General features: G+C 35.1%; 8 protein-coding genes across 13 annotated transcripts; 4 read left to right on the top strand and 4 right to left on the bottom strand.

Annotated features, from left to right (window-relative positions):
- Positions 1 to 40,530: 40,530 nt before the first annotated feature.
- On the bottom strand, positions 40,531 to 41,732 carry LOC120772719 (muscle-specific protein 20). Its single transcript, XM_040101467.1, has 2 exons — positions 41,609 to 41,732; positions 40,531 to 41,256 (listed from the first exon to the last, which is right to left on the bottom strand). The coding sequence occupies exons 1-2, from the start codon at positions 41,636 to 41,638 to the stop codon at positions 40,732 to 40,734; spliced, it is 555 nt and encodes a 184-aa protein (XP_039957401.1). The 5' UTR covers positions 41,639 to 41,732; the 3' UTR covers positions 40,531 to 40,731.
- A 22,864-nt stretch (positions 41,733 to 64,596) lies between these two features.
- On the bottom strand, positions 64,597 to 68,214 carry LOC120771901 (coiled-coil domain-containing protein 96-like). The gene is made up of 4 exons (XM_040100178.1): positions 67,007 to 68,214; positions 66,837 to 66,941; positions 65,070 to 65,166; positions 64,597 to 64,992 (listed from the first exon to the last, which is right to left on the bottom strand). Exons 1-4 carry the CDS (start codon positions 68,105 to 68,107, stop codon positions 64,619 to 64,621), a joined length of 1,677 nt encoding a protein of 558 aa, XP_039956112.1. The 5' UTR covers positions 68,108 to 68,214; the 3' UTR covers positions 64,597 to 64,618.
- Positions 68,215 to 68,656: 442 nt separating this feature from the next.
- Positions 68,657 to 70,715, bottom strand: LOC120769975. The gene is made up of 4 exons (XM_040097050.1): positions 69,550 to 70,715; positions 69,389 to 69,493; positions 69,202 to 69,298; positions 68,657 to 68,703 (listed from the first exon to the last, which is right to left on the bottom strand). The coding sequence occupies exons 1-4, from the start codon at positions 70,678 to 70,680 to the stop codon at positions 68,657 to 68,659; spliced, it is 1,380 nt and encodes a 459-aa protein (XP_039952984.1). The 5' UTR covers positions 70,681 to 70,715.
- A 1,487-nt stretch (positions 70,716 to 72,202) lies between these two features.
- On the bottom strand, positions 72,203 to 76,149 carry LOC120771531 (rho-associated protein kinase 1-like). The gene is made up of 4 exons (XM_040099590.1): positions 74,788 to 76,149; positions 74,588 to 74,692; positions 72,712 to 72,799; positions 72,203 to 72,628 (listed from the first exon to the last, which is right to left on the bottom strand). The coding sequence occupies exons 1-4, from the start codon at positions 76,024 to 76,026 to the stop codon at positions 72,237 to 72,239; spliced, it is 1,824 nt and encodes a 607-aa protein (XP_039955524.1). The 5' UTR covers positions 76,027 to 76,149; the 3' UTR covers positions 72,203 to 72,236.
- A 6,030-nt stretch (positions 76,150 to 82,179) lies between these two features.
- On the top strand, positions 82,180 to 85,543 carry LOC120772094. Its single transcript, XM_040100500.1, has 4 exons — positions 82,180 to 82,598; positions 82,662 to 83,152; positions 83,558 to 83,924; positions 85,128 to 85,543. The coding sequence occupies exons 1-4, from the start codon at positions 82,349 to 82,351 to the stop codon at positions 85,316 to 85,318; spliced, it is 1,299 nt and encodes a 432-aa protein (XP_039956434.1). The 5' UTR covers positions 82,180 to 82,348; the 3' UTR covers positions 85,319 to 85,543.
- Positions 85,544 to 90,371: 4,828 nt separating this feature from the next.
- On the top strand, positions 90,372 to 143,211 carry LOC120770227 (protein PFC0760c-like). Its single transcript, XM_040097508.1, has 4 exons — positions 90,372 to 90,699; positions 138,544 to 139,679; positions 142,620 to 142,678; positions 142,872 to 143,211. Exons 1-4 carry the CDS (start codon positions 90,657 to 90,659, stop codon positions 142,981 to 142,983), a joined length of 1,350 nt encoding a protein of 449 aa, XP_039953442.1. The 5' UTR covers positions 90,372 to 90,656; the 3' UTR covers positions 142,984 to 143,211.
- On the top strand, positions 104,717 to 107,669 carry LOC120770226 (spore wall protein 2). 2 transcript variants are annotated; one of them, XM_040097507.1, is made up of 2 exons: positions 104,717 to 105,795; positions 106,039 to 107,669. In XM_040097507.1, the coding sequence occupies exons 1-2, from the start codon at positions 104,907 to 104,909 to the stop codon at positions 107,463 to 107,465; spliced, it is 2,316 nt and encodes a 771-aa protein (XP_039953441.1). In that variant the 5' UTR covers positions 104,717 to 104,906; the 3' UTR covers positions 107,466 to 107,669. The 2 variants fall into 2 exon arrangements, with proteins under 2 accessions (XP_039953441.1, XP_039953440.1); XM_040097506.1 differs by having other exon boundaries at positions 104,717 to 107,669.
- On the top strand, positions 115,326 to 135,225 carry LOC120770228 (VID27-like protein). Of its 5 annotated transcripts, none has more exons than XM_040097509.1 (6): positions 115,326 to 115,419; positions 122,007 to 122,461; positions 130,637 to 130,788; positions 130,914 to 130,996; positions 131,315 to 131,490; positions 134,675 to 135,225. In XM_040097509.1, the coding sequence occupies exons 2-6, from the start codon at positions 122,249 to 122,251 to the stop codon at positions 134,978 to 134,980; spliced, it is 930 nt and encodes a 309-aa protein (XP_039953443.1). In that variant the 5' UTR covers positions 115,326 to 115,419; positions 122,007 to 122,248; the 3' UTR covers positions 134,981 to 135,225. The 5 variants fall into 5 exon arrangements, with proteins under 5 accessions (XP_039953443.1, XP_039953445.1, XP_039953444.1 ...); XM_040097511.1 differs by having other exon boundaries at positions 121,990 to 122,461; XM_040097510.1 differs by lacking the exon at positions 115,326 to 115,419 and adding an exon at positions 115,592 to 115,684.
- Positions 143,212 to 144,179: the final 968 nt, after the last annotated feature.

The following is a 144,179-nucleotide window of genomic DNA, read 5'->3' as shown; positions in this document are numbered from 1 at the left end:
GGGTTAGATATGAATCGTAGCTGCAGTGCTTAGTGAATGCGTTAGTACACTCTTTGTTTATGACTTCCTGTGCATTTACTCAGCTGCCACCGTTTGAGTACGTGCAGGCACGAGATTCGACTGGATAACATGGACTAATATTTATTGGGAGTATTTAGATATTTTCGTTCAAGTTTTCGTTCGAGTACCTCCTGATCGTTGCTACAATAGCGTAAAATTTGAAATGCAAACTCTGCGCTGAATAAATGAATTTCACGCGTAATGCCAAAAAACCAACTTTGTCTGTAGTAAATTTGCTTTCTGTTCGCAGTTTAGTCGGTCGTTCGTTCGAGCTTGAAATGCTTCACTTAAACACATTTCAGCCACTCTCGATTCCACTTTGACACTTTGCTGAGGGCTCGACTGTGAACTTGTCTGACTGCGCCTGTGTTGTCATGGCATTATAATGCAGTGTTGCGGATCTTATTGAGTGTTGAAAGCTGAAAGCAGTAATTTTATGCAATTTTGCTTCGCTTGTTTTGCTTTTGCAAAGATACACTGAATTTTACTTTATTTTGCAAGTAGGCGGTCATACAAATACAAGGGTGTTCCGGTAAGTATTTAGTTTTCGAAAGAAAATGGATACTTTTGGAAAAGAGCTATTTATGAACAAAATTTCGATATAATTGTCCCTGTGATATTTTAGCTTCTTTAACCTTTTCAAAAAACATGTTTTCTGCCAGTTCGTTGCCTAATTTGACCATTTGGCAGTGACGATTGCGGAGGTGTGAACCACAGCTTGAAATAGCACTTTTTCTTTGTTGAACATTGCTTATTTCTGTAATCATCGATGGCACTAATTCGGTATAGTGTAATGTTATCGCCGTTCTGCCACTCTTCCGATAAAAACTCATTCTGATAACGATGGATATGTCTCTTTTCACTTATTGACAGTCTTTGTCTTCTGTGGAGTTGTATATTACTTCAATAGTTTCTTGGCCGGTGTACCAATGGATCCATATATGTTGACCGTCATGCAACTTCGCATTAATTACTTCGAATTACGCTAAAATGACGTCAAAGATTGCTATGCTTAGACATCTGGGCGGTCTATAAATACGGGATCGTATACTTTTTTCTCATTATCCTGTGCGGTGTCCGTTTTCCGGCCACTTAGATGAGGTTCATAGAAATTCGACGTGCGATCTCATTAAAACAATTTCTACCTGTCGCCTCTGAAAGATGAGAGCCACTGTATACAGCATCCAAGCATTTTTTTCACTAAGATATTTCTGATCCTAAAACATGAATTGAATCATCGACCGATATTGCCCTTTTTACAATTTCTAAAATTGCCGGTGACGCTAAGCATTTATCGGAAAGTCCTTGTATTTATATATAAATAAACACAGAAAGTTTTTTATTAAGTGAGGGCTGTGAAAGCGCCGGCTCTGTATCCTCTACCAGCTGAGTTGTAGTGCCAGTATTCAACTACTTTTTTATTCGAAATGTCGCCGCTGAGCGTACAGCAAACGGACCAGAGTCCAATTAATTATTTTCGCGCGGTTTTTAATTGCTCTGAATGTTTTTATGTTTTTACGCTTCTCTGTGTTTGTATTAAAGAGATTACTGAAGTATACCGCATTGTCACATTTTTATGGCCTCTAAAATAAAGAAAAATAAAACAAGAAAAACATTGACATTGGTTGCACTGAAGCTATACAAATACAAAATATTGCTTACAAGAACTTAATTTTGATCGGCCAATTTGTATATATGCCAACTATATGCGATAGTGGTCCGATATCGGCAGCTCCGACAAATGAGCAGTAAAAGAAATATTCAAATTTTCAGATCAATATCTCAAAAACTGAAGTACTTAAGTTCGTATATACAGAAATATGAATAATATTATAAAAAAATATAATATACAAAACGAACTAAGTCGTCATTAACACATTATTACAAAAAGTACCCGGAAGTTTTTAATTAAACACAAAATATTTAATTATTCATCAATATTTATTTTGTCGCCTTCAAAGTGATCACCGCCAGATGTAATATATTTATGCCAACGATTTTTCCAGTTCTCGAAACACTTTTCATAAGCTCTTTTTACGATGGCCTTCAGCTCCTTCAGCGAATTTTATTTTGTCTCTTCAATCGACTGAAAACCACGGTTCCACGGAGTTTCAGTTTAGTGAATAAGAAAAAATCACATTGAGCCAGGTCAGGTGAATATTCATTGCGTTTTTAGCTTTAAATTCGGTCACAATCTTTTTAGTCTTTATTCCAACAAAATCATTCGAACGGACTCTCCAGAGATGTCGGTGTCACACCATCTCTCTAACACTTGTCTGAAGATTTCCATCATTTAAAGAGGTCGAAGGTCGTCCAGAACGAGGCATGTCTTCAACAATCTCTCTTTCAAAGCTTTGTACCATTCGTAGAATTGTGTTTTTGATGAAACTGAATTACTGTATGCGTTTTCCAACATTCGCAACGATTCCACACACGAAAATTCGTTAGAAATATAAAATGTGAGATAAATTCTTAGTCCGATATTTTTATCCATTGTATAAATTGCCACAATCTGGTTGACAGATCGCGCTAATATTGGCATAGAAATACAGGATAGTCCTACCAACTTTTGTTCCAATCTATGTGTAAGTATAATTTTATAGGGTCTCCAATGTTACCTTCTACATGTTTCAAACTTCGTGGATTTTCGACTAACTGTTAGTACAGGAAATATATCGCATCCTACTTCTCCAATGTTTTGCAAAATATGCTAAGTGGTAACATTATGCCATATTTTCGCATTACAGAAGCTCAGAAGTAGTTATTTCTAGCCGTTTAACCTCTGTTGATTTATTGAATAATAGGCTCTCGAAAGCCTAGTGTAACTCTTGGTATCACCATGATTTTATTATATTTTCTACTCATAAATTCGAGTTCCAGCACATGATTTTGAATTCAATGCGACGGATTTCTTGATTTGCTCATAAAAGTCTTACTTTTTAATACGAATTAAAATGCCTTCCTTCATTCCTGCGTAAAATGTAATTGGCATGTCTGCAACTTTTTAACAATTTTTCGTTGCTCAAATAAATATAAACCGCTTTCCCACGTGAACAGTTTACAAGCTCGTGCGAAATTTAAAGCTTTTCGCTTTCACACATTTACTAAACTTTCGACAAAGCTTCCCCTCTTCCAATAATCCAATTTAACTTGCTTTAACTCGATAAATATGTTTGCGATGCAACTTTGTTGAGGTAAAATTGCGAGTAGCGCAAAAATTCCTCGCGGCTGGCAATTTTCAGTGATTAAAGTGTAAGCACTTTTCGAGTGTTTTTCGATTATTGGCTGTTCGCTTGTTACCAAATAAAAACGTAAAAAGAGGAGTAAAAGTTTATCCGCACAATGGCTGAAAATTTAAGTCATATGACTTACATTGATGTGTGTAAATATCGCAAACATTTTATATGCGAGTAGGTAGGGTATGTATATATGCGGGCAAGTGTTATGGTTTCGAGTAAACGCGGTTTTATGACTTTTATGGGTTTTACTGCTGAGTATCGATAGAACGAGGTTCGGTTTTGCGCTTCCGTAGTATTTTTTTTTTAATTTTCTTATTTCAGTGCCTTTTCGTAAAGGTTACATGCTTGAAAGGGAAAATATAATGTAGTGGGTGTAATTAAATCATTTCAGTTTTGAAAATAAATAAAAGGAGAGTAACAAATTTACAATTGATTCATGAATGATTTAATTCGAAGATTCTGTAAGAGCTAGTGCTTAAAGGGTGTCCCAAAATTAGCATGCTTTGGAATTTCGTAAATTAATTATAAAAATTTCACTAATGCCATAAAAATCATATAGGGTATAGTGCTCCAAGCCAATCATTTGTAAATATTTACTAGAAAAAATAGTTACTTTATGCAATTACAAATAGTTTATTTCTGTTACATTCGTCCTGAAAAAATCTATTTATCAGTGATGCGTCAGCGTTCCGTACACGCACATGACGTCACAGCATTCCTAGTATGCGAAATAATGAATTATATGAATTAATTAATATACATTTTTCAGGGACTAACTGATTATAAAAAATATTTTTTTGCTTTGGAAGGAAACGGTAAAAATGTGTACGACAATAGAATTTTTTTGAAAAGAAGACGCTGCGTATACGTGATGATGAAGGAAATTGGTTAGTACGCTATATTAAATAATTTGATATAGATTATCAGGAATATCAAAGTCTAATATAAGCCTACGCCTACACTTGGACATCTGTACTTGTTTAAAATAATAGTTGTTTTGCTAAAAAAAACCATATTTTCACTTATTATAATACAAATCCTTACTAACGCCTTAAAAATGGGATTCTGAGCCTATGAAAGTATGTCAATACATAATCCAATTTTCTATACATTTGTTATAAACCTCGGCTGTCTTCAAAGATTCTTGGTTTTTACGGTTTCGGGTCATTCTTGGAGTGACATTGAATGTAGGCTGAGATACGTTGACAAGCTTCTGTTTTGTGACCTTTACTCGCCACCGTTTTCGCAAAAAGTTCAGTTCTTTTGCTACGAGGTTAGCTTTGACACACTTCATCCGCACTTTATTGAAGAAAATGTGTTTAGTCGATCTATAAGATCCTCTGCAAATGTTCTGTTGCCAACACGACGATTGTCAAGCAGAGTTTCTTTAACTTTCTTGACGTTATCGTTATTAACAGTGGTCGAAGGACAAGTCGCAAGAGGCAAGCTTTCGCACAACCTTTGTTGAATGCTTTGTGCCACTCAAATATAAGTGTTCGTGATAAAGTACTCTTGCCAATATATTTTTGCAACAATTTGAAAGATTTTGTACGGTGCTTTCATTGGAAATAAAAAATTTCAAGGAAACTCGCTGTTATATTATATTTTTTTCATGGTAAACATCGCCAAGCATTTCGTGTCGTAAGCAAACACTGCAAAGCGCACACAATTTACATTGAAAAATGAAGATCGAATTTCACTCGAACATTAAAAAAGTAGTACCTACTAAAAATAAACAACTTTGTATCGATTTGGTTTCCACGCGCTGTTTGAATTGACCGGTTGGAGTCAAATTTGGTATATCCAGTTTTACTAGATTAAAAATATCAAAGTGCAAGTTATGGAATCGAAATGAAAGTAGTGGACTTAGTTTTGGTGTTACGAAAAATTATTTATTTTATTTCATACATACAAATAATTAAAATTAGTTAATTGAAAATCAGATTGACTTAGATAATATTTTGTTAAAATTTTAAATCTTAAAAAAAGTAACTTTCGTATTTAGTCCAAAAGATGATGAATTTAAACCACTTAGACATTCCATAGGAACAAATATGAAATTTTTGTTTTCATAACTCGCCCTAGTCTTTTATCTTTTTTATACTCTCGCAACAAAGTTGCTAAGTTGTCCGTCTGTCCGTCCGTCCGTCCGTGCAAGCTGTAACTTGAGTAAAAATTGAGATATCATTATGATACTTGGTACACGTATTTCTTGGCTTCATAAGAAGGTTAAGTTCGAAGATGGGCAAAATCGGCCCACTGCCACGCCGACAAAATGGCGAAAACCGAAAACCTATAAAGTGTCATAACTAAGCCATAAATAAAGATATTAAAGTAATTTGGCACAAAGGATCGCATAAGGAAGGGGCATATTTGGACGTAATTTTTTGGAAAAGTGGGCGTGGCCCCGCCCCCTACTAAGTTGTTTGTACATATCACGGAAACTACTATAGCTATGTCAACCAAAGTCTACAAAGTCGTTTTCTTCAGGCATTTCCATATACAGTTTAAAAATGGAAGAAATCGGATAATAACCACGCCCACCTCCCATACAAAGGTTATGTTGAAATGGCAGAAAGAAGCTGCACCCAGGCTTTTTTTAAAAATTGAAAATGGGCGTGGCGTCGCCCACTTATGGACCAAAAACCATATCTCAGGAACTACTAATCTAATTAATTTTACAGCAAAATAAAAAAAAATATGTAAATGACGGATAATGAAATCTCGATTATCACTTTATCATGCGAGAGTATAAAATGTTCGGTGACACCCGAACTTTGCCCTTCCTTACTTGTTTGATAATATTTTTGACCAAAATTTCGTCTTTAAATTGTTTATAAAAAATATTTACTGAATAAAAAAATTACATTAACTAAAAAAATATGTTTAAGAAGCTTCTGTTTGAGACTAATCAGTTTAGCCGTTTTCAAGTAATGTTGGTCACCGACTTTGAAAACACCATTTTGAGAAAAACACATTTAAAGTATGGTTTGTTACTTCCAAACACTCTGAAAGGGTATTTTTTTTTTTAATTTGCGTGTAACTTCGAAAATATTCATCGAAATGATATGAAATTTTCTGTCTGTAATCTTCTGTATTCTTAAATATACTATATGTCCATTAAGAAAAAAAATGAAAAAAAAAGATTTTTTGGAAAATTCTAACTGTATATAATCCCTTAACCTAGATAGACATAAACTATTTAAACACATTGCTAAATAAATAAATTATATAATCCGTCTGCAGTTTTAGTGGTGGCTATATTATTTTTTAGTTGGCAAACTCGCATTTATGTTCAAAAATCTTAATGAAAGAAATTAGAAATCGATTTTAGAAATAACTTGTTTTACACTCTAAAAACTAATTGTTAAAACACTTATTTGTATGGTATAAGTGGTCGAAATTAAATTAAAATTATAAATAAGTATAAAAAGTTGACTTACCATCGTAACACTTCTTAGTCTTAATACTTACACGTCTGCAAATTGTATAAATTTCAGCAGCTCTGATATTGAACATCTGCATGCACCCACATATTTAAATATTCAATTCAACCAAATTTATCCCTTTTCCAGTTCACATAACTTTAGACATTTGCCATGTGCTCGGAAATTTTGTAGATACCCACACACATACTTGTACTATATATATACTCTATATACGTATTATATATATGTATATATGGATACCATGATAAAGTTGTTGATGCATTTTAAGTACACTTTTAGCCCAATTTGTTTTGAAACTTTGTTCAGCAAATTGTGCAGAGATTCAATTGTCATTTTTGCCAAATTGAAAATTTAAGTCCATTTGCATAATTGCTTGTCTAAATTTCTCAATCCACATAAATTTCGTATGTTATATTTGTGCATTAGAGGAGCAGAGTTTATCTCCCATCTATTTAAGATGATTGCATGTAATAACTGTAAATGAAAAAGTAGACATCTATTTATACATATACTATTTAAAAGTAAAATAATGTTGTATGGTGAATTCTGCTTGTGTTTGTTAACTGATTAATTCATTACTAAATGTTGCCACTTGCTGATTAAGTTGCAACATTTGCATTTTGAGGCCCAAATAATGATATATATATATTTACTATATGTATATATCATTCTATAATATATAGTATAAATATTAAGGAGTTTTTTTCGAACTATTAATTTTTCGAAAATTCCGTAGAAATACCCTAAAAAAAAATTCCCTGAAAATGTTAGCCCTTAATATTAACATTAAAAACTGGAGCAAGGCATGTAAAAATTTTCCATAGAAAATACACTACAATCGTGATATTTTATCTTTAAATTTCTACGGATCAGAGGTATTTTATGGCAACGCATATTTCTCAGAATTGTTCATTCTACAAAAGTGCTCAGTGCAACAAAGACGTAACTCACAGCGGCGTGTTAGGACGGGGCTCTAAACCTGATTTTCCCATGAAATTCGCATTTTTTTGTATACTATATATGTATCTCGGAAATGACAAGAGCTATAGAAAATGACAAATTTGTAGGAAATTTTATTTGCTACAAAAAAGATCAACGGTCAAAATCGCTATCAATAATACTTCTCGAGATATTCGGCTTTTTAAGTAAGGCTTTATAGAATTTTCATAGATGGTATGTAAAAAAAAAAATCTATGAAAATTCCTTCAAGTTTGTCATCAACATTTTTTTTATAGCTCTTGTTATTTACGAGATATATACAAAAAAATGCGAATTTCATAGAAAAATCAGGTTTAGAGCCCCGTCCTACTTCGCCGCTGTGAGTTACGTCTTTGTTGCTCTGAGCACTTTTGTAGAATGAAAAATTGTGAGAAATATGCGTCTAAAGTCAAAGCGATGCCATAAAATACCTCTGATCTGTAGAAATTTAAAGATAAAATATCACGATTGTAGTGTATTTTCTATGGAAAATTTTTACATGCCTTGGTCCAGTTTTTAACGTTAATATTAAGGGCTAAAATTTTCAGGGAATTTTCTTTAGGGTATTTCTGAGGAATTTTCGTGACGGGACTATAAAAAATTAATTGTTCAAAAAAAAAACACCCTAATATATATATATATACTCGTATATATAGATATTTGTCCATTTGATAAAGCTTATATAATTATTAATATATAATATTATTTTGGAATTCGAAGAAGCCTGGGCACCACTGTAAGTATGACAAATATAATAAATCGAATAAACTCTACTATAATAACTTTGACTGTACTTCGATTAAATTTGTCGGAGCTAAGTCCTCATTCAACAAATTTTGGCTGAAAAATCCAACTTCACCACAAAAGTTAATCTATGTTCACAAATTTTTGAAATTTTTTCTTATTTTATTTACTGGCGCAATACATTTGATTTACTTGAGCATGTAAATGACTCTTGAAGCAAGCTTGATGCTTTCAGCAGATTAAAATTAGATGTAATGCATACACACCCAGACATTTTCAAATACGAGCGCAATGGCATATTTGTTACTTTCTTCGGTGTGGGATATCAAAATGTAACAAACTTCATATCTTAAATTCATAACAAATGGCAATTCGCTCGCAATGCTTTGAGTGCATGAATGAATTATTTACGTTATCAAACAGTTCGAAGCGCGTTGTGTAGAGAACTTGAAAAACGTGCTTGGCGGAAAGAGCGATCTTACAAGAAAACAAAACAGCCTTTGGTCAACAATTTTTTTCTTATATAAAAAATTAAATATTTTATTAGAATTTTTTATTGTTTTATTAAATATTTTATTAAAATTTTCATTGTTACAAATGTACACTATTAACAAAGAAATTCTGAAAGTTTTGAAAAAAAAAATATTTTAAACTCAGCCATTGCGACGGTGACCCCTCGGTCACCACGTTGGCAGGATAACTGCTTACAGGATTTTATGTAGTTAAAACTTTAATTTAGAACATGGATGACAGACATTTTTACAAACAAAAAAAGTAAAATTTCAGTCAAAATTTCGACGAATAGTTGTAATTGAAAAAAAAAATTGTTTGTCCAAGTCTTTAAGAGTCTAAGAATTGTATCTAAAGACCTGTGCAAAATTTCATGAAGATCGGTTAAGTAGTTCTCGGGAAGTGATGCGAACCGACTTATAAAAACACAGTTTAGAAAAAAACGGGTATAAAGTCGGCGCACTTAGCCTACCTAGCCTTGTATGTATCTCCGAAACTATTGCTCGGATCAACCGAAAATTCAGGACAATATTCTAAAGGTGTTGTAGAATTTAATAAGACAATAAAACAATGGATGTTTTTGAAACCTGTAAACCCATGTAACACCTTAAAGAAATAATGTTACTCTCTGGCCAGACCGCTATGAACATCGGAGGGTTAAAGAAATAATGTTACTCATACGCCATGTAGATCATATGAGAATATGCAAATAAGGATATATAGTATAGATTAAATAAATTATAGAAAATTTATCAAATAAAGAATTTTAAACTTACTATTTTATTTATTTTTTTTTTCTTTGTTAAATATTTGCTATGTTTTACTTTATTTTAAGAAATAATTGTATTTAATACTGCTCTGAAACAGGCCAATTGAAAAAGCTCGGCCTGACACATATGGTATGAAGATAGCGCTATTAGAATTAAATCCAAAGGTTTTTATTTAGCACCAACCTTCAAAAGTCGGTGATTAGTTTGTGAATCATTTTTTTTTTGAGTCAAAAAAATGTTTAAAAAATAATTTCGCGTCTTGATAAAATATTGATTTTTGAAGAGAAACAAAATTTAAGCAAAAACTTGGTTAAGTGACGAGTTTCCGAACATTACTTAAGGAAAATCAAACATCGAGGACTTGCTAAGTTTAGACGTGGTGAAATGAGCTCCGAAGACGGTGAATGCAGCGTACGCCCAAAAGAGGTTGTTATCGGCGAAAAATCGGCGTTACAAAGTAAACAGGACTTTTTGAATTCTGCGCGTCCTGGTGGAGCCATCTATATGTCGACTAGTGCGTTAGAATCTGATATCTTTATCGATTGTCCTGTGAGAATTTCATGACATTTCATTGATTGGAAATGAAGTTATTGCGTTTTAATTGGCAGTATGTTTGTGTTATCGGTGTGAAAATGAGCTTCGAACAAAGAGCCAACATTAAATTTTGTTTTAAAATTGGTAAAACTTTTACCAAAACGTTTGAATTGACGAAACAAGTTTATGACGATGATTTCAAGGTTTTCTAAGTGGTCGTGAGGACATAAATGACGATCAACATGTGCGCCAATCAAAATCCGTGATCACCGGAAATTCCATCGAAACTGTGCGTGAATTCATCAACACTCAGCCGAAATCATCACTGAAATTAATGGAAATGAAATTGAACATCTACAAAACATCGATTTATCGCTTTTTGACCTAACATTTGGGCTTACGAAAGGTGTGTGCACGGTTTGTACCGCACGAATTGACTGACGACCAAAAATTGCTCAGAATTCAACATTCGAAATACGATTATGTATTTGACCAAAAATCGCATTTTAACCATTAATCACTCCCCGTATTCACCTGATATGGCACCGTGCGACTTCTTCCTTTTCGGAAAAATGCGGTTGCCCATGAAAGGAAAGCGTTATGTAGACGTAGAGGCCATTCAAAAGGCTTGCACCGACATACTGGCGGCCATACCGGCCAACGAGCTAAAACAATCGTTCGACATGCTTTTGGACCGTGCAAAAAGCTGTATTGAAGCAGAAGGAGGCTATTTCGAATAAAATAAATTTATTTTGCCGAAAAAGCCATTTCTTTTGCTTTTTTTTAAGTCCGGTAACCTTGTAAGAACCAACATATACCAATATCAAACCAATATATAACCGTTTTATAACCAAAACTCAAAATTTGTTTCACTGTGAGTGATTTCTATTATATTGTTCTTTCTTCGCCTGTAAACTTTTGAAAAGTGTTGTTACCTTATTTTGCATTTTAAATGATGATGTGAATATGGTATATGAAGATCCATTCCTATTTCGTACCCACTATTGTGAGAATGGAAAAAAGTGTTGTCCGAATAAGACAATTTACCTACTGGCCTTTCATTAACCAAATCTCTTCGGTATTCAAAACTGGTGCGCCGAACTTGATTTATGATTATTTGTATTGTGATTGCAGACAACAATGAAAAAGAAAACATCAACATTATGTTAAAAATACGCTCAAAACAGAATTGGGCAAAAGTTTAACTTTGCGCGTTTTCGTGTGCACAGACGTCGAGTTTATTAAATTTTAAAATTCATTTAATTTCAACTTTCAACTTAAATCACAAACTTTTTCGAGTGTGTTGGCATACTTTTCCATACAACAGATATTTCATTATACAAAAATTTCATACTCAAAACGTTACCCGCGCAACAAATGATGCCAAAATTGTGTTTGTTAAAGTTTGTGTTTCTCCAGTAAAGGCTCGAGTCATGCCACGTCTTTAGAGTTATGTGAAAGTTAAAAACAACAACGACACATATTTTGGCTTTGTGAAAAGAATTTTTGGGTTTCTTTTTCTCCCATCCCATATGAAGGTGTATTGTTGCGTATACGCAGAGTATTGCCTGCAGGCAAATACCGGTATATGCGAGCATGTATGTGTAACTGCCGATGTTGAGGAAGTGTAATTTTTCAAAAGTCTTCACATAAAGATAGCTCGATTTCATAGCTGAATTTTGTTGCTATATCGCTCCAGTGTACTTCCGCGGAATTGATTTATAAGCGCCGCTGCAATTTGGACCACAATCGACATTGAACAACCTCAATTGCCGTAAGCGAACTTTGTTACGCACACAAATCAAAGAAAAAACGAGAAAGGAGAAATATGAAAGTTAAATAAAGAGTGCTGGGAAACGGTATGAATCAGGTGAAAGTTCAAATTTAGCACAGAACTCAAGACGGAAATTTCATTTACTCACCGGAGGAGTGAAATGCTTGCATAATAGCAAAAAGTGTCTTGTAAATTAGTTGCCGTTGGCGAATGTCAGAGTTGCAGCAGCTGTTGGCTGCGAAAAGAAAAACAAATTATGAATTGAGAAGAATAATTGACTTCACTTTGCACGGAAGTCACGGAAGTTCGGTAAATTATTGAAAGAAATATAAGGAGTATGAGAGTTGCTGCTGCTCTCTCAGGTGTTTAGTTCAAATGATGCCACTAAATTTATACCTAATTTTATTAAAGTATAAGAAAATTGTGAAAAATAAAAATCAACGGACTTGCTTATAAAATTTAAGAATAAAAATGAATATTTAAGTTTTGTACAACAACAAAATGTAACCTGTGAGACTTTATAAGAAGTTTAAGAAAAATAGGTCTCCAAATATTTGCTTTACTAGTGACTAGTAGTGGCCAAAAAAACATAATCTTCACGTATTTTACGGCGAACCTTTATTATCGCCTTCGAAATAGGCTCCATTTGAGATATACAAGCTTGTCATAGGTTCATTCAGTTTTCGCAACAGCTATTATAAGTCTCGGCTGGGATAGTATTCACCTTTCAGTGAGTGACTTTTAATGGTTTCGACGGGGCGCGTATTCTGAAAATCTCAGATATATTGGTGCTGTTCGTTGACTCTCCATTCGCTTTTCTCCAAGAAGTCAGTCACAACTATGCCCGAATAGGACGTCATATTACCCTGGTGAAAAAAGCATGAACTTTCTGTCTAAAAAACGAGTTGTTTACGATGATTTGCTTCACGTAGAAGCCTCAAAGTGGCCAAGTAGTATTCTTTAATGACCGTTGGACTCCGTGTAACGAATTCTAACACATAGGCCCCCAACACAGTGCTCTAAGAACATGATAAAATCTTTTTCTTCTTTACTGGCGTAGACATCGCTTACGCGGTTATAGCCGAGTTAACAACAGCGCGCCAGTCGTTTATTCTTTTTGCAATGTGGTGTCAATTGGAGATTCCAAGCGCAGACAGGCCCTTCTCCATCTGATCTTTCCAACAGAGTGGAGGTCTTCCTCTTCCTCTGCTTCTCCCGGCGGGTACAGCGTCGAATACTTTCAGAGCTGGAGTGTTTTTAGCCAGCGTAGTGGCTGTCCTTAAATTCGCTGAACTATTCCAATGTCGTCGTATATCTCACACAGCTCATCACTCCATCGAATGCGGTATTCGCCGTGTCCAATGCAAGAGTCCATAAATCTATCACAGAAACTTCCTCTGGAAAACTTGTGACGTCTGCTTATCAGATATTGTCATCGTCCATGCCTCTGCACGATGCTTCGCTTCATTATCCATTCTGGAGAAAGCAGAACTAACAGCACGGTTGCTGAGGCCAATGATATCAATATCTTTGGTGTACGCCAGCAGCTGTGTACTGTTATAGAAGATTGGACCTTCTCTATTTAGCTCTGCAGCTTGAATTATTTTTTCCAAGAGTAGTTTGAAGAAGTCCCACGAAATGGAGTCGCCTTGTCTGAAACCTCGTTTGGTATCGAATGGCTCGGAGAGGTCCTGCTCGATTTTGTCGGAGCTTTTGGTAATGTTCAACGCCAGTTTACGCCGCTGTACCAAATTCAGTCATTCGTGCTGTCAAAAGCAGCTTTAAAGTCGACGAAGAGGTGGTACGCGTCGATTCTCTTTTCACGAGTCTTTTCCAAGTTTTGGCGCATGGTGAATATCTGGTCAGTTGTTGATTTTTCAGGTCTAGAGCCACAGTGATAAAGTCCAATCAGTTTGTTGGCGGTGCGCTTAAATCTTTCACACAATTCGCGCAGATTGTGGGGACTCCATTTTTGTGTATTGGGCAGAGTACATTTAAAACAAAACAATCTTCGGACATGCCTTCGTCCGACCATATTCTACAAAGAAGCTGACGCTTGCTCCTTATCAGTTTTTTATCAGCCGCCGTGTTTGGATAGTTCGGCCGGCAATCCATCGGATTTCATCACAAAAATCGCCAGGCGAGCGTTTTTCATTGTAAACAATCAGTTTCCAAGCACACACTGATTGACAAGGAAGATTGAACTGCAGATGAACATAAATAAAAGTTTTACCAACCTGGAAAGCAATTTATTATCAACTCAGATTACGTAGTTTAACTGTACCAACCCAAGTTAGATATGATCAAATAGTAAATAAGCGCATGCTTACCTTAATTTGGTGAAAAAAGTTGGAAATTCAATTATCCTAAAGCTTTTAAAATTTTTAATACAGAAATGTCATCAGCTTACAACACTGACTTTATAAATTTAGTTTCACAGCATTTCAACAGATACATTTTATTATAAATATATGCAAATACTGACACAGCTGCAAGCTTTTCGAAATAATTTGCTTATAAACTACATAGATCTTCTGGCGGTTGAAAGTTATGACAGCCCACTTATTTGTCTATTCAAATGCAATTATTTAGCTATTCAAGTTTCGTACAATTCACTTATACCCACGCACGCACGCACGCATGTATTTGCGCTACATATCTACATAAGCAATTGCTTTGAGTGTGCCCTTCACTTTTAGTTGATTAGGCACCTTTTACTCAGCCACCTGTTTTCAAAAAGACAAAAAGGAGTACAAACACACAAACATACATAATAGATATATAGAAAAAAGATCGTAAAAGGCCGCAGCAGTTTTAGTTTTCTTTTAAAATGCCAAGCACACACTCTCGTCCTGTCAGGTGGCGTTTAACTGGCATAGACTGATGAGCGACACGCTTAAGCCTTGTTTATATGAGGTGGGTTATATTTTTCGGCAGTCACGTTGTAATCATTTGTCTAAGTTAGCTGTGTGTTAACACAGGTTCGAGTTTCCTTAATTTAACGTGTGGAAAGCACCATTTCGGCTCATTGCTTCCTTTATTTGGCGCAACTCCTCTGATCGGCTTTTCGCTACATTAAGGTCACCCAAATCCAAAAATCCAACTTGTTTGAGCCACTTTTCGCTTTAAGTTCGGTTGTATTAAGTGATTGATTGAATTAGTGACAAATGTGCTTGCTCTTTTTACAGTCAACCGAATTTCTGGCATTTTGTTTACACCTTTCTCTGTTGCCGCTGTGGCGTGTATATGTCTGAATGTTGTCAACACGATTTATATTTGTGGTTGAGTGAATTTTAAAAAGTGGAGTACACCGTATTGTGGTTACGTGCGACTGAAAGTTGTTTTCTGCTACAAATAGACTTTAAGCCAAAAGCCAAAAAGTCTACCCTTTTAATCCTTAAATAATGGCGGCACGTTGGTTGTCGTGTTGTGGGTAAATGTGCACCCGGCCACTCCGCAAAAAATGTTTTTTTGACAACAGCAAGCAATGGGACCTCTTCGACATATAATGGTCGGAATTGTTTCGCTAATTTCTGAAGAATAATGGCTTAGTGCTTAATACTAAGGCTTATAGCTCGGCATTCTGCATGTTCCTTAACACATTAACTTGATACCTTTACGTTTATATCTGATATGCAGTTTCTTAAGCCAGCTGAATAGAACGTTTGCAGATATAACCTTCTTCTTTATAGGCGTATACACCGCTTACATAGTCGTTCATACTTTTCGCTGTTTGACGCCACTTGAAGATTCCAAATGTAGCCAGGTTCTTCTCCACCTGGCCTTTCCAACGGGGTGGAGGTCTTCCTCTAATTCCCCCGGCGGGTACGGCGTCGAATACTTTCAGAGCTTGAGTGTTTTCGTCCATACTTGCAACATGACCTAGCCAGCATAGCCGATGTTTATTAATTCGCTGAACTATGTCAATGTCGCCATATATCTCATACAGCTGATCGTTCTATCGAATGCGATATTCGCCGTTGCCAATGCGCAAAAGACTATAAATCTTCCGCAAAACCTTTCTCTCGAAAACTCGAAACGCCGACTTAACAAATGTTGTCATCATCCATGCCTCTGCACCATATGGCAAGACAGGGATGATGACTGATTTGTAGACTTTGATCTTCGTTCGTCGAGAGAGGACTCTACTGCTTAATTGCCTTCTCAGTCCGAAGTAACACCTGTTGGCAAGAGTTATTTTTCGTTGGATTTTGAGGCTGACGTTGTTGTTGGTGTTTACGCTGGTTCCAAGATAGACGAAATTATCTACGACTTCAAAGTTGTGACTGTCAGCAGTGACGTGGGAGTCAAATCGCAAGTGTGGCGACTGTTTGTTTGATAACTGGAGATATTTCATCTTACCCTCGTTCACAACCAGACCCATTCGCTTCATTTCCTTACCCAATCTGAAGAAAGCAAAATTAACGGGCGGTAATGGAGGTCAATGATATCAATATCATCGGCGTACGCCAGCACTTTTAAGGAATATGGTATTTTCAATATCTAGGTCTCTAGCTCGTACTATTTTCTTAAAGAAGAAGAAATGGTTGTCTTCGTTGGGATTGAACCAATTGAACCATAGAAACGGTTCGTGAAATCCCATTAGTTAAAATTATGTCAAAAGAAATCTTCTGATGAAAAGAATTTCACTGCTGAAGCAGTTTTTAAGAGTTAAAATGAGAAAATATCCTCTTGAAAGCATTATACCTCTTCACTTCTGTAAAAAAGGGTTAAAACTAGGACAAAACCACACAAACAGGATATTTTAGAAGGCTTGGTAAAGCAGTTAAAAATATTCTATTTTAGCATTTGGAATTCGAGCGTCTGCAATTACAGATTCGAGTCCATTGAATTATAATTTAAAGTCTGAGTTGAAGAACACTGTCTATCGAATATCCCACATAAATTTGGAGAGGTTGCTGCGGTTTATGGGCCGGTGGCGTCATTGGGCCATTCTCTGAACCCATCGTCGAAAATTGGGTGCCCGTGGTGGCCCTACAAAAGAAATCGAGTTCTATACATAATGGCAACAAATGAACATTTACTGGAGTGAAGAATTTCACTGATATACCAAACCGGTTTTGTTTCGGAATCGATCTTCGGTAGTTGAAGTCGATTAAGAATCGATTCTTAACATTCGAAAAATCGATTATTTTACGAGAAAACTCGATTCTCGAGTAGAACCGGAATCGAGTTTACCATCCCTACTGGCAGCCATCGCGTGCACATACAATAACCTCCGCACAATAACCAACACAAAGAAAAATGATTTTTTTTCCATGCAATTTATATGGAAAATAGAAAAATTGAAAGAGGCACCTTTTAATATTAATATTAAGAGCTCATCTGTTGAGTAACTTTCTTTTTCACATTTTCGAAAATTTTTAGCCAGTTTTTCAGTTGAAAAAAAGGTTGCCTCAGAATGACACACCCTAATATATATATATATATATATACATAAGTATATAGTTTGGGTGATCAATAAATTAAATTACTAAGGATTTCTAACTATGTAGTTGATGTTTACAGGTACCTTAAAGTTGAATAACTTTTCAAATTAAGATTTCAATTTTCTTATTAAAGAAAAGGAAATAATCACAACTGGCCACAATATCCAACTTTCGTAAATCTCTTTATGTAATCACATATTAGTACATGTGTATGTATATATTCTTTCATATTTTCTTTATACCTACCTGTACTCAGACACTTGTGTGCTTATCTTCTCATCCTTTCAATTCAATTCTATTCATTTAGCAGCCTTTCAGCTCAGCTGTGTGTTTCTTAACACATTAATAGTAATTGCCTCTATTCACGTTTTGCTAACCTTTCAGTTTATAACTTGTGTGCTACACACGCTTATCTGCCGCTACTTATCCAGCTTACTCTTGAATACGCATGACGCACATGGAACGTAAGTGCCACTTATTGCGGGTTTGTTTCTTCGATTATATCGCTTCTTAATCGCTCTCAATGCTCTTGCACTTCCACTCAGGCACCTACAACTTAATTAACACAGTTTTCGTGCGTGAGGTGTCTAAAAGGATATTTGAAAGGATTCGTTTCGTGTGGATTCAGTGAAGTGCATGTGTGTTTACGCATGCACACACTTATATATATATGGTATAATGAAGAAATTGTTCGTGTGAACAGGAAGGTATTCTTATAGCATAATTTGGGGTACTCGTATAACCATCCAAACAAATGTGTCTGTGCTGTGTATACAGGCTTTCGAAAGGATAGCACTTGTAATTAGTTGTAATTTATAGTTTATGTATCTTGGGCAATTTACGGTTAGTTAAGATAGAAATTTGTAAATATACCGTTAGATAGCTACACAAAGGTTCAGCTGCTGTTACGTGCTAAATTAATTAAATGTTTTATCTACGGAATTTGTGGTTAATTGAACGAGTGTTTGCTGTGAATGTTTGAACTATTTAATTTGGCTATTCGGGGAAATTAAATTTTTACGTAAACATATTGCATGTAAATTCATGATGTCTGTGGCAGTATTTTATTTGTTTGATTACATAATATTGCTGAAATTTATAATTTATTCAGATAGTATTCTAAAAAATTTAGTTTAATCTAACCAGACCTGTTTGACATAGTTAAGTTACAGTGAAATGAAAGTAAATTATGAATAGTAGATCGTAGTAATGAGTTCAAATTTAAATATTAAGTAGATGGAACATATTTCACACTTAAAGCTAGGAGTTAGCATGCTGTACTCTATTCTTCTGTTAGAAAAGAATTACAGTTTGTTTAAGAGTTTTTAAGACTGTGGCGATACTATCTGTTTATGAGGTTAGATATTTGGATCAAAGACTATTAGAAACTTGCTGGTGTATTGGGGAACCAAAGAGATATGTTAGATATCTTATAAATTGTATACTACATATAAATGATCAGCGTACCGAGCTATGTCGATTTAGTCATGTCCGCCTACCCGTCGGTATATATACATACAAACTAGTTCATTACTTTTGTAGAACCCCCCTCAGGTGATCTAGTGACTGATGCCCAGATCATACTAAAATTACGGAAAGATGAAGATGATGATTGAGAGTTGAAGAGGGAAGCGAGACGCATTTACAGACAGAAAAAGAAAGAGGCCGAAATGCGTAAGTACGAAGAGCTTGATAAGCTGGCCGACAGGAGTAATACTCGAAAATTCTACAAAAAAATGCGGCGGCTTACAGAAGGTTTCAAAACCGGAGCATACCCTTGTAGAACCTCCAAAGGTGATCTAGTCACCGATGCCCAGAGCATGCTTAAATTACGGTTGGAACACTTCTTCAGCCTGCTGAATGGCAGTGAACGTACAACGCCAGGAGAAGGCGAACCCGATTCCCCAATCGATGACGATGGAGCAGACGTTCCATTGCCCGACCATGAAGAAGTTCGAATAGCAATTACCCGCCTGAAGAACAACAAAGCGGCGGGGGCCGATGGATTGCCGGCCGAGCTATTCAAACACGGAGGTGAAGAACTGATAACCATGCATACCATGGGTTAAGCCTCAAATCAAGAACTGACCAGATATTCACCATGCGCCAAATCTTGGAAAAAACCAGCGGATCGTGAAGGACCTCTCCGTGCCGTTCGATACCAAATGAGGTTTCAGACAAGGCGACTCCCTATCGTCTGATTTCTTCAATCTACTGCTGGAGGAAATAATTCCAGGTGCAGAGCTAAATCCTTCTATCGGGTGATTTTTTTGAGGTTAGGATTTTCATGCATTAGTATTTGACAGATCACGTGGGATTTCAGACATGGTGTCAAAGAGAAAGATGCTCAGTATGCTTTGACATTTCATCATGAATAGACTTACTAACGAGCAACGCTTGCAAATCATTGAATTTTATTACCAAAATCAGTGTTCGGTTCGAAATACTTTACGTCCGCTTTTTATCGACAAATTTTGTTCAGCGATGAGGCTCATTTCTGGTTGAATGGCTACGTAAATAAGCAAAATTGCCGCATTTGGGGTGAAGAGCAACCAGAAGCCGTTCAAGAACTGCCCATGCATCCCGAAAAATGCACTGTTTGGTGTGGTTTGTACGCTGGTGGAATCATTGGACCGTATTTTTCAAAGATGCTGTTGGACGCAACGTTACGGTGAATGGCGATCGCTATCGTTCGATGCTAACAAACTTTTGTTGCCAAAATCGGAAGCTAACTGAACTTGGTTGACATGTGGTTTCAACAAGATGGCGCTACATGCCACACAGCTCGCGATTCTATGGCCATTTTGAGGGAAAACTTCGGAGAACAATTCATCTCAAGAAATGGACCCGTAAGTTGGCCACCAAGATCATGCGATTTAACGCCTTTAGACTATTTTTTGTGGGGCTACGTCAAGTCTAAAGTCTACAGAAATAAGCCAGCAACTATTCCAGCTTTGGAAGACAACATTTCCGAAGAAATTCGGGCTATTCCGGCCGAAATGTCTCGAAAAAGTTGCCCAAAATTGGACTTTCCGAATGGACCACCTAAGACGCAGCCGCGGTCAACATTTAAATGAAATTATCTTCAAAAAGTAAATGTCATGAACCAATCTAACGTTTCAAATAAAGAACCGATGAGATTTTGCAAATTTTATGCGTTTTTTTTTTAAAAAAAGTTATCAAGCTCTTAAAAAATCACCCGATATAAGAGTATACAGCTGCTGGTGTACGCCGATGATATTGATATCGTTGACTATAGCAACTGCGCCATTAGTTCTGCTTTCTCTAGGTTGAACCAAGAAGCAAAGCAAATGGGTTTGGTACTGAACAAGGGCGTCGTATTCGTTACTTGGCTCCCTCGTCACTGTTGACAGTCGTAACTTCTAAGACCAAAGTCTACATGTCATTCCCCGTCCTGCTAAATGGTGAAGAGGTATGTATATACGATGACAACATCTGATGAGTCGGCGTTCTAAGTTTTTAAGAGATAGATTCTGAGGCAGGTTGGGAAGGGGGAGTTGAGCAGTCGATGGAACGATGACCTGTACGAGATATACGTCGACATTGATATAGTTCAGCGAATCAAGAGACTGCGGCAATTTGAAGGTTTTCGATTTAGTACCCGCCGGGTGAAGCAGAGGAAAGGAAAAACCTCCACTCCGTTGGAAAGACCAGGTGGAGAAGGACCTGGCTACATTTGGAATTTCCAATAGGCGCCTAACAGCGAAAAGGAATAACGATAGGCGCGCTTTTGCAAATTCGGCTATAACCGCGCAATTACAATAAATTATTAAAGGTCTCCGGAGGCTGTTGTCCTGTCTACGGATATCCAAATATAATTATTAGCCGCTTTTGTTTTTAGCTCAGCAAAGACTTTGTTGTACAGAAGATTATTATTAATTTATAGCAAAGTCGGTTTGGCGGCCAAGAATGAATGGGTAATTTTTGATACGTTGTATACGAGTATTACCGTGTTCCACATAGTTTTTAACCGGTTTTGCAACATAAGGCCGAGCATTGTATAATAGAAAATGATTGCCTCGTGTCTAGCCGCAAATGTCACATATGATTTTTTCAACATTTCTTGGCTTCAAATCATATGGGACTTAATTTTTACATTTTTTTGAATGGACTTTTCAATGCTGGAGTGACACCGATAGAGTGCGCGAGGTCTTCTTGTGTTTGGAAACAATCTTCGTCCAGTTGAGTTCGGTTTGCTGATCACAAGAAATGCTTGAAGTTGACTATACAAAGAAAGGGAAGTAAGCAGTATTGCAAAGGCCAAGTGATGAAATATTTGGCATAGGAAGTGTTTTGGATACATGTAAGATGCGGCCAAAATCATCTAGGCGAGTAGAACGATCATGAAAAATCTTAAACAAATTCTGTAAAATAGCTCTGAAATAAAAATCTTGTTTCAGTTTCGTAAACTATGGAGGAATCTATTTAACCTAATATAACTACATAAATTTCAAGTATCTTCTTTTTGGATGAATCTTCGAAACGTTGCGAAACCGGAATTTGCTAACATAACCTACCTTTTCAACTTAGTCAAGGGTAACAGTTATTAAAAGAATAGCAGTTAACTTTTAGTGACATCAAAAAAAAAGTGTGTCATAAGTAAACATCATTTCATGTGAAATAATTAAATTTCTTGTTGAGTTTCACATTTTTAGGGAATAACACTTCCAAAGTATATAAAGAAATTAAATATTTTGTCCTTAAGTGAACTTTTCACGGTCTTAATACTATTTATGTACATTACATTCTTACACCAAAGTACTTATACGCCTTTCTGTGCTGCACCACAAGAGCTCAGCAACAATGTGTTGGAGTGTTTTCCACATTCTTTGCTCTACAAGCTGCTTAGAGCAGTCGCAAGAGTTCGCCATAAGTAGCGAATAATAGACAAAAAGTCATATAAAAATGTTCGCCTATGAGTTTGAGCCCCCGTGAAGACATCATCGCCGAAAGGGGTAACTTTTGTTATTAAGTTGGCGTGCCTTACAGTGAGATGCTCGCATAAAAGTCAGTTGAGTTTCATTAACTCGATTAATTAAAATAACGTCGGCAACTTAAGCGCAAGAAATTTATTTATTTAAGAGTTCTTTGTTTGAGTTTTACTACGCGTCAGAGCATTGACTTTTGCCAGTTAGAAAACAATGTTTAAACTTGTTTGTTGAGGCATGCATAATGTATGAGTAACTCAGTTAGACTTAGGAAAATAAGTTAAAATAACAGAATTATATTGAATAAAGCTGGTAATGATTTAATCAATAGACAAAAAGAATTTAAATACAGTTTGCCTACATTAGCTTCTCTAATCTCAATTAGTGTATTATCGTGTAGAAATATTGATAATCATGAAAGGGTTCCCGTAATTATCCGACAAATGAAAGAGTTCTCAGAGTTTTATGGCGGATTAGAACTAATTATCGTTTAATAAGCAAGGTCTTCTTCTTCTTTATTGGCGTAGAAACCGCTTATGCGGTTATAGCCGAGTGAGCAACAGCGCGCCAGTCGTTTCTTCTTTTCGCAAGGTGTCGTCAATTGGAGATTCCAAGTGAAGTCAAGTCCTTCTCCACCTGGTCCTTCCAACGGAGTGGAATAAATCCTCTGCTTCCCCCGGAGGGTACTTTCAGAGCTGGAGTGTTTTCGTCCGTTCGGACGACATGACCCAGCCAGCGTAGCCGCTGTCTTTTAAATCGCTGAACTATGCCAAGTAGTCCAAAGTAGCAGCTGTTGGCAAAAGATATCCTGCGTTGGATTTCGAGGCTGACTTTGTTGTTGGTGTTGATGCTGGTTCCACGATAGACGAAATTATCTAAACCTTCGAAGTTAAGTTTTGATGTTGCTCTGCTGCGACAAGGCACTCCCCGTCGTACCAGCTCTTCCATTCCATTTTCTGAAAACCAATGGTTTCGGTTGAAATGCCGTCCCAAAGTTCCTTTATACCGAGTTGTTGACGAGTGCTCTCGGAGAGCATAAGCGCAAGCTTCTAGACGTCAAACCTTCCTTGTGCTTGTTGACGTGCGTTTTTTGCTGCACAGAGACGGGTGCGAATCTTGGCTGAACAATATAGTGGTCCGATTCGATGTTAGGATCTCGCAGCTTACGCACGTCTAGGACATTGAAGACGAGTCTTCCGTCTAAAACAATATGATCGATCTGGTTGGTAGTTTTTCGATCCGGATACAGCCAGGTAGCTTGATGAATCTTCTTATGCTGGAATCTAGAACTACAGATAACCATATTTCGTGCCCCGGCGAAGTCGATCAACTTCAAACCATTTAGGGATGTTTCTTTGTGGAGGCTGAATGGTACCGTCATGGCTATTATTCGTTATTAGTGTGGTTTTTGGAATACAAAACTTGTCCAATTTTTAAAGAAAGTATTCGATGTGTTTTATACTTGCACATAACATGCACACTCGTATATAAGGTTTTAGGTTTGTCTTTTTTTGCTTCTTGGAATCTCTTCTTAAAGTTGATGGGTGACGATATATCAGAGTCACGAGACACATTTAAGACAGTATAAAGTCGTGATTATGTGATCTCTTTTCATCCCATAATTGTGATCGGGTATGATCTAAGATGAAGTAATTCGTGGTATCATTCTTTGACGCGTCTCGGTGTTTCGATACTAGAGAAAATATACTGGTAAAGCATACACAAAAATCTGCTTATTCGTGATAATTGTGTCGACATTAACACAGTGTATATATTTTATTCACAATACGCACATTTAAAGTTCCCAAGATACTTATCACAACATTAAACAGACATTTTATGCTCATTCACAAATACTTTAAAACAGAAAACATTTGTATGTAACACTATAAGACTTTATTCTTGGCAAGATGTTCGCTCATTTCTTTTACGATCTAATTCAATTTCCCATTCAAAGCGCCTTGAGCTGAACGAAACCGCCACACATACTTTTTAGTCTGTATATACGAGGCAGCAGCGTATTGCCAGCATTCCACTAGACGCCTAAATGACGCAAATCAATTTAATTGCTGATAAATTAAATGCGAAAAATACGCTTGCTGCTGTTAACAGTGCCATTTCCTGTCGCTGGCTGTACTTGATAGCTTTGGAATGTTGGCCATAACATGCAAAGCGGAACAGTAGCAAAGCAGATAAATAAGAAAACAGCGGATGAGAAAAATAAGTAGTGCAAGCATTTAGGTGCAATGTTAAAAAACCTTAAACGTTCAGGAGTTCCAATGGCAGCAATGAACTGGCAATATAATGCCTATAATAGAGAAGACAAGTGGCAGGCATTTACATACCGCACATTTGTGTAGCCCACTTGGGTGGGCTGAAAAGAGATTTGTGTGGCCGCATTAGGCATGAAGGGGGCCGTTGAGTGATGTAAACATGACAACAGCACGACCACTGACAAATGATTTATACGTGCGAAGGCTTTCTGTAGCCACAGTTGAGCTCATTTCCTTAGTGTCCCTGACGAAAAATGCCAAGTGACAGTAGTAGTGGTTGTAGGCAAATACTGAATGAAAGAAGAGATGTATTCAAGGAATTTTCTTCAACACAGGAAAACACTAATTTTGACGCTTAACAAATGTATACAAACTTGTAATTTGATTAAATGGGAACATCCTGCTGAGACAGCTGGCGTTAGAGTGATGTAATTGCTGAAAGGTAGTTAATGAGAAGAGTAGCAAATCAGGGTCAGCATATTAATAATCACATTTTATTTTGTACGTATGCATCACATATCACAATAACTACATATTTTCAAACATTTGACATATTCTTAACAAAGTGCGTTATTTATGAGTTACTTGTCCTGAAGGTGGCGCTAAAGTCGATATAGAACAATATTTTTTATTTATTGTGTAGTAAAGTTCATATTAAGAATAAACTTATGACTAAAAAATAAGCTGTAATACCCATCGCACAATGGCAAATCTATCGCTAATTGAGCCCGAAGTGGCAGCATTCATACTTAATACCCATCATAGGTGCATTTCTTATAGCAAATATATGTATAACTAAATCCGAACGATTTGCATCCATCGGAAACAACCTTCTAGTCGAATTACAGTTACTTGATAAGGAAACAGATCTTTTTATGTAAAGTTTTTTTTTAAGTTTAATTTCAATCAGCGGTTGGAATAGCTCTTTACATCTACTTATATGTTCCGTTCTGTAAATGGGACACATGATGTTGAAATTCGCCTCAAGCGTAGGCATCCTAAACGATGACTACCAGATTAACCTAACCTAACATCACTCTATAATTCCCTCATTATTCCCATCCTGCTATATGGGGCAGGGGCACGGACAGTGACAACATCTGATGAATCGAAGTAACGAGTTTTCGATAGAACTGTGGAATATTATTGGCAACGGCGAATATCGCATTCGATGGAACGATGAGCTATACGAGTTATACGACGACATTGACATAATAGTTCAGCGATTTTGATCCAGGGGCTACGCTGGCTAGGTCATGTCGTCTGTCGTCAAGAATTAGATACTGAACGGTCAGTTTGTTTATAGTAATCCGATCTGCACAATATGCTCGGAGATTGTGGTGTTGTTTTGGGTAATATTCTATGCTGAATTTCGCGAAGTTGTCTTGTCAAATAAAAAGTTTTCCACGCAAGCACTTGATTTTGATCGGCCAGTTTGTATGGCAGCTATATGCTATAATAGTCCGATATCGGCGGTTCCTACTTGTCGGAACTTGTGGCTTGTTGGTGAGATAAGGACGTTAATAAAATTTCAGCTCGATACTTTCAAAAACTGACGTCCTAGGTTTCGTATATTCGAATAACAGAATGGTCTAAAAGTTCATGTTCTAAAAGTTTCTGTATATTTAATACCGCATGTCATGTAGAAGTTAACTGTAATTGAAATCTCACTTTTGACATTTTAAGACGTAGGTTTTCACCCACATTATTAGGAGCTAAAATAATTCAAAAGTCTTTAATGTCATTATAACTTCATTACATATCGCATGATTCAATTTGGCGTCATTAGGTTTCAAATCACCTCATTCATTATTATTTCCATGATATCACGACCATGTTTTTGTTTGACTTTGTAACCCATCACATTAACATCTTAATATCTATTAAATTATGACACAATTTTATTATTTATTATAGCATTATTTCTCATCACATCATTATAACGCATTACCTGCTTTAACTGACGTTAGTGCAGAGTATATTAATTTTTACTACTATTATTATCACGTTCAATCGCTTGATGTTACATCACACCTCTCCTGATCATATTAGTTTTTTTTGTAGCGTATGATATCACGTCATCCATACCTTTATCTTACATCACATCATAAAATATCATAACTCATCACCACTGATCTAATCATATAAATTTTTATCAATTCATGTCGTAACATGCCGTGTCATATCACTAAATATATGTATGTAAATTGATCTATGTCAAGCCATTACACATCACCTCGTATCGGTTTTTACTGTCCCCTTAAATTATATCTTTTCACATCATATCATGTAATTTTCGTCACATTTTTCTTGAACATGTCACATCACATCATGTAATTTTCGTCACCTTTTTCATATTATTTGATATCACATGTCACGTCAATACTTGTGAAATCATATATCATATAGAAATATATGATCATTTCATTTCTGATATCGAAAAATTCTCAATAAATAAAACCATCGTATCATTTTACCTCGCATCACATCATAAATCATCGCACTTCTATTCCTTCTCGTAACACCATTTATTCTATCTCACCCCATTATGTCAGCAGATCATTTCCCATTATATTGGATCATGTCTTGTTGCTGGCAGGCGTAATTTGCATAATGACAAAATATTTATTCAAATTAATGCAATTCCTTACAAAATTGAGATTGCATTTAACTAATCCTATTTAAATAATTGACAATATTGTACAAAATTACCTAATTTATTTGCATATGCATATACATACATATGGCTACTAAATTGAAGGTCATTTGCAAAATTTCCACAACAAACATCTTGCTTTGTTGCTTTGTGTGTTGAAACCGTACAATACGCGTATAAATTTATGAGTATCACTAATCATGTCAAGAACACACAAAACCCGTCAGCAGTCAGCAACACTTAAACAGCAGCGCAGCTCAACTTTTCAACAGCGGGTGTCCTTCACTCTTTGAACAGTTATGATCAACCGCACTGACGTTGACAGCTCTTTAAAGTTGCTTTTCTTCCTTTTTCCACATTTTAATGGACAAGGCTGGCCTAAGGCGGCATTTGTTGTTATTGTTGCTTATGCTGTTGTTATTGTTGTTTATGTTTTTGTATGCGTTGTGTTGATATCTGCGAAGTAATTGCTTTGAACGGATGTGGTAAATATTCGTAAAATTTGTTTAATACTTAAGTGACACTTGAGGGCTTAATTAGCCACAGACACATAATCGAGGCTATAAATGTGCTCGATGGGGGTTAACCATAATTAGGCTGAAAGTAGTCAATGCCAGTTGGGCGGCAGAGAAATGATAAAGCAAACTTGACGAGGCTTAGTGAATGCTAATGCGAAAGGATATCATCTTCTTAAACGGTTCTGTCTGCCAGTGTATGTGTGTGTGTGACGAAAGCAAGTGTAAAGCAATGAAGCGCATAAAGGGTCAACTCAAAGATTTTTACAAAAACTCAAAGTTGCTTCAAGCTTTTTTAAATATATTTAGGAAGAAAATAATGGGTTTCTCAATAGGGACGCAAATGACGCTATTTTTTTTAGCGCTCTTTTGACATTTCTCTTCAGTAAGGTTTGTCATTTTATCATGGAAGGATATACGATCTAACAACGAGTAAAATGTATTAACATTTATTACCGAAATACGGAGTCAGTGGCCTCAATTTTAAGAGCGCTACGTCCAATTTATGTTATAAAATGTTCCCGTGACAGTGAGACAAAGGTTAAGGAAACCCCAAATTAGTCTTTCACACGTAGTTCTCAAGAGTTGGGCATCTCTGTGAGGTCGTTGTGGCGAATTTTGCGATTGTGCCTACATCCTTACAAGATCAAATTGACGCAAGAACAGAGGCGGCCTGACTACCAGAATCGTCGTATGTTCGTGAATTGGGCTGAGCAACAACTTGAAAATGATCCGGATTTTCTTCGAAAAATCATCTCGTCAATGAGCAAGATATGCGGTATTGGTCAGGCAGCAATCCACACGTACCCCATGACTCACCAGTGTATCAGGAAAAAGTTACGGTTTGGTGCGGTTTATGGGCCGGCGGCGTCATTGGGCCATACTTCTTTTGTGATGATAAAGACCGGCACGTTACTGTGAACGGGAATCGCTACCGCGCAATGATAACCGAATATTTTTGGCCCGATTTGGACAATATGTGCTTCCAACAGGACGGCGTCACAAGCCACACAGTGAATGTTACAATCGATTTATTGAAAAGCAAGTTTGGTGAACGTGTTATCTCAGGAAATAGTCCAGTCAATTGGACGCCTCGATCGTGCGATTTAAAGTCGTCAGTCTGTTTCCTGTAGGGCTACGTCAAGTCTATGGTCTATGCCAACAACCCAGTGACGACTGATTAACTTCGTTCGAATATCGAACATAAAATTGCAACAGTATCGGCCGATCTATGCTTGAAAACCGTCGAAAATTGGGTTTAGCGTCTGGACTGCTGCAAGCGTGTCCGTGGTGGCCATGCGAAAAAAATGGCACTTATGTGAGATTGCTGATCTCGGCCAAGGGATGACAAAACTTACCAAATATTAAAAGAGTTTCTATCATCGTACTTTATTACATTACATCCGTTTGTGTTTATTTTTTCTGCCTTAATAATTTCATTTCCGAGACGCTCAATTCTTGTTGGCCTTTGTTTGGTAGTACTTATAAATTCATTACCATGACAAATCCGGTAATTTTCTCCCAATTTCTTGTTTGTTTATTACTTTCATATATATATATATAATACTGACACAGTTTCCCAAATGTTGTCTGCTCGGTATTTAAGTGTCAGCTCATCTTCGTTCATCTATTCATAGTGTCGTAATGTCTGTGCTTGCGGCCAGCTGCTCTGATGTTGCAGTTATTTTTGCTGTGATATTGTTTATTAAGAAGCTTAAACTTTGAGAGCGTTTGCGCAAACACCAAAGAAAGAGAAAAAAGAAACACAAAAAAGAAAAACTTAATGAACATTTCTAACACTTAAGCTTTTGCTATGGGATTAATGTCCCAGATATAATATGTGTACATTCATAAAAAAATATTTGTGCAACAAAAGTTGTTACTTACACTAAAATATAGTTATATGTGTATGTAGACACGCTTCTCAGTATATATGAAGTTCCAGCATACATTTGGGTCATTCCGAAAACTTTTCTATTATTTCCAGATTTTGTTTACCAACGGTGGTCTGCTTCTGCGAAAAACTTTTTTCCACATTTAACTTTTTTTGAGGCATCAGGCACAGTGGAAGTTTATGTGTGGCATAATAGAAAAGTATTTCCACAAATGATATGTCTGCGTAAGATTAATTTTGGGACTAAAGATTCATGACCAAACCTCACCGACAGCATTATTTTATTCATGATATTTTAGTATATGAGATATTAGAATAAATTATTTTGTATTTACATAGCTTGAAAAGTCTAGCTGGAATTTTCACTCAACATATTACCCATACTGTTTAGCGAATGGAAACACAATATTTTGCTTTCTGATGTACGGCTTATCTTCCTCGACCAGTGATTTGGGTAACTTAGCAAGGATTAAAACCATTTGACTTTCTGAATTTAAAAATGAATGTTAACGCGTGGTTTTTAGACGTGTGGTTTTCAATGAGGCAATACTTATTTCAAAATTGATCTTTTTGACAGCTGATACTTGTTTTCATCTCAGTTTAGTTTTCCATTTCATAATGAACAGACATGTCATATGTACTCTGGAGAAACGCAACGCGGGCTGTGTCTGTTCAGCGATGAAGTATATAGTACTTTTGGTTTAATAGGTACGTTAATAAACAAAAGTGTTGTGTTTGGAGGGATGAAAATTCGCCAACCATTGTTTGGGGCGCTCTATGGGTCGAATTAGTCCATATTTCTTCCATTTTTAATGACTTTTTCTTACCTAAATTGGAAGATGTTGATGTGGACGACCTTTGGTTCCCAATACGCGGCGCTTTATGTGATACAGCCAATAAAATAATTAATTTATTGAAGGAAAGGAGGTAGGTTTGGTAGAGTGGCTGACTGACGACACACATAGGACTTTAGGAGGCCTATTATGATACCCTGGGGACTAATATTCCCTCACTCTATTGTCACCGCTCTGAATCACTCCGTGCTTCTGATGCAGTTCATCAGTGTGAATAGTTTTATCTGAGCAACCGATGAAACGACATCTAGACACACTCGACCGATAGTTGCGATTCTTTTTCTGTCTTCTCTCCTTCCAGTCCTGACAGCTTCTATAATACTTATTGTATAGTGCACATAGTTTGCTGGCGTATCTGCTAAATAGACATCATTTCTATCGAATTTTAATAATTTGAGGTCTCTTTTCTATTCATACCACGTTTGCCTGCTTGTTGCACAAGTCATGGATTGAATCCACTTGAGAATCAGTTAAATTTTTAATATTTTAGTCGATTAAATGTCTACAAATGGTCAGACATAGGTAAATACCTTTTTCTTCGGGGTTTAATTGCTGGTTGGTGCCTATTCTGGCTAGCTTATTTGCTTCACAGTTACCAAGGATATCTTTATGCCCTGGAACATATTGCAGGTTTATCGTGAAATACGCTATTAGATATATTTAAAAATAAAGTTATTATTTCACTAATTTTTACAAGACCCTAAGAGACTTCAGTGATTTCAATGCCGCTTGGCTATCTGTATATAAAAATCTAATCCTTGTTATGAGCATGCTTCGCTCAGAGCAACAAGACTTTCTTTGATAGCTGGGATCTCTGCTTGGAAGACACTGATGTAGTCTGATAAACAGAAGGCGATTTTTCTATCTAATTTTGATGAAACGACTCCATCTCCCGATAATCTCCCTATATCCAATCTTCTCTGCGAAAGGAAGCCAATATCGGGGACCGAATTTGGGGACCTAATTTAATTGGCAGCAAGGAAACTTTTGTGACTTATGTGAAACGATTGACACCTTGGAAGAAAATATATGGCGCGTATTTCTATAATAAAGCTGTAATATTGGTCATATACTCGGAATACATTCAAACTTACATTTTACAAAATCATACTTATCATTACATAAATTAGCTGTTTCTATGCTAACGATCAATCGGGCCATGACTATTTGATGTTGGAAATCTAAGCTCGAGATCTTGGCGACATTTGATCTCAATGGATTTCTTGAGTGAACACTTCGGTGAGCAGATAATTTCACGTTTTAGGCCGGTCGATTTGCCACCAAGATCGTGAGATATTAGGTTGTCAAATATCTCCCTACCGCTTTTTTGCTCTTTATTCAATGCTTTATAAAAAATGCTACAGTAATCGGATTTAGTTCAAATATGCGTCGTTTCGTTCGATAATCTTTTTTCATCTAGATGGCAACTTAATAATACTCCCCTCGTAGAAGCCCCTTTGTTATTTGCGAACAACTCGGACAGCCACTTTTCACAAGCCTCTTTTGAGTTCAACTTTACACCAACAAAGGCGTTCGCCATGGACAGGAACAGGTCGTATTCACTTGGCTCTATGACCGGGCTATATGGTGGATACGATAAACATCTCATCCGAGCTCTCGTAGCTTCTGACGAGTCATCAACGAAGTGTGTGGTCTGGGGTTGTTCTGGTGGCACATTACACCCTTCCTGTTGGCTAATTCTGGACGCTTCTGGTCGATCACCTGCTTCAAGCGGTCCAGTTGTTCGCAGTAGATGGTAGAATTAAGCGTCTGGCCATATGTGAGCAGCTCATAGTGGATGATCCCACCAAACACACAGAAATACCGTCCTAGGCGTCAATCCCGGCTTGGCCACTGTTTGGGACGACTCAACTTGTCGTATGTGATCCATTTTTCGTCGTCAGTCACCATCCGCTTTAAAAATAGGTCGAGTTCGTTACTTTTCAGCAGGCGTTGCGCGCGCTTTATACATAGCCGCGAAATTCAAAGGCGGAGGGAGATATTTGACAACCTAATATAACACTGTTAGACTTTTTTCAGTGGGGATAGGTAAAGTCTAAAGTCTAAGCGGGCAATACCGCTTTGATTTAGGCCTTGGAGCAAAACATCACGCGTGTCATTCGCCAGTTACGATTCGAAATGCTCGAACGAGTTATTGAAAATTGAACTCAAGAGATGGACCATCTGAGACGTAGCCGCGGCCAACATTTGAAATCTGATTGATAATCTTCAAAAAATAAATACCAAAGAATGTTCTATCGAAAGACAATAAACATTTACCATTAAGTTTAAAGCTAATTTTTTTTTAATGTAGGGAGCCTCGAAATAGATCACCTTTTAAAAGTGTGAAAATCCACTTATTAATTAATAGACCCAACTTACTAGATAATACTTTAATACATAAACATTTATGGCAACGAGGCAATAAACCGTTATTAACAACTGTTCCAGTTCAGTTTTTTTCACCTTCGCTCAATTAAATAGATTTTCCTTTTACTTGATCGCAAAAATGGATTTTGAGAGCATGAAAGTTGTTCACAATTTATTCAGTTGATAGGGTATTTCGGCATAAATTACTCCAATTAGTTTTTTGAATAAGCATTAAACTTTGACAGAATTATTAAGAAAAGAAAACATTTTTTTTTTATATTTTTGCATTATTTAATTGAGTACTTATATTTAGAAACCCATCCATAACAATATAAAAACATATATTTTATGGTGAGCGCTGGTCTGCAACCGAGAGATACTATATAAAACACCTACACAAAACTTATGACTATTTAAATTTGAATACGTATACATAAACAAATTCTAAAAATTCGAAATGTACAAATTTTCATTGTCAATGTTGCAATTTATTTTGCTTACGTTTTCCTAAGTTTTGCTGAGCTTTGGAGAAACTTAGGGAATTCATGGGGCATAAAAAAAAAAAAACAAAACAAGCATTTAACATGCTTTTGTGCAATAAAAGGTGTAAATGAAACTTGTGGTTGGTATTGTAATGAATTCTTGTTAAATAATTTGTTAAATGCATACATATGTTTCTATAAAATAAATATATGCGTACTTATGTGTACATATGACATATCTAATAGCAGAACAGCCTTTTGAATGCTAAATTGCGTGTTTATTAAATTTTTATTTTTGTTATTTTTTAATCTATTGCATACACATTTATTTGGTTAGCAATAAAAATATTTACTTACATACACACTCCACAAACCACAAATATTTTATCATAGAAATTATTAAAAGCAAATAACGGTCGTCCACTAATGGTTGTAAATGCAAATTTTTGAAAGTTTATATGATAAATTGATTATTTGATAATATATACATACGAATTTACAAATATATATATTTTATTATACAGTTTTATTTGTTTATCATTATTTTATATGCGAAGCTTAAATTTCCCGCAGCTGCAAATTTTTGATAAAATTTTTTTATTGTTATTATGTACGAGTATCTTGTGAATGTAATAATTTACTAGAATAGCAATAAATTCGATAATGGTAAACCCTTTACCATTTACCTCTAATTTCTAACAAAATTATCAATGCTTTTTAATATCTCTCATTTTTCCAGTTATATTTTAAATATTGTTATTATTATATTAAAATTATTATATATTATTATTATATATAAAATATGCATGAAATATTTTTCAAATCTGAATAATAGCCAGCTACTGCAAGTAAAACTAGATTTAAATGTATTGTTTGGAAATAATTTACTTCAGTCAACATTTTTATAAACTGCCAAGATACTTAGCTCCACAAATTTTGGTGCGCAAGTTTTAATTTTTTTAATTTCAATTTTTAATAGTCAACTAAGGACTTTGAAAATTTCGGAAACGAAAAATAGAATAACAAATTTTTTTTTCAATATTTCTTCATTTATTAGATCTGCTTGTTTTTAGCCTAACATTAAGTTGTAAAATCTTAAATCTATTTAAAAACTAGACAAGCTCAAGCAAGTGATTAAGTTGCTTTGGTGATACGTTGCTCTTTGATACGCAGGCTTAGCTCTTCTTTTTAGGCATGCTTCATCGCAGGAATGTACTAAAGCATTAGGCAATGGGTTTTGGTTGATCTCGGAGTTAAGATATACATATATGGGGTAGTCTAAAAAGTCTTTTCGTATTTCTAATCAAACTTCAACTTATTTTTTACTAAAAAATAAATAAGCAAATATGTACAATTTTCGTCGACTACTTTTTGCTATTTTTCCGCTAGAGACATTATTCCATCAGTGTAAAACGAAATATCGAAATTTCCAGAACGAAAGGGAGCGAACCTCTGTTGTGCTACACGAACTATGAGTAATACAGCATCGGCTCCGTAAACTTCACAAATTTCATTGGTGGCTGGCGTCGCATTTTTGTGCTTACCGAATATGTAAGATGCTTACACTTGTGCTCTCCTAATATTCTTGATGCTATAATGTGGCATTTGTTACGACTCACTAAAGCTGGTGCATCCGCAAAAGTTGATGTCAATACATTATGTGTTGGAAGATCTGCTGTATATATGATGTATAGAGTTGGTGGTACCCCAGCCCTTATCTGTCGTTCATCAGATATGAAATCTCCCACTTTTACCATAAATTGTCTAAGTAAGAAACCAATGTTTTTAATCTTATATAAAAGGCCTTCGTGACTCACCTTATAAACGCCTGAGCTACGCCTAGAAATATAGCTGATAGCTATATTTCGTTAGTTATCCTACTTATTTGCTATGTTGCTATGTTTTGCACGAAACCCGTGTTGATGCTTTGGTATTATATTATTTTCATGAAGGAAAAGAAACATCTTTGATAGTAACATATTTTCAAATATTTTCGAAAGATAGGGTAGGGTAGGGTATTGGTCTGTATAATGACGGCTGAGTTATGTATGTTTTTTCCCAGGCTTATCTATCAAGATAATCAGCGACTTTTTCCACGATATTGTATAGTATCCAAAAATAAGAATTGCATTTAAGAGCAAAGAGGGCTCTTCTATAGCAATATTTGCTAACTCATTTAGCATCATGTCCTGGTTTTTGGATTAAGTTTTTTTATGATTCTAATAATTTCAGAAAGTGAAGTCTTAAAAGACTCGAGCTACTCGTTAGTGCTGTTTTAGGTAACTTTGACAGCTTAAAGTTGTTCTTTGGGCAATTAGGTTGAAAAACCTTTTCAAGGTGATTTGCAAAACAATTAGTCTAGTCTTGTCCCTTCGAGCCAAATTGCCTCTCAAGTCATGTATAGGCATTTTGGTGTCGACTGGTGGTTTCATGTACTTTTGGGTTTTCCAAAGGGAATTAAGGGAAATGAATGTACGGGCGAACTGAGGTCGGGAAAAGGAAATAAGGGCCGTGACTGAATTTTTAACGCTAATATTGGTTTATTTCAGTTTTCCGCAATACTATAAAATTGTTATATGGATATGTTTTAGGTAATGAGAAGGTCAATAACTTTTGTATACAGACTTTTTCACCTAATCTCAAAATTTTTCCACGAAATTTGTTATAAACAATTTTGCTTAAAAACGCAAAAGCAGACCTTACTATACAGCTGAAAATCTATTTAAAATTAATATATTTATTTCATCTACCTTTTATTTCGTAGTAGCAGTAGCTGCATCGTTTATATTAACCCTCATCGAGACCCTCGGGTCTGGCCAGGCAAATTTTGTTTTTAAATAATATTTAAATATATTTAGAGTGTAGCAAACGACTTGCGCTTCCAGGTAGCTTCCTAGAATTTTAATGTCTATAGAATTCAGAAAAAAAATCAAGGATATCGTATCGAAAAGGACGAAAAAAGGATATTATAATATTACACCTTAGTGCACCAATGGTGCTTGACTAGACCCCATATATTTTGTATGAAAATATCTATATGAACTTTGGTATGTTTCTCACTTCGCACGGTTGATTTATCTGTTTTCATGATCGTTACATGTCAAAATTGGTTTGTATGTTTATCTAGGTCAAATAATTTAGCCGCTAGAGCATTTTAAAGGTTAAGAAAAATGTAATTTTTCTCAAAATGTTACATTTTTTGTGAAAGCTATTGCCACGCCCCTGGTAGAGATAGAGGGAAGGCTGAGGGCTTTCCTGAAAGCCCCAGGGGTAAACTAACTCAAAAAATGGTTTTGATCCCCTCCGGCCCCATACTCCCCAACTGTAGTAAACAAAAGAGGGGACATGGTGAAAACCCATTTTCGCCTATTACCACGCCTCCGGTGGGGTCTTGGGGACGAATTATATAAAGCGTTTTAAAAGGTTAAGAAAAAATGTAATTTTTCTCAAAATGTTACATTTTTTGTGAACGCTATTGCCACGCCAAGCGTGAACAAGGCAGTCAATTTGATTTCAACCAAATCGAGAGGTAAGAAATACAACACGTATTTCCATACAAATGTATGTAAACACCACTTGGCCTAGCCAAGCACCATTGGTCTCGACTAAGTGTATCAGACTGTTGGTCTCGACCAGGGTTAAAAATATATATAGTACATATAATGTGTTTGGGATATTAGAATGTCTGTCAAAATTCGTGAATTATTATTATAAAGTAACTATAGTGTTGTATACGATGTGTGATGGTTTATTGGTTTCTGGTTGTCTGAATTTTCCTTTGAAGTCGTAACTTAGTTACATTTACGATTGAGTTAAGCGGTCAGTAGGATAATCTTTTTTAAATTTTTTTTTTGTTTTGCAAAATAATAATACCGCTCGACGTTCGGAGCGCTCACACCTCAAACTTTAAACGCGTTTTTCTCTAAACACACTTTTTTAAATTGGCGGACATGATTCCGGTCGAATTACTCAAACGATTTGCTTAATTTTTTTTTGATGTTCATAAAACGCTTGGCTATCGGCCCTATATTTTTTATAATTTATTAACAACGTTATGACACAATTTATGTAAAAAAACATGGGGAAAAATTAAAAAAAAAAAAAAAAACGTTAATTACTTTTTTTATTTATCAATATTTTTTCATGATTCTAGTAGGGACGATAACCATTCAAGTACTTTTTAAGAATAAATTGGGTTTTTGTGTATTAGATGATACGCACAGGAGAAATCGTGCCCGCCAGGGAAAAAACGCATCTCATTTACCCACCCATTTCTCCGACAGATGTCATGAAAAAATTCCGATAACATTTTTTATACACTCCACGACATACCTGATGATGTGTGAAAAATGTTATATTGTAGAATAAAAATTTCTATGAAAAAAAGGTTAAAAAAAAGGTCAGATTACCCTACTGACCCCTTAAGGGACTTAGATATGATGCTTATAGCCTCAACCAACCTGTATATTCTCATTCTAACATAATTTTCTGGATTTTTCCCACAAATTTTTAAGAGGTAAAGTGTAATAGCATAAAATTAAAAGAGAAATTGGTAGATGACAGATTTTTCGAAAAATCTCTAATTTTTCGGTTCTTGAGAGGTTTCACTCAAATAGTGTTTTACATTTTCTTCCATATTTTCTTTTTTACTACTTTTAAAGCATTACCATCTTGTATATTGATCAAGTTTGAATATTAATAAAATAAAACTTATTTAGACCTTTTTTTCTTATCATTAATAAATAGATAACGATAAAGAAAATCAATATTAATGCAAAAATATAGTGGTTCTAGTGTGAAAGTCTTTGAACCTATAAAATATTTATGGATTATATTAACCAGAAAAAATATATGCACCTCTAAAGTATTGACTAAATCATGCATCCAACAATTTATTTTATTTGGACAGCTTGTTTACCTTTAATTTTACGCCTGAAAAAAATATATCTGTTTGGGCGTAGTTTTCCTCGAAAAATATATGTACATACATACATATGTATGTACGTACACGAGTGCCTGCATACTGTAGCTTGCAGCCAAAGATAAACAAAAATGCTGATTGCCCTCGAATATATTAGTGTTTTGACCTTGGCAGGCTTTTGAAAATTTTTTTTTGCTCTAATTTGAATTTAATTTACACACTCAAATGAACAAATGTATGTATGTGTGGGTAAATACATATATTTCAGTGTGTGAAATTGTAAAATTTTTAATAAACGAAAGTGTGGAAAGACTGAATATTTAATTTGTTTGAAATTTGCTTTTGGCGGCTGGCTGGTCGGTTTACAGCTCAACGGATTCTGGTGAATTTTTGCTCCTTTTTCTTTGCTTTCTTCCATGTGTAAGATGAAGTGAAACAACCAGGCCTCTAGATATGTGTGTATCATAAATTCATGCCCACGCATAGCTCATTAATTTTCAAAAAAAAAAAAAAAAAAAAAAAAAAAAAAAAAAAAAGGTTTTGATGTGACGATTTCTTCGCTCTTTAATCTAGTTTTTTTGGTTTTATTTCGAAAAAATGTTAAATTTCGCCTTTAGAGAAATGTACTATTTTGTTTTTAGTGAAGGCTTCAAGCTTTTCTATTTCCTTAATAAACCCTAAATAGTTGTTCTCGGCAATAATTGCAGCGCATATTGTGGGCAATGCTGTTTTAACATAAAAATTAATGAGCTTATTAATTTGATTAAATTTATTGTTGTAATTGCAATTGTGTATCAAAATTTTACATTTTTGTACTAATACTTTTATTGCAAAATGCTTGGCAAATTTCATGGAAAGTTTTGAATAATGTTTTGTTTATTTCAGTTTTTGTTGTTGCGCTGATTGTTGTTGTATAAGCTGCTGAAAGAAATGAGGTGTACGTGGAAGATTTATAGTTTTTCGAAGATTATTATTTGCTTTAGTCTGTTTGTGAATGATATTTTTTAGGATTTTTGGGATTAGTATTAAGTTTTTTTTGATAAAATATATATTTTCAGTTAAAAAATATTTTTGTTTTGAAATTGTGGTTAATTATATTGTCTTCTTAATGTTTCTCTGTCCTTTATGGCATTTAGAATCTCAAAGTTATTTCCAGCTTTATAATTTTTACGATTTGTATCTTAATATTTGAGTTTATGTTCCATCGTTTGACTTCGATAGCTATTACGTAGTTGGATTTGCTGAAATTGCATGATGTTGTTTTGAAAGCTTTTTAGATTCTGCATGTTGTCAAGACTAATATTTTTATTTTACAAAAGGATTTCTACTTTATTTGTATTTTCTATAATTTCTAAAGGCTAGCAAGCATTGTCATAATTTGTTTGGTACAAAAATAGAAAATAAAGTTGCCGAATCAAATTTTCTATTTTGAAAATTAGAATAAATAATTTTAAAGGAAAAAATCAGGTACCACAAATGTAAGTAATATTTGTTGTGAATAGCTATTCTTTATAAGAAAAAATTTTTTTTTGTGAAATATTTTCGGTGTTTCAGAATTACAAAACTAGTCATTAAAACTCAATTTTCTGTAACAGCTTTTGTTGGATGAACTTTTAACTATTTTTTTTTAACTTTCAACCCAATTTTTCTACCCTTACCCATGCCCTGCTCCCCCTCAATAACAGAGAACACAATTTTCAATCACTTTTTCACGAGTTTCGTTTCGGCGTTTGTTGTTTTGATCAGTGCTGCCGCAACGTTTACTCTTCACTTTATTTCAATAACTTTCCCTGATTATCGATGCTCTGTCATCATTACAAATGTGTGAGTTATGAGATACATTTTCAACAATTTATTTTTTATATATAAAATAGCTTAAGTATAAACTTAAGATTATTTCTTGTATAAAATACAATTAGCGTTTCACTTTTCTTTTCATTCCATAATGTTACCTCTTCTTCTTTTTACTTTTACATCAATATCATTTTTTTCAAAATTGTTTTTTTATTTTTATTGTTGTGGTTTTTGAAATTGTGTGTTTTGTATGAGTGTGTTTTGGTGTGTAGTTTTTTTGTTTGTTTTGTTGTTTACTTATTACATAAAAAATTATAATTTTTTTTAATATAAAAATAATCAGTTTATAAATTATACAAATTAAATATGTAGTACAAAAATTTCGCTTAAACCAACTAGTTAACGTAGTTGTTGTTTGTCACTTAATATGTTGGTTGACGAGCCGCGTCAGTTAGACTAACCGTTGTTGGTGTGCTCGAATTCTTTCACCTTCGTGTATTTTGTGCGTATACTGTTTACTTGCCGAGCAAGATTTTACGGCTGGCACCGATGTTTTGGCCAGCTTGTGTGGCACCCTTGTTGGAGCCGGCTTGCAGACCAATGATACCATGGCCAGCGCGCAATTGTTCCTCAGAGAAGTCACGTTTGCATTCATCGGCGGGTTTGGGTCCCAAGAAGGGTCCTTGGAATTCGGGGTGTTTGTAGGCGGCACGACCGAGAGCGAAGACGGTGTTGGTCACTTGAGCGATATCCTTCTTCTCCCACAGATCAACAGTTTGGAAGACATCCAAATCGGGTACACCGTATTCCTTCAGGGCCTTTTGGAAGTTGTTGATGTTTTCCATCATTTTGAATTGACCACCGGAGGAGTTGATCTTGGGCACGGAGTTGGGGGCAAGCTTGTTGATCAGAGCGCAGAACACCTGACCGTCGCGGAGATGTTCCTCATACTCAACACCAGCAGGGAATTTGGAACCAAGAATAGCCTCAATCCATTCCTGAGCTTCTTTGTCCATCTCGGGATTGCGCTTGCCAGCAATCTATACAGGGAGGGAGCGAAAAAGAGATATTAATTAATAAAAATAAGAATTGACTAATAAAAATATTATATTGCTGCCATATTTGGAACTTTTTGCAAGTGTTTTGAAAATTATGTTCGAAAACATTTCGAATATGTGAAATATATGCAAACTGCGCATTTTAGGCATGTTGTGGCAAACCGTTAAAGTTTCACATAATTTAAAATTTAAGAAATTTTCAATGTCATTTTTCGTGTCTAAATAATTCACTGTAAATTTTCACTAAACGATTTTTTCTTCAAAACACTTTGTTTTCAAAAATATCCTTTTCTTCGCACTTTGATTTTTTGAAAATTTTTTTTCTGATATTCACCTTAGCACGAATAGCACGTTCAAGAGACATTTTGTGTGTTTGTGTTTTTGTTGCTTTTTTGGAAAAGTTTGAAGCTTTTACTTGTGATCCTTGCTAGAAGGAAGACTGTCTGTTACTGATGCCTTTCCTCGCTGTGTTCGTCGCTTATAAAGTGATCGGAGAGTCGATTTCGTTCGCTCAAAATTTCAATAACAAAAATGCGGAATAATTTTGTAAAAATCTCAAAATCACAACAACAAAATGCATATGCTGAGCATGATAGCATTTTTCCAAAAATACCTGTGATGAGAAATTTTCCCGTTGCTCAGCCGCAATCTGTTATGGTCTCAGCTGGCTGGCTGGCGTATGAAATGGTGTGGGCGTAAGTTCTTGTAGAACGTTGTTAGGCATAATGCCTGCTGTTGTTGTTGTTATTTTATTTTGCTATAGAGCGGCACGATGAGTGTGCTTGTTTAATTTTAGCGAAATAAATTCACACACATTTTTGAAAATAGCCACTTCGTATATTAAATATTTTGCTGCAGAGTCGGCTGCGCGCCCTCCAGCCATGAAACGCTCATACACACAGCCATTTATACACATGTATATACATATATATATATATATACATATATATGTAAACTATTTTCTAGTACTTTTATGAATTTCTCGAGTTTTTATTAATTCATAGCAATTCGCTTCCCTCTTCGAAATGGTCAACGAATTTTTGCGCTTTGCATCTGGCATTTGATTGTCCTAATTTAAAGCGAGAAATATTCAGTTAGTTTTGGTTTATTTCCAATATGAAATCTAGCGGTTTATTATTTATTTTACTGATTGTGCCACAAAGGCTTGCATTTGCTGCACATTTTTGTTGTTGGTTTAACACAATTTATGATTGTTTTAGCGCTTTAAATCAAAAATTTTAATTGAATTGCCTGAAAATGTGGACCAATTATACGAAGCATTTGAGAAAAAATGTATTTACATTCCTTTCGCTGAGCAATAAAGTACAGTAGTGATGTGTAATTATGCAACATGCTGGAATAGGTTTTAATATTGTTCTTACTATATTTCCAAATAAAGTTAAATGAGAGAAAAAAGAAATGTATTTTTTTTTAATTTTTGTATATTTTGGTGTTTTAGAAGTGAATAATAAATGTTTACATATCTTTAATGCAAATTTTTTGACAAAAATAATTTTTAAAGCCCAATTGCTGCGATTTCGTTATACCAGACATCCTAGAGAATTTTATTCAACCCAGCTGGGTCTTTTTTTTGCTACCTTGGTCTTCATAATATACTAACGGTCCTCAATGAGGTTTAAAACTGGACTGTTACTTGGCCATTCTAATGTCAAAATTCCATTTTGCTCTTTTACCTAGAAAAAATAAAAAAGGAAGAATTAATATTGCTAATGAAATAATTTGGGTAAACTAAGGGCATGAAAATAAAAATTGTTTCCTACCATTTTGGCACGACGAGGCGCAGAATGCAAGTGCTCTTTAATTAAATATGTTAAATATTCCTCCAGTATTTGGTGGTACTTAATTGCGTTTACTGTTCCATCTATTAGATTCAGTCTTCTAAGTTCATGGTAAAAAAACATTTCCAAACCATTCGGCTGCCTCCCTGCTTAACCGTTCTTCGGACGCACTCTTCGCTATAGTGTTCATCAGTTTTTCTCTTACGTACGACATCTCGTCGTTACATAATATGTTGAAATTGGACACGTCAGAGTTCTGCCAATCGACTTAAGTCCAGTTTTGTTTCTTTATAGCCCACCGGTTGCTGACGCAATTTCTTAGTCAAAAGTAGTTTTTTTGCCGGTCGTCGAGCGTTCAAACCAGCATCCTGAAGCTTGTTTCATATAGTTCTAGCAGTGGTTTCGATTCCAAGGGCTTCTATGATCTCCATCCTGATGTTCTCAGCGGTTTTGAATCGATCCTTTAAGCTAATGAGTTCTTTTTGCAGATCCTCCCTAGAAGATGGTTTCCTTGCTACACCTGAGCTTGGTTTTCTACTCAGAGATCTACTGATTATCTTTTTTCAAACAATCTTACACCTACACTTGTCCGGGTTTCAATTTCTTCCACTGAATAATAACTAAAAAATAAATTCTGACATAAATGAAGAAGAGAAGATATCTACCTCAAATTGATCTAAGACAATTGACATATTTTAACAAAATTGTTATGAGAATTGTGGTGAGGAGGAAAGTGGTGAAGCGAACAAATTATTACAGATGCTCAAACATCTTGTCCTCTGACGCATGCGAAAATGTATCGTGCCTCTTTCTTTGATGGAAATATTATTCTATTCGCTATAAGAAACCTTTTTTAAAACCTTTTAGTTCTAGGCTCACATTTTCTATAAGCTGTTATACTTTATATGAAGTTTTAAGTTATGAAAACTTTATGTATAGTATTTTAATTTTTGAGAGGAATTTGTTCTAAAAGTCATTAACAATAGTAAAGCTGGTCAAACATTTGGAAGAAAAACTTGACAGCATTGAATGTAGCACTTATACCACTTTAGTGATGAAATCTTTCAATTATTGTTGATTTTATCTTTAAATTTTTTGGCCATAATATGATATCTTAGCCAAATATGATAATTTTTATTAAATTTGATGCTCTCAGTAAGATTCCTCGAAGTTTTGGCACATAGAGTCCTAGAATACTATAGTAAAATGATGTAGTGCTACAAAGTTGGGACGATATGTTTGAAGTAGTTGACCTAAAGGGTGTTACCTGTCGGTCAACCATTTAACTTATTGTGCGCGGTTATCTCTCATTTGAAAAATGCAAGATATATAAACTTTTGATCAATATAGTTTTCACTCCAAACTACTCTTAATTTTGTTTACTTACCAACTAAGTACATTTATACTCTTACCTCATTACACGACATCTTGAGTGCTAAAAAATTGCACCGCACTGTAACTCCATTAAATATTTACATATTATTTTGTTGTTGTAGTGGAAAAATTAAGGTTTGTATGTGAGTATAAAAACGAAATATTTGATTTTCTCTCTCATTAATTCGTGTAAACAATGTCGAGTTTCGCTTTAGGTTTCTATGTATGTATGTATGTATGTATTTTACATATTCATGCAGCGAAATAGTACATTTTTCTTTCTAATTATGGTGTACGAGTATTTGGGGCAAATACTTTCCCAATCTTTTTCTCTTATACTGCAGCGAAATGCAATGGAGTGAAAAAAGAGATTGAATAATTGATGTGCTGATATCATTGGAAAATTCCGCTTGTATTATTAATGCTCAGAAAATTTTAATGACAAACCTCAGTTGAAATGCTCAAAAAAATTGCAGAAAATTTCGTTATCTTTGAATAATGCACATTTATGGAGGTCCAGCCAGTGCTATTCCATATGCTTATTTTTAATTTCTGAGAAAAATTATTTATACCAAAAAAGCGTTAAAACGTTGCTTAACAATGAAACAAGTTCTTTATGTTTACTGTATGTCAACTAATTGAACACATCTGGATACATGAAAAAGATTTTTCTTTGCAACTTTTTTTATTTGTAATGGCAATCCACTTTTTTTCATATACAAAATAGTTAAAGGCAGTAGAACTAACACTTTTTGAAACAAATGTTTAATTTGATAAAATTATTAAAAATATCTCCCTGCACATGTGATCAATTGCTTGACATAAACGATTTTTTTCCTGAATATTTAATATGACCCAATTTTGATTACTGCCTCAATTTTTTTGGGCATGGGCTCAGCAGAAATCTCCACTAATATTTTTCCAGAAATTTTAAGTCTTCTACCATAAATCTGTACGATTTTGACACTCACCTGGCGTACTAGAAATCGCACGTTTGACCTCAGCCCAAGCATGTTCTTTTGAGTTAAGGTTTGGTAATTGAGAACAAAATATAATGTGTTTGGAATTTTATGTGATCAAATAGTAGACATACCGCATCTTGATTTTTATATATAGACAGACAGACGACTGTCCTTAATTACTATGCCAAATATGAGCGCGATCTTTGTACCAGTTTCTTTACAGCAGCTGCTTAAGCCGGTACACCTCAGTAATGCGTTGCGAATATCGAACAAATACTTTGTCTCAAATTTTGTATTTCTAAGTAAATTTCGTATGCGGAATTGTTGCAAATGTTGTAAAAGACTTACGGTGTCTCAGTTTTATCAAAGACACAAGACTACGAATGGTACTAAGCCTTCAAATACTATCGAGAGATCGTTGAAGATATGCCTCGTTCCGGACGACCTTCGACCTCTTCAATTGGTGAAAATTTAAAAGAAGTGAAGGGTAGGGTGCTTGAAAATCATCAGACAAGTGTTAGAGAGATGGCAATAGAGCTCAATATTTCTCGCAAGTTCGAATGATTATGGTGGACATTTTGGGTATGAAACGTGTTCTTGTCGACTCGTCCCGATAAAACAGAATTCTTTTCAAAAAGAGTACCGCAGGTAGATCGCTTTGGACAAGCTTGATCATGCAAATTCCGATTCCACATTCATGCCGATGAGACATGGCATAAGTTTAACATGGAAAAAAGTCAAGAATCATCGGAATGGAAGGAAAAAAACTAACTGAAACCAAGAAAACCACGCCAAAGCCGGTCAAAAGTAAAAGTGATGCTCATTGCTTTGGTTTTTCGAAACTCCGCCGAAAACGGAATTGTGGAAGAAAAAATCATATTTGTTACAAGATGATAATGCACCACCGCAAAGAGCCACGTTTGTAACCGAATTTAATGACAAAAACGTATATTTCGTATAAAAAATTGCATATCTTTCTTAAGGGGGGAGATACCTCTAGAATTAAAAAAAAAATTAAAACAAAATTTCGCTCTAATCAATTGAAAAACTATTCAAATATATAATCCCGAAGTTTCATTGGTTTACTCCGAATATTTTCGAAGAAATAGGCCCCAAAACCACTGCACTTCAAGCAGCGGCTTTATAGGTAACAAAACTTTGAGACTCGTTTTCTGGAAACTAACTTTTGTTTATTCGTCCGTCAAAATTGCGAGCGAATTATTTAACCGATTTACTAGAACTAAAGCGTATTTTCCGAAGAAATGGCACTTTAACAGTTGTTTAACTATTCTGATGTCGGAAAACACAGGGAAAAATGGCACTTTTTACTAAATCCAGGACTACATTCCCAATTTTACGAAATTCTCAAAACCCCTTTACTATGCAACTGATAAAAGTTTCTTGATTAAAAAAAATTTACCTTTTTCCTTTCAGATAAGAAGTCTAGCCAGGAAATTGACGGCCGCAAAAATTCCAATCAACGGGATCGTTGATACCTGTATTTGCGCCATTTTTTTTTACATAAAATAACTTTTATTTTGTAGTTCAATAATATCTCTTAATATTTATGCAAAAAAATTGGATTTGATCTGTTTTTATTCTCCCATAATGAAAATAAAAAAAAAAACTTTTCTTTCCCTTTCTTAAGCAACCAAATATTATTTTATTTTCTTGACAATACTTTCATTCCAAGTTCCACTTCCAATCATATTAAAAGGTTATGTTGAATGAAAAATTTATGTTTACCTTTTCTCTTTGGCCCAATACTAAACTTTCCTAAATCTTAGTATTGTGTTTTCATTTTTGTGAGCCAATTTTTCACAGTGCGCTATTTTGATACGCCTCCAAGATTTCGAGATGTTGTGATGAAAAATTTATTTATAGCTAAAGCGAAAACAACTGTAAATTTATAGCGTGAAATTTGGGTTTTCAGACGAAAAATATATATTCGGTTTATTTCACCTTGTTTTCGAGATATCACCGCAATTAAAATCTAATTTTAGCTATGATGTTGTGCAAAACAATCGTGGAAAATTTGGTGGTTGTCTATTAAAAAAATGTTTTGCGCACTTTGAGATATCATGACTATGAAGACTATTTTCGTTTTTTATGATTGATGTTTTGAAAATATCTTTTTGTATGCGATTTTCGAGATATTGTTAAGCATAATTCGTATTTAAAGAAAAAACAAAGTGTTATGTAAGTTATAAAAAATTAAATTGTATTTTTAGAATCGCGCGATAGTGTGTGAATCACTTAGTGTGAGTGAGTTATAGACATGAAAAATTGAATGCGAAACGAGATATTTTTAAAATTGAAACATTTTTTTAATCCAATGGGAATGAATTGTATTTTTACTTTGAGTTCGAGTGAATGGTTTGACGGTTGTTTTTGTGTGGTGAAGAATGAAGAAAATTGTGTACTATTGTATGAAATTGAAATTGAATATATAATTTTCCATTTTTTTACTTTTGAATAAAATGGAATTATGTATTTGTTAAAATCATTAAATTTAAAAATTATTTTCAATTTTCGCTTTACTTCTTAGCATTTCCATACTTTTTGTTTTCAATACTGGCCTATACCTCATCTTAGTATTTTTTTGCAGTTCATATATTATATGAAATATTTTTATATTATATGAAATTTTTGATTTTGCATTATATCCAAAAATAAAATTGTCATAACAGTAAATTATATTAATTTATATATGCTACTTGTCTGACAATTTTTAAAATTTATATATGAAAATAAAAATGAATTATTACAACGCTTTATTTAAATTATGCGCTGATTACTAAGAGAATGTAAGCAGTTATACTATATATATAAAGCCAATCAGAAAAATATTCCGTCTTTAAATTTGAGTTGCTTTGGAAAATTTGAAGGAATCATGCCACGCGCATCGTCCAATTTTTACCACGATCCCTATAAAGCCTTGTCATGCCATTTGGCGACAAGTTTTTACTTTTCTTGCGCATATATATATGTAGTTATCGACTTATCGCGCTTTCAGTAGTTTTGAACAGTGCTGTTATATGGGGGGTGAGCGGGGTTTCCATCCGATTTCATACATTGTTACACTATCGGTAGGAGGTTTTGTAATATGTGTTATTTGGTCAAATTTGCTTGTTGTAGCTTTAGTGGTTTAGGAGATATGCACATTAAACATATTAGAGGGCGGTGTCAGTCCCACTTTTTCAAAATTCTTTATTCACAGGGGGCCCTTGTGTCGTGTGTTGTCATCGAAACTGTTCACCAATCAAGCGAATGGCGCTCCAAACATGAGCCGCAATCAGAATTCGCTGAAGACACTGAAGGCCTCCAAAATTAAGGTTTATATCAAGTGTATGAAAAATTGAATTAAGCATGCTTTTATTGGGCTCAAGAGTCTATTTTGAAAGCGATAATTACGAAATGATTCTTACTAAAATAAGTGAAAATTTAGATTTTTTTCAGTCCGGGTTATATTTGATTTAAGATTGATTTTGTAACCTCAGATCTGCCGATTTGAAAAACAAAGTCTACGGAAGCAGTACTCGAACTGTTGACGGCCAAAAGGTAAAGAAAAAATACAACAAAAATTAATTATTTTATTTTAGAGCGACCGCTTAATTGATGTTGTTTTAAAAAAAGTAGTTGGGTTACATTGTAAGGGTATATTTGCATTAAAAAATATCTTACAAAAAGTGCGGATTTTTTTTCTCGAAAACAATGACAAGTCCTAGCTCTCTTTAACAAAGGGTTAAACTGATTCCAATTGCCTTTCATTAAATAAAATTATCATATATTCTTACTGTGAAAACGAAAAGGAAAATAATTTTGAATCTTTGTTCATGACATATACTAATCGAAGCTATAATATATTATATAATATATCTTATTATACTTAAGACTTGTCAACCCATGAAATTTTAATAAAAAATTTATTTTATTACTTATATTTATTGCTAAATGCGTAATAAAAACTATCGCGCAGCAGTTCGTGCTTTCTATTAATTTTTTATATTGGAAAATTACAAAAACAACAACAAAGAACAAACAAAACGTAAATAAATCCAACCAGCGCAGCTAGTTAGCAAGACAAACAAGCGATTTGGTGCCATAAAAACGCAACACACAAACGCACATGCTTTGTGATTATTGAGGTAGCAGCAAAATAAAAATTCCGCCGTGAAAAACAAGAAAATTCCTGTTGCTGCTAAGACGTAAAACAGGTGTACAACTACAAATAACATTTGGCAGTGCGCAGCGCGATGCTGCGATCGACTGTTTATTGGCTATCTTCTAGTTTTACAACTAAAAATAGCTGAGTTTCGTCATTTTGCGAGAACTTCCAGAAGCATAAAGAATAATTGTCGATAGGCATGCGAAAATATGGACGAACTAAAGCAACAATAACACAGCATGTTATTGAAAAGCTCAACAGTTAGGCGCGTAAGTGGAAAAATATTTCGCTAGCAAAACAAGTTGATCATAGGATATTCCCAGCGGTAAGTGTAAGCGTGTGTGCGTGTATGTAAACGATGAAGCATACGTTTTTTTTATTGTCAGTTGGGCAAACTTAGTTCGCTTGCGCTTGACGCTTGTATGACTGTATGATGGATGGCAGTCACCAGTCATTACCCGCATGCCTCGTCCAATTCGTAATCAACCAAAAATGACAATTCAACGCTAACCAGCTCGCCAGCATGGCGGCACTGCTGCAGGCGTTGGAACAATTGCGGACGGGGCGCAGCACAGCAGCATCGCAAATATGCCGCTGGCACAGCATTATCATAGCAGCAGCTGCGGCTGCCGCGGGCAGGTCGTTGCGGGCATTTTTCTTTACGCACACATTTTCCGTTTTGCGTAATTGCAAAGTAAATTGCGTCTAGGTCCTTTATTTGCAATGTGCCAAATTAATTGCATTTTTTGTTTTTTTTTTTTTGTGTTTTTTGCTTTCTTTCAAACCACTTAAAATTAATTATGAAAATGTTGCTAATGAGATTTTAAGTGTCAGAAATGTGCCCAGTTTTTAAAGGCTTTGAGTTTAAAAAAAAAATAATAATAATTGGTTAATTTTTTCTGTGGTTCAAAGACGCTAAGGTCTGTACATAGATTATGTAACGGTAAACCTTCACTAATTGTGCGTTTTGTTGAAAGAGTTGCTGCTGACAGATTCACTCAAGTGCATTTACGCTTTTGAGGCAAACATTTTTAATTTTTTGTATTGTTGTTGTGCTGTGTTTGTCAATTTGTGCAAGGACGCGTTATGCAGTGTTTAACTACTTCTTCTTGGAAAAAGAACATATCATGTCGAAAAGGTGAACCGGAAAAATTTTGCTCTCAAGTGTTTAATTAAATTTAAAAAAAACTCAAAAAAATAAATAAAAATTGTGATGTTCAGTTTTTAGTTTACTTTTATGTGAATTTTGTGCAAAATATAAAAAAAAATGTGCTAAATGAATTTACCAAAATTTTTTTATTCATATATATTATATATTTTTTTATTTTTTTCTTTTATTTAAGGAGAGAGTAGGGTTGATTTGTATAAAGGCCTAGTTTTATAATTTGTGATGAAAGAGATAAAATCTATTTTAAATAGCATAATATAACATAATGTGACAATTGAATAATATTCTGTGAAATTTTCATGGAGAAATATTACAAACATACGGAAATGTCTTGAGCGTCTCGGAAAAAAGTTTAGTTGTGGTGCCCCCCAGAACTCAGTGCTGGTTTATATAAAATCAAAATATCAAAGCCATATTGTTTGATAATCGCTTTGCTCCGGTAACGGGTTTTTGAAACTTAAATTTTTTGGGCACACTTTAAAGGAAAAAATCGATTTTTACAAAAGATCGGTTAATTTGTTATTAAAAAATAATAGTTTTAATAATTTTAAATTTTAATTCTAAATGCGATTTTTGCGAAAAAATTGGCTAATTTGTTATTGTTAAATAATAATTTAATAATTTTAAATTTTAATTTTACAAACGTCGAAAGACTTGAAACGCTGATAAAAGATATAAGCTTGAATTAATTTTAAAATTATTAAAGGTATTTGTTTTGCTAATGGAACAGTAGCGTACTGGATTTTTTTTTGGGTCAAAATATTCTATAATGCCAAACCAATGTAGGTTTGACAAATTTGATGAAATACATTTTTAGTTTATGAAATAAAATAAATTTATTACTTTTGTTTCTCACACAATTTATAAATATTTATTTTTATATCTAAATACATTCAGAGTGTTTTATGTTGCTTCTCTGTTCTTCTGAATTTTATATTATTCCTCTAATTTGTTTTCTGTTTTAATTAGCGCGGTATTTCTAAAAAATATATATTTACAATTTTTGTAAAAATCTACGGAAAGCATTTTGAAAGAACAGATTAACTTCGACGTAAGGCTATAATACTTTGAAATTTTGTAAAAGCTCCGATCCGAAAATCGTTTGAAAAATATTTTTTTCTAGTAAATTCAACATATTTCATAAAAACTTTTTCATCAAAATTTTAATTTTGACTCCTTTGATTTTTTACTTAGCATATTTATATCAATCATGTTCTTAAATTCTAAATTATTCTTCTTCACAATTGCTGCGAAACTTGAAAATATATTCGAAACTCGGTTTCCGGAAAATTTTATTGATATTTGTAAAATTTAACAGTTTTACATTAATCATAATTTTATAAAATTACAATTACTTAAAAATGTATATTATTTAGCTGGTTTGTTTGTTATGGTACTATGACAGCTGAAGATTTGCACACTCTTTCCCTTTGAGCTTACAACTCACTTTAGAAAAACAAACAAAAGTTAGCATATTGTTTACTCACAAATTTTGAGGAAATCCATACAATTGTTTATAGGGTTAAGCATGGTAAATGTAAATAAAATTTTGCGGAAAGTTTATAAAATGAAATATCAGAAAATATATGTGTACTTGTACAAGTACATATGCAGAAAAACTCTAAGATATAAATTGCATAAAAATCATCCAGCAGGTGATCTGAGTTTGTTAAGATGTTCTATATATTTGGCGGTTTATCAATAAAAATGGAATTTTAAAATGATCAAAACAGCTTGGATACAATTAATATTTCTCTCTTTAATGCAGTTAATTGTAGTGCGTTAATTTCTTGTGGTTAATAAACATAGAAGGGAAAAAACCAAGTATTAATAAAAAACAGTTCGGTGCCTAGAGAGCACTAAGATGATAACAATAATAATATTGTTATACATATGTACGTATATATGTAGTAAATAAGTAATAAATTGAAAATAAAGAGTTAAATGTCCATTATTTTTGTTAAAAAAAGGTCAGAACTGTGTTCATGTTATCTATCAAACTGTAGGCCTATAATCATGTCCGAATTAAAGTAATAAATCCAAATATACATATATTAAATATAATAATAATACATATATGTTAATTTTGGCTTTAATTTTCAATTAAATTTTTAATTCCAATGATCAGTTAAAATTGTCAATGTCAAACTGTTTCCTATCCAATTTGCTACGGAAATAAGGCTTCGTAACAAATGTTGCGTATACGCCATGCATCGCATATTATTGAATTTGTAAGCAAATTGAGCGGAAATGCGCTTGGCAGTTTTGATAAAACAAATAATGCATAACATAATATGAAATTATATTATATATTTATGTTTGTTGTCAATGTAATAAATATTGCAGCTTTATTTTACATATAAATATAAAAGCTTTATACAGTTACCATATATACAATACATTAGTTCATAAATTTTTGCTGAAAGTTAGTCATTTCATGTAAGTGAATACGTGACCTGAGTGCAGTTGATTATCTAATAAGAATTAGCGGCGTGAGCTGGAAATGAGGATGCTTTTCGCAAATGTAAATATACAAATGATAAACAAGATTTCCGTCAGCCGGCTCAATTAAATTTTGCTCTTGGCTGGATGAGCATTGCTAATGCAAATTCTAATTGTGGTTTCAGAATTTAGTTAAATATTAGTGGTTTACGGTCATAAGAAGTGGAAAACATCTGGTATATACCAGCTGTTGTTTGTTTATGCTACGATATGCCTTTATATTGAGTTTATTGCTAGAATTTTAAGATTTTTAGTTTGAGCTTAAAGTCGGAATGTTAAGATTTGTGCGGTTTGAAACAATTTCCGTTCTTCTACATTAAAATATACTTCTTATAGATACATAAATTTAAGTGCTAAAACATATATATTTTTTTAATACATTTTGTTACTTAGAAATATTTACGAATTTTATATATTTTTTAGTACATTTTTTAATAATAATTATTTTTTAATTTTATTTTTTAATAAAATAACAATAAAGTGTAGCACTTTTCTCTCTTAATTATAGTTTTTTACTCAGAAGTACTATGTTAATCTTATCTCATTTCATTCCACTTTTAATATGAAAAAAAGTTCTTATTTGTTTTTAAAATTTCTTATTAAAAATTAGAAAAATATATTTGGTGATAAAAAATTAAATTTTGCATTTAGAAATGGAATTATAAAAAAATTAATTAATTAAGAAAATTAACTAATTTTAATTTTTGTTAGAATTACACTTTTAATTACAAAATTTTGGTTTCAAAATTAAATTTTTAAATTTATTATAATTATAAAAATTAATTAATTAAATAAAAAAAATTAAATTTGTAATTAAAAAAATTAATTATTGCTACAAAATTTTATGTTTATTTATTTTATTTTTTTTTGTAGTTCCGATTTTGGATTTAAAATAAAATTTAAAATTTTTCATTCCAAATTTTTTATTCAAAAATTGGCAACCCTAATGTAAAATAATTTACTGACATACATATTATTGACATATTCTTCATTTGCGAAATTTTTTTTGTAGTGTCACGAGCTATAAATTTAAAAATAATATTACATTATAAGTACAAACGAATATTTTTCATACATTGTATTGAGCGCAAAAGTAAAGAGCGTTTACTAATTAATTTATACAATCTCTAAATTCAGTAAAATGTAAGTGTTACTATGTAAAACATATACTTTATGACACCTTTTACATTTTAATTATAGTAAATTATATTATAGACGCCTTAGCATTTACCAGTCATTGTATGTTTGTATACATTTCACACCTGCAATTTGAAATTTTATTTATACTTTAATTAACAGCAAACAGTTGTCGCATTTTAATAAGAAAATTAAAAATAATAAAATTAGACAAAGCGTAACTGTGCAATTATAATAGTAAAAATAAAGCAATGAATTTATTTAGATGCTTGCAAACGGCAGAAAATCACTTAAGCGTCCAACAGAAATGTCTTAAACATATACACACATATGTAAATTAACCAAATTCATGAAGCGCTGTTGATTGCTGGCAATGTGTTTTTGTTTAGTTTGCGCTTTTAATATAGCTACAATGTGTGTGTGCGACTCATAAAGGTTATTTGGCATTGTTATTGCCTTTTAGCTGCTTAAGGTTGTGTTGAATTATTGTGTGTCACGTATACGCCATGGCGTATTTATAGTTTAATAGTGTATTTTTGTTTAGAGATCGCGTTAAATGTCCGACACGTGCCGGAAAACTATAAAATAACAAAATCAGTAGCGCGTTTTAAAATGCTGCAAATTAAAATCACTTTTTTTATTTACAATTTTTGTTAAATTTTTAGATTGCCCCTAAAGCTGTAGGAATCCAGCATTGAAAAATCTACATATACTTCATTTGTTTTTCTTAAGCATTTTTTAGAAAACTCATAAACATGATGGTGAAAAGTATATATTAACTAAGGCAACAAATATGGCGTTGCCACCCGCTTTTTTTCAGAATAAAAAATATTAAAAAAATTAAAATATAGCGCGAGTAAAAGATTTATTTCGCTTTCACAAGTAGGCCTTTTTAATTTTTTTTTGGCGTTGCCATCTTATTAAAATTTATTAATTAAAAATTCTGAAAAGTAAAATTTAAACCAATTGTTTGCTTGTACAAATTTGCTCTTAATTTTTTTTTGGCGTTGCCACCATAATAAAATTTATTATTTAAAAAGTTTTAAAAAGTGAAATTTAAGCAATATAAGCACAAAATCAAAAAGAGGATTATTAAAATTATGACCTTATGGCGTTGCCACCTAACTCTAAATATAAAAAATAAAGAATTATTTTCCGCTAAAGTAACCATTGATGCAAGCAAATTATGATTTTGAAGGCGTACGGAGATGTTTGCGTATCCCTAACGGCATTTCGGAGTAATGGACGTATCAAGGAGACCTTACTTTGTACGATAACAAGCACTTATTGCCCTCTAATTAACATTGTCTACTTGCAAAACTAATGAAACTATGTTGGAGCCAAAATACTGTGGTTCAAAGTCAAAAAATTTGTCTGTGTAAAAGAAACAAAAACAATGAAAAAATGTTTGTATATATGTATTTCAGTAAACGCTTCTGAAAACAATCATCATTTTATTTTTAACAAAATGTGACATCTCGTTGTCTAAACAGAAAAAAACTTAATTTTTGACATTGCTGTCTTGCTATCATGAACATGGGTTCAGAAAACGAAAATACGCCTACGCATCAAGGCGAGTGCCCATACAAACTTAAAGACAAAAATATAAGGTGTCGCAAGATTGTAGCATGCAAGTATTTTAAATTTTATTATATGCTCTAGCTTAGAATAATATTTATATTTTATTTCTATAGAAAATAATATATACGTAAGCATGCTTTTCAGGGCAGAAAACTATATCTGAATAATATATCCGAAACTCCCTCATTAATAAAATAAAATAACAAAAAACTATAATGATTATACTCTCCCAAAAATTGTACAATAATCCAAACACCACGAGACACCCTTTAAAATTATTAATATGCACAAACAAACACTTATAATTTTTTTGGCACACTCTCTTTTATTGCCTTTTGGAAGTGTCTCGAATCGCAGATAGGCATAAGCAAATGCATGTGTATGTTTGTGTACAAGATGTTATATTAATAAATTCAATAAATACAAGAAAAAACTGTAAATATGAATTCACGAACAGGCCACATGTGGCCACTGCGTTGATTACTTTCGCGTCTAGTTGCTTTGTTTTTATAGATTTCGTTTTTAAAAATATGTTTTTATTCATACAATTTACTTTTCGCCGCCGCTGCATGCGTGTGCGTGTGTGTGGGTGTGTGAAAATGACGACATTGACGTATGCATGTTATTTATAATTTAAACTTCAACTTAATGAGCGACGAAAAGCGCAATGGCATTTTGCTGTGAATGACCAAAGCGTGCTATTTTAGAAATTTCGAAAAGTCATTGCGGAAAAATTTACCCCACACATTCACAAACACACGCGTTTATGTAGGACCGAAGTGATTGCTGAGCATGTGTAGTTTTTCGAAGCTTACAAGTGTGCTTATTAAGTATGGATATATAAGTAAGTATTTTGTATATAATATGTTGGCATATGTGCTTATATACTATGGGTATTTGGATGGTATTTGAATGCTTTGGTAGTGAAGTAGTCGTTTTATAGTAACCTATAAAATTTGCTATAATACATACATATAATACTGCGGCTGGGGAAGCAATTTGAAGACCAAGTCATGGATTTTTGTCATCGTCTTCACTCACTTGTGACACAGTGCATTGTCTTGGGGAAAGAGCATCTTTTTTTTCAAATGCGTCTGTTTTATGGAGATTTCGTGCTTCAAACGATCCAATAAAGGTACATAATGTTGGCTGTTGATAGTCCTTCTTTTTTCAAGGAAGTCAATAAAAAGTATTCCATGTGCATTACAAAATACAGACGCCATAACCTTGTTACCGACTATTTGCAGCGAGCTTATCGTGTGCAGTCCGCTCGGATGACTGTCGATTTGACTTCGGAGTGAAATCATGTTTTAGCCATTGTCACATCCTGATGCAAAAACGCTGGTTTATTATGCTTGAGCGTCTCCAAACACTGCTCTGAATAATCCACTTGTCGTTGTTTTTGGTCAAAAGTGAGCTCACTGCGCCTAAGCTTAGGATACGAATCCTTGATGGTTAATTTTTCCGAGGCAGTAACCGGAAACTAATTTTTCTCTTCAAAAGCATTATATTATTAACACGCGGAATATCTTTATATTAATTTTTTTTTTTTCACAATAACAAAAGTTGTTTCTTTATAACTTAAAGCCAAATTTTAGGTTATCGCTATTTTGATAAAAAATAACTTATGAAGGTTTGGGTGGTATGTAAGCATTAACTCCTGCTGATTACCAAAATGTAATACTTTCAGAATATATGAAGAAGTATTCTCAACAAGTTAAACAACGATATTAAAAAAGCTATATAAAAATCCTATAGGTGATCTCTAAGTGTGAAAGATTAAATTTGGATGTACGAACTCAATTCTTTTGACTATTTTTATGAAGGAATGAAAATTCTTAGCTTCTATGAAAAGTCATTACATTGGTTCAAGATGTTCACCTTTCTCGCATTTTTTTTGCAGAAAATGCAATTTTATTGTAAGGAAATGGTTACAAAACAATTATATCAAGTATTGACCATCGCTAGTCTCAACTTTTTCCCATCTTTCTGGCAAAGTTCGAATCAAATTACGCTAAAACTGTCGAAGTCGTCTTGTGAGTGGAACTGCTTCTGAGCCAGACTAAGTGCCACCGAACGAAACAGATAATAATCGGACGGCGCAATATCTGGTGAATATGGCGGTTGGGATAGAACTTCCCATTTAAGCGTTTCCAGGTAGGTTTAAGCGGGTGAGGCCGAGCGTAGTCATGCAGCAGAATCACGTTTTAACGCCTCTCCACCCACGGCACGTTGTTTCAATAGGGGCAGCGCCTCCGTAAACTTTTTGGAATTCCCGATATGCTTCAGCCGCCGATTTCTTTGTCTGAAAAAAGAAAATCAACATTTACGCAAATGGCGATAATTAGGCGAAAAATTGGACATATTCGCACAAAAGTATTTGACAAGCAAACGAAGTCACTAATTTAAAAATGAAGTTTATTTTTGAAATGTCTAGGTTACGGGGTCAGTAAGGTGATCTTTTTTCAATTTTTATTTTTTTTTGCATTTTCTGTTCCCTTATACCCTTAGAATTAATGGAGAAACTCACTTTACCTTTGAAAGGTTTCGAAAAAGGCTCAAAAATAATAATACCGCTGGACGTTCGGAGCGCTCGGAGTGCACACCTCAAACTTTAAACGCGTTTTTCTCAGAACACACTTTTTTAAACTGGCGGACATGATTCTGGTCGAACTACTCAACCGATTTGTTTAATTTTTACTTTTAATTTTTTAAATGTTCACGAAACGCCTGGCTATCGTCCCTATATTTTTTATAATTTATTGACATTATTATGACAAAATTGAAGTAAAAAAACATGAGTAAAATTAAAAAAAAAACGTTAATTCCTTTTTACTTATCAACATTTTGTCATGATTCTAGTAGTTACAATAAGCATTTACGTACTATTTAAGAATAAATTGGGTTTAAGATGATCCAAACATGAGAAATCGTGTCCGCCAATGAAAAAACGCATCTCATTCACCCAGCCATTTCTCCGACAGATGTCATCAAAAAATTCCAAAAAAGTTTGCTTATGCACTCCACGATATACCTCATGATATGTGAAAAAAGTTCTATCGTAGAATAAAAATTTCTATGAAAAAAATGTAAAAAAAACAGGCCCTACATATAACGGATGGCACAAAAGTCGGACGATGATCAGAAGATACTATAAATTTTGCAATTGACCTCTAATGTCAGTTTTGTTTGGACATTTGTGTAGTAAACACATGCGAAATACACGTAAATAAACAATGGTACGCTACACTGCGTGCGACAACCGATATGCTGAAGGATGCATTTCCCGGGCGCCTAATCTCCCGTTTTGGCGATTAGCACTGCCCAGCAAGATCGCCTGATTTGATCGCTCCAGACTTCTTTTTGTGGGGCTTTTTGAAGTCGCGGGTTTATGTCAACAAGCCTCAGACATCGCCGGAAGTTCTGGCCAAAGTGATGAAAAATGCCATAGAAAGGGCTAAAATGACAATCAACTGTGGCGGCGGCCATTTACATGATATCATATTCTCGACTTGGTGTAAAAAAATGTAAAAGACGAAATAAAAATAATACTCAAGCAGAATCAAAGTTTTTCAGTTTTTAAAAAAGTTTTTCATTTTCCAAAAAACATCGGAAGGTAATTTTTGCGCCACCTTTTACATATGTAGGTACTTTCCAACGTCGTATTAACAATATTAATGTCAATATACAGTTTAAACAGCTCTTCATTCTAATTCTATATTATACAATGATCTGAACCCAGTTGAAGCCACCCCTAGGGATATTGTTATACTTGTAGCCCATGATATTTTTTAAGTACTTCTGAGGAATCGATTCGAGCGGTGACATCATTTAAGTGCCGCTCATATTCAACTGGGAGTTTCATTCGCCCAACCAGAGCCATATTTATTTTTGAAATATCAGTTGCACCATATTTTTCTAGACCTATTTAAGCCCTTATGGGGTTTTTCTCAACAATGGGCTGTGTCATTATTTAGATTCACCACGATAGCGCGGTATATATTGCGAAATTTAATATTCAGAAGAGCTCGGAAACCTAGTGTGACAGCTTAAAAACGCCGATTTTTGCGAGATATGTAATAAATACACGGTAAATTTTTGAATTCCAGAAGATATTGTTCGTAAAAAGAGCTAAGAATCGAAAAAAAATAATAAGAGCGGCGCTTAAAACTATTTTGAATCTTACTTACCTTAAATTTGGCCTTTTTCGGCTGCTGAAATCGATCTTTTGATTAGGTTAAAAAACTGTTGGATTATTGTGAGGATTTTATATAGAAAATGCAGGCGAATTCGTATGTTTTCTCGCGAAAAACAAGTTTAAAGGTTAACTCTTGTAGCTAATTGAACTGAGAAGCTACACATTGGAATGCTGTAATTCAAAAACTGTTTTAAAATATCCATTTAAAATGTGAGTATCTTATATATAAAGGTTTATACTATCAACATATACTTTTTTTTTGTAATTTGACAACAGGTCAGAGTTTTTTTTTTACAAATAAAACACTTTAATACAAGAGTTATTCTTTTCTAATTGTACTTAAAAAATGCCGTGGCGCTAAATGGGTTAAATGGAATATTTATCAAATTTAATGTGAACGTTGCCAACCTTTAGGCGCTGACCGAAATGTGCTTAGTGCCGGCGAATTTAAGCTCAAGTGTACGGATGATACACAACTGGACGGTGCGGTAAAACATTCATATAATTCTATATACATATGTAAGTATGTATTCATGTGTAAGCGTATTCAGTTATGTTTATGCGTATATATCTGGCTAAACAAATTCAGCTCTCTGCACACATTGGGAATCTCTCAATTCAACGGCTTACCTATAGTAAATTGTGTGGTAAAGAGAGTATATTGTCAACACAACCGGATGCGTGTGAATACAAAATAGACGATAAGCGATGGAAATATTATGTAATTTTGCGATTTATGTATTACTAGTTGAAGCAAGTAAATATTAGTTTTTGTTTGACCAACGGCTGTATATGCCAAACATAAGCTTATGTATCTGGGTAATTAATAACTTGTAGGAAAGTGTGGACCTAGTATAATTATGCATTTCAAATAAAGTATTTTCGTAGTAATATCCGAACAATTTATAATATAATAAAGTATATTATGTTATGAAAGTAATAAATACTGTCGGATTTGATAACTCAGCTCACTTCAGCTAGGAATTACACCAAGCAGTAGTCTGATGCTTACCATATAAACTTTTTAGAGCATATTTCTTAATAAAGTATTCTGTTTTTATCTTTGTAAAATCCGTATATTTCCTGAACTAAAAAAATCTCTACACTATTCGTGCTGGGTAGCTGCCTATGTGACTGGCCATCATTTCCTTTTCATCATCAACGAAATAACGGAAATAAAATTGTCATCACACGCGTCATAACAACAGCATATCGGATGTCCTTTCGCAACAGTTTGCCAGACACATTATACAATATATTGACAGTTTTGGTACGTATGTATGTATGTATACTCACATATTGCTGACAGTTTGGAATTATTTTCATTCCTTTTTATTTCGCTTCTTTTCGAGCAGTAAACGGTTTTGCCACTGGAATTATGTGTTTATTAGCAGAAAGTATGTATAATATGGAGATGTACTTATTAAAAAAATGTTAAATAGAAAAACAGATATATGTATGTATATCTTTCGAAATGAGGCAGGAAGTAGCGTTACAATCAATAGCGAGCGTTATAAAACGATCGACATTTTCTTTCCCGGAATTCAATGAAATCGACGAAAATGATCTCTATTTAGAACAAGACGATACGCCAACTCATGTTTCCCGCCTACAACAAGGATACATTGTGTGCAAAGTTTGGCTACTCGTTAATATCGACAGACCCTCGGCGCGTACGTACATCTAAAACACTGGAGAACTCTCTTCCGTCTATAACAACATGATCGATATGGCTTGTGTTTTTTCGATCCGGAGACATCCAGGTAGCTTGAGAAATTTTCCTATGCTGAAATCTCGTACTGCAGATAACATACCCCGGCTAAGTCGATCAGCCTTAACCCATTTGAGGATATTTCATCAGCCACCATGGCTGAATATACTGACCGTTGTACCAAAGACACCTTCTATGCCCACCCATATAGCTGTCGAACAAATTGCTTGAAGTCTGAAGATATTGTTCACATGTAGTATATAGTTGTCATACAATTCGGCCGACCAAAATCAAGATATTATGCTCTTGCTTGTTATAAGAAATACATTAGTGAAAGACATTATAGCTTCGGTGCAGCCAAAGCTGACTTTTTCTTGTTTCCTTTTAATATCGATCCACTTTTATTGAAGCCCTGTTTATATGTATGATGTTGTCTAAACATAGATAAAAATTTTATTTATTTAAAAGCACAAAAAAGCTCTTAATACAAATTATATACATATACTTGTATGTATATATCGTCATCTGAAATGCAAAATAACATATCATCAAAAAATTTAAAATTGAGTGTCTTATTGATTACGACTCACTACTTAAAATCATACACATAATATTACACATGTCCTACATTTTCAGGTTCTGCGCTCAGATATAAACCAGTTTTAACCAATTTTAAATTTTTTTTCACTCATTTTCCATTTTATTTCGTGCTTCATTCATGCCACTCTAAATTTCCGAAAATGTTGTTACATTAGTTTGCATTTCAGGTGACGATATATATGTTTACACGAATTTTATAGTCCCTTAGGCCCACATACTTATGTACATACATACATGCTATATATTGTCGTTTAATTCATGCTCCGAGAGTAGCGCTCTTTTGGCTTAATAACTTTTGATAATTGTGAGTCTATTTTTCTACTTTTTCTAGCTACTTTATACTTTTAGCAAAAATATGAGTGAAAGCATCTATAATAACAGTTGTGTAACTACAATAATGGCAAAAACAACATCTGCGGGTGTGTGCTAATAATTGAAGTGTCATGCTCATCGTATTTATTTTGATTAAAATGAGACAGGAAACAAGAAATTATTACCGCTACTTGTGAGAAAAACTTATGCCTCGATGAAGAAACACATACATATAAATATGCATTAGAGCGGGTCGATTTACAGGGAGCTAAAAAAAACGAAAAAATTGCGTATGCGGAAAATGTTCTGCGGATCATTGTGAAGAACTTTGTTTAACAAACTATGAGTGTTAACCGGGTTCGAGCCAGCTATTTTTAAGAATTTCGTAATTTCGCTTGAGGACCACAGCTGATCTTACTGAATTTTTTCGCAGTCAACTTCACAATAGCTGATAATGTAAAGCTTGTTTGTAAAAAAAGTTCTTCAGTTTTTTGAAATAGTTGATTTTGGTGCTCTATCGAAGATTTTTGATCGAAAACAACGCACGGCAAATGTTACTGTTTTACTATCAAAAAAAAACAGTAAAAATGCAGTTGAAGTAAGGCGAAAATTATGTGATGTGTATGGAGAAGATGCCTTGAACGAATGTCAATACAAAAATTGGTTCGCCAAACTTGGTGAGGATGCACCACGTCTTGAAGCTGAAGTGTATAAAATAAAGTTGTCGGTCGTTACAAATAGTCTTGTTGGTTGATTGGTCGTTTTTCTTGGCAACTTATATGCAGAGTTTTTCAGCCAAAAATTATGATCTCGTAGTATAAAGGCAGGTGTCGAAAATATTTATCTCTTACATATTACCAAAGCAGATACAATTATTATTCTTTCTCAATCTCTTGTGTTCTCGGCATGCAAGGAAAGTCAGTAGAAATCCTAACGACAAAGCCATTCTCAATTGTGTCACAAAAGAGCTGATGCATGTTCTCTAGAAATTTCGCAACAAGTCCCTAGAGGCGTTAGGATTTATGCCAAACAATGATATCCAGTAAACAGTCTTTGGAATGCGACTAGACAAAACAATAAGCCGATAGCTAGATGTCTAACAATTTTAAACAGCAGAGGCCATTGCTGCAGGACCTATGCAGGGAAAGCCGAGGTATTTGCCACACACCTCCAAGACACGTCAACTCCTAACGAGTTTAGTGATGGACCTAGCAATGCGACAGTCGGCAATTTTGTGGATGTTGTTTGTCAAATGGAATTTCCGATTGCTGAAATAGATGCTGTAGAAGTGCAGCAGGAGATCAAGGCGTTGGCGAACAAAAAGTCACAAGTTATTACAGAATTAATGCGTTGCGTTTGTACTTAAAGCGCTAACCGAAAAATTAATCAGCATGATTGTCAAGCTTTTTAACGGAATGCTCAGACTTTGTCATTTCTCATCGCAATAGAAATGTGCTGAGGTTATTTTAATTCTTAAACCCGGAAAACCTGAATATCTGGTTAATTCTTATCGACCAATCAGTCTACTGGTAATTATTCGAAAGAATATTTTTACTCAGGTTTTTGACGGTGTTGGGATACAAACAGCTCTGCTGTGTTCCTTGATGTGGCAACCCTAATACTGCTTCCAGAAAACGGCAGATACAACTGAATACTGTAGAACCGTGACTCACCTATGGAATGGTATCAACACCGAGTCCATACATTAGCATATACTCTCCAGAACAAAAATTGCCCTGATGTGGCGCAAAAAACTCGATATTATATTGAAAATGATTACGCAATCATTTATTGATTAATCTAAGGCCGGTGCAATATGCACAGTTACGAGCTTACAAGCATTTGGCTTCGAGTTTAACTATTTTACGTAGAATTTCATCGTGCTTATTACGTAGTTTATCCACTTTTTCCATGACAATATTGATCTGTTCCACCGTATTGTCAAAGTCCAACATTAGAGCCGGTTTATCGAGTAAGCCGCATTGGTAGCTCAGTTCTTTGATTTCTTTACGCATTTCGGAGCGTTGCTTCTTCGAATCGAAAATACATTTGCGTGCCGTATATTTTTGTGCCTGCAACATTGCTAGACATGATTTTTGAATTTTGATCTTGCTACGAATCATAGCTTGCTTCTCCTTCAAATGACCCAAAACGTGCAAGTCAGCATTGCAGCGCACACGTGACCGAACTAATTCAGCATTGCGTTCTGCGGTGGCAAATGTAAATCGATATTAATAAAACATAAATCTTGGGAAAGGATTTGAATGGGAAAAAATGACTTACCCTCAATTTTTTTATCCAGGGCTTGACATTCATTTTGTAAGGATTCAAATTCGCGCATCTGGAAATTATTGCCAAGATTCTCTAGTTTCTTCAATTGCTGTGGAATATTAAATTGAAAAAGTAAGTAAAATTTGTAAATCTAGAGATTATCTATAATTTTAAAACCCTTGGCAAAACTGTAACTAAATTTAAATTAAAATTTAACCGAATGAAAGTAAATTTTAGTAAAATTATTCCGAAACAACGCCCGGTGTGTTTAATGTGGGTACCTGCTGACGACAGCGGACCAAGTCAAAGCGCTGATCAGCGCCATGAAAATGCCAGACATTTTCAGTATAACTGTCAGTATGAAATGGACACGCTAACCTCCTTGGTAGTGTTCGCGGCACATCTTAAACCTTGCCCTACTTTGGGTGCGTCACTCGGTTGCAATGCATCTCCACATTCAACTGACAAAGCGTCAATTCTTCCCGCATTTGAGTTGTAACCATAAGACCACGATACTCCCCGAGGGGCCAGTCTGCATGAGCAGGTTATGTCTCCGTTTAGACCTTGTACTGGTGGCCAGAGGTTAGATCCCATACACACATCACATACACACACCACTCATACAAAACTAATCGTAACTTCCAGTTAAACAGTTAAATGCAGCTTAAACAACTCACGCGCAAACGACCCCAACTGTTCGGCTTTCCAACTAGTGAAGATCACACCGCTAACATATTAACGTCCATCAGTCCAGCTAATTACCAAACCACCCAGATCCCTAATGTCCGAGTACATCGGGCCCCCCGCCCAACAAAAACAAACGCGACCTATCAGATAGCTGCCTCTGATACAAAAATGTATTCAGGACAAACTGACCTTAAGCAGTATTGTCACCGTTTTTTCCATCGATATGTCCACCCCCACACTTAAACTCCAAGTATTTATAATCTCTAAGAGATGTCTTCTCGTCCAAACGGATCAATACAATGCGTCGATCAGCGCCCTGAAAATTGGGTAACGATTTTCAGTACCAATCGGCAGTGTGGCATGGACACACTAACCACCTTGGTCGGGCTCGAGGCCCATCTATAACCTCTGCCGTACTTTGGGTCCGGCACCCGGTTGCAATGCAACTTCACATTCGACTGACAAAGTCAGTTCTTCTTTGGGTTTGGTTTTTTTTTGGCTACTGCTCCCCGTGGTACCAGGTTAAAGTCTTTGGTATTGACCTTGTAGCCGAAGCTACGACCAGTTGAGCTTCCATATAGCCCTGGACTGGTGGCCAGGATCTTAGTCGCCTCTTACGACAGGCATGCCTTACCGCGGGTATATTCGGTTTCCCCTCGAACCCGGAGGGGTCCCCCCGTACCCGCAGGGGGAAAAACAAAAAACAGTCGGTTTAAGGATCCATCGAGCGTAAAGTAGACAGATTCTAAATATTAAACAATTATTCTGAGTATTAAACACTTTGGATATCAGCCGTTGTTCCTGGATAAAATAAGTGGGTTCGAAGTGACATTCGAAAGGATGTAATTTTACTGGAACCAGGAATAAGTAAAAAAAATCGCTCATAAAAATCACAATATTGGAAAAATTTCACATCTTTATGTCTGTTCGACAACAAACGTGAAAAAAAATTTGATGAACCTTTATACGAGCTGAGATAAAACGCAAGAGACAACTAATAAAAAAAAATTTTGAAATAATTTTCGAATATGCTTTCCAAACTATTTAAACTTTACCATATATAAGAGCTTTGTAACAAAGCTTGGAACTTACCTCCGATAATGTGGCGTTTGAGTGTTGTTTCTGTACTAGAATATATCGTGCATCTGAGATTTCTTCACGTAACTTTGCCATCTTTCGCAAATCCTTATCGACCTCCTATTACAAACAGAAAAAGATGTTATAGAAATGTTCCCATAACGGTAAAAATTGCTCGCTCTTACCAATGTTAAGTGCTCACCCTTTTTAGCTAGAGATTTTTTTACAAGTTCTTCGAACTCCTGCAGTTTTTCTTGATTTTTTATTTGCAAAACGGACACATCTTGCTGAGTGTTAGCAATTTCTTGTTGTGTCGAACTTTTAAGATCCTCCTCACGGCAAAGCATTTGATCCAATTTATTGGTGGCATCTTTTAGCTTGTTCATTTCGTCGAGTATGGTTTCTGGTGGGTCATCGGTAAAAACACGATATTGCCCTTTACGATAGAAAAATTCGGCAACGCGCCGATTAAGAAAGCTACGCGCCTTTTGTTCTACCTCAAGCAGCTTCAGTTTTTTGGTTATCTCCTCAATAAGTGAGGCTTTGTCCAAATGTTGTCGCAGGAAAATATTTGGATCGACGTATTCAGACTTTTCAACCACCTCTACGATTAGTTCTTTAAGAAATATAACTGTGTCCGCAGCTATGCTTTTTAATTCCTTTTCACGCTCGTATGCAATCCAGTCGAATTCCGTTATTTCTTCAATAACTTGCTTTTTCTCCATTTCCATAAATGTTTCGAAAACCTCTGCTTCGTCCATTACTTTTGGCGCTTCAACCTCTTCATCACGTTTAAGCAATTCCAATAATTCTTCATCTTCAGATATATCTTCATCTTCTGTGGTGGATGATTCTTCCTCAACCATTCCTTCTTCATCGCCCTCTTCCTCCTCCTCGGTACTTTCATACAACATACCGGTTAGCGGATCAACAAAAGAACCAACATCTTTGCCCATCTGTGTTTCTCCAACGGCAATTGCAGCTATATCTGGTATGGTGCCTAATTTTTCAAAAAAATCTTCAGATGATTCTTCACTTTCTCGAACATCCCGCGATGATGTTGTTGATTCGGATTCACTGCTCAAGAGATCTTCATCAAGTACTTCAAACACCGTTGTGACTTTTGCCGTTTCCTCAATCGATATCCTTTCCTCCGGAGCTTCGGGCTCCATTACTTTACTAGACTTAAGTGCTGATTTCCCTACTTGAAAGTTGTACTTTGAATCTTCTTTTTTATAAGATGTGACATCTTCCCCCTCTACAATTCTAACGGAGTCTTTCTCCATGTTAAATGCTGTTATTATAAAATATAATTGTGTATATTTGTCTGATTCTAACAAAGCAATGAAAATATCTTTTTCCTGTGTCTCCCAGTTGTAATGTTGTGTGTAATAACAAGAAAATCTTTACAAATATTACCTTAAAAAAACAAAACATACATGTATGTAAATTATATAAACAAGTAGTATCGGTATTGGGTTGAAATAGTTTTGAATGCAAGCTCTCTAGAGCACATAGTTTCAATACCTTCGCAATAGTTTGTAAAAAGCGTGGTTTCTAGATCATTACGAAATCAAAAAGAAGTAAACATGAACACAATCCTTGTTTTTAGGTACTGAGCGTACTTTGACCGCCTGTTTGACAAAATATATTCTCGTCGAAGTGTCCGAAATAGTTATTGAGAAATTGAAAACCTCAAGGATAACTTTGCAAGATAAAACATTCTATTTTCTGGCATCCAATATTAGGAATCACAAATCGAGCAAGAGTTGAAGTTTCGCAACTTTTCCTATAACGAACTAAAATAAAACGGTAGAAACTATTACTTACCCCATCTAGAATCTAATATCCTTGCTAGATAGTGAATGAAATAAATGAAAGTCTGAAACAATGTTTTAAGTTATAAAAAAAATCAAAAATTTAATAAATTATTACGCTCAAGTTGTGCTATTTTACATATAATATCATCATGACGCTGACGCAATACCTTTACATCTATACTGGCTTTGTTTATTTTCTCTAAGGTCGCGTCGTAGTCCATTAGTAGTGCCGGCTTATCGAATAAGCTACATTCGAGATGCACTTTTGAAATTTGATTTTTTATGCGCATTCGTTCTTTCTTTAGTTTATATACTATTTCCCGAGTAGTATACAATTCCAGTTGTAATTGCTGGAGTATCGATTTTTGGATACTAACTTTTGCTTGAAGTGAAGTCTTCTGCTCCATGTAGTGTCCCTTTTTTTGTACAGCCTTATGGAATCGTGATCGCATTCTATACCATCGAGCGTTGCGTTCTTTAAAAATATATACATACGTTGAGCAGAAGTGGGTTATTAAATAGGTATTGAATAAATATTGAATTAAGCAAAATTTTCTTGCCTCTCAATTTCTTTTCCAACTCCAGAACAGTACCATACATTTGCTCATAGTCAGAATATGTCACGCTATCGCTCAGATCTCTGAACTTATCTACTTTCTGTGTATAATTTAAAGTTTTTTTAGTTCAGTTAGAAAATTTTAAAAATGTTGGCTGCTTATATGTTAAATTTTTATTATTCAACCTTACCTCCTTAAGTATGAAATGCGTATGCTGTATTTGGATCAACTCGCAACGTCGTGCCGATACTTCATCGCGTACTTTTCTCATTGTATTTAGTTCGGTCTTAACAATCTATTAATATATAAACAGAAATCTAAATTTTATGATTTAAAAAGAAAAAAATTTACCATTTTTAAGTGTTCTGTTTTGTCACCAAAGGTTTCTGCAATGAGTCGTTCCAACTCCAGCAATTTTGTATCGTCTTTACCCTGCAGCATTGAGAGCTTGCGTTCAAGTTCAGTTTTTTTCACTTCCACTTCTTTTTTAAGGATTTCTTCTTTACCTAAAGTTCGATCGAGTTCTATTAAAGCTTCTTGGTAGTTTTGCTTCAGTGCCTCAATATTGTGCGGAGCGTCTTCAGCTAAAACCCGATGTTTACCTTTGCTGTTGCAAAACATGCCTACACCTTTGATTAGATATATGCGCTTCTTTCGCTCAACTTCTAATTCCCTGAGCTTTTTTATAAGCTCATTTAATAAAAGCGGCTTATCGAGGTTATGCTGAAGAAACGTATTCGGTTCATTATATTTGCATTTGTCTGCAGCATCAGCTATAAGTGCACTGAGAAAGGCTTCCGTGTCAAACACCATCTGTTTATTCATTGAATCCTGTATTTGCGGTAATACCTGTGACTTATTCGGTTCTTCTTCATCAGTATCCTCTCTATTCTCCAGTGTTATATTATGAATATCTTCATAATTTAACTCTTTTTTCGTTTCAGTTTCTAAACAAATACTCGGACAGGTCAACAATTCATCGTCTTCAGTCGTATCCGAAGAGAATTCTGTTGAGACCTCATTATCGTCTGGTTTCATAAGTTCCCCGTGTGCTTCGTTTGTTTCATCAATATTAATGTCCGTTGACTGTTCAGCAGTCGATTCAGTAGAGCTTTGATTATCTTCAAGTTTGAGCATATTACTTGTGTCTGGCAATGGAAATAAGCTCTGAAGAAAAGTAGATGAATGTGATTTTAGTGGTGAAGGTTTTTTCTTAAGAAGCTCTAACTTTCTCAGCAATGATATATAAGAAAACGTTGAGTATATAACTTCAGCTTGGCTTTTATCTTCTGGTTCTTGGTAATCGATAACTTGCTCTTTAGGTTCATGCTCCGTATCATTAATCTTATATTGAGATTTCATTCGTAAGAGCCGATTCTGCGTTTGTTCCCCCTCGTTGATTGTTGAACGAACAAATTCTTCTACGGGTTGATACCCCATAGTTTGGATCGCCAAACCGATATGTCTTACGGAAGTTTTCATTCTTCCGGTTGTTTTTTTGCTATTATCAGCGCTTAGGCGCTTTTTCTTCATTGTAAAGTTATGGTTAAATAAATAAAAAAATATATATGTTTCTCTTACAAATGTACTTGATATAGAATTAAAGTCTGTATAATTTATGGAGATTTATTAAATTATAATGAGTTTAAAATTAGTTGAAGCATAAAGCCAATGTGATTAAAATACATATTTATTTTGTATAGTACATTTTAGCGAAGTATTTATTTATCGAAAGACGATATTTTCTGTCATCAAATAAACAGTAGTCGCACTCGCGACTTGGCTCCCACGTCACTGCTGACAGCCATAACTTTCATAACTTCGAAGTCGTAGAAAATTTCGTCTATCTTGAAACCAGCATTAACAGCAACAACAATCTTAGCCTCGAAACCCAACGTAGTATAACTCTTGTTCTAGGTGCTATTTCAGACTGAGCAGGCAATGGAGAAGTAAAGTCCTCTCTCGACGAACAAAGACCAAACTCTACAAGTCACTTATCAACCCCGTCCTGCTATGTGGTGTAGAGGTTTGGACGATGACAACATCTGATGAGTCGGCGTTACGAGTTATCGAGAGAGAGGTTCTGTGGAAGATTTATGGTTCTTTGCGCATTGGCAACGGCGAATACTGCAGTCGATGGAACGATGAGCTGTATGAGATATACGGCGACATGGACATAGTTCAGTGAATTAAAAGACAGCGGCTACGCTGGCTAGGCTCTCGTCTAGGCTAGTCCAAATGGATGAAAATACTCCAGGCTGATAGTGTTTGATGCAGTGCTCGCCGGGGGAAGCAGAGGAAGACCACCACTCCGTTGGAAAGACCAGATGGAGGACTTGGCTTGACTTGGAATTTGCAATTGGCGCCAAACAGCGAAAAAACGGAACGACTGGCGCGCAGGAGACATTTCTTCTTGCCCTCGTTCATTACCAGACCCATTTGCTTCGCTTCCTTATTCAGTCTGAAGAAAGCGGACTGCGAATCCAATGGCGTGGATGCTGCGGCCACCGATGTGAAGTAATTTGTCGTAAATGACAGATGGAGTCACAGACTGACGGTTTGGCCAAACACAAAGCGTTAGACATTGCTCAGATAACGTATTCACCAGATTTGACTCCCTATGACTTTTATTTGATTTCGAAACTGAAAAATTCGCTCCGGTTAACGAGCCATGAGTTCATTGAAAAGGCTATGCACGAGGGACACTACCAAGGCTTCTAACAAATATAGATATGGAAAATTGGATTTTGTGGGTGAAAAGATATGTGTTAAAATACGTGAAAAAGTTAAACTTTTCGTCAGTCCGGGTCAAATTTGAGCAGATTGTATATTATTTACTGAACTCGGAAAATCTAAGTTGGAGACTTACTGACAAATGGAATTAACCTTCTACCAGATCGACTTTCCAAGCCCGACTCGAAAATTAAAAACTATGTTCCTTGTCGTGACCGAGGGAAGAGTGCAAAACTAATCTAGCGTCAAATAAAAATAAGTTTCCTGCGGTTTTCCACGAATGTGAAAAATGTTATATTTATTGTTTATCCACGTGCTTCCCTTGCTTTACACTTTGTTTCAATTTTAGCTATTTTATCCAATAAATCTTTTTTCTGCTTACGTAACGCCGCAATATTTTTAGCCAACACCTCAGCTTGTTCAACGGTGGAATCGTAATCTTTCAACAGCACCGGTTTGCTGGACAAACCAGTTTGAAATGTCAAATCGCGTATTTGTCGCTGTAAACGTAAGCGTTCTTCCTTCAAATGAACTAATTTCTCGCGAGATTTTTTCTTATCCTCCAGCAAACAAGCTAGGTTCTGCTTCTTTATGCCGTTTATAATGCGCGCAATATCGCCTTTAACTTTTATATTCGAGAGCGCATGAATATCTCGATTGCAACGCGCACGAACATAGCCCAATTCCACGCTGCGATCTATTTCGAAAACAATGGCGCCAATAAAAGAGAGTAAGAGTAGTTTTCTATATATTTTTTATATACTTGTATGTTATGTATACCTTCAACTTTCTTGTGCAAGTCTTTTGTTTCCGTTTGTAAGATCACATATTGTTTCAATCCCTTGCCGTATTCTATGTAGTCGTCTTTCTGAAAGTTAAAAGTATTATAACCAATATAAAATTTAGAAAACAATATATTCGTTTCTGATAAACCATCTCATCTTTAGTACTCTTAAATAAAGGTTTGCAAAAGGGACGGTTTGTTAACAGGAAACCTCTCAAATGTAATACATCACATATCGCATTTTGTAACATTCAATATTTAGCCAAATTATCATAACCTAAAGTTTCTCCATCAGCACATTAACTCATAATAATTTTCAATACTTTACGTTGAAAGGTTTTGAGGCAACAAAGAAAACTTACCCTGAACAGAGTATATTAAGTTTACCATAAAGGTTGTAACACACAGAAGGAAACGTCCGAGACCCTATAATATATATCTATATAAAATGTTCCGTCTGTTTATACGTGAACAAGTCTCTTAGTTTTTGAGATATCAAGCCTTTGTAAGGGAAACTTTTTTATTTGGCAAGATATCTTCCCAAAATGTGGCTTAGATTTTAGTTCAAGGCAACGCTAAAGTCTTTGCATACATTGTTTTGACGGAACCGCTTTAGCACAAAGCTGCTGTTGAAACTCACCGATAAAAATCGAGATAAGGCAGTTTACAAAATATTGTTCTCTCTTACTGAGTAACCATAATTCGACTTGAAGGTTGTTTATAGCAAACAACGTGGGCAGAGAGAACAAGCAAACGCTTTTCTGTTGGATACAAACCAAACGGTTTTGAGATTCAGTTATAGAATATAAGAAATGCACCTGTGAAAGTTATTATAGCTTCGGTGCAACAGCAGTCAACACTTTTTTTTTCCAAGTTACGGTTACTGTTGTCGTCGTCAATATTTCAGACTAATTAAAATTTATTATCATAGGTATTGGCCGCGGTTACGTCGCACAACGAGTTTCAATGTTAGGTATCAAATAGTCGATTAATAACGGTTACGTTCTCACCAGCATCATTTTTAAAGAAATATGGACTGATAATTCCACCGGGCCACAAACCTCACAAAACCGTTGTTTTTTCAGGATGAATTGGCAGCTCTTCAATCTCTTCAAGTTGATCTTCATGCCAAATGTGTCAATTTTACTTTTTTACATACCCATTGAGCCAGAACGCCACTGAATCGACTCTCCACGGTCCTCGTGGACAGTCTAAGTTGCGGCTGTTATATTTTCTTCACTGCGTACTGGTCTATTCGGTCGAATATTATCCAATAATGAATGCTCTCAAGATGGCATTGAATAAAAATAACATGACAGCTTGACACGACTCACACGTGATCTGTCAAAAAAAAGTCTATTGAAAAAGTACCTTTATTTGTATCACTCTTTAGCAGATCAGATTGTCCTCCGTCTGGCTCTACCGTGCCAACACAAGAAGAAAATAAATGAAAGGGAATATAATGAAATTTCCGTCGGATGGAATGTTAAGGACATGCAGGATCATCAAGATCAGCGAAGAAAAATACGCATGTTTTTTACTAACACGGTCTCGAAAAGACTGCAGGACTACCTACTGATTTCATATGTGAGTCGGATGGGTATAAGTAACGAGGTTACATGCTGAAAGTGCAGGAAATTAGACATACGAGAGACGCTGGAACACCTCTTATGCTTCTTTCTAGTCCTCAATTTATAATAAACTGAACCTTAATCTGGTGACAGTCAGCCAGTATAACCTAATTCCTAAGTTCGATTAAAACTCCTGGCTTTCGAAAGTTTCGTGACGTTTCAACTTTGAGATCAGCATATATAAAAATTGAAATCATATATTATATCTGTATAGCAGATATATTAGTTTAGCAACATTTACCTTCTGAAGTTCTGCTTTCGTGTGTTGTACTTGAATGAGATCGTGATACGTTTTGCACACTTCATTATATGTTGTAAACATTTCGTTCAAAATATTCGTAATAATCTAAAGGAATGAAAGTAAAATATGCAATTAAAAGAATTATCATATTTGTGTTCTTCATTTAATTCAAGGTAATGCTTTTGGTACTATCAACTCACTGGTTCGGAATTTCCTTTCTCTTTTACAAGCGACTGGAGTACCAATGCTTTAAACTCGTCCTCTTTCTCTTGTGCACTTTCTTGCATCTTCGTGAGCCTTGCATTTAATTGGCTTTGTTCGTGTTCCCATTTCATTTTCATCGCATGTTCCATTCCGAGTGCCCGATCCAACTGTTTCGTAGCATAATTGAGCTTTTCTCTATACTCCATAACCTGATCGGGTAAATCGTCTGTAATGGCTTGATATAATCTTTTACGTTTGTAGAATTCGATAGCTCTGCGATTGAGAACAGCTCGTATGGTACGTTCTACTTCCAATTCGTTCACCTTCTCTAAGATTTCTTCCATTACAGCATGTTTATCTAAATTATTACGTAATATTTCCATAGGTTGCTTATACTCGACGACATCCACAACCTCTCCGATTAAGGTATTTAGAAATTTTTCAGCTTCCGCCATCATTATTTTCAATACTCTCTCACGTTCGAGCTTTTCTGCTTTAAGCTGCATAAAATTTGGTTTCTCCACTATAGTCACCTTTAGTTTCGTTAAAAAATCTTCTAAAGAATCAGCTTGAAGCTCATCTTTGGCAACTACTTGCGTTTCTATTTTTTCGAGTTCCAATAATTGTAGTATCTCACTATCTTCAGACATCGATATGTCCGCTTGCAATTCCACCGTCTCAGTTTCCTCTTCTTCTTCTTCTTCATCTCCCATTTCGCCAACTTCGACGACGGCGGCAGTTGGAATGGGCGGCACTTTTCGCTCATATAAAGTCTCACCAGTTAGTGGATCCACAAATATTCCTTCGTCCGTAGGCTCCGGTTCAATTTCGACTGTAGTTCGAACACTTTTTCGAGAGTCTATATCTTCGGAGACTTCGTCGATATCTGGCATACCTCCATAAACTTGTAGTAAGTCAACATACATACTCTCCATTACTGGGACGCCATGTTGCGATGCACTTTCGTCCGTCTCGGTAGTTGAATAATCGCTTTCATACAATATTGAGTCATCAAATATTCGCGACATAATGTCCGACTCACGGTTTTCTTCAGCTGTAAATGATCGCGCGGCTTTTGATGCAATACTTTCCGGCAAAGACACGTCACTTTTTTGTGCGCGTAAAAGGCTGTCTACGTCTTTGGGTTGTTCGGTTTCGGCTTCCTCCTTCGACACTTTCACGTAGGTATGTGTCTTCTTCTTCTTACGTAAAACTAAAGTTGGTTGTTCCGCCATGACTTGGTGACCGTATTCCGAGTTTACAGTTACAAAATGAATATATAATTATAATATATGTATATATATAAAGATATATTTTTATGTGTTATACTAGTGTTCAGTAATTTAGTTACTGAAATTAAACGCGTACCCCCCGTGTATAAAATATTTTTAAATGAAAATAAAACAAATCAAAAGCTGAAGTAAAAACCTAAGCACCCATATAAGCCAATAATTTCTAAAATAAATGTGGGGTTTCTCTAAATGTATTGCTGTCTTTTGCTTGGATGTATTTACTACTTCATCGTTTACCGTCGTGTAAGTACAGCGTTGCAAATACCGTAGATCCTCAATTTTAATTCTGACTAAAACTCTTCTTTGTCTATCTTGGGACCAGTATTAATAGCAACAACAATATCGGCCTCGAAATCGAACGCAGAATAACTCTTGCCAACAGCTACTACTCGGACTGAGTGAAGAACTAAAGTCATCTCTCGATGAATAAAAAAACCAAACTCTATAAGTCACCATTATTCATTATATGGTGCAAAGGCATGGACGATGAGTTGACGTTATGAATTTTCGGGGTAAAGGTTCTACGGAAGATTTATGGTTTTTTGCCCATTGGCAACGGCGAATATAACAATCGATAAAACGATGAGCTGTACGAGTTACACGACGATATTGACATAATTTAGCGAATTGAAAGACTGCGGCTACTCTGGCTAGGTCATGTCGTCCGAATGGACGAAAACACTCCAGCTGTGAAGAGGAAGAAGTAGACCTTTACTCCGTTGGAAAGACCAGCAGTTCTGTTGTTAACTTCTACACATGACTCATCCTTCAAGATGATCTTAATTGAGAATATTTTGTGAAACAAAAAAGTGGTTTTCGATGTTAACCTTTGATAACAAAATCGAATTCGGAATTATAATTTGTGACCTACGTACAAGTATATCTTTCTATTTCGATAAACAAAATCATTATTTGTTATATAATTGTGGACGAAGTTAAATTTTATGGCTGTTGTAGAAAGAAGTGTTTTGTGATATATGTATTCCGCGACTTTAACTCATTCAATAAGTGAGGTATATTATCACCATTTAGTACATTGTTCAAATCTATTTATGTCCACCACTTAATTGTTTTTTATATCCTTTCATACCTAATAAATTTAAATGTTTACAAAATTCTAATAAATTATCTGTAATTGTTTGATGATTCAATGTTTTTGGTAAATATACATATGTATACAAGTACTAACATTACTCTCGTCATATTGTTTGCGATATCATCATAAACTTCCTCTTTATTAACAAAATGATAATCAATCATTTAGCTACATAGCTAACACATTATGTTCTCTTAATATATTTCACATTTAGGCCATCCATTATGGTATGCAAATAAGGGTGTATGGGAAGTTTATTACTTAGGAATAATAAAATTGAACATAAACAGTTATGTCTTTACACATTAAGCAACAAGTAATTGTATTGGCTATATTAACTAGTGTGTATATACATACGAGTACGACGAGAAACAAACGGAGACTGAGTCTATACTGCAATACCGCTTTCGCCGGGCACTCAAATCAATCTAATCGTGTACTAACTCGATGTCTGGAGATCAGAAGTCTTGATATTACTTCACTAGTTTGAATGCACAGTCAGTGAGCTATGGGCTAATACCGCTAACATACTATCGGAGTGGGTAGTTATTACTGCTACCTTTAAGATGTTGCATTGGTCAGGAATTGGAGCTGACGGATAGTTCCCGATAGTGTATTCATCCATCAACCCTCCTCACAAGCCTCGACTCATTCCTAAGCTCACTATGTAGAATACAGACAAATTTTCTAACAGAGCTGATTTCAGTTTGCTCGACCACTGATCGATTATAACGGCCTAAGGAATTTTTAATCGACTAGCTTAATCTTACAATTTCCCAGTTATACTATTCAAGAGCTAATACTTTTATTAACTAAATTCTTAAGATAATTTTTTGCTCCTTTTTCTTCTTATATCATTTCTTGTATACTTACTGATTAACTTATGTATATCTACAACAAATATGTATATCGCTGTGTTTCTTCTACGTTTTACTCATCACATCATCCAATGACAAGCTCGTTTATTTAATTTCACTCCAACGGCATAACTTATGTTCTCAAGGCCATAATAAAATTCAGTGTTAAGTACATTACAATGCCTTTGTAATTGTGAACAAATTTATAAATTACATTAAAAAGCTTTCTAACAGTGATTATGATATTCTACGCCGTATTTGATCGAGCTCAATGGATTCGACTCGTCGATAAAGTTTTTAGACTTTGCGCCAAAGATGCCTAAGTATATAATTAGTTTTAGCTGAATTACCAGAATGGAAAAGTCACTGCGACAAAGCAAAAAAGGGAAAAGAAAAAGTAAGAAAAAATGTAATACTAATTCAGTTTAGAGATATGGTGGTCACCGCAAAACGTCTTTCTTGGGAGGAGCTCCCGGAGATCAGCAGTAGTTCATTTCCAAATAAATATTTTTGTTAATACTAAATCTTAAAATATAGTTAAAGGATAGATATGTATAAAAATTTTTTGATTTTATATAAAATAATATAACATTAATTTTAAATTTTTTCCAAAAAAATTCTGGATTAATGTTTTCAATTTACTCAAAACGATTCGGAGCGGTCCTTTGAGTTTGCTGAATAGCCAAAAGTTACACGAAGCCCGATGTTGTTTGAAAATTTGGTGAAAAATTCACGAAAAAAGTCGATTCTCAAGCATAAATTCCTTTATTTGATTAATGTGTTGATCATCAGTTGATATTGGTGGTCGTCCTGGACGTGGTTTGTCGTCAACGCGTTCTCGACTATGTTTGAATATCTAGTACCAATAAAAAACACTTGCTCGCGACAAACAATTATCCCCTAAGGCCTTTTCCAACATTCTGAACGTGTCCGCACCAGAACTTTGATTTTGTAAATTTCAGATCTATCTCAAAAACTAGTTCGCGTATATACAGACAGATGGTCGCGGATCAGACGACTCAGCTCATCTCGCTGATCATTTGAAGTGATCCTGACAAACTTAATACATATACTGAGTTCGGGGTATAAAAAGTATGTGTTTAGAACTATTTCCATGACAATGTCTAAGCGTATTTTGCCTTAACAACTTATTCAGGGTATAAATGTATAAAGAATATTAACCAAAATGCCGTCTTAAAATTTTGCGCACTGGGCAATTTCCTAACTTGCCTAAATGGACGGGCCGGCCCTGGACTGCCAACCAGCATCGGACGAAAAATTTGCAATGTTTTACAGCGCTAAAACAAAAAAAAACTGCATCTTGAATTTGGAAGACTTAACTGGATTTATTGCTAATTTTTTGGACCGAATATTTTATCTTTATAAAACTCGTTTCCTTTTGATCAACCTTAGACACAAGATCTGCCTTTTTACTCTGATTGTTTACAAAAAATATTTTTTTCACTTTCCGCTGCCAATTGCGTGAAATCAATTATCTGCTGCCGAAATGTTCAGAATGTTGGAAAAGGCCTTCGGTGTTAATTGTTCGTCGCGAGCAAGTGGTTTTGATTAGTACAAATTATTGCAAGAGGGTCGAGAACGCGTTGATGACGAACCACCTCCAGGATGGCCCTCAGCATCAACCGATGATTAACACGTAAATAAAATAAAGAATTAGGTGCTTGAGAATCGACGAAGAACAGTTAGAGATCTTACTGACATCGTTGCAATATCGGAAGAATAAGTAAAAACATTTTGAAAGATCATTTGGGCCTAAAAAGCAGGATTGGTTGCAAATTAGTTTCGATAAACAGCGAGGCGTTAACGTCTATGAAATAACACTTTTTGACTACCAGAATGCCATCAAACGTATTATCATTATGCTTACAACCAGCAAACAGACGATCAATCGGCCGAATATCGTGGCAAAGATGATCCGAAAAAACGTTGACAGTTTTCTTCGATTATCAAGGTGTAGTGCCTTCCTAATTTATTCCGACCGGCCAAACTTTCAACAACGAATACTGTTTGAAAATTATGCGTCGTTTGCGCTAAGCTACATATATGTAAAAAGGCTGGCCTATAATGCCGAAAACTTTTGGTTTTTGTACCATGATAATGTAACGTCGAATATTGCATTGAATCTTTGTGAGTTTTTCGCCAAATTTTCAACCAATATCGTGCCGGAACCACCTGATTTAGCTCTGTGTAACTTCTGGCTTTTCAGCAAACTCAAACGTTCTTGAGTCAGTGGAAGACATTCGCTGTGCGCATTGAATGTTTCTTCTTAAATTGACTTTAACAACTGCGTCGATGATTGGAAAAACGTTGGCACAACTGTATTGGGGCAAATGGGGATTACTTTGAGGGGGACGACGTAGATTTTGAAGAATAAATTAAGAATTTTAAAATTCTGAAGAAAGTCTTACTATTTTCTGCTGATAGTGTTATGTCAATGAATTTGGTATACTCTAAAAGGTTTTAAATCACACTTGATTTAAGTTCAGTTCAACTGGAACTGAATTTCTGGAGTTGAAAGAAATCGCTCTGGCTTATTTTCATTTCGCATACTAACTAGTAGCGATTTACTTTTCAATTATATTCCCTTTGAAATTTATATCTTGAATACACTTCTCACGTCTACAAACGAGTGCATTTGCACCGAAAATGTAAATTCCCATTCATGTTGCGCTACAGAGGAGCAATGAGCTGCTAAATAAATAATACGTTTACTGTTAATGGGCATTGAACTTGACTTGTAGAGTTATATACAAAATAATTCGAAATTTTGATGCTGAAAAGAACTTTGATAGTGTTGCCAATCTTTTATTTTTTTTTTGTTCTAATAATTAATAAACTAAACTACATATGTATATATTCACAATATCGGATGTCGAGGAAAGTCTTTTATGAAAATTTAATAATTTTGGTTTATAAAATTATTAATTTCTGTTTGGAGTTACCATCTTATTTTAATAAAAAGGTTTTAAAATGTTAAATCGGTTTTTTGAGGAAGCATAGAATTGTTTGAGGGTTACATTTTTTAAGAAAATTATCAAAAAATGATTTTTTGAATTTCTTTACATAAAAAATTATAAAAAATGTTTTAAAACTTTAAATTGATTTTTTGAGAAAACTTAAAGAAATGTTTAAGGGTTTGATTTTTTAAGAAAGTAAATAAAACAGAGCTAACATTTTTTTTAAATTTCCTTATATATGTATGTATATAGTTAAATAAAATATATATTATATACTACAATTATCGGTAATAGAAACATAGTAAAGGAAGAAGAATATTCCCAAGGTCATTAATAAAAACTTCATTAAAAAAGATACATATAATACATATGTATGTATGTATATACCATTAACATGTAAAATTAAGAATTATTTTTTAGAGTTGCCACCTGTTTTTAATAAAAAGGTTTAAAAATTTTAAATTGATTTTTTGAGAAAACTTAGAGAATTATTTAAGGTTTGATTTTTTTAAATTAATAATAATACAATTTTAAACAGGGTTGCCACGTTTTTTAAATCAATTATTTGTATATAGATTTTTAAAATTTGAAATTTATTTTTCTTACTTTAATTGTTTAATCCTTAATTATTTAATTAATACTAATTAAATTTTGAACATGGTTGCCACATTTTTTAAATTTTATTATTTATGGATTTTTTAAATAATAATTTTTTTAATAATAAATCAGTTAGTGTATGAAATAAGTATAACTTATAAATGTGTTGTCATTATTATTTTGTTGTCGCCTTGTATAAATTATGAAAATTTTGTAAAAATTATTATGTAATTTTCTAATAGAAGCATAATGAAAGAAGCTATTTTTCAAGAGTGTAAAATTATAAATTTCAATTAAAAGTTCGCCATAAGTAGTGCTGTTTATTGAATTGCGTTATATTTCTCAATTATAAAAGTTCTTCAATCGAATTTCATAAAGATACTAAATGATGAAATACAATTATTAGATATCAGCTTTCACACATGCACATTTAATAGGGGCCACAAAAAGCTTTGCTGGATTTTTGACGTTTTCTCATATATGTATATGCATATATATAATAAATACCCACATATCTGTAGTTACACAATTTAGTAGTAAAGCGCAGACAGTTGACTTGTTTGCCCATTTGTGCCAGTGCGCCACTAATATACAAATAGTTTCGCGCCAGACGCCGATCGTGCCAGACATACAACTTCTACTGCTAAAATAATATTCATGTAATTTTGTGTGAAACGAATTACAAGTGAGAGCGCGTTATCTTGAGCGACACGAGAGAGTAATAAAACATTGCAAACATGTCAACAGCTGATGCAAATGTAAACAATAAGACCGAACCGGACACGGACAAATGTGCTACACAAACTACCGCTAATAATGCTAATAAATTTCCCGACTGGCTTAAGGCTGATTTATTTGTGAAACTGCTCGAACAAAATGTTCCCGACTTTAAGCAAATCAAAAGTTTTTCCATTGAGCCAACACAAGAGGCGGGCGATAACTATAGCACGATTATGACCTCAGTGCGGCTCGTAGTTGAGTTAAAAAGTTGAGTTTGACCTTGAAATTCAAATAATACACAATATTAACCAAATAAACTCTAAATTTTAGCCGGAAACACGCAGCAGGTGTCTTATATGTTAAAACTGCCAATAGAATGGGTGCAGAACTTGTTGAAGGGTACCAATGTGTTCGATGTAGAGACCATGATGTATCATACTGTCATACCAGAGCTGGAGAAACTCTATAGTGATGCGGGTGTTGAAGTGAAATTCGGCGCAAATTATTATGAACTCGAAACACCATCCAAATACGGTGTTATACTCATGGAAGATTTGCGACTGCTTGGCTGTAGAAATGCTAAACGCTTAGAAGGTCTCGATAAAGAACACACCGAAAGGGCATTGATAAAGTTGGCGCAATGGCATGCTGGCACCGCTACACGCGTAGCGCTCAAAGGTGAATATGACAAAGTTGTAAGCACTGGCATTTTCACCGAAGAATTCATAGTAATGATGAAAGATTTGAATGAGCAATCAACAAAATTATTCAACGAGTGTGTGAGCGCTTTTAACGGTTACGAAGTGTACAAAGATGCCATGGTAAGTGTTTATGTGCATACATTTCGGTGACTATTTGATAAAAAAACCTAACTTGACTTGGCATTTTTTATCTCTCAAGCTGTAAGGTGTAAGTGTATAGGTCTTTCTTTGAAGTAGAAATGAATTAAGGCAAAAATGGACTTAGAAAAGTTATGACCTTTAAAATTAATATAAAATATTAAATTTGCATATGAGCGCCCAAATTAAATGTTTACAAGCGAATTAAGTGAATTAAGTGTAAAAAGTGAGTTAAGTTGTTTTATCAAATATACGTAGACACATTTGCACCCGCATCAAATAAACTAAAAAGTTGCGATTCAATCAATTTTACCTTGTGTGCACTTAGTAGTGTACGTAATATAATAAATATTTAATATATGTAAATTCGACTTGACATCCCTGCAGGAACAATGTCAGAAAAGAGTGGCTGGCGATTTTGGGTCCATGTTGCAGAGCGATCCAAATGAATTTAATGTACTAAATCATGGCGATTTCTGGGTGAACAATATAATGTTTCAATATGATGCTGCCGGCAAGATCAAGGAAACTTATTTCGTCGATTTTCAATGTTGCCGTTATGGCACACCGGTGCATGATCTCTATAATTTGTTGATATCTTCAACGAGCTTGGAAGTCAAGCTGAAACATTTCGATTACTTTGTAAAGTATTATCATGATAATCTAGTGGAAAATTTGAAGCTGTTGAAATATCCCAAGAAGCTGCCCACCTTGAAGGATATTCATATAGCGCTTTATAAAAATGGTATTTTTGGTGAGTATTGTGTTAAGAAGTGGAGAAATTTGATGCTTGACTGAAATTTGAAATTGGTTGAGCATTTTACAAAAAAAAAATATTTTTGTCTCAGTAAGATTTTTTTGCACACATCAGTTTTAGTAAAAAAGTTTTAAGCCAAAATTTTTAATTTTTGTTATATCATTTATTTAAAACAATTGAAATGTGGCAACCCTGTACCAATATTTTTTAAAAAAATGAGCCTCTAAATATATAGAAATACATACTTGTTTAAAAATTAAATGTGGCAACCCTGCTTCAATTTTTTTTTTTTGGAAAATAAGCCACCAAATACCATATAAATATTTTTTTATATACATACATATGCGTAAATATCTCTGTTTAGTCTATATTTGCATTGTCATTTATTAAAAAAAAATTAAACTGTGGCAACTCTGTTGCAATATTTTTGAAAAATTAATCTTTAGAAATTATATAAATATTAATTGTTAACATTTGATACTGTCATTTATCTAAAAAAATTTAAGCGGTGGCAACCCTGTTCCGATTTTTTTTTTTAATTAAGTATTTGGAAATGTGTGAATATTTTCATTTAACATTTTTATAGTATTATTTTTCTAAAAAATGATAAATGTGGCAACCCTATTCCAAAATTTTTTGAAAGAATTAAGCTTTGGCAAATACAGGAATATTTAGATCACCATTAGCATTATACATTTTCAAATTAACGATACGGATATTATACTTAAAACGGTATGGCAACTCTGCATAGTGAAATATTTTCATGAAACTGGCGTCTTTCACGTACCCAAATATTTGTTTTAGTATTTCGTCAACAACTTTCTATTAATGAATAACATACTTCAAAAAGTTTTTTAAAATATTTTTAAAAAGTTTTTTATTACAAAAACATATAATTAATAATAATAATCAACTTGATAATTCTCATAGTTATCATTCAATATTTATATTTTTTTATTTTGTTTTTTAATTATAAGTTTTCTTTTTCGAAATTATTCCGATTTTTTTTTATTTTTAACATTTGTTTCTTTTATCGGAATAAAATATGTTTATTAATTTGTTCTACTTCATCATTATTACTAAACATTTCTGCTTTACTTAACTTGTTTTTTAACTTAAATCTTTCTTCTTCGAAACTATTTCGAATTTTTTTTTTGTTTTTAAAATTTATGTATTCTAAATCGTTTTACTATCTTACAGGTTTATTTGCTGCTCATGGTCATATGGCTATTGTGCTTCTCGAACCAAGTCCTGATGCTACACTGGAAAACTTAATGGGCACTTCGCCGGAAAGTGTGGAATTCAAAAAGCGAATGTATCTGAGCAAACGATATCGAGAACACGCCGAAGTTGTCTTGCCATGGCTTTATTATCGCGGTGCTTTTGAGTAAAACACATATGGTATTTAAGCTGTAAATACTTTATACAAACAGTCACATTCTTACTTACTTATATACACACCCATTTAATCGGTATATTAGTAATTATTGTTGAAAAATGTTGTCTATACAGACGTGTATGATAAAATGCAATTTATTTCACGATGAGCAATTAGAATGGTGGAGAGCTTTTGACTTAATAAAATATTGTGTTTTGTTGTGCATTGCGACTACGAATGATTGTTTTTGCTATTTGAAAACTTGTATGGATGTGTGTATATGTGTATTAAAATATGCATGCTGAGTAACGGCAGTTAATTGCTTCTCGTCCAGTTACATTTAACACTCTAATCATGTCTATTTATACCCTGAACAGGGTATATTAAGTTTGCCACAAACAAACCCAGATGGAAACATCGGAGACCTTATAAAATATAGAGGTAAATCATCAGCATGACGAGCTGAGTCGACTTAGCTACTTGTATGTCCATCTGTCTATACATACGCGAACGAGTCAGTTTTTGAGATAACGACTTGAAGATTTGTGCAAGTCCTTTTTCTTAAAGAAGCTGCTCATTTGTTAGAATCATCGATATCGGAGCTTTATGGTATATAACTAAGCGATCAAAAACTTGCCAAAGAAATTGTTCAGATCGGAGCGCTAAAGCTTGCAGCGGCCAAATAAATCCAAATCAAGTTCTTGTATGAAATTGTTTTTGCATGTGATGGGTATTATAGTTTCGATGCACACAAGTTAACGTTTTTCTTGTTTTTTTTTTGTTTTTGTTTTTTTATATTTTTGTAGTACGTAGTAATCAAGTGTGATTCCCAATTTATAATAGAAGCTATTGTGTTCATTACTCAATCATTAGTGAGGTGAAGTTTTCGACGCTATACAAAGCTGGAACGATAAGATTTGGTACAAAAACAAAAATTATAGACAGTTTTGTATGTAATTGCTTGTCTCAGCATTGCTTAAGTACGCATCAAATTATTAATACCTAGACTAGATAATATTTGGCTTTTCTGTTACTACATACAGTCGGCGCTTGTTAAATAGAACCACTTTGCTTTTAAGATGACTCTAGTTTCTGAAAATTTCTAATTATTGAAAGCTTTTTTATTTGTATATCATCAGAAAAATTAAGTAAATTTTCTATAAAAAAAACTCAATGATTTGGCGATTTTCACAATGAGTGAAATTATTTAACAAAGAAGTTCCATTAAATTTTGTGATCGGAATCAAATTTGTGTTGCCGAAATGTTCGGAATGTTCGAAAAGGCTTTCGGTGATAATTGTTTGTCGCGAGCAAGTGTGTTCGATAGGCAAAAATTATTCAAAGCGGGTAGAGAATGCGTTAACGAGGAGTTACGTCCAGGACGGTCATCAACGTCAACTGATGATCAACACGTCAATAAAATGAAAGAATTGGTGCTTGAGAACCGATGATTAATAGACAGAGATCTTACTGGCATCGTTTGCATATCAGAGGAATCAGCAAAAACCATTTTGAAAGATCATTTGGACCTTCGAAAAGTGAAAGCATGATTGCCAAAATCACTCACATCACTTTTTTCGAAAAACAGCGTGGCGTGAACGTTTGTGAAATAATGCTTTTCGGTGTTATGAAACATATTATTAATGGCGACGAAACTTGGATCTATGCTTATGACCCGGAAACAGCCGATCAATCGGCCGAAAATCGTGGCAAAGTTGAGCCGAAGCCGAAAAAAACACACCAAAGTAGGTCAGTAATCAAGGTTATGTTGACAGTTTTTTTGATTATCGAATCGTGGTGCACTCCGAATTCCTTCCGACCAGTCAAACAGTCAACAAGGAATACTCTTTGTGTGTTATGTGTCACCATGATCATACATCGTCGCATACTGCATTGAATCTTCGTGAGTTTTTCGCTAAATTTTGAACCAATATCATGCCGCAATCACCGTATTCGCCTGATTTACTATAGCTCCGTGTGACTTCTGACTATTTAGCAAACTCAAACGACCGCCCCGGGGAAACTACTTTGTGTCAATTGAAGAAATTCACTTTAACGACTGTTTCGAGGATTGAAAAAAACGTTTGAACAAGTATATTGGGGCCATGGGGGATTACTTTGGGAGGGACGACATAAATTTTAAAGAATAAATAAAGTATTTTAAAACTATAAAAAAAGTCTTACTATTTTTTGCTCATAGTAGAAGTTGTGCTGAAATTTCACTCGAGTTGAAAACGCATTGATAAAGTTAAAGTTAAAGTTAAAGTTAAAGTTAAAGTTAAAGTTAAAGTTAAAGTTAAAGTTAAAGTTAAAGTTAAAGTTAAAGTTAAAGTTAAAGTTAAAGTTAAAGTTAAAGTTAAAGTTAAAGTTAAAGTTAAAGTTAAAGTTAAAGTTAAAGTTAAAGTTAAAGTTAAAGTTAAAGTTAAAGTTAAAGTTAAAGTTAAAGTTAAAGTTAAAGTTAAAGTTAAAAAGTTAAAGTTAAAGTTAAAGTTAAAGTTAAAGTTAAAGTTAAAGTTAAAGTTAAAGTTAAAGTTAAAGTTAAAGTTAAAGTTAAAGTTAAAGTTAAAGTTAAAGTTAAAGTTAAAATTAAAGTTAAAGTTAAAGTTAAAGTTAAAGTTTTAAGGTTAAAAAACTAGGGTATCGAAAGAATTTATATGGTAAGCTTGTAGGCAATAAAATGAACAATAACTTTTGTCTTTAAACCTATTTTACTTACCTTAAAAATGTAAGTGAAAAATGAATATATCAATATATTTTATTTTTATCTATAGCAGTTTTACAGTAAAAAACATCTAATCTCATCGAATAATTTCATCTAAGTATCAAGCTAATTATTTCAAACGGTATACTGAGGCCTTAAACTCATATTAAAGAGATACTACAAATTTATTAAGGACATTAATATATTTAAATTATTATAACATTATATAGTATATGAATACATAAACATATGCAACTGCTTTCTTTTAGCATTTTTTTTACTATCGCGACTTTCAGTCTGCACTTACGTGACTTATAAAATGTGACCTAACTTTGTTATATCTGTGTCCCGTTATCTCGAGTGGGCATTGTATTTGTTTTGTTTTTGTATTGCGTTGCAATCGCGTTTTAAGAGCTCCAAAACACGAATGACAAACATTCTGCAATGACAATTCTGTTATCTGTCTGTTATCTAATAGACAACGGTAATAGATATTAAGTAGTTGATAAATACGGAAATGGAGATAGCTGTAAGTGTGAACTGCAGAAATTGAGTTGTCTTCACCTGTTATTTCTGTTATGAGACGGCAAATTTAATGAGAGAGTTTTTGAACAGCATTTTGAGTTCAAATGTTCTTCTAACTATAATTAATACTACTTCGTTAAAACAATTGATCACAAGCGAAACTTATTTCGCATACAATTATATATTATTTCCATAAACTCCGTTTAGAACGTAAGGCGAAATACTCACAATAGTACTGACACTTTCGTAGTTACTTATAATAAATGATTTACGAGCTTTGTTATTCAAAGGATATCTAATGCGACAATAAGAACTGGTTCCGAAGCCATTAAATTTTTTATCAGTAACAGTATTGAATTCGCTCCTATCTCCTTACATTGTTATTGTGCCTCTTCTTTGTATATGTCACAAACTTTCTCTTCAATGATTGAACCCACAAATTGTTTACAGAACGTGTATATTAATTTTACGCTAAGATTAATAGTCGGTTGTATGAATAATGACAATTAATTATCCTATTTGCATTCCTATTGGTTAAATAAGCAATTAATTATATATGTAAATAGGCAAACAAAGTCTCACTGATAACTAAAGTCTTATGTCATTAGCATGTGCATGTGGAAGATATAAGTTTATAATTTAAAATGTACAGAATTATTAAATATTTGTGCTGGTAAGTCTTTATAATGGGATTATAGTTAGATTTAATGGTTTAATATATTATACTGCCTTTGTTTATATCATTTTCAAGCTTTGTGCAAATATCTAAATTGAGTACGTTCAGAAAAATTTTAGTAGAAAACCTTGTGTAGTAATTAAAATATTCAAAGAATCGAATTTTAAAATTTAATAGTTTTTTTTTTTTTAATTTTTGCCAACAGCTGTAGTCTTTATCGGCAACGGTGTCGCCAAGCATTGCCTATCGGCCTAAGCCATCACGTGCAGCCAAGCAATTACTGGCACATAACAAGTGTTTTCTTAAAACAACTACAACATAGTGTATTTTGTATTTAGAAAATTTACGAAAACAAGCAATTTGGTAGTAACTAGAGTTTCATGCATAATTCAGCAATTTTAAAGCCAGTGCAACATCGTCTCTAGCAGCCATATTATACATAATATACTTGTGGGTGTAAGCATACTTATATGTAGCTGTGTGTGTATGTATACACGCTTTTTGTTTGTAGAGTCCATAGCAATTGTGCCGCCAATTCGATACTTCCACTTGACTGCGCCAAATGGTAGGTTATATTTCTTGCATGCTCGGCTTTGGGCCGTTGACTTTCGCTCGAGCGTTTAAAATTCAGTCAGTATGGCCGATGAGTCTAATGGCTTTCGCATAATTTAGGGCGTTCAGGTTGTAGAAGAGGTAGTAGCGTACAATCTCGTTCGCAAACATAACAGATATTATTGAATATCGGTTTAAACTGGTGCTTTAAATGTATCTGCAAGTTCTGTGGTTTTTGGTACTTTTGTGGAATACGGATATTTTGACTTTGATTAATTTTTCTTGTAAGTTATTTGCGTATCTCTTATAGTCTGAGCCTTAATAATTATATGAAATTTTTTACACAGGTACATATGTATGTATATTTGTTGCCCTTTTTGTGTAAAAGAAAATAAAAAAATACATTAATTTTAATTAATATAATATTAACTTTCGTTATATTTTATTTGAGTCGCCCTGTATTAAAATATAACATCAAGGAATGCAGCCTTGCGCTTTTGTTTACATTCGCGGTTAAGTGAATAAATTGCTGTGAACAAGCAAATCAAAACAATTAAGTTAGTGTTTTCTTTAAAAATCCAGTTAATATGTAATTTAAAATTCTGAAATCAAAAGTGTAAAGTGAAATGAATAAGTTTAAGTAATTAATTGTGTAATGCCTGTAAATATCGCGTGTGAAGCAAAAAGTCTCAAATTGTGCATCGCTACGTGAGTGAAAGCAAATTTTCCGTATGCAATTGAAATTTGCCAATCTTTTGTGGAAAAGTGGAAAAAAATGTTTGAATTGTGTTTTAAAATATTTGTGTTACCAAAAAATTACGTTATTAAATGCAATAAGGTTTTTTGTTATATTTTTTGCAAATTGATAAAAGATTGTGCGTCGTGTGTGGCTCGTTTATGTTCGCAGCTGCATGCAAAAACATGTTCATGCGTTTAACAGGTAAGTCGATAAGGAAATGCAATGTTATTGGTTTTATTTATTCTTAGATACTTACGTTATTTTATAATTCTTTGTGATATATTTGAGTAAGTCTAAAAAATATTTGTGTGTAATAAATATGTGCATACTTATATATGTACCTAAATAGGTATGCTCTGAAAGATTGTGGGCAGATGGTATCATCCACATAATCTTTTAATTAAGGATAGTGTTTCAATTGAATTTATTTTGTATGTATTTTTATCCAATGTAATTAAGTTTGCCACGAAGTACGTAAGACACAGAAGAAAACGTAGGAAACCCTATAAATATAATGAGCAGCGACGAGCTGAGACGATTTAGCCATATACACGTACGTCTGTCTGTCAGTTTGCATATACGGAAATTTTTTCCTTAGTTTTCGAGTTATCGATATGAAATTTTGGTCATAACTTTTTCTCTTCAATAAGCTGCTCGTTTGTCGGTATACTTAGTATACAAACTCATTGATTAAAATTATGTTCTCTTAATCTTCATACAGGATATATTGAAACGTCAAGCATCGTGGCATCGTGGAAACCGATGGCCGAATTTCCAGGCTTAGTTATTACATGAATTGTATTCCCCTCTTGGAAAAATATGAACTTTTCAATACGTATATGTATGCCTCGTGGTGCTTCTATTGTCGATATAGGGAACTGTGTTGAGTTCAGGGTTCCTAAGCTTAAGCTAATGTTTTGATATGGGTTATGTACTTTGACCATCGGGGGCTCATCGGTATTATTGTGGGTAATTATGGTGAGCATTTTTGTTAGTTTGGTGATTTTGCGCTCAATTAACGGTAGAGATCGGGAATCCTTTTATAGCAAATATGAATGGTTTCTAAAGGTATTGTTAATCGTCACTTTTAGCCAAACTTTTCAAGATCGTTATCTGATCATGGCTGTGACTATTTGGATGTTGAAAATTTTTTCTTTGAACTGTTTTCTTTGTTTGGACCTCGGTGGTTGTGGCAATACTAAATATTAATTTTCCATCCCCGATGAGTAATATCATGCAAAACACTTTAAATCAATATTATTGAACTGTATAAACAAACTGAACTTAGTCCTAATATATTGTGCTATAGTGAACCAGCGTTTCTTCAATAAGAAGAGAGTGTCACAATGAAGAGAAAGTAAACATCAAGTCGAAATAAACTATAAAAATGTTTAACAAAAAATCTTTCGAAATTTTAAAAACAATACAAAATCTACAGGACACCAAACCAAAATGTCACAATCACGTGACAGGAGAAAAAGTAGAAGAAAATACAGTCGCCAACCGCTCATAAATAAATCAACACAAACCGAACAAGAGCGTACAACGAATCAGACGCGCACAATAAATGGCTCGGTAATTTTGAAAATCACCGACTATACAAAACTAGATGATAACGAACAGAGCAGCATAGAGGAGACATCTTTAAGCGACACATCATCGCGTGGCTCATCGCTTTCAAAATCGAGAAGACATAAAAATGCGCCGATTAATGTTAAAAGTGATGGTAGCCAAACAAAGAAAGATTGGCGCTATGCAATTGTAGACCCAGCTGAGCTGTCCACGGATTCGGATGATTCGATAAATTCAAATACGCAATCATATGACTATTTAGAACGCGAGCCGTTGGTGACATCATTGACAGATCTAAGACTGAGCGATAGCGAAGAAGAGCAACAGCAGTTGTACTTAACCGAGATGACAAGTAATGAGGAAAAATTGGCCAAACTGTAGACCTAGCAGTTTTCGATTTAGAATATTTTTTGGCAATTACTTTTATTCTACTACTTTTTCGGTATCTAAATAAATCAAAGCAGAATGAGTAATCGAAAATGTCGCTTTGTTTAGCTCATATAGAAAATATCAGCGAATAAGTAAGCAAGTTAGGGATGGTCGGGTCCAAAAAAGAATATTATCGAAAATGTTGTTGTTATCTGGTTTAAGCTTTAATCATCAAAAGTGCTTAAATTATATTAATGAGAATGAGATTAAAATGGTTTTACTGCTGTAAATTTAAGAAACTCTCATTTGACAGAAAGCACTCTTTTGTTTCAATGTTTTGGTACTTCATCGGCTGGATTTGTGTTAGGTTGTATTATTTTGAGGAAGCGCGATATGCTTCTTTCGACTCATTTACTTTAAACTTGTCGTCTTAGTTTCAACAAGTTGAGTTATGAAACGAATGGGTCTACCTAACTGGAATGTATCCCGATTCAAATACGGACAAAGGCTTATACCACAATCCATAAAACTATATTGGAAACCGGAGAAGATTACTAAAGAAATTTTTGTTCTGATTGTACCGATGCTTTATTTATAACTTAGAAGGTTTGCAACACTCACAAAACTTTCTTTTTTCTTTTTAAATTAGTTCACAAATTCTCTTCAATCAAATTTGATGGCAATGAAATTCAGTCTTTTACCGACTGTCGTTTGATATAGTTGTTAGTTTTTTTTTTATATTTTTTATACTTTTATACCGTTTTGTAAATATTTTTTTTTTTTAATTTTTTACACATTTTGCTTTCTAAAATTTTGGCAAAATGGATCAAGAAAGCGACTACGCCGAAGAGTACGAAAATACTGAGTCCGATTATGTGGCACATATTCAAACGCAGAATACCGAACTACATAGATCGCATGACTCGCAGCAAGATGCAAAGAACCGAAGATCCCGCAGTTCAAGTCGGACTGGTAAACAATCGTTCCGCGCTTCAAAGATTACCACTGACGACCTTAATCGCGCTGGTTTCCAAATCAGAACTAGTTTAGAGTCATATGACAATGAAGATTACGAATGTGAAGATTTTTTGAACTATGATGAGCACTTGGTGCAATTAGAACATACGCTGCGAATGAGTTTTTTGGATAAATTTGCGGGTTTACCAAATATCGATGAAATTTCTTCCGAGTCCACCGAAACTATTATCGAGCAAGTGGAAGAGAAAACGATTGATATGACATTATCGGGTAAATTTGTCGATCCATTAACCGGCTTAGACATAATAGAATCCGATAAAGAGGAAGAATATGAATATATGGAAATCGAAGAGTCTTACGAGGAGGAAGACGAGGGTTACGAACCATTCGATATTACCGAAGATAGCGAATTACTACAACTGCTGGGACATGAGGTTTCAGAAGAAACTGAAGACGTTGACAATGCGCTATTCGATTTGGATTATATACAGAAAATCATGCAAGCTGTTGATGTGCAGGATATCGAACAGCTGATAGCGGAGGATACACGGCGGCAAAACGAAGAAATCGTAGCTGCTTTCATTGAAGATCTCTTTCAAATAGTTGCCAAAGCAACTCAATATAAGGATCCGCAAGAGATATTGCGCAAATCCGTCGACAAGCGTCGGTTAATGGATGAAATTAATGAAAAAGTGCGAACACTCGAAATGGAGCAGGGCGTGCGTTTATATCTCAATCGAAAAGTCGTCGATCATCACAGACGTAAGCATATGTATCGCGCAATAACAGAGGACTCTGCCGAAAATCTGGAGTTTCGAATGGCAAAATATCACTCTTTTTTGCAAAAATACAACGAAGTATTGGGCAAAGAGGAGGAACTTGAACGTGTGACCAAAGCCAAAATTGACAAATTGCATGAGATATTCGAGGAAAAACAGTGTCAAGTGGATGAGAAGATTAACGAGTTTGAGGCGCTTGCTTACCGCGTGATACTACAAAAACAAAAAAGGGACATAAATGAGGGTGAGATCGATTTGAATGTATTCGATAGCGCGGAAAATGTGGAACGCTCCAGAGTAAGCTGACCAACGAGTAGTGGGTTTAAAAAGTGCATTGCAAGACTCTAACTCTTTTGCAGATTATATCGATATTTTTGAAGAAATTGGTTGTGGCGCGCAGGGAACTGTCTAAAGTTCGACTTATCTTAATCAAAAAGCAGCACTTATTCACTGATCTGCAACAAGTAAAGAAAATATATTTCTATGCTTAAGCTTTTGTTGTAGTATTCTTATTTTCTTAGCGTCTCAATCAAATACAAAACATCGGCAATGGTCTAAAATTATTTCAATTCGAGAATCTGCAAAACGATGTCATACAATTGTTCAAGAAAAATGATGGTGTGTACCACATATATAATTTACAGTTAGTTTGATTTGCATTGAATCTAGCTGTTCTTCATTACCATGACAGAACGCGACTCGGAGCTGGCTAAAGCCCGCACTCAGCAACAACTCGACGTTCACATTAGCTCGCATCTGAGAGAGCGCATACTAATGCTGCGCAATAGATTGAGCGTGCAGAAGTTGACCTTCCGCGAATTATTGAGGCAATCGCAAATTGCCCGCCGCAATGTATATAAACAGAAGCAGATACGCGCACAAATCCGTAAAGAAATCAAGGAGTGCACCTTTCAAGGTGGAATATTGTCGAAGCCCTCACTGATGGTTGATTATGATCGAACTGAGGAGGCGATAGATGAGAAAAGGATAATCGTTGAAGCTTTACGTAGTCAATATAAGAAAATAGTCGATAAAATTGCGTACTATGAGCAAATGCTAAATTCAAGATCTTCAAATAAATATGCTTTAGGAAAGTGAAAATAGCGGTTTTCGTGGTTCTTATGTATAAAATACGAGTAACGTTTACAATTGCACAAAGTTTGGTTTGAAAAATAGGTTGGCAGTTTTGGTTGTTGTAACGGGTACCTAATCCCCGTTAAGATGGTAAGAATTAGATAAGTTGTCATCGACGTCATCTCACGGTAGGCCCAGGAAAAGTGCTGTTTCGACGGGGTCGGACCAAAGGGAGAAGGATGTCAGATGTGTAGGGTTAGCAGGGAATGCAAAGAGGTGCTAGTGTCATGCGGGGACTCATTGCACATTCGAAATATGTTTGATATGTTGGGGTCTATTCTGGATAAGTAGCAGTTTAACCTGCTACAGTATGCAGAACGAAGCTCTACGCCTGCAATGGGTGGTGATTTGACTCCAAATATGCCATTCACTGAAAGGGAGTCGGTAAATGTGTTAATGGCTCCACGGTGAATGACGGTCAGTGCTCTTCGGGAGTTAGTTGCGTCAGAAGTTTAGTTGCCGCATTGTTTTATGTCGTCGTCGTAGTTGAGGAATGATCTCTTGATGCTCCTAGGAGGCGGTTCCGCTACAAGCAGGTGACTGCAGAGATGATTTCTATGAAAGCACCTCAGCAGGAACTGCTTGGAGAGGAGTTCATTATGCTCCTTAACTGGGAGCATACGGAACTCACTATGTAGGTGTTCGATGGGAGACATCAAGAGGCATCCTCTTGTAGTACGGTAGTCAGAGTAGACAGTAATCCTTCACTTATGTAGATTAGCATATTTTTTTTTTTACTTTTCGTTGGTGAACACATTTCTGGACTTATATTTTTATCACATGGTGTTGCATATTAGCACGCTTCGTCTTCGTTATTTTTCTATGCAAACTAAATCTTTCAGCCAGGTTGGGGTTATATTGTTCTGCTGAAGATGATATACTATCTGATCAAATTTGACTCGGACTGACAATAAAAAAAAAATTAATTTTCACGTATTTTAATACAAATCTATATCTATATCTATATCTATATCTATATCTATATCTATATCTATATCTATATCTATATCTATATCTATATCTATATCTATATCTATATCTATATCTATATCTATATCTATATCTATATCTATATCTATATCTATATCTATATCTATATCTATATCTATATCTATATCTATATCTATATCTATATCTATATCTATATCTATATCTATATCTATATCTATATCTATATCTATATCTATATCTATATCTATATCTATATCTATATCTATATCTATATCTATATCTATATCTATATCTATATCTAAATGAGCAACATGATGACTGTTTGTCTGTCCGTCCGTCTGTTCGTCTGCCTTCAGGTTTTGACATTTCGATTTGAATTTTTGCCCAAATCCTTTTCTCTCAAAGAAGCAGCTCTTTTGTCAAAAGGCCGATATTGGACCACTATGGCGTACGTCTGCCATACAAACTGAAGAATCAGAATCAAGTATATATGGAAAACTTTTTCATGTGAGGAGATGGCAAGATTATTTTTTTTAAGGATATGTTGCAATCTTCGAATGAATTTACATTTTGACAATTTTAAACTTTATTCTTGAATTATAAAACCAAAAAAATATAGAAGAAAATGGCTTATTTTAATTTTATAAATTCAATTACTTCTGACAAATTGTTGTTTTTGGGCTATCGACAATACCTTATTTAATTGAATTGTCTTCTCCTTTCCATTTTAAGTAAGCGATTGCTATCACTCAGACCGAGGCAAAAGTCTTACTAGCGTTTGTTTGTCAAATTAATATACTATCTGACTTGGCTGTGACTTGAATATTTTAGAATATTAACATAAATGGATTTTTTTTTTGAACCTACAATCGTTTGAAAACATCCATTTAATCTATTGATCACCACGGCCCTGAAATTTATAGCACCTTTTCTTTTTACTTTCCTGCCTGTTGTGACATAGGGAACAAATTAATAACACGCCAAAGAGAGATTTTGATTGATTTCACGCCAATTGCTAGCCAGCTCTTCAATTCCATTCTACTCATTCACTATTTAGCAATAATAATAATATACTTTAAACTTAAATTTAAGATTGTGAGACTGCCTTATACAAAAAGTTTCATTATGTTTTCTTGGTAGTATATTTCGTAGAAACATGTTGATATCGCTCTAAAACTTTCGTAAGAATCCTTTCAAATTGTCAAAAGTTGCTTACTAGAATCGTTGAAATTTTAGCGATGTATGACTGATGCAAGTGCCACAGCAATTTGTGAATTTCCCTGCTGACTATTGCTCACTTTCGTGCGTTGGTGCGCTCTCGGTAACGTATACGCAGTTGCGTCCTAATGCATTTGCATTTACTCCTACATAAGTTGGTTGAATAAAAAACAGGTTTGCATCTCTTAACGGCATCTGTTATATTAACCATTTCATGTGTGAAAAACTGCTTAAATTCTATATGCTTCTACTTAATGTAATGCATTCTGCTAATATGTATATTTGTTCATCTATGCACAATGGTGGATGGAAGGAGGAGTCACGAACTTTATTTTTGTGAATTTAGAAAATGAACGCATTTTTATATTTTTGTTTGACTAAAAGTTGCGTCAAAATATACACCTTTGTTATAAAGCAATAAGGGCTTAAGAATTTGTTGAAAAGTTTCCTCACACGAGTCATACATCAACCTCTGTTAAAGGTAATAGTAAGCACTGAAATCGATGAGGTCTCTGTTTCTCTCCTTTGTGTATTCACTAAGTTTTTTGTATGAAAAAAAAAATAGTTTATGCTTAGGAATTCAACATATTTACACACATACTTGTATGGAAGTCATTCGAAAAGTTCATCCAACTTTAGCATTGTTGGCCTTCGTACATAGTTGGCTTTTGAACTCAATGTCCCAATATTGCCGTTTGCATGCTATTAAAAGTAGATTTCATGTAAAATTCCTCCACTACAATTTTCAGTGAAAACTGTAAATGAGAGCTTCATGACAATTGTGAATGACAATGAATAAATATATCGATTTGCCAATAGGCATCACCAGCGAGCGAAAACCCCAAAATGTCTGCAACGGCGGCCAACAATCTAAAGTTCACTAAGGCCTGAGTGACGTGAAGAAGTCACGCCATTTGAGCTTTACCAAATTGAATAGTTTAGAATGCGCTGTAAAGGAAAATCGTTGAATAGCCTGTCTGCCACGATGAAATTGGATTCTTAATCGAATTCAACAACTGGAAAGCCAATATACCACACATAGGTATGCATACATAGTTGCATGCACCGCACAATAAAGCTGTGATCGGAGGAATGTGAGTGACTGTGTCATTGCTTATACTAGTAGTAGTTGTTGTTTGTACACAGTCTGTACTTGTTGTGTGCATTTATAAACATGCAGTTGTACATTTGAAAGTCGCCAAGCGATTTCTGGCATTGCCGCGACAAAGGCTCCTTTTGACTGCAGGAACCTCATGCTGTATGTACTCAACTACCTAGTATAGTTTATGTACACATGCATGTGGTTGGATTTTATACAAACTAGAATTGCGACCTCCTTTAAGCTTGCGCTTACTGTTGATTAAGTATTGGTTAACGCAACAAAAATTGGTAACAAGTGGAAGTCCAGCAAAAATTTTTAGTTCTGTCTCATTTTCAAATATATCTCCAGTTTTTGTTGTATTATTCATCCGTGATCGATTATGATGAGTTAAGAGAGAAAAATTTCGAAAAGCTCCTCCGGCTTTGAGAAAGAAAGTTTCCAGGATGGCGAACTGGCGATTCATTTTGAAAAATATTGGTTTCCATTGATCCCGTAGCCGATATCTATGATGTCCGTCGAAAAAAGATATCTGACGGTGAGGAAGACGGTATTCAACAGTTTCGAAGAACTCTAAGAAATGCGCTTAAAGTTTTGGAAGCCGATTACACTAAGTTACCGGATTAACTTAAATTTTTTTTTCTGAGAAAGTTTTCAAATATCAAAATGGCTTCATCCATTTGTAGAAGTTCATGCAAGTGAGGAAAATTTTCTGAGCGCCATTCACTTGAGAGTGGGCAGAAACGATTATTTTACATATGTCTCAAGGAGCTCACGACTTTTGGTCTTAGACCATCGCTTAGACCTTCGTCCATTGCATTTAAGATTCTATCGAGCCTATTGTATGAACGATTAAAGCCCATCGTCAAAAAACTAATTGGCTCGAACCAGTCTGGCTTTAGGTCTGAAAATCAACAACTAATTAGATATTCACCATACGCCAAGTCTTGGAATATACATATCCGTGAAAGGAGGATGGACAAGATTCGCAAAGATATCTACATATATTCGATATACAAACAAAAAATCAAATTCACAAGTCACCTTAATCTAATTTTATTGTATTTTTTCTGTTGGTTTTGCGGTCCTTGTTAACTGGTGTACCTTTTTTTATTGTCATTTGTAATATGTTACTTTCATCGTTACTGCATATCTTTGCATGATATTCTTCGTATTGATTGGTGACATCTGTTGACGTTCAAATTCGAAATTCGTGACACGTTTTAGGAACATGGCATGTCTACATATATAATGAATATGAGAGAATATGCATATATTGACATTAGGTTCTGTTCAAACTTGTAGTTAGTGATTTAGTTTAACATATAATTGGACTTTAAGCGTCGTAGGCCACACTTGAAGAGAAGGAATTTCTTACTTCAGAAACTACTAGTTGATCGATTCTAATAAAATTTAGTTTGTCGTATTTGAATTACAATCTTAAAAAATCGATGCCTATTTTTCAATTAAAGAATTTAACTGTTCAACTCCCTATGTACCGTATAGTTGGACACCAGTACCTATCTATAGTTGACTTTTGACTGCAAATATCGGTCAATGTTTGACATATATAATTGAAATGCAAGGATAATCCTTCCTATACAATGGTATGCATACGTGTCAAAAATGGGTTGAAACGGGTTAATAGTTAACATAGCTCTCATATAAAGAGTGATCTATTTCAAGGTTCCGTACTTTTTTAAAATAAAAACACACAAACTTCAAATCTAATGGGGAGGGGTTTTATCTTTCGAAAGAACATTCTTTGACACTAATTTTTTTGCTTTCAAATGCGCCTGTGACTCCGTCTCAGATGGTCGTTGAGTCCAATTTTAAATGACTAAATGACACGCGTGATGTTTTACTCCAAAGCCTGGATCGAAGCCGGATTGTCCGCATAGATTTTAGACTTTACATATCCCCACAGAAAAAAGTGTAATGATGTGATATCACACGATCTTGGTGGCCAAAAGACCGGCCCAAAACGTGAAATTATCTATTCACCGAAGTGTTCTCTCAATAAATCCATTGATGCTGTGTATGGGAAGTTGCGCCGTATTGTTGAAAACAAATGTCAACAAGATCAATTCAATTCCTTGATTTCAGGCATCAAATAGTAGGTTGTCAAGACGCGATAACGGTCGCCATTGACGGCTACGTTCTTACCGACATCATTTTTGAAGAAATATGGATTGATGATTCCACTGGCCCACAAAGCACACTATTTCGTTGTTTTTTCTGAATGAAATGGAATGAATCTCTTCAGGTTGCTTTTCGTCCCAAATGCGGCAATTTTGCATATCTTCATTGAAAAATTGTGAAATGGAACAAAATTTGGCTCGAAAACGTCGGAGCGGTGTCGCTTGGGAAGGTTGAGTGGCTTTAGTTCTTGCACAAAATGCGCCAAATCGTTCCATACGTCAGTCCGAGTTGCTGCGAACGGTGCCTAATGGACACTCCTAGCTCTTCTTGTGCACTTTCAGCTACGACTGTTATATTTTCGTCTTTGAGGGCTGGACGTTGTTACTATCCACCAACTCCCATGCACTACATACAATGATTTTCGTTTTTCTAACATACCTTGTGTAGAATATGTCGGTCAGTGTATGAATACATACATATAATTGCTTGAAATGCAATCGTGTGGTTGACGTTTTGCACCTTAAGATATTCCCCTGGCTTCGATTCTTACAAGTTGCGAAAGTATAAAGTAGTGTTTGTTAGACCCGAACTTAGCGCTTCCTAACTTGTTTTTATTTCGATTTAAGAGCGGAAACCTTCTAAATTTCAATCAAAGATTCCCTTGTTAAAAATTGAATTCTTTGAAGAGTCAAATTTTTATTATATATAAGATATAAGAGATGTTTTCAAAAACTAACGGTAATTTTGAAATTTCAAGCCCAATTGTCAATTTTTTATTATGTTTTTATACAAGCCGCCGAAGAACGATTTGCAGCTGCATTCATTTTTACTTAATCGCAGCCACTATGTTGATAGACGTTTTCATAAGCTGGGCGATTTTTGTTTGTAACGATAATTCATAAAATTTCCCTTATTTTCTGAACACGCTTCATATACATATGTACATATACGTATATGCATTATAACGAACTGTGGTTCTATGTTGTATTAAAAATGGATTTGCCATATGTGGCTCTCGCTTGAAATGCGATCTTTTTTACAGCTTAGTGCAGTTAATTGCAGTTTTGTCCATATTATTCTGACATTTTTTGTGAGTTTTCAAGCAAGTCTCTTATGGCTTAGTAAAGCCATTTTGATTAGACACATGCCACTTTATATACATATTTTTTATTTATAATTACTTCCTAAATAAATGCTTTACTCATACTGAATTCCTAGCATTTAATTGCGTGATATTTTTTATAAAATATAAAATTCTTATCATCATCGAATTGTATTTAATTTTCTAATAAACACACTTATATATTAAATTCATATTAATAAAATATGTGTGAATTTGAGTTGCAGTTGCCATTTTTGCATATTTACTGCAGTTATGCGCTAATCATTTGATCTCTTCCCCTATGTAGTTCAAAATGTAATTATAATAATCGCTGAAAATGAATATTACTCAAATATTGTTGATTAAAAACTGTAATCGCTTGTTTACTATTCGCGCTATTTTTTGCGAAATGATTAAATAGCTAAATCCTGGTTTCATCATAGGTATCAGTAAACTCCTAATTGAATTTGGGTGATGACCAATATAGACTTTATAAAACCAAGATTTTAAAAATTATGTAATAAATGCTAATAGTTCTAAACTACTTAAAACCAATATATTCTGTACATATATATATGTAAGTATGTATGTCACTTCTACGAAAAATTTCTGAATCCACCAAGCTACATCTTGGATTCTGTTACCTGAGAGAGCAGTTAGCTTGAATACTTCTGGGTTTGACAACCCTATTTTTGCAATCTAGCAACCCAAAACTTTCTCGTAAAGCCTGACTCCGAATGTTTTGACATATGAGCGCTATTTGTGTTGTTTGCAGTTATTTGAGACATTCGTCTGAGCCAAAAATGGGAATAAATCACAAACATTTTCTCGCCACTATTTTTTACAAATTTCAACGTGAATTAACCCGGCAACAGTGAACTGATGAACTTACTTAAATTAATGACATTGAAGCACCATCAAGAACCAATGCTTATCGATGGTATAGTAAATCCAAACGAGGTCGTAAATCACTCTAAGACAAATTTCGTGAAGGTCGTCCAAAATTAGTTGTTATTACGGAAACTATCGAGCTGTGCGTAGACTGTTATTGCTGCAGATACCACATCGTAAGATTGATGAAACTTTAGGCATTAATGCAATCAGAATATATTCCAAAAAAAAAAGAAAAAAATTTTTCACTTGGGATACCACACAATTTGTGGATCACTCAAAAAGGCTCGTTTCGATCGAAAATCAACAGTAGTTGCCTGCTTAGGTATTTCAAGATGAGCCGAAACCAAAAAAAGTTGTTCGCTCATGAAGCATATTCAAGCAAGCGTTTGCCTGTTTTTTCGGAAAAACTAAAAAATGTCAAAACTAGAACAATGCATTACTCATATTATTCCACGGTTCAGCAGCTAATGCGTAATCATTTATGTATGTGCCTATTTCTAACTTCTTCTAGAATTCCTTATGTTATATAATTCTAGATTTGTCGGATAAAATTATATATTGTGCTTAGAAAGAGATGTTTGTGGAAGACATGTATGAGGTAGTATGGTATAGTTGTTGAGAGGTAAGGATCGTATTGGTTGTGAAATTTCTCTTTACTTACATAGCTTGTTTGATCCATATGCTGGAAGTTCTGAAGACCATATACATATATAAGTTGATCATAAATCTTCTTTTTCTTCTTCTTATGCGGTTATAACCGAGAGATGTTAAAACAAATCAGTGTCTAAAATTATTTTTACTACGTATTATAAATAGTTAAATCCGATGCGGTAGAGAAATCAATCGGAGGTTTCGAACTGTTTGGATATTTCGTTTTGTTAGATCAAATCTAAATACGACTTAATCATTATTGACTGCTGTCTGACTTATGCTATATATCTCTAGCATTGTTAGAAAAACTCCGTATTCCCAGAGCTTTGGTAAATGTAGTTTTGGGCTATTTTAGGAACCCACAACGTTTTTGATTATATAGTCTGATCGTCTAGTATAGTTTTCTGATTCTGTTAAAATTTGGGAACATTTCGGTAATGGTTCAATTATTGTTGAAACCATTTGAAGTCCAAATTTTTATTCCGGTTATTTTAAACAAAAATTCGTGAGTAAAAGAATTGTTGACTCGTTAGTAATTAAGAGCACTGTTGAGAATTAAATAACCACATAGTGGCTTATTCCAGAATTTAAAGACCTTCACCTTATCCGGTATATTATTTTGCATAAATACTGTTGCTTTAGTCTCTTTAATCTAGATCAAAATCTTCGTAATTTAATCGTCTTGAAGCTTTAGTAAGATACTTATCGTTCTACATTGCAAATACGGTAATAAGCTTGAATTCCAGCTAAAAACATTTCCGTTATTCTTTCTTTAATGAATCATTAGTAGATAATTTGGCTACAGTAGGATTATAATTGTTGTATGCTGAGTGATGAACCGAATTAAGTTTGAGATTTATTAGCAAATATCTACTAGGTACAAATGTTTATTTGATATGAACTCATGAAAGTAATTATATCTCATAATATTTACAATTATGTATATCTCATAATATCTACATATACATATGTACTTTTCATTTCTTTGCGACCACGCATTTAACGCTTCCGTCCCTTGGTATAGAGCAAACTTTATTGTATCGCAAGTGGTTTATCTTCAGTTTACGCACCATGACAAAAACAACCAAACCAAAATATTGTTCCTTATCGCTACGTCCTCTGTGGGAATTAATTCATCAGAAACTAACAAAACGTTGTCAGTTGAGTATGACAAGCTTGACGTCCGAAATAAAAGTTAAAAAGCAACTACACTTGCACTTGTAAGCATATGAAAAGCTTTTTATTTGCCAGACTGTATAACTAAAGCACTGATTAAGTCGCTAGTATGAGCGCTGCTACTGATTGCTGTCCGAACTGATAGCCTTAATTAGACTGACACAAAAGCATTGCAGTCAGTGCAAAAACGCGCTTGCAACGAAACGGTTTTGCGACAAGAACAAATCCATTAGTTTATCGAGTAACCCGAACCACATTTCAAATCACTTAAATTAAGTCGTAAAGGATTTGGTTTGACAATAAAATTGCCTGTTGAAGAGTGTAGTCGACGCGTTTATTCGAGATGCGCTTACTTCCGCCGGTGGCGTTGCTATTGTTGGCGGTCGCGTTAACAACTGCGGTACCACTGCCTGTCAAGGATAAGGATGAATCCACTTCCCTTTCAGTTGAAGAAGTTGATACGCCTGAAGCAGGGTCGGACGAGACACTAGAAGACACAAAGTTACTTGAAAAGCGTTCCGCTGACGCCATACCCGACGTAGACTTGTGCAAACACCACAAGCACAATAAAGACAGTAATGAATTTGGGAGTGAAGATGCTTACGAGCGTTATTATCAACTTGAAAAAGCATATAATAATGAACTTCGAAGGAAACGTCAGAAAATTGACAAGAAAGGCTCATCACAAGAGGATTCCTCCGAGCTGGCAGGCAGTGATGTGTTGGCACTGGAATTACGTAGAAAACGCAAAACTGAAGATAGTACATCTGAAGAGGATTCATCCGAGGAGAAAGGCAAATCGGGAGGCGCCGCAGCAAGCGAAGTTGCCAAAAGTTCAGACGGAGCGCGCAGAAAACGAAAATCGGACGATAGTTCATCTGAAGAAGATTCATCAGAGGAGAAAGGTAAGCCAGGTGCACCTGGGGCGAGCGAAGGTAAAGGAGCCAAAGGTTCAGAAGGAGCTCGTAGGAAACGAAAAACCGACGATAGTTCATCAGAAGAAGATTCGTCTAAAGATTCATTAGAAGAAGAGTCAACTACAAATACTATTTCATCAGAAGAAGAATCGACCACAAATTCGATTTCATCAGAAGAAGATTCATCCGAGGAGAAAGTCAAGCCAGGTGCGGGTGATGGCCATGGTAAAAAAGGATCAGATGGACCGCGTCGAAAACGCAAAACTGACGATAGTTCTTCAGAAGAAGATTCATCCGAGGAGAAAGGCAAAGCAGGTGCACCGGGTGCAAGGGGTGGCGAAGGGGCTGAAGGTTCAGACGGAGCTCGTAGGAAACGCAAAGCTGATGATAGCTCATCCGAAGAAGATTCATCGGAGGAGAAAGGTAAAGCAGGTGAACCAGGTGCAAGCGGTGGTGAAGGTGCTAAAGGCTCAGACGGAGCTCGTAGGAAACGCAAAGCTGATGATAGCTCATCAGAAGAAGATTCATCCGAGGAGAAAGACAAAGCAGGTGCACCAGGTGCAAGCAGTGGCGAAAGTGCCAAAGGTTCAGACGGCGCTCGTCGAAAACGTGAAGCGGATAATAGCTTTTCAGTAGAAGATTCGTATAATGATACATCAGAAGAAGATTCAACTACAGACACCACTTCATCAGAAAAAGAATCGACCACAAATTCCATTTCATCGGAAGAAAATTCATCCGAGGAGAAAGTCAAGCCAGGTGGTGGCGACGGCCATGGTAAAAATGGATCAGGTGGACCGCGTAGAAAACGCAAAACTGACGATAGTTCGTCAGAAGAAGATTCATCCGAGGAAAAAGGCAAAAAAGGTGCATCGGGTGCTGGCGGTGGCGAAGGGGAACAGGGTTCAGATGGAGCGCGTCGCAAACGCAAAACTAACGATAGTTCTTCGGAGGAAGATTCATCCGAGGAAAAAGGCAAAAAAGGTGGACCTGGGGTGAGCAATGGCGAAGGAGAAAAGGGATCAGATGGAGCGCGTCGAAAACGCAAAACTGACGATAGTTCTTCAGAAGAAGATTCATCCGAGGAGAAAGATAAAGCAGGTGCAAGCAGTGGCGAAGGTGCCAAAGGTTCAGAAGGAGCTCGTCGAAAACGCGAAGTTGATGATAGCTTTTCAGTAGAAGATTCGACTAAATACTCATCAGAAGAAGATTCGACTACAGACACCACTTCATCAGAAGAAGAATCGACCACAAATTCTATTTCATCGGAAGAAAATTCATCCGAGGAGAAAGTCAAGCCAGGTGGTGGCGACGGCCATGGTAAAAAGGGATCAGATGGACCGTGTAGAAAACGCAAAACTGACGATAGTTCATCGGAAGAAGATTCATCCGAGGAAAAAAGCAAAAAAGGTGCAACGGGTGCTGGCGGTGGCGAAGGGGAAGAGGGATCAGATGGAGCGCGTCGCAAACGCAAAACTAACGATAGTTCATCGGAAGAAGATTCATCCGAAGAAAAGGCTAAAGCAAAAGGTAGTGGAGCAAACAAGCTGGACATCCGGCGCTTAAAACGAAAAGGCGACAAGAAAATTGTACCTAAGAGCAATGAAGATTTGAACGACGTGCTGAACTTCAGTTCGAACTCCGATGAAAACAGAGAGTCCAATGAAGTATTGGAACTTAAAAAAGATTCCTCTCTGGAAGATTACGTGCAGGGATGTGAAGTAATGGATGCAGATTCGGATGAAGCCAACGAAACGACCTATATTGAAGACAGACGTAAACGATCATTAGAGAGTGTAGAGAAAACTGAAAGCGCCAAAGGATCGGTTGAGAGTTCCAAACAAAGTGCAGAAGACAATACAAGTGAAGAAAACGATGCAGTAGCTGATAGCGCAGACGAATCCCAACAAATTTCGAACGAACGCCCAAATGGTAAACAAGTTATTCCTAAAGCCGAATCTGAAGAAAGCGAGGAAGATGACTAGGTTTCCGCCGTGATGATTCCTAAACAACTTAGGAGCGAGCCACTCTAGGTGCCCAAATGATTTACTGCGCTTTAATAATAATATATAACAATTTGATGCTGTATTTTTTAAGTTTCATGTTAATATGTCTTTAAATAATAAATTATGTACATACATTCTAAAACAAATTTGTTGTACTACTAGAAAAACGAACATAACAGATAATTTGCAGTTTGTTTATATTAACCTCTGTAATGTTGTTGCAAAAACTAAATATATCAACGCGCATGGAGGCTTCTTATCAGCGCTGCCGGCAATTGTCGGCTTGACTAAGTGTGCGAGCTCCAACTGACTCGGAGCTTCGCCCAGTTACACTTGTACTACTTATGTATATGCATGTGCTCACGCCTTAGGGTTATCTTTGCTTGCTCGTGTTGCTGGCAGACGCCCGCCAACAGTTGATTCTGAGGCATTTTGTTGCTGAACCATGAGTTTTGTTGCTGTTGCTTTTGTTGATATCGCCGCTGGTCACGTCAGTTGATAAGCGTTAAATATTTAACCCAAGTGACATGGTGATGCGCATTTGAGCGGTACGGCTCTTTGGGCCAATAAACAATAATGAATTAAAAGACTATTAATATGTTGTTGTCATAGGCGGAGCGTTTCTCTCACTCACTGTTCGCTGTTTTAAAGTCTTGTGACTCATAATGGCTACCCTAGTGTCTTTTGCTATCAATGAATTATTTTTTGTAATTTTTTTAAATTGCGATGAAGTATTTATTATTTGGCAAATGTGTGCCGGGTGCACGGATTTCTTTGTTTACATACAAAAATCAAAAGGCCAAATAAATGTAATTGTGATTTCTTGGAAATTATGTAAGATAAGCCGATTTCGTAAACAAAATATTATCAGCGTTGCTGTAAACTGTTTTAGATTATGTTCTAGTACGGAAGTAATAATTAATGAAATTTAAGATGTTAAATATATTAACTGCCAGTACCGTTTATTGAGTACAGACTCATATCATTCATATTTTTCTTTATTGGCGTAGACACTGCTAACGCCGTTATAGCCGAATTAACAACTTTTTAAAGAAAAAACACAATTTCAAATTTAGTGAAGAACGCTTGTTATCTAAACGCTCTTCAATCTATTGGCTCCTCTCGGAGCAATCCCGTCCTTCTGATGACGCTCCTCCGAGACGTCGTCTGGAAACCCTCGACCACTAGTTGCGAATCTTTTCCTATATAAAATATCACAATCGCATAGATGATGTTTGGTAGTCTTCTCTTCTTCTACGGTAGTCGTTATAAGGTGTTCCTATCCTATTGGTATGTCTGCCTTTTCTTTCCTGATCTGCTACTCCCTACTAGAGATCTTAAAGTATATCATTTCTTTAAAATTTTAATATTCTGCATATGCGACCTACAGTGCTTTCCAAAGTAAACAGGACTTTTTGAATTTAGCGCCCCCTGGTGGCGCAATCTATATTTCGATTGGTGCGTTAGAATCTGCTATCTTTATCGATTGTTTAGTGTCATGACATTTCATCGATTGTAAGTGAAGTTATTGCGTTTTAAATGTCAGTATGTTTGTGTTATCGGTGCGAAAATGGGCTTCGAATAAAGAGCCAACATTAAAATTTGTTTAAAATTGGTGAAACTTTTACTGAAACGTTTCAATTGATGTTTACTTTGGAATGCACCTTGTATAATCCATTCATACCACGCCTGCTTGTTGAGGGGTTTTACTCTACCGAGACTCAGCTAAACTTTTAATATATTTGTCGATAAGATATCTTCAAGTGGCCAGAGGTATAAAGTTCTCTCTATTCCGAAGTCTACTTGTAAGGTAGTGCCTGTTCTCTCTGCTTCACGGTTCCCTGATCACTATGTTCTGGAACTTAATACAGGTTTATCGTGAAATAGGACTTTAGATCCACTAAGAGATCAATGCACTTTGATGAAACTCTGAGAGACTTTAGTGATCTCAAAGCCGCCTGGTTATCTATATATCTGTATATATGTATATCTGTATAATACAGTGTATATACATATATATCTATATATTCCTTGATGTGAGCACAATCCTTGTCAGAACAAGAAGTCTTTCTTTAATTGCTGTGTTCTTCGCTTGGAACTAGTACAGTGGTCTGGTATCTAGTTTAGCAGAGAAGATATCTTCTCCCACACTGTTTTCTTTTTTGGAGCCATATATATGCTTAGCTCTACTCCCTTGTCTACCTCGCCCCATTTTCACTATTCTCTGGAAGTGAAGGCAATATTGGTGATCGAAGTTCGATGTCCTTTATTCAAATACTTTACTTATGCGTTCTTCTCACTTTTGTATGTTGAAGAAGCTATTTTTCTAAGAGTTATTTAATCTACTGGTAAATGTATATACTATACCTATATATAATATGTGGAATATATGTATGTGTACTTATTAACGTAAATAAACAGACTTGTTATACACCACCCATTTATATAAATTATAACATTAATATTCACTGATTTGTTTGGGTTATAAATCAATCTTATAAACTCGACTTAGTAAACATAATGCATGTAAGAAATCTGTCTAAACAGTTAATAGTAGTTACTTTAAGTAAGCAAATTTTGAAAATATTTAATTTCTCTTATCAGATTGAAATACTTGTATATATAATATAAAACGTTTTCGTAAAATAAAATCGTAGGATTCAAGTATCACAAAATATATGTACATATACATATATTAACGGGTGATCCAGTAGAGGCACTCTCAATAGCCTTTTTTTTGACAGATCACGCGTAAGTCGTATCAAGATGCCATGTTATTATACTCTCGCAACAATGTTGTTTGTAAGTCCTAAAACTAAAAGAGTCAGATGTAGGGTTATATATACCAAAGTGATCAGGGTGACCAGTAGAGTCGAAATCCGGATGTCTGTCTGTCCGTCCGTCCGTCTGTCCGTCCGTCCGTCCGTGCAAGCTGTAACTTGAGTAAAAATTGAGATATCATAATGAAACTTAGTACACGTTTTCCTTGGCTCTATAAGAAGGTTAAGTTCGAAGATGGGCAAAATCGGCACACTGCCACGCCCACAAAATGATGGAAACCGAAAACCTATAAAGTGTCATAACTAAGCCATAAATAAAGATATTAAAGTGAAATTTGGCACAAAGGATCGCATTAGGGAGGGGCATATTTGGACGCAATTTTTTTGGAAAAGTGGGCGTGGCCCCGCCCCCTACTAAGTTTTTTGTACATACCTCGGGAACTACTATAGCTATGTCAACCAAACTCCACAAAGTCGTTTTCTTCAGGCATTTCTATATACAGTTCAAAAATGGAAGAAATCGGATAATAACCACGCCCACCTCCCATACAAAGGTTATGTTGAAAATCACTAAAAGTGCGTTAACCGACTAACAAAAAACGTCAGAAACACTAAATTTTACGAAAGAAATGGCAGAAGGAAGCTGCACCCAGGCTTTTTTTAAAAATTGAAAATGGGCGTGGCGTCGCCCACTTATGGACCAAAAACCATATCTCAGGAACTACTCCATCGATTTCAATGAAATTTGGTATATAATATTTTCTTAACACTCTGATGACATGTACGAAATATGGGTGAAATTGGTTCACAACCACGCCTTCTTCCAATATAACGCTATTTTGAATTCCATCTGATGCCTTCTCTGTATAATACGAGTATATACATTAGGAACCAATGATGATAGCGGAATAAAACTTTACAAAAATACGGTATTTGAAAAATATGTAAATGACGTATAATGAAATCTCGATTATCACTTTATCATGCGAGAGTATAAAATGTTCGGTGACATCCGAACTTAGCCCTTCCTTACTTGTTTTTGTTCAGTATTGTTTGGCATTTCAACATTGAAAGATTTAGGCCTGAACAACGTTTACAAATCATTCAACTTTACTACGAAAATTCACGTTCTATAAAAAATGTGTTTCGCGCGCTTCGCTCAACTTATGGTCAATGTAATCGTCCTGCTGAGCATATAATTCAAACCATCTCCCATATTGATCAGCATTCATTATTAGACAATATTCGAACGAATAGACCACGTCCAGCACGTAGTGAAGAAAATATTGCAGTCGTAGCTGAGAGTGTACACGAAGATCGTGAGAGTCGATTCAGCGCCGTTCGTAGCAATTCGGACGTATGGAGCGACTTTATGCATTTTATGCCTAGATCTTAAACTGAAAGCATACAAAATACAGGTTGTGCAAGAACTGTAACTGCTCGACCTTCCCAAGTGACAACGCTTCGCTCTATGGGCCTTTGAAAAGTTCCACGAAGATCCGATGTTTTCGAGCCAAATTTTGTTTAGCGATGAATACCATTTTTGGATCATCGTGTATGTAACCAAGCAAAATTGCCACATTTTCGACGAAAAGCATTCTGAAGAGATTAAAGACCGTTTCGTCTAGAAAAAAAGAACGGTATGGTGTAGTTTGTAGTTCGGTGGAATCATCAGTCCATATTTCTTCAAATATGATACCGGTGAGAACGTACCTTTTAATGGTGACCGTTGTCGTGCCATGATAACCGACTATTTGATGGCTGAAATTGACGCTCTTGGCCGATTTTAGAAAAGCGGTTTATTTTGAGAACCCACTCTTATATGCTCCACAAACGGCCACAAAGAGAATAACGTGACAATTGTCCATTATCTCATTTTCGCAGACCGCTGATTAAAAGTATGTGAATTAGCTAAGATAGTAAGCATCCCAAAAGACAGTGTGTGTCTTATCTTGCATGAAATATGGGATAAGATAAGGCTGGCTGTGTAATGGATGCTGCTATTGTTCTCTCAAGACACCAGGTGCAACCGTAAGACCACCTCATAGCAGTGCTTGGCGAAGCAGTGTACTTCACCCGGTGAAGCAGGTTAAATCTGTCGTTTAAGCGGGAAAGGTGTTAGCCACCATTTATAAGATGAGATCGTCAGTTACTTGAGGTAGAGGAGAAGAACTACAAGGCTGTTCTGTATCGAATTATTGGTCCAACCAGACATCGGATTGCGGAAGAAACGGTCCCGATTGGCGAATTACTTTAAGATTCGGCGATTTCTTTTTATTTCTAACGATGAAAAAGTCAGTCGTCGATAGAAAGTTGAGTTAATGTAACGATTGTGCAGATTCTGCTTGGGTGGCAAGGAGGCAGTTAATTAGCATCAAAGGACCACCGGGAAAAACGCAGTTTCGACGTTGACGGACCATAGGGAGCGGGGTGTTAAATAAGTTGCTTTCATAGAGTATGTAAAGAGCTGATTGGAGATATTCTCGAACTCTTTGCGTGCAGAACAGCAATTTGACTCGAAAGGGAATGCTAGTTAACTTCAAAATTGCTGACCAAAGAATAGGAAACTAGAAGGAGACTAGGAGCGCTAGAATTTATACTCTTTGCACTTAACCCTATTGAAAGTTAAGCGTTTTATGGGCCAAATCTGAAAGTCTTTTATTTTTTCAAATTTAAACTAAAATCGATAACATCAACGCGTGTTTTCAGAACAAGTACATTCATACATATGAATAATTTTTTCTCTGAAAACTTTTCTTATCTACTGTGCCAAATAAAAATAATGTATTGCTGTGGTTACATATGTCCGCGTTCATTCACCGCATGCTGTTGAGAATTCTACGCGACATTGTATGCACTTGGAATCTAACGAAAATAAGCAACAATGACGTATATACGCACACACACACACATATATATTCCATACATACTTATATTTATACAAATGTTTTATGCATACTACAATGTGCTTTGAATTGCCAGAGGCAGCAGCTAGCTTTCAGTGAAGCATTTGCGAGTAAACAAATTGATGGACCTATCCCAAAAGGCAAACCATTGGCCCTTGCGTGTTGTGTTCAGCCAAATTAGTCAGGCGAAAGCACAAGAATAGCTCGAAGCAAGCATAATAATGGAACGCCGAAATTGTATTTTGACGCTAGAAGAGCGCGAGATGGCGCAACGGTATTGCATGAATAGATAGAAGAGAAATGTGGAAATGTTGTGGCGGAACGCGCTGTTTTTGTGTATTTGTTTGAATATATAATGGGTGTTTTTTTTTAATTTTTGGTTTTCAATTGTGCAATACTTTGCTTACAGAGTTCGTCTTTTTGACAACGCTCCGTTCAATATACGGTCGACATAATCTCGAAGTGGAGTGAGTAATTCGAGCAACGACGGGTCGGTTTCGTACCACGTTTAGTTTAGTGGATACTCTTGATTACTCTGGTGGACATACTCTGTGATGCTGTATACTGTGCACCGAATATGCTATCGCTGCTGTGAAGCGAAGTATCGAAGAAGAGCCGAATGAATCGAAGCAGACTCGTCTATCCGCCATCGCGCGTAACAATTGGAGCTTGACTCATTCACTTTATGAAAAATTTGATGGAAGTATTTTAGTTTGCGGGTCCTTCAAAGAATGACCATAGATCCCGATTTTCACAAGAAAATTTTGTTAAGCCATCAAGCTTACTTTTGGTGGATACGGGAATAAACAAACAAAAAAACGCATTTGGAGTGATTTTAGACAGATAGATATTAAAAAAATTGTGGATTTGCACTGCGACCTATGATCTATTGTATCCTATATCACATATGTATATTCATAAAGGTCCAGTATTCTTAAAAATTCCAGGAGCCTGCTGGGCGCGACTAAGGTAATGTGATCCCTGATTCCCACGTATGTATATGGAACCTAGGGTCATGAGTCTGCTTCTGCAAATTGCTTGATAATCCAGAAACAGGTGTTCTGTAGTTTCCTGTTCCATGTTGCAGAACCGGTAGTTTTCGCAAGAGACTATTCTCATGTTGGACAAGTGCTTCCACAGCCAGCAGTGCCCTGTATAGGGCGCGACAAGGAGGCGGCATTTTTCTAGTGGGAACTTGATTATTTCCTTAAACCTTACAGGGTTGTACCCTCTCAGGAGAAGCTTGGCATGGCGCATTCCTGCTGCCTGTGGCCAATGCTGTTTTCTTCCCACTCTTTCCTCCGTGTGGAGCAACTCATTTGATAGCCTTTTATATATTCCTCCACTAAAAGCGATTTGATCTCATACGCTGAGATCGTCTTTACTGCCGCTTGACTATCGCTAAGTATAGCGATACGCTGGTTTATTCGAACTATTCAACAAAGTTGAACTATTTTTTGCGGGGTTATAATAAGCCTGAGACGATTGACGTCTTGAGAGAGAATATGCGGCTCGTTATTGCTGACATACGGCTCCAATTGCTGTAAAAAGTGGTCGAAAATTGGGTCTCTGGGCTAGAATTTATTCGAACAAGCCGCGGCAGTCACTTGACTGAAGTTATTTTTAAACAACATCAAACCCTTATCTCTATAATAAAGCGTTTTTGGTCATAACATAGAATTAGATGTGTTTTTTTTTCTTTTGAAGACCACATTTCTGAAGAAACACCCTTTTTAGATGTATATACATACATACATACATACATAATATATTGCATGTGCGTATGTTTTTATGTTTTGGTTTTTTATGAGCGCACGCAGGAATTAGTCGCCGCGTTAACGGTGCACACGTAGAAGATGATGAAGGCGTCGAAAGTGGCGCAAAGCTATTTGGCAACACAGACGCGCGCACAAACACACATACACATTGCTATTGGAGCCGATGAAGTAACAGCATAAATAAAATAGCCAAAAAGCTATTTAAGCGAGCATTTGTTTGTATGTATGTCTGTGTGTGTATATGTATGTGATTAAGAACAACAAATTGACTGATGTGCTGCTCTTCTATTTATCTATTGCGGCAACAGCGCAGCGCAGCATATGGTGGAGCTGCTACAAATTGCTGAAGTGAGCCATTTTCAGTTGGCGAATTGCAGTCGCGTGTGGCGGTGAAGTGGCAGCAGCGAAGTACAGAAATAAAATCAGCAATAAATGTTGTCGCATTTGTCAAGCAAATTAGTGGAAAAATGTAATATTATTATTGCGGCAGCAGCCAGAGTGTGTCGGTTCTGTGTATTGTGTGTCCGAAGGCGGAAAGAAATGAAAAAATCAAGATAACTTGTTATAAATCATTGATAAGCAATCGGCTTAAATTCGCACTGCATAAAATATATTGTGCAACACAAGCGTAATTAATTATATAACACACAAGCTCCTTAAAAGAAACAGTGTATAATTCAAAATGAAGGCGCATAAATAAACTAAATTAACACGACAACAATAAATATGTAAATGTATGCCTAGAAGCCGGTTGCAAGTGAAAATCACTCAAAATTCGTGTCCTCATATGAAGTGTGTTCTGCTGCTCGTTTGCATGAAAAATTGAGCACACTCATATTCGTTCAAAATCTACGAGTCATACACACGGTTGCATGTCCAAGTAGCGAGCAATTTGTTGGCAAGTTGCAACTGCAACGCATATATACATACATACATACATTGCATATATAAATAAATATTTACTTGGCATTTAAACGGTTTTTAGTAATGCTAAAAGTGTTGAGTACCACAAATTTGTGGCACTGACGCCAGTGTGTGTTGACAAAGCGAATGGGGGCGAATACATAAATCCATCTATAGGGGTACATACATACATATGTATATGCAGATATTGATGAATTTGATAGTGGAACTAAATTTGAAACAAAAAAAAAAAACAAAGATATGTACAGGGTGGATCATCACTATTTTTTTGTTATTTAGGTGATGACGAGTTACTGGAATAATTAAAAAACAAGAAAAAACATTAGATTCAACTGCATCAACTATAAATGTCTTCTTTATTGCCGTAGACACCGCTTACGCGCGCTGAGGTTACAACAGCGCGCCAGTCGTTCTTTCTTTTCGCTGTTTGGCACCAATTGGAGATTCCAAGTGTAGTCAAGTCCTTCCCCACCTGGTTTTTCTAACGGAGTAAATGTCTTCCTCTATCTCAAGGTCGTCGTATATCTCTTATAGCTCACCGTTCCATCGACTGCTGTATTCGCCGCAATGGACCATAAATCTTCTGCAGAACCTTTCTGTCGAAAACCCGTAGTTCCGACTCATCAGCTGTTGTCATCATCTATACCTATGTATCATATAGTAAGACAGAAATGATGAGTGACTTGTAAAGTTTAATTTTTGTTCGTCAAGAGAGAGAACTTTACTTCTCAATTGCCTACTCAGTCCGAAGTAGCACCTGTACACTCTTATAAAATGTTGTACCTTCTCTATTTAGCTTTGCACCTCGAATTATTTTCGTCAAGAGTAGATTGAATAATTCCGTCTTTTCCAAGATACTCAATAGTACTTTATTTGCGATGTTAAGGGCGCTTATCTCACGGTAGTTGACGCAGATAGTGGGGCGTCACTTTTTGTACATTGCAGAGCACTCTTAAATACTAATCGTCGGTCATGCTTTCATCCGACCATATTCTACCCCATCGTCACCAACGCTATGTTGCTCTTCAGGCGGGTAAATGTTATTCGAACTTCATTATGGTCAATAATACCATTCACAAATAAAAGATACGTTAATTTGCATGGCAGCTATGTGCAATAGCATCACAATCATTTTTTCGGAGATTCTACTGTTGCCTTAGACCAGAATCCATGTCAAATTTCGGAAACATATCTCCTTAAACTGAAAAAAAGCATGTGCAAAATTCAGAACGTTATATCAAAAACTAAGAAACTAATTTATATACCGACCTTCTCCGTCTCTTTGTCTGTATAATGCCCAGTTAGATACTCTCATATTTCCTTAAAAATAGTATCACAAAGCACATCTTTTTGCCTTTGACAAGGATTCTTAATTCCTCTCTTAAAGAAGGTATATTTCCTTCAATATGGAAACAATAATTTACAATCCCTTTGCATAAAGGGTTAAGGTTATACATTGAAAACTATAATGGTATTGCAAAACTATAAGCTAAACCTAAACCTTTGAAAGCTATTATTGCAGTCCATATAACTGTTTTGATGTTCGATTTCTAACAAATTTACATGAATATGTAAACCATGCATCATTGGAATTTATGGAATGAAAGCATGTTATATACACTGACTTTAGCAAAACTTTCAATAAATAAAATCTCTCGAAACTCGTACATAAACTTGATCTTCTGGGCTTTCGAGCAAGATTTCTTCAATTGGCATCTTCTTATCTTTCTAATAGAACACAACGAGTGATACTCTATTAGATTCAATTGATGTCTCTTCAGGTGTTCCGCAAGGTAGTCATCTTGGTCCGATTCTGTTCTTGTTATTTATTAACAATACTTCTTCGGTAATTCTCAAATATTTTATTATATGCCGACGACGTAAAGCTTTTTTTAGGGATATATGTATGTACCTCAACTGATGAAAGGTGTGATTGCAATTTCACACTGAATCTCAAAAAATGTAAAGCAATGTGATTTTCTTGAAGATCTGGGTTCTCTTCTTCTTATGTAATAAAATATAAAAATTAAAAAAGTTTTTAGTTTTGTTCATTTGGGAATTAATATGGATTCTAAGCGTAACTTTATTTCTCATATTGATAACATAGTCTTGGAAGCAAAAGTTATTCTCACTTTTGTTAAACGTTGGTCTAAAGAATTTAAAGATCCGTATGTTACTAAAATACTTTTTACAACTTTGGTGAGACCTGTATTTGAATATGGCTTTGTTGTAAGAAATCCTAGTTACAAAATCTATTTTGATAAGTTAGAATCGGTTCAAATAGAAATTTTACATTTCGCCTTAGGGCACTTCCTTTGGGATTCTATATTAAGCCTTCCTCCATACACTAGTCGTCTGAAGCTTATAAATCTACCCAGACTTTCGGGTCGTAGGGTAATGCTTGTTGTTATATTTTTAATAAAAATTTCAAATGGAACAGTTAGAAGCTTTTTTTTCTTTCTGAAGTTAAATTTAATATCCCAGTTCGCTTTCCAAGTCAGTTTAGACCCTTCCTATTAAAATCTTTTATATCAAATTTTGAACATAACGTTCGTATATGTCATAATTTTAATTCGCATTCCTGCATATTTGATTTATTTGAGTCTCGTTTGGAAATTAAAAAGACCATACTTCTTTCCCTTTTTAAATAAAATCGTAACAATTGCTTATAACTTATTTAGTAGTATTAGATCTCCACGCTTAAAAACTATCTTGCCTTTCATGACTCGGCTGATTCCGCAAGTATGCGGAAGCGCCACTATCGTCGGTTGGCCGGGGGGAGGGTAATCTTTGGGTTATAAATCACCCAGCTCGTCAAAGTGATCACTTAGATATATACATATATAGATACATATATACTTTAGAGGATCTCCGACGTTTCCATTGCAGACTACATGCCGAACCTGTTTAAGGTTTAAACGGTTATAACTTATTTGGGATCTTAGTATAGTGAAAGTATTCAATGATAACTGGAGAATTGTTCCTTGAAATTTCTGGGTTTTCATGTGAATAATTTTTTCAAGTCATTTTCTGCTGCTATTAAGTTTTTTCACAGAATTGAAACCCATTGAGGATGTTTCCTGCTTTCGAGACACCCTTCGTTTTGTTTGCAAAAATGTCTAAACAGCGCTAAGTGAATCACAAGACATCATACATACATACTTGATCTTGTTAGGAATACAATATCTGATCACATCAATTTAGATACTTTAGCACGGGTCACTCTGACATGCATAAATTTTTGAAGCTCGCGAAAATATGGCTTAATATTAATAAAGTTGCTGACATCTTAGATTTACACATATGTACGCTTATAAGTACATTTTTAATGAGGCCTACTTTATTACGCAGAAAACAAAAAATTTCTTTACACCTATAAGCCCAACGCTTTGTCTCACTTTACTTTCAGTACGTAGTACACTAGTATTTGTGTTTCCAATACAATAAATCCACACATTTCGGTTTTGTACAATGAAGGAATGTTAAAAATTTCTGCTATCCAAGGAGCACGCTACAAACTGTAATGTACAAAATTTATTTTTTATTTTATTATTTATTTTATTCAAGCTAGAAGGCCTCGAATTGCTTTGCATTTCCCGGTATTCTCCATATCTGGCCACAAAATGCCCGCTGGGAAAAAATTTTCGTCGAATGAAGAAGTGATCGCAGAAACTGAGACCTACAAGTATATTGTAGCAAAGGACAAACCGCGCTACAAAAATCAATGTATCACTTTGGTAGGCCGTAGGTTTTTCAATTGACCTGTTATTAGAACGGTTTTTAGGGCAATATCCACTCTTGAAAGGCAGCCAACCCAATTATCATTTGCCCGATTTCTTTCGTATTTATCTTTAGTGTTATTTGGTTATAGCATTGCGTGTGTAGTAATGAGAGAACGAAGCGGAAGTCATAAATCTCTGAACTGTTTCTGTGGTAGGAATACAATACATAAGCACGTAGTATGTGTGTATGTATGTATCGGGGTGATTTCTTTCGTATTTATCTTTAGTGTTATTTGGTTATAGCATTGCGTGTGTAGTAATGAGAGAACGAAGCGGAAGTCATAAATCTCTGAACTGTTTCTGTGGTAGGAATACAATACATAAGCACGTAGTAGTGTGTATGTATGTATATAGTTATCAACTGCAAATGACCAGCATAAGCGGAAGAGAGGTTGAGAGTGTTCTCATACGATATCACAAGTTTTAAGAACTTTTTTAGAGATGAATTGTTCTCCGAAGTTTTCCTCAAAATGGCCATAGAATCGCGAGCTGTGTGGCATGTAGCGCCATCTTGTTGAAACCACATGTCAACCAAGTTCAGTTCTTCCATTTTGGCAACAAAAAGTTTGTTAGCATCGAACGATAGCGATCGCCATTCACCGTAACGTTGCGTCCAACAGCATCTTTGAAAAATACGGTCCAATGATTCCACCAGCGTACAAACCACACCAAACAGTGCATTTTTCGGGATGCATGGGCAGTTGGCCACCAAGATCATGCGATTTAACGCCTTTAGACTATTTTTTGTGGGGCTACGTCAAGTCTAAAGTCTACAGAAATAAGCCAGCAACTATTCCAGCTTTGGAAGACAACATTTCCGAAGAAATTCGGGCTATTCCTGCCGAAATGCTCGAAAAAGTTGCCCAAAATTGGACTTTCCGAATGGACCACCTAAGACGCAGCCGCGGTCAACATTTAAATGAAATTATCTTCAAAAAGTAAATGTCATGAACCAATCTAACGTTTCAAATAAAGAACCGATGAGATTTTGCAAATTTTATGCGTTTTTTTTTAAAAAAAGTTATCAAGCTCTTAAAAAATCACCCGATATATAGTTATCAACTGCAAATGACCAGCATAAGCGGAAGAGAGGTTGAGAGTGTTCTCATACGATATCACAAGTTTTAAGAACTTTTTTAAAGAGTGATCCATTTCGAGGTTCCTTACTTAAAAAAAGAAGCATTTTGACTGGTGATTTTCGAATGACTCGGGTTTTGTCTTGCTCCAAGGTCTGAACCGAAGCAAGATTGCCTACATAGAGGTTAAATTTTATATCCCCACAGGAAAATGTCTAACGGTGTGATATCACACGATCGTGGTGGCTAACCGAATTGTTCTCTAAATAAATAAATTGATTGATGCGATGTGTGGGAAGTGGCACCGTCTTGTTGAAATCAAATGTCGTCGAGATCACGAGCTTCAATTTCAGGCATCAAATAAATAACCGTATCATGGTCATTGATGGTTATGGTTCTCACACGTATCATTTTTGATGAAATATGGAGCGATAATTCCACCGGCCTACAAAACTATATCAAACTTTTGTTTTTTCTAGATGAAATGGCAGAACTTGAATCTCTTATCAGGTTGCTCTTCGATCTATTTACATACCCATTGAGCCAGAACAATTTTTGGCTCAAAAACGTCAGCTCAAATTTTCGAGAGCCCGTGAATAGTACGCTCAGTGGGCCGCTTATGTGAACAATAAGCGATCAGAAGAAACATTCTTTACAAGACGTGAATTTTCGTAACAAGGCTGAATAATTTTTATTAAGTTGTATAATACCGCATTTCAAAAATGCTATGTTATGAAATTTACATAATAGTATCTTTCAACGAATGCACCACTTTTGGCAGTAACGCGTTGAGTGTGGCAACACTATAGGTATATTTAAAACTAAACATGTGCGTTCTATTGCTCAAATTTTGCATTCTCTCAATTTCGCATTGTATTTGATTTTACTCGGTTTTGTGTAGTGTATGCTTTTGTGGAATCTATTATTTTATGCTGATCGAGAGAAAAGCTTTTCAAGTTGACGCTCTTTACATACAAAATCACACATACTCGCATTTACGGTAAATCAATCGTTTTGCGACAAGATATACCCATTTATCTCTTATCTGCTCCTCTTTCGAGTATATGTTTTATTCATGTTCGTTGTATGGGAGCTTATCGCAACGCTCACATTTGCTTTGAAATGATTTGCCGGCAATAAATAAAACCAGAAGTGTGTGTGAAAACTAAATAAAATGTGAATGAAAAAAACTATATAAAATGTTTGTGTATATAGTATATGCATGTATGTATTTATTTATTTATTTATCTCGCTGAGAGCGCTCAAATGAGTAGTGATAAAAATAAATGCGTAAAGTGCGAAAATAATGTGAAGGCGTGGAAATAGACGACAAATAAGAAATAAAATAAACAAACGGCAAAAAGAGGTGTAAAATAAAGTGCTCAATATAAATACCCGGTTTTAATAAAAATAAAGTTGCGAGCAAAACTTGAGGGGAAAGCCAAAATAGAGACTAGTAAAAAATTCTACATATTTATTTGAATAAAAATCACATCTAAAAGGCACAACCCCAACAATGCCGGAAGCCACGTCAACTTTCCCCTTTGTGTACACACCGGAACCGCCTAAGAAGGCGCCCATCATAAAACTATCATGTGGCATCGGCGATACGGACGGATTTCCCGCCTTTGATGTCGACTCGGACGCCTATGCGGCCAAAGATGATCCCAAGTGGGGTTTCCTAATCACAGGCGGCGCTGAGTTTCACATGCCGTTGACCGTATTTCAGGTGAGCGACGCATGTATTTTTTGCTGCTGTTTATTCATTTATGTGCATTCATAAATTATACTTGTAGTTGTGGTTTTACGTGTGTTTGAATGAGAATTGAGGGGGAGAGGTGGATGAAAGCGTGCGTGCATGTTAAATGTTTATTTGCTTTATTCTTAAACAAGTGGATGTGAGTTGTCGCACGTATTTTTAAGTAAAGAAAGGCGTTTATCGTAGAAAGATACTTTTTATTAAAGACAAATAAGTAAAAATATAACATGAATAATCAAAAGCTACAAAGTGAGGTTGTAAAATATTTTTAATTACGAACTTCCTTCAACTGCATTCTTGAAAACTTAGATCACAAGTTATCCAACCTTTGTAAGAATGAGGTTGAAGCATCTTGGCAGTTTTGCCTGCGTCAAGCCAGAAAACATAACCAAACTGAGTTTCGCCGTCCGTCTTGATCAATTATATAGGGGTTTTAGACATCACAAGGGACCTGCGAGATCCCTGTTTGGATCGATCTCATTACTTAACCTCGCCTGGATATGCTTCAAAAGTGTATTTTTTTTAAACATCCAAGGGTATAAAAAGAGTTTTATCTTGATTTTGATCTATGGAGATCTGATCTGAACAATGTGTTAGAAGATTGTATTATGAAGATACTGTGTCAAATAAAAAAATTTTCCATACTGGAAATTGATTTCGGTCAGTTAGCCACACAAACTACAGGGTTTTTCACTAGGAGTGATATGATTTCTTTACAAAAACAAAACACTTTGTTGGCTAAGAAAATTTAAATGGTTTTTACTCAATTTCAACAATTAAGTTCTGAATATAAAATCGTTTTTTTTGCAGGAACGAATTCGATGAGCCCAATTTTCGAGTACTTTTTCCACTAAATTAAGCCATATTTGATGAATAGCACTTTCAAATTTTATTTCTAAAACTTGAAGAGAGTCTGGTTTATTGCCAAAGTTCAATAAGTTCAAATAACCCAACAAGAAGTAGTCTAATGCTGGTAAACCACAATTTCTAGGAGGCAATTCAACATCAAAATCTTTTGAAATAATCGATTCTCCAAACTTTTCTCGCATTAACTTGGTTGTAGTTCGAGATGTGTGACACATAGCCACGCCTTGTTAGAACCAGATTTTGGTTACAATTTGGTTATCATAGATCTGTACCGCTCTCCATTGGCAGTAACAGTATCACCAACTTCATTTCGAAAAAGTACGGACTGAAGATTCCATAGACCAAAAGTCTCATCAAATGCAATGGTTGTTCATGAATAATTTGTAGATTTTCTTCGCACCAGAATCGACAATTTTATTTATTTACTGCATTATTTAAATGAAAGTGACCCTCATCACAAAAGAAGGTTTTCTTAAAAAATCATTATCGTTTTCAAGTGGTTTCAAAGCAAATTTACGACGTTTACGGTGGTCTAATGACTTTAATTCTTGAGTGAGAACAATTTTATATTCAGACGTAAGCTCAAATCCTTTCACAAAAACCGCCAAGGAGTGATTTCAGACAGTCCCAGTTCTTGAGAACGTCTTGGAATAGACAAATTGGGGTCATCAGCAACACTTGCCTTTTGCCAACTGGGTCTTTGTCTTATTGGCACTCAAACATTATGTAAAGAAAATGTTAGCTCGAAATTTTCAATAATTCCACGAATAGGCAGCATAGGTGGACGATTATTACGACCATGAAATGGCAAAGGCGCACGAAAAGTTGCAATTGGAGAACAATTATTTTGATAATAATATTGAATATTTTGTAAAGGTTGTTCTTGCGTACATACATACTGAATACAATAAAAAAAATTTTTAAATAAAATATTGAAAATGGGCAAACCCAGTATTATTGAACTAAGTAAAACGATATCCCATCTTTCTGACTAAGCTCGAATGCGGTAAAACTGTTCATTTTGTGATGCTATCCAAGAATCAACCCATTTTTCTATGTCATCTTGTCAGTGGAACTGCCCCTGAGCCAGACCATGTGCCATCGAAGGGTAAAAATAATAATCGGACGGTGCAATATCTGGGGAATATGGCGGGTGTATTTGAACAGGGAATATTGTTATATAGACATCAGATAGAATCACGTTTGCGTACCTCTTCTGGTATTGAGCCCAACTTCCTTGTTTTTGAATCATTCCCAGCGCATATAGTCGTTTTAAAATGGCTTGGCGGGTGACACTCTATGCTGAAAAAAGCTGTCCTTGCCTTTGACGCGTTTTAGAAGGTGTTGGCCTTCCTTCAGGCGGACGGCCTTTTATATCGAAATCGCCGTCTTTGAAGCGACTGAAAGAAAAACATCAACATTTCACATAAATGACGATGCCAAGAAATCGCACGACAGTATACAAGTACGACACATATACAAAGTTGCTAATGTGGAAATACACTTCCTTCCAAGCGTTTGGGTTAAGTTTATCGAGTTTTGGATTTATAAACTCGGTCACCACTTACTAACTACTAGAGCCATCTATTGACAAACAGCGGGAGTTTAGTTACACATCGAATACTTATTAAAAAAAATAATATGGGCATAAGACCATAACTGTGATACAAAAAATTTTCAGAGGTTTAGAATAGTTTAAAGCATAGTTCAAAGTTCTAATATGTTTGTAAATGTATAATTAAGTATGATTTAACATAAAAAATGCTTTCATAAATTTAAAAATATGTGAAATATGTATATGGAAAAGTAAAAGTACAAGTTCTTCTGTAATTATTCAAAATCACAAAATTTACCTCATTTCCTTCACTTATTGGCTTTGCTCTTTCTTAAAAAAAAAATAAATAAAAGTAATTAGTATCTATGCCAAATGCGCATATATGTATCTCGAGTTTAATTATTTTCTATACTTAAATTTACCCCAAAACGCTTCCAAAATTTAATGCACCAGACAATATTCTTTTCAGAACAACAAATTTACGCCAATAATAAATAGCGGCATAGATTACGCTGCTCCCAATTCGCTAAAGTCTCGCGCCAGATGCATCATTTGAAATACATATATACCCAATATATGTATGTACATGCGGAACAATTTATTATATTTACGTGCGTCGTTAAATAATACCCTGTAGGAAATTTTACATCTCTGCTTTATGCGAGTTTATAAGGTTGATCATTAAATTTTGAATGCTATAGAAGCTATAAAAAGTTCTAACCAAAAGCTTTTCTACTGAAATATTATAATATATAATAATTAATTAATTAATAATTATTAGTGTTTAGTATAAGCTTATCTTTCTGAAGTACATAAAGTGTATTCGGCGAGTTTTACGATGAGTGAAATTATTCAACAAAGAATTTCCATTAAATTTTGTATGCGGAATCAGAAATGTTTTTGATTGGTATAAATTATTCAAAAATTGTCGAAAATGCGTTGACGACGCACCACGTCCAGGACGGTCATCGACATCAACTGATCAACACGTCAATAAAACATGAAAAAACATTAACTAAGGCTGCACCGAAGCTAATATACCCTTCATAGGTGCATTTATTTTAGTAACTATGTGTTCAGTTTGTATGGAAGCTATATGCAATAGTAATCCGATTTGAACAAATTTTTTGGAGATTATATTACTTCTATGAACAATAACTCATACCAAATTTCGTGAATATATGTATCTTGTCAAATGCAAAAGTTTTCCCTACAAGAGCTTGATTCCAATCGTTCAGTTTATATGGCAGCTGTATGTTATAGTGGTCCCATACCGGCAGTTTCGACAAATGAGCAGCTTCTTGAAGAGAAAATGACATTTGCAAAACTTTAAAACGATATCTTAAAAACTGAGGGACTAGTTCGTATATATACAGACAGACGGACAGAGGGATATGGCTAAATCGACTCAGCTCAACATACTGATCATTTATATATATACTCATTAAATTATCATATATCATTAAATTTTCTCGAAAAACAGCATTGTGGTAACTGTTTGTGAAACAACTACTAGGATGGCGATGTGTTTTGGATCTATGCTTACCAAGCAGAAACAGACGATCAATCGGCCGAATATTGTGGCAAACGTGAGCCGAAGTCGAACAAACCACATCAAAGCAGGTTAAAATTCAAGGTTATGTTGATAGTTTCCTTCGAGGTCTGGTGCACTCCGAATTGTTTCCGACCAGCCAAACTGTCAATTAAGAACACTATTGGAGTGTTATGCGTCGTTCGCGCGAAGCTATTCATAAAAAAGGCTGGAACTGCGGGGTCTTGGTTTTTGCACCACGATAATGCACCTATTCTTCGTGAGCTTTTCGTGAAATTTTAAACCAATATAATGCCGCAACCACTGTATTCGACTGATTTAGCTCCGTGGATTGAATTGATTGAATTGAAGACATTAAACGTGGTTCGCTTCGCGCATTGAAAGCTATTCCGGAAATTGACTGGATTGGAAAACATGTTCACACAACTGTATTGGAGCACCATCGTCGCTCAATGTAAGAAATGCTATTTTTCGAAAATTGCTTTAAAAATTTTACGCTAAAGCTGACTGACTGAACTGACTACAGGAAAATCTTCTTTGAATAATTTTTGTTTGTTATAAAAGTATGTTTTAAGCCAAAAAAGATTTTTAATTTGTTTTTAAACCCTGGAATGGCTTAACTTTTAGACTCACATAACCAAGATGATATGAATCGGCCAAGGAATGCCAATACGAGTAATCACAAAAGATTGATGATTTCATGTCGGATTATATCTCAGCACATAAGTATTGAAAGTGCTCCGTAAATATAATGCATACTCCTTTTTAGAAATTTTATTGTAAAACGTATTTTACCACCAAAGAGCATTTTTATGAGAATTGTCAACCTCAACCGAGTTTCGAAAAACTTTTATTTATATAGATATTTCTCTAAAGGGTATTGGCTACATCACACACATATGTAAGAATTATGAATGTACTATGTATATACTCGTATAACATAATTTATGTTTTCTGTATTTATATTTTTATAAGCTTGTTAGAGAGTTGGCCAACCACTTGCCCTAAGTCATTCATTATGGAATGAAATGAGATAAATGAGCATAAAAGTGTCGAGGCAAACACAACCATTTTTTTTACTGCAAAAGTTTGCAAAACAGGTAATTAGTCAGAGATTTGCAATAATGAGGCAGCAAAAAGTTATCAGGCTTTTTTCTGTGTTATCCCGTTAGGCGCAATGTATGGAGATACTACATATATAGAATGGTAGCGTAAAAAAGGAAATAATTTTTATTAAATTTTTAATGTATTTAGTATTACACAATAAGAGTTTTTATTTTGCTTCGAGCGTTCGTTGGCATAATGTGCTAAATAAACGGTTAATTAAAGCACAAACTAAACGAGAATAACGTATACGTCCTGTTGAACGTTTAACAATTGATATCAAGTTAGTCGTACATTTTATTTTCTTATTTATTTTTCTCTTTTTTATTGAATGTTTGTTTGCTTTTTAGATAAACTAATAAATAATGTTTGAACAATGCCATAATTAAGTCTACTGGCTACCTTTTAGCAAATCGTTCATAAATCGAACATTTGTGATTTGAATATATGAATGCTCCACTTTAATTTTCTACTACTCAGGCATTGATTGATACGTTCTCACCGGCATAATATTTGAAGTAAAAACGGCTGCTATATTTTCTTCATTACGTTCTGGACGTGGTCTATTCGGTCGAATATTATCAGATAAAGAAAGCTGGGTTTCATACTGGGTGATAATGTGGTAAATACTACGCTCAGTAGGCCGATTATGTTGACCATAAGTTGAGCGAAGCGCGTGAAACACATTCTTTAAAGTTTCTGTGATGAAATACCACACAATACTGAACAAAAATAACATGACAGTTTGACACGACTCACGCTTGATCTGTCAAAAAAAGATTATTGAAATACCTCTACTTGGATCACCCGTTAAACATACATACTTGACATACAAGTATGAAAACAATTGAAAAGCATTATTTGAGTAATTTTGGCAATTATGTATAGCTTGATGAGAAGAGTGGGCTCGGCTGCCGCAAAATTCAATTCATAACAGGTGTTCGCTTGAACAGGTGTGAAAGCTTTTATTACATGAGAAATAGTCTCGTACGTTTGCACTTATGTGCTAATGAAGAAGAGGGGGGAGGAAATGAGATTACAATATATCGGGTGATTTTTTAAGAGCTTGATAACTTTTTTTTAAAAAAAAACGCATAAAATTTGCAAAATCTCATCGGTTCTTTATTTGAAACGTTAGATTGGTTCATGACATTTACTTTTTGAAGATAATTTCATTTAAATGTTAACTCATGTGGTTTCAACAAGATGGCGCTACATGCCACACAGCTCGCGATTCTATGGCCATTTTGAGGGAAAACTTCGGAGAACAATTCATCTCAAGAAATGGACCCGTAAGTTGGCCACCAAGATCATGCGATTTAACGCCTTTGGACTATTTTTGTGGGTCCTACGTCAAGTCTAAAGTCTACAGAAATAAGCCAGCAACTATTCCAGCTTTGGAAGACAACATTTCCGAAGAAATTCGGGCTATTCCGGCCGAAATGCTCGAAAAAGTTGCCCAAAATTGGACTTTCCGAATGGACCACCTAAGACGCAGCCGCGGTCAACATTTAAATGAAATTATCTTCAAAAAGTAAATGTCATGAACCAATCTAACGTTTCAAATAAAGAACCGATGAGATTTTGCAAATTTTATGCGTTTTTTTTTTTAAAAAAGTTATCAAGCTCTTAAAAAATCACCCGATATAAATTGTATAATAAAGGGTCTATCAACAGGAATGACGTTTTGTTAAAGTCACATAAACCAGTCAAATTTCGGCAAAATGGCTAATTATGATCTTATGCCATTTATGATTTGAACAAAACGCTGGCTACCTCCAATCATTTACGACAACTTTTGATGACCCAATACAGCATTTCGACTAGAACTTCGGCTTTAGTGCGCTGAATGTTGCCTACACGCTTCTCCAGCGTTCCTGGTTAATTGGCGTAAACCTTCGATTTGACATAACCGTAGAGAAAATAGTATAGAGGCGTTAAATCGCATGCTATTGACGGCCATCTGACTAGACCATTTCTCGAAATTACCGAATCGCCAAAATTTGCATGCAATATGTCCCTGTTCAGACATGAAACATGAGGCGGCGGCAATCTTGTTGGAAACAGATATCGGCTGCGTGAATATTATCAAATTTCGTGAAAAAAGGACGGCCAAGGTCATATTATAAGGCTGCTATTTTTGATGATAACGGCATTTACGGCCTCGCATCCGAGTGATTCCCAAGTGTTGAACTAATGTGAAACGTGATATGAACCTTATCGAACATACTGAATTATTAAACTGCATTGTCTACAGAATTCTTAAGAGATATTTGGACCTACGATTTCAAAAATCAATCCATTTGTGTATAACTGCCAATATAAATAAATTTTAAATATTCATATTTGTCTGCGCCGATCGCTGCTTGCCAAAAAAAAATATTAGTCGTCCAACCAGAGTCCCGCTATTACGGCCAAATTACTGTTTATTTATTTGTGTACATAGTTTTGGCAAATTTGAAGCACACGACAGCCGTCAATTGGAAAGCAAAAGGGCGTTGTGGGCATGGTGCGGTGGAAAGTAGGTTGTATTAATATGGATACATATGTATGTACTTGTACTCATACGAATATTTATGCATGTTGTTCAGCGTACGTCAGCGCGACGCACGAGCTGCGCAATAAGCGCCAGAACAACTGAAGGAGGCACACAAAAGAACATACTATATTTTACTTAAAGTATATATGAGCACTGTGTTGATTTTTTTTTGTAAATATATATTATACATACATATGAGCATATATATGTATGTACATGCATGTACTTTTTAATTTTGCTTAAGGAAAATTTTTGAGCTCAATATTGCATTTAAAAATTGTGTGTGCTCATTGCTGTGTTGAACGTTTCATTGAAAGCATTACTTGTTCGTGCGTATTCGCCGGGAGCTGGTGGACAAAATATAAATACCATCCTTTTGCCACTTGCATAAGACAAATCGTAACGGAAAGACATATAGAAAAGTACCAAAAGTTATTGTCGAAAACAATTTCACTGTAGTTTTGTGCGTCTTTCTCCGCCATAACTTGCTAAAAACTGATAAAAGTTGTTGTGTCTGTATATTTTTAGGTGACGCCAGACGGTTTAGCGGACAAAGGTGGCATCCGTTTGGGTGATATTATACTAGAAATTAACGAAGAAGACGCTACTGAGCTTACACTTACTCAAGCGCATGAGAAAATTGCAGCTTGCGGCAAGAAAATCCATTTCCTTGTGAAGAAGTGAGTAGCTTTTTTAAAACTGTTGTTGTTGTAGCCTGTTTTGTGCTTTGCAGTTGCGTTATAGTTTCCGTATATCATTTCCTGTGCGAGTAAAAACGAAATATTATGTCTTCTGTACTTTGCAGCATGGAGGAAGATCCGGATTTCGAGTTGGGCGAGGAAAAGTCTATTGTGCTGCGTGTGCCAAAACCGGCACCACCGCCGAAGGGTGAGTGTGAAACGACTGCATTTTTTGCAAACTGGCAATCTTCCGCCAGTTGTGGCATGCAGCCTTTCGAATTTTGTGTGTCATGCACTTAATCCCAATTTCCTTCACTTAGTGGCATGTTGTTTATACGCTGGCATTCGCATGTATCCAACGCATACTTAATCCGCGTTTCCGCACTTTCTTCTTACCTTTGCATGTATATTCTAAACCTTTTTTGTCGTTGCTTTTGTTTTTTTTTTGTTTTGCTTTTCGCTTTGTACTCACTTACTAACGCGGTTTTCTTGGTTTATCAATTTCGTTTATTTTTATTTTCTGTAGAGTTCACCCCAACCCCATTGCTAGGCACCCGTTTTTGGCATCCCATCATGTGGATCGATCCACCCGAGCCACCGAAACCGAAGAAAAAGAAAACCAAAACCGAAGTCGATGAAGAGGGCAATGAAGTTATCATTGAATTGAGTGAGGATGAATCCTCAGAGGATGAAGAGGAAAAGGTGATTTGCTTAATGCACATCGTAACATTCGATATGATAATTTATCCTTTCACGCTTTACTCCTTTTTCCCAACTACTACCACTACTACTATCACTACTACCGCTAATTGACACGCTGACGGCCGCGTGCCAAACATTCATACATAATTGACGAGTTGCGTCAGAAGTAAAATTTGATAAACGCGTAGTAACTCTGTCAGAATACAGTCATACACAGATACATAGTAAACTCTAAGGGATAAAGGCATTTACATACATACGTAATGTAGATTCTATTTCATAGCGCACTAAGAAGAGGTCATGTCCTTGTAGTATTTTTGACTATTGAAGTCAATGTAGGATAGGAAACAACTAAGAAGGACAATGATTCTTAAGAAAAAAATTTGAGAGATATTTAGTAGAGATAATAGCCTCAGATTAGAGGTACGAAATCATTTGGAAAAGCTTCCGTAGTTTTTAAAGGGCTATTATTTATTAAGAGGATAAAAGCTAACAAATTTATTTATGATTGTGATGAAGCTCTTAATTCGTATAATTCTTCGGCTGGTATACAGAAGTTGACACTAAACTGGAGTTAAGAAGATCTCTGGGTCTTAGGGTGTTTAAAAAAATTTCTTTAGTGAATATTCTTTGCACTAAAACAAATATGAGACAACGATATTTTATGTATTTTAAGGTTTGATTCGTGGCACCGATTTACAGCCGTCTTCCGTCTCTTTCCTCTTCACTGAAAGCATTTATTTACTTCACTATCACACTCGTTTGGGTACCTGTCCTTAGCGGAATCGCTGGAAACTGCAAATCCAATGAGATATGATAACGAGCTTCTTTGCTTTCCCTGTACATACATTCCTCTTGCAGTCTAGCACTGAAACTATGAACCTCTCGTGAGCTTAGTATTCGTAGACCGATACGGACCCTCTGCGACTGCGACATCCTTTTGGCCCAGGGTAAAACAGAGGGGACTTACTGAACTACTTGTTACTACTATCTTGCCACAATCGCAGAAGTTCTTGTACTTAATACATCGTCCAATAAGCATTCATGCGGTACAGCTAAAAACCTTGTCGAACGCAAACTGTCAAAGTTTTTCGAAGAAGGTGAGGTAGAAACATGCAGCCATTTTTTCCTCCATTGTCCGGTTCTTGCTAGACTAAGATTAAAACGGCTCGGCTGCTATACTTTTAGCGGACCAGAAGAGATGCTGCCTCAAACATTTGTGACAGGCTCTAACCGCTTTGTGAAATTATGCGGGTCTTTACAATCAATATATAAAAGTTTTAGGTATCACAACTAAATGACGTTCTAAGTTGTCTAAGTAAAATCCCTGTTGGCGCTTGTAGTATGATCTGCCTTTAATCAAACCCTTACCGCATATGTGCAGGGACGTTTTATGAAATGAGTTCACAGCATGACATGACGATATTCTTGAAATTAGTTACTGTCAAGACCATGGTTCAAGCGTCGTTGTCTCTGCCGTTCGTTACGGCGCGAAAGGATCCATGGTTAGATCTGTTCTAAATGTACTGACTTTAAAAGCGGATAGAGTTGGGCTAGATTTTAGAATTTTTCTTTAATTGAATGATTTGAGCTTAGATTTATTTAATGAAAAGCCCTTACAAATTTCATAATCACGATAGTATGTATAGGTCTACTGACATACTCTTACAATAAGCATGTTGCCTCCCCGATAAAGGATCTTTTGGAATACTCCACTTATGTGTCAGCCGATCCTTCTACAACCTTTCAAACTTTTTATTAAGAAAGAGGAGAGCCTGGTGAGCCTAAAATTCTTTACCGTGACGAGAGAGATCTTACCATTTTTTGGTATCAACGTAACTCTGACCTTTCTCAAAGCCCTGGTAAACCCCAGTCTTATGAAGTTCGCGTAGATATATATCAGCAAGTTTCATGACACTTTAATATCCTGTTGCAGTTACGCTGGGGTGATGCCAGCCGGCCGCGAGGATTTGAATGATTTGAACTAGTAAAGTCACGTTCCGTTCAAAGTCGGCAAATGCTAATCAATCCTCTTGTAGCACTAAGAGAGGAGTGGATTTCCTGGAAAGTTTTTCTTTTTATTGACATCCTTAAGACAACGAGGGAATGGGGTTCTTTGCGAGGATGCGCCTGAACATAGCGGACTCCTGACTATCCTCTACTTTCTCACAGAAGATTTTCTATGAAGTTCTCTTGAGCTTTCTTGTCTCGTAATTGTATATTGATAATCCAGTTTCATATAAAACGTCATTAAATCTCCCCCGGATAGTCTTATTGAATAAGCGTCTGCAAGATTCCCTGATTTCTAACCTGAGATCCAACAGAAGAGTTTAGTACCAGTGGCCAGAGCTGAGCTGGTCATCAAGAACTCTCCAATCTGAGAGCAATCTGCTGCCTACTTACAAAACTAAAAGAAATATTCCTTTTAAACGTTTTAAGAAATAGCCTAGAACATGTCGATTTTCTCCTCAAATTACAACCAGAAAATATTTAATAGATAAAACTTTTTAAGATGTAAATATTACAGTCCATCAAAAATTTCAAATTTAATCCCATTCAATCCATTTCAGAGAAAATAAACTGGTTAATTTCCGTTAAAAATAAATAAATATCAAATTATTATTACTAGAGTAGGACATAATTATTTTAGTTAAATAATTTTTGGAACTGATTATGCCAAAATAGTTTTGATAAGCCTTTCCTAACATTACCATAAACTTCAATATAAAAACACCCGGCATTCACACAAATCAAATTTCTGAACCAGAAATATACTAAAAGCAAAGAAAAATTTGTTTACTACCCAAATAATTCTTGGCAAAAGATATGCTTAAAAATAAAATACCCAGCATATAAACATCTCAGTCCGTTAAGATGCCGTTAACACCGTAAAGTACCTTGACATTAAAACGCATCCACTTCCGCACAAAACTCCAAAGCCATCCACAGCAGCCACCTACTAATGCATATTTCACTTTACGACTGTCACAACCATAACTGTACAATAACAATTAAAAAAAAAATAAACCAAAATTCTCTATTCACAACCCACGCTGCCGCCGCCGCCGCTGCTTTAAACCATGCTTTGTTACGCCCCAACGAAACCAAACCACCGTGAAACGCCAAACGCTTTCCGCCATTTGAATCGACTTTGTACTTCGCCACCGCCGCCGTGCAATCGTAGGAGTTGCCACACCATCGCATCATACGCAATATACGCCGCTTCTTCGCCGAGGTGGGCGAAAATCATGAGCTGAGAGAGCGTACCATTGAGGATATGCTGCTGGCGCTGCCCACCGCCTCGCGTTCGATGAAGCCCACCACGCAGCCGCGTGAGGAGACCAGGGGTCGACGCAATGCCAATGCGTCGAACACCAAACGACGCGGTGGACGTCAAACGGGTCGCAAGAGTGGTCGCAAAACGGCAAAGGACTCTGATGATGAGGATACGGACGAGGATAAAGACGAATATGATAGTGATGAGGATTAGATTAGCTTGGCTAGGGGTGATAAGCCTGCGAATAAATATTATTGCGTTTTGAAATTTTGTCCGCTTTACATAAATCACAATATGAAATTATAATTAATTAAAATACATTTTTGCTGATAACCAACCAAAGAAGTATGTTGAAGTTGTATATGTGTATGTATATATATGTATATAATGCTTATGAAAATATGGAGGGAACAGGATTTGCGCACAGGAAATGAAATATAAACATAAACTATACTATATTTTGAATATGTTGAAATGTTTTTGAACCAATGTGTGTGAGTTGTAAATATGGTTTTTGAAGTTTTTGAATTTTTTTAACCTTTGTTTGATAAATTTGCATGGAATTTTCATTTTTGAATTATTTACAAATTATATCTAAGTTAACAACACTGTGTTGGAAAATCGACTTTTTTCTGGGTATTGGACCAAATCAAAATTTTTCGCGTAAATTGAGGCATGAGTAAAAAATCAATCTCTGCATTCTTCGAAATTAAGCTTATTGGGAAATATCATTATTTATTTTAGTATAGTATATAGTTACTAAAAATTAAAGAAGATGGATATAATCTACATTTTCCTCCTAATTCAATGGTCTACAACATCTTTCGGTCTAACTTATATGACAGTTGTTATGTGGGATCAAAGTGGGATCTCCGAAAAAAAATTATTTCAATATTATAGATTGAATATTTTTATATTACATTGGAATATGAAGAAGTATGGATAATATTCATTAATAAAATTTTCAGTAAGTTCAATTTAAAACTTTGAAGGCAAAAATTTCGATATTGGAAGCTTGGTATGAAAAAATTGTATCATACAATTCCTAAGCACAAAAAATTAGTTTGGCACCAGCCGAGTGTAATTAATTGGACAGTTCTAAGATTACTTTAAGTCAGTTATCTAACCTAACTGAACACTCAAAATAGCAGGGAGATTACATTTAGGCTGCTAAATATAGCCTTTGTAAGACCAGATACACACTTTTGTGATTGGAAATTAACTCTTGACAAAGCACCTTGCACCTATCACAAATCTGTTCAGATGCTTTATTTCCTTTCCCTTATTTCATCTGGATGTCTAAAAGTATGAGATCCGAGACATTTTAATCTTGATCTGGCAAATGCGGGACATATGAGATGAAAGTATTGATATGATTATTAAATAATGTTTTTTTCGGCAAAATCAATTTATTTTATTCAAAATAGTCTCCTTCTGCTTCAATACGGCTTTTTGCACGGTCCAAAAGTATGTCGAACGAGTGTTTTAGCTCGTTGGCCGGTATGGTCGCCAGTATGCTGGTGCAAGCCTTTTGAATGGCCTTTACGTCTGCGTAATACTTTCCTTTCAAGGGGAAATGCATTTTTCCGAAAAGGAAGAAGTCGCACGGTGCCATATCAGGTGAATACGGGGAGTGGTCAATGGTTAAAATGTGATTTTTGGTCCAATAATCGGTCACAAGTTGTCCTTCGAATGTTGGCTTCTGAGCAATTTTTGGTCGTCAGTCAATTTGTGCGGAACAAACCGTGCACACACCTTTCGTGATTCCAAATGTTCGGTCAAAAAGCGATAAGTCGAGGTTTTGGAGATGTTCAATTCCATTTCCATGAATTGCAATGATAATTTCGGCTGATTTTTGATGAATTCACGCACAGTTTCGATGGAATTTCCGGTGATCACGGATTTTGATTGGTCCACATGTTGATCGTCATTTATGTCCTCACGACCTTCTTGAAAACGTTGAAACCACTCGTACACTTTGCGACCGGATAGGCAATCATCGCCATAAACTTGTTTCATCAATTGAAAGTCCTGTTTACTTTGGAACGCACCTTGTACTCATGCTCCGATACATAATACGACTACATTTTAAAGACAACTTATTTAAAGATTTGGCTGAATCAGTTATCTCAGAACACGGAAACTGCTTTCGGATTGAATTTGAGCAGTTTTAGTGATCTGTGGAACCGAAGATTTCAAAGCTGGAGACCTGGCCGTTAAGAATACTAATATTATAATAAAGGATTTGATTATTTGTTTGTTTGAATTGAATAGTCTCCGAACCTACATGACAGATTTGAAAAATTCTTTCACTGTTGAGAAGCAACATTGTTCCAATATAATAAATATTACATTTTCAAGAAATCCTTAGTGAAACGTGAAAACGTTTAAACCAAGCTGTAGAATATAATCAAAAATGTTGATTATAAAATAAAACAATATGCTACGACTTAGCAGAGCATATAATTATCTACAAAAATTTTAAGACAACATATGTCAAACTGTTATAAAGGGTGACCCATTTCGAGGTTCCCTACTTTTTTAAAGAAAAAATACAGAAACTTTACATTTATTGGCGAACGTTTATTACCATTCGAAAGAACATTCTTTGGCATTTATTTTTTGAAGATTATCTCTTTCAAATTTCGGTCACGGCTACGTCTCAGCTGGTCCATCCGTTTATTCTGTTCATTCTTTGTAGAACGTGAATTTTTGTAATAAAGTTAAACGACTTGCTAAGGTTGTTCAGTTATTTTATTAAAAGAGTTATTTTATTAAAAAATTGTGGCTTATTATTAATCCTTAGTAAAATTAAATACTTTATACCCAAGACAAGATTCATTATTTTTATAAATTTTTTTGAATTATTTGATTCGGATATTCGGATGATAAGACGAATATCAAAATGCAAGTATTAGACAAAAATCGCGTAGTGATGGGCGACCCGTTCGACTAGGCTGCAACGTATGATAATACCAGATGTAGGTTACATTTTATGATAGTACAAAAGTGAGGAGAGTCAATATTTCTTGAAGTAAAACGCGTTTAACCCGCTCAGTTAGCTACTTACAAAGCGGTCGTGTGCGGAATTGAATATCAATAATATTAAAAGTTCGATCTCCATATTTCATGACCTTTTGACATCATCAACCACCAAGTGTGATGGATGAATAGAGTGATCTACTGTTTCTAATAAAGATGAAATACTAGGCTCCAAAAATAGAAAAGACTTTGAATATCCGCAAACCTTCAACCTTGTATACTCCTCTAATGTTGCCGCGGTTTACATGTTATGTAATGTGGCCAGATACCACTTCCGAGTAACATTGAAAAGTTTTCATAATAGTGTTAGGCATTTACAAAAACCAATACAATAGTACTTGCCATACTGCTTTACTTGCGACATCAAAGTGTTTCCATTTAGCATTGCAAAATCATTGAACATAATAATATTAGAAGAGAAAATATAAAAACTAAATTCACAACTAAATTTTTAATAATTTTTTTTTTAATATCACAATTTTTATTACCTCAAAATGTCAGGAAAAACTAATATATCTTTTTATACTTATTTCAAATACTAATATTATTATTTGCTAAATTTTTTAATATTTTTTACTAATAATCAAGTTTTTATTACTATAATAACTCTTCCATTCCATTTTATTTCCAATTGTAAGCTATACGCTTACATCTCTCATTTGCGTGTTTTTCCTCGTTTATTAATTTCCGTTTAATATTTGATTTCCATAAAATTGCTCCATCACTGTAAATAGTGAAATCGGCTGCTTCAATAGAGGCTCGCCTGCGCGAGATGCAACGTAAATTATCGGAAATTGCGGAAATACCGAAAATACTCTCCTCCACACTCGCCACCGTGTCGCAAACATTCGAGAAATTGAGTCCCAGTGATTTGCAGCAACACCGCAAGCATTCCTACGATGAGGATGCACTGGATTACGAGCTAAGTGGCGCCAACGCCGAGCAACGTCTCAAGTTGAAGGCTAAAGGAAAAGCAAACGCCAAAACCGCTGAGCCATTCGGCGGCGCGAAAATGTACTTGGCAAAAGACTCGACGCCGGAATCGGATTATGCATCGGAAGGCAATTATGAATCAAATGAAGCAGACACGGATGACGATTATGACGTTGCTGATGTCGGCGGCGGCGACGGTGACGCTGACGATGATGATGATGAAAATGCTTGCGAGAGTAGAAATATGAGAGAACGTAATGGAGCGCGCAAAGCAGCCTGTTTTCAGGGCGTTGAAAGTGGAACAAGTAATTATGTTTTGCGCGCAGTGGATCCGGTAAAAATCAACACTGGCAGTGAGGCAGAAGCCGCTATACCATATGCGTTTCTGACACGAATGAGACCGGCCAAGTCGAGTGTGCCGCAGCGCAAACAATATAAGCAACAACATCATCATGACAATGTCAATGACAGCGTTAATGTTATTGCAGGTGACAAAGATTACGGCGATATAACGACGACGGATGATGAAGCTCAGGATTATGTCGATGATGATGACAACGAGGATTCCGACGAAGATGTTGTAACAGCCAGACTCGTTAGTGACGACTCAGGTAGTGATGTTGAAACGGAGGCCGCTGACGCGGCAGGCAATAGTGTTGATGACGATGACGATGCCACTTATGATGACGAAGCTGATGATGACGAAGATTTCCTAACTGCCACCTACACCTGGAATTTGAACAAAATACCTAAGTTACAGTTGAATGACGAGAAACAATCGGGCGACGAGAGCAATCCATATAAGGATCAGATTGACATGGATGACACGGATGAGGAAAAGCCGAAAAAGAAAGCGCGTTGGTGCCATACTGACGATGACTTGCAGAAGGAAAAACATTTGCAGTGGGTCGATGCGGAGGATGAAAAGGAGAAGAAGGTAAGTGCCGTCTGCTGTTTCATAAATATTTGTGTGCACATTTTTCTGATTTGTGCGGTTTTTCGTGGAAGGTGGGATGAAAGCCATCAAGCAGGAAACTTTTAAAATGGCTAATGTTTGCGTTGAGTGTGCGCTGTCAAAAGTGAAGTGATGAGCCATAAAGTTTTAGTATAAACATCACTTTTAATAACCTAAAGGTGAACCGGGTCTGAGCTTGGTTTGATTACGTGTGATTATTTTTTTTTTGATTGATCTATAATTTTAATTACTTCATTAAGGCCAATAGCGTTTTATTATGAATATTACTTCCTTGCAGACTATTCAAGTGTGTAGGTTTTTACGCAGTTTCCGGTTACGTGAAAATCATCTAATTATTGCAAGTTTTTTTGAGGTTGATAGTTGAAACACCCTCTAGTAAGTAACCAAGTTACTTTTGAAGACACCACAAGCTCTAAGAAAATTTTTTAGTAAAAGGGTTAACAGTTAACAGAGTTATTTCAAATGGTAAATCGAAATTCAGGCAGTTGAAAATTCTTCACAGCATTATACAGTGATGAATAGTGAAATTTTATATCCCAATGCTAAGGACACAAGTACGTTTAAAACCCTGATCAAAATCGGCAGCTTTAGTTGGGTTAAACTTCGCTTGAAGCGTAACTGTTTCTAAAGCAGTTTAGCGTCTATGTTTATGAGATTCTAAAATATATTGCTTCATTCCAACGATTTTCTGCCTGGAGTATATTTATTCGGAATTAATCTATTTATTTAATCTGGAACTCTATGACTATTTGAATTTGTTTCGAGTACTATTATTGGTTAAGTAACATTATACATTATTATTGCTTAGTACTATTTTTTCTGACAATCATCCGACTTAAAAAAAAGGTGTTGGAAACGGCGAACATCTACACAAAAGAAAATAAAATTATAGCGTTTTGATTTAGATTATCTAAAACAGAATTATCTGTAGTATCTTCGTGTTAATAAATTATTGAAACTTACTACCGAAATTCGGAGTCAGTGGTCTGAACTTCAAGAGCGCTAAGTCCCATTTATGGTCGTCATAATCGTGCTGTCAGATTAACAATTGAGCGTCTAGTAGAAAAATTTGAATCCACGGGCTCAGTATAAAATGTTCCCATACCAGTGAGACAAAAAAATTCCTGCAGTGTCGAGAATATTACTGTCGGTAGCGCATCAATTGAGGAAGACCCAAATCAGTCTTTCGTTCTCAAGCGTTAGGAATTTCTGTAACGTCGTTGCGGTGAATTTTGTAAAAAGATCTTGGCCTACATCCTTACAAAATAAAATTGAACCAAGAACTAAAGCCGCTTGACCAACAGAATCGTTGTACATTCGTGAATTGGGCTGAGCAACAACTTGAAAATGATTTCGATTTTCATCGATAAATCATCTTCAGCGATGAGGCTCATTTTTGGCTGAATAGCTTCATCAATAAGAAAAATATGTGTTATTGGTCAGGCAGTAATCCACACGTACTCCATGAGTCACTATCGCATCCCGAGAAAATACGATTTGGTGCGGCTTATGGGTCGGCGGCGTCATTTCGTCGTACTTCTTCCGTGATGATCAAGGCTGGGACGTTACTGTGAATGGGAATGGCTACCGCTTAATTAGAACTGAATATTTTTGGCCCGAATTGGTTGATATGGTTCCAACAGGACGGCGCTACAAGCCACACGTTTTCTTGGAAACCAAGTTTGGTGAAGGTGTTATCTCACGAAATGGCCCACTCAATTGGCCGCCGCGCTCGTGAAATTTGACGCCGTCAGACTATTTCCTGTGGGGCTACGTTAAGTGGTCCATGCTAATAAGCCAGCGTCGGTTGTTGAACTTCGTACGAATATCGAAAGAGAAATTGCAGCAGTATTAGCCGATTTATGCTTAAAACCCGTCGAAAATTGGGTTTAGCGTCTGAACTTCTGCAAGCGTGCAGGAGAAGTGCAAAAGAAACCGAGTTCCATACATAATGGCAACGAATTTACTTTCACAGGAATAAAGAATTTCATTGATATTTCAAACCGTTTTTGTTTTATTTAAAAAAAAACGTTTGTAGCTCTCTTATTAAAAGCCCCGTTATTTGGGTACGAATCGTGTTAATGCTAGACTCGTATCAAAAGACCTGACCATTTTCAAAACCGTATCAAGTATGTTGTAGGCGCAAAAAAGATGCTTGACAACGTAGCTGAAGATCCTTCACTCATCAAACGCATCGTTACTGGCGACAAGACCGCGAATAATCTATTGAATGGTGATCCAAAACTAAGATAAAACTGTTAAAAGTACGACGCTGATTTTTTGCCCAAACACGAAGCGAGAGTTATCGCTTAGTCACCGAATTTGCCAGACTTAGTTAACTGCAACTTCTTCTGATTTTGAAACTGGGAAATCTTTTTCGGCGAGCACGATTTGAGTTCATTGAAGCCATTAAAAGTAATTTACTGAAGTTCGTCCCAGACGAGATTTATAAAAATATATGGGAAATTGAATTAGTTGTTGTTTATATTCGCTCAAAAGAAGTTCATTTTGCAGAAAATAATAAAATACAAGTAGATAAAAATGTTGCTTATTTTTTCTTAGTCCGGGTTATTTTTGATCAGACGGTTTATAAACAACAATTTCGGGTTAGTTTCACCATTTATAACTCAAGAACGAGTGGATAAAATAGAAATTCATTCAGTAAGGTGAACAAATTATATAATATCGAAAATATTTATTTAAAAGAAATTACTTGGTAAGATAACCAATTATACGGATATTGACATTTGAACGAAAATGAAAAGAATAAAAGTCCTCCGCCATCCATTGGAGTGGTGTTAATCACTCTTTTGTTATACGGTATAAGTCCGCTGCGTCAGCTAGATAATAAGGCATAAAATATTTTTTTATAAATAAAAACATTTCATTCACTTTTTTTAGTTTGCCGATAAATTGGAGCGCTCTTGGCCCTGGGCAGATCGCGAGAAAATTATATACAAGTAAGTAATGGAAACATGCTAAGGTGCGTATATTTTCAGCTACCTATCTATTAATGAACATATGTACGTATATATGGTACAATCTTGTGACTATATATTTTATATATAGTAATTTTTCCCTCACCCCTTGTGCTTGGAGTACAAATTAAGCGCAAAGAACGCTACTCACGAATGATTTCCATCTTCTTCTCAGGCAATCAACTTGTCACCTGGTACGTCGCCGTCCTTTGGGTTTGGTTGAGCAGCGCATCAAATTATTGGCTAAACAGAATCTGAGCGACAGCTTGGAACGACAGCTGCAGTGAAATTAAATTATTGCACAGGTTATTGGCAACAGTTGCATTGACATTGCGGAATTGGGTTGATATGCTATGAGAACTGCCATTATTAATATACTGCTAGCAAAATACATATTATATATTGTTTATATATTCCTTATATTTATCGAAAGAATGTCATATTAAATCGTTATTTAGCTATATTAGCGCCCATTTGCATATTTCATTTTGAATAAAGCGTTGTTTTTAAAAGTTTCTGGGGATTTAATTTCAAGTGAAGGAGTGACAAAGAGGTGGATATAACGAAACATACATATGTTCTTATACACAAGTATATTTATTTATTGTATATTTGAACGAGCTGTTGTAAGATTTTAATATATATAATTTGGAATGGGTATTACTAACATATGTAAATACGAGTACTTACTACTGTGGGCAAAAAATAGTAAGACTAATGAATTTCAATTTTGCTCGAAACCGCATTCGTCGCCATATTTTTTAGGTTGGTATGATTGTATTTTCTTTTCCTATAACTTGATTTCTTTAAGCAGAAAAAAAATCCCTAATTGAATAAAAAAATATCCAGTGTGTTGAGAAATAACTTAAACAGGCGTTCATAAATTAACCATAGTTGCTATTATACAAAAAAAAAATTATTTACTCCACCAAACATAAATATGTAACATCAACTGCTGTATGACCTTGGCGCACGAATATTTTGTATTCCAATTCCCATATCGTTCCTACTTAAAATTGCATTGGGCGATTTTTATGTCATTTGTATTTGCAATTTCTCAACTTCATCACAATAACAACCAAACATAGTTTTGGTCAGTTCCTTTAAGACTTGTTGTTGCATAATTCGAAGTTCACAGAAATTGTGGGAGCGAGTCAATTCAAATTATTGTAATCCTCATTTTCTCGTGTAGTACATTGTAGCCGTTCGTAAGAGAGGATCGTTAGCTGTACGTTGATTTTGCTGTACAAACATTATTAAATTTTGTGAGTGAGTTTATTCATTTTTATTTTTCATTTGCATGCCCATGCTTGCCATTAAGTGTTACTTTGTTTGAAGGTAAGAAGAATTTTTATAAATATTTATTTTTTTTATTTATTCAGAATAATTTTTTAATTTATTACTTGCAGAACTAATGTTTTATGTAAAGAATTGTTTGAAGTGTTTATATAAAGACATTTATTTCGCTTCTTATTTAGCAATA

The sequence above is a fragment of the Bactrocera tryoni genome, chromosome 3, assembly GCF_016617805.1.
Source record: "Bactrocera tryoni isolate S06 chromosome 3, CSIRO_BtryS06_freeze2, whole genome shotgun sequence".
Lineage (NCBI taxonomy): Eukaryota > Metazoa > Arthropoda > Insecta > Diptera > Tephritidae > Bactrocera > Bactrocera tryoni.
Note: the sequence above shows the minus strand (reverse complement) of the source record. Positions and strands in the feature narration are given on the sequence as shown.

What these genes read in the sequence shown, in the direction of transcription:
- LOC120772719 (XM_040101467.1), bottom strand. Translation starts at nt 41,638, where the DNA reads ATGTCTCTTGAACGTGCTATTCGTGCTAAG. An exon ending in AACGTGCTATTCGTGCTAAG is followed by an intron (nt 41,257 to 41,608) that starts GTGAATATCAGA and finishes CTCCCTGTATAG; the next exon opens with ATTGCTGGCAAGCGCAATCC.
- LOC120771901 (XM_040100178.1), bottom strand. Translation starts at nt 68,107, where the DNA reads ATGGAGAAAGACTCCGTTAGAATTGTAGAGGGGGAAGATGTCACATCT. An exon ending in AGGGTGAGCACTTAACATTG is followed by an intron (nt 66,942 to 67,006) that starts GTAAGAGCGAGC and finishes TGTTTGTAATAG; the next exon opens with GAGGTCGATAAGGATTTGCG. An exon ending in CCTGGATAAAAAAATTGAGG is followed by an intron (nt 64,993 to 65,069) that starts GTAAGTCATTTT and finishes TTGCCACCGCAG; the next exon opens with AACGCAATGCTGAATTAGTT.
- LOC120769975 (XM_040097050.1), bottom strand. Translation starts at nt 70,680, where the DNA reads ATGAAAACTTCCGTAAGACATATCGGTTTGGCGATCCAAACTATGGGG. An exon ending in CGCATTTCATACTTAAGGAG is followed by an intron (nt 69,299 to 69,388) that starts GTAAGGTTGAAT and finishes AATTATACACAG; the next exon opens with AAAGTAGATAAGTTCAGAGA. An exon ending in GTTGGAAAAGAAATTGAGAG is followed by an intron (nt 68,704 to 69,201) that starts GCAAGAAAATTT and finishes ACATTGTTTCAG; the next exon opens with ACTTTCATTTATTTCATTCA.
- LOC120771531 (XM_040099590.1), bottom strand. Translation starts at nt 76,026, where the DNA reads ATGGCGGAACAACCAACTTTAGTTTTACGTAAGAAGAAGAAGACACAT. An exon ending in CGAAAGCAGAACTTCAGAAG is followed by an intron (nt 72,800 to 74,587) that starts GTAAATGTTGCT and finishes TTTAACTTTCAG; the next exon opens with AAAGACGACTACATAGAATA. An exon ending in CTTGCACAAGAAAGTTGAAG is followed by an intron (nt 72,629 to 72,711) that starts GTATACATAACA and finishes TTTTCGAAATAG; the next exon opens with ATCGCAGCGTGGAATTGGGC.
- LOC120772094 (XM_040100500.1), top strand. Translation starts at nt 82,349, where the DNA reads ATGTCAACAGCTGATGCAAATGTAAACAATAAGACCGAACCGGACACG. An exon ending in GCTCGTAGTTGAGTTAAAAA is followed by an intron (nt 82,599 to 82,661) that starts GTTGAGTTTGAC and finishes TCTAAATTTTAG; the next exon opens with CCGGAAACACGCAGCAGGTG. An exon ending in AAGTGTACAAAGATGCCATG is followed by an intron (nt 83,153 to 83,557) that starts GTAAGTGTTTAT and finishes ACATCCCTGCAG; the next exon opens with GAACAATGTCAGAAAAGAGT.
- LOC120770227 (XM_040097508.1), top strand. Translation starts at nt 90,657, where the DNA reads ATGTTCGCAGCTGCATGCAAAAACATGTTCATGCGTTTAACAG. An exon ending in CATGTTCATGCGTTTAACAG is followed by an intron (nt 90,700 to 138,543) that starts GTAAGTCGATAA and finishes CACTGTAAATAG; the next exon opens with TGAAATCGGCTGCTTCAATA. An exon ending in CGCGAGAAAATTATATACAA is followed by an intron (nt 142,679 to 142,871) that starts GTAAGTAATGGA and finishes TCTTCTTCTCAG; the next exon opens with GCAATCAACTTGTCACCTGG.
- LOC120770226 (XM_040097506.1), top strand. Translation starts at nt 104,907, where the DNA reads ATGCGCTTACTTCCGCCGGTGGCGTTGCTATTGTTGGCGGTCGCGTTA.
- LOC120770228 (XM_040097509.1), top strand. Translation starts at nt 122,249, where the DNA reads ATGCCGGAAGCCACGTCAACTTTCCCCTTTGTGTACACACCGGAACCG. An exon ending in TGCCGTTGACCGTATTTCAG is followed by an intron (nt 122,462 to 130,636) that starts GTGAGCGACGCA and finishes GTATATTTTTAG; the next exon opens with GTGACGCCAGACGGTTTAGC. An exon ending in ACCGGCACCACCGCCGAAGG is followed by an intron (nt 130,997 to 131,314) that starts GTGAGTGTGAAA and finishes TATTTTCTGTAG; the next exon opens with AGTTCACCCCAACCCCATTG.